Source organism: Rana temporaria, chromosome 2, assembly GCF_905171775.1.
Source record: "Rana temporaria chromosome 2, aRanTem1.1, whole genome shotgun sequence".
NCBI classification, from domain to species: domain Eukaryota; kingdom Metazoa; phylum Chordata; class Amphibia; order Anura; family Ranidae; genus Rana; species Rana temporaria.
In genome coordinates, this window is record NC_053490.1 from 372,412,290 (window position 1) to 372,556,468 (window position 144,179).

A 144,179-nucleotide genomic window follows, 5' to 3' on the forward strand; every position below is an offset into this window, starting at 1 on the left:
AGGGTGGGGCTTTTTAGGCAACAGTAGTACAAGTAGTCATGGTAGATACAAAATATATAATAGTTTAATAATAACAGGACGGTATCAAACAACGTTCAGTAAACGTATATAGTACAAAGGTTTAAAAACAACACATTAATGGGGTGTATTGGAAAAAAGGTGAAGAGTCCACAATATAAATACTGGGCCCAACGCGTTTCGGGTTTCCTTCTTCAGGGACCGAAGTATGTGTGGAGTCAGAAAGTGTAACAGACAACTTTTCTAGAAAACAAATAAATGACAATGTGTTGAAAATAATAACATACAGATGAAAAATATTAAACTGGTACAGATAAGAAAAAATCATACCACCCGAGAAGTTTCAACGGCTCAGCACACCCCTTAAAAGGACATCGCAATCGGGACGCATGGCAAGCCTCAGATGGTAAGGAGAGGAGTGAGGACTGGCATCTAATATCAATCACAGCGTAGCAAGACCTTTGGCCCGAAGTGTCACAGCGTAAAAGTTTATTGATTGTATATATATATATTTTTACCTGTCCAAAATATAAATAAGAGGACAGGATAATATCAACGGTGCCGCAGGCAACAAAAACGAAAAAGAACGCAAAAAAGGATCGCAAAAAAGAAAGCTGAACCAAGATTTTATATATGAGGCTAGAGACATACCTGTAATGACAAAAAGTGGCCAGAGAGGTCAGTAGAGGGATCGGAAGCTAAAAAATAAATGAAAGAAATAAATCCCAGTTTAGAGATGTACAGAGTATAGGAAATGGCATGTAAAGCAATAGTATGGGGGTCAGGGTGGGAAACATGAAGGGACAAGGTACTTACATGGGAAGAAAACACAAGCAGTGTAGAGTGTGTACAGCTGCTGCAGCCATCCAGCAATGTCTGACATTGTGGGGCTGCTTGGCTTTTAAATAGGAGAGGGGGAGGAGTAAGGTGGGAGGGGTCTGTAAAGGAGCCTGCGTTGCTATGGGTCAGTGTGGAAAAGGGGGTGTTGCCTCCAAGTGGGGAGAGGGGAGGGACAGGTAAGCCCTGCTCTCATCATGTGGGAGCCCGCACTAATGACGTGCAGGGAAAAAAAAAAACATGGCAAGTGACCAGGAAGATCACCTGACACGGGGGTGGAGAATATGCAGAATAGTTGGTTGCATGTTGGAGAATAAGAAACGTATAATAAAGGGGGCATGACCATTACTAGTACAGGAGGAGAAGGGTATAAAAAGGGTCAGCTAGGGAAAAAGTAGTAAGAAGGATTGGAAATGCAAGATGCAAATAAATGTTTTTGTTATAGAGTGATTTGTAAGCACGGTTGCTGCTCAATGCAAGCAGGGGTTTGTATATACAGTATCTTTATGTACAGGTATGCTCAGCCATAAAATTAAAGGGACAGCAATCTAAGAAGATGTTGTATTAAAAGGATATTATAATTATGCAAGAATGGGGACACGTGGGCCAAAAGGTCCAGGGGCAAAAAGGAAAAAACAGGGGCACGAAAAATGTCCACTGTGTGATCCCTGCCCCTGTTATAGGCGCAGGTATAGACCCATGGTCAAAGACACCAAAAGGTGCATGGGGACCAGGTCAAAAAAGCCGTCTCCCATGGAAGGAGGACAGACGGCTTACGTGCGCCCAGCTAAGGAGTGACAATAAGGGAGATGCCAGTCAAGCCAAAATGCGCTTCGAACGCGAATCCCCAGGGGGTGTACTGAGGGATGAATGGGCATGGTGATAAATACAGGGAAAATCCAGTATGTATTACTGACATGGGCAAATGACAGAGTGGAGAAGGGGGTAATGAAAGGAGACAATCGGTGACATAAGGTCCTCGAAATAGAGTGGTCTTGGTCATTCTTTTTCACAACCCCCGGAGGAGAAACCTTCCAAAAAAGGCCTAAAGCTGATCTGCTCATTGAGGCCCGGTGGAAGATTGGCCTCTAATTTGGCAATCCACCGAGTTTCATGCTGCAAGAGGATCTTATTCCAATCCCCACCTCTGGGGCTTGGATGGATCCTATCGAGGATTAAAAATTTAACCCCTGAGAAAAGTCCATTATGTTGAGACAAGATGTGGCGCCCTAGTGGTAAGTCTGGGTTGGCCAAACGCATGGCATGTAAATGCCGGGAAGCTCGCTTAAAGAATGGTAATTTGGTTTTACCCACGTAGAACCTCTTACATTGACAGGTGAGTAAGTATATTACGCCAAATGTCTTGCAATTGGCAAAGTGTCTCGGTCTGTAAGGCCGACCGTTGGGTAGTACAATATCACGCTCTATATTGATGTATCGACAGATGGAGCAACCCCCGCAGGTGAAGGTACCCTTCCTTTTGCAAGGGTCTTTCCTGAAGTTGTCCTTGAACTCACTGGCCACTAAGTGGTCTTTGAGTGAGCATGCCCGTCGGTAAGTTATCGCTGGCTCTTTTGGTACAAAGGGACCGAGTTGAGGGTCAAAAGAGAGTAGGTGCCAGAATTGTTTGAGGATTCCTCTCGTTTTTTGATGTTGAGTATGGTACTTAGTGATAAGTCTGGTAGTATCACTACCAACAGGGGACTTCTTGCCTGATTGTACTAATAGGTGTGACCTGATTTGTCCATTGGCCCGTTGAAATGATCTTTTGAGGATTTTTTTCGAGTACCCTCTATGTAGTAATCTGTCACGTAGTCCGGCTGCTTCCCGTAGGAAGGATTCCTGGGTAGAACAATTGCGTCTTAGGCGTAGATATTGACTATAGGGTATTGATCCTATCAAAGATGTGGGGTGTGCACTAGAAGCGTGCAATATTGTATTACCCGCCGTGGGTTTTCTGTAGAGCCCTGTTGATATGTACCCATCAGGGTTTTTGAGTAGGGTAACATCAAGAAAGGGGATTTGGGAATCGCTGGAGGACATTGTGAACTTTAAGTTCAGCTCGTTGCAGTTCATGATAGACATGAATGACTCGAGCTCCTCGGTCGATCCCTCCCAGATCATAAGGACATCGTCAATATATCTGAACCATCCAGATACAAGATGGATAAATGGTTCTACCGGATTACTGGTCAGGAATAATTTTTCCCACTCCCCCAGGTACAGGTTGGCATATGATGGGGCACATGAGGTCCCCATCGCTACCCCCTGTACCTGGAGGAAGTGGGAGCCGTCAAACGAGAAGACACTATGATAGAGTATGAACTCCAAGGCCATAATGAGAAATTCCCCAAGCTTCCGATCAACGCGGAAGATGGGAAGTAAGACATCCCGTATAGCAGCCAAACCCAGAGGGTGTGGGATGGAGCTATACAGGGCCTCCACGTCGATGGCTACCAAAAGTGCTCCTGGAGGCACTCTAAGATGTTCAACTTTGTTTAGAAGATGGATGGTGTCCTTAATATAGGATGAGAGGTGGGTTACAAAGGGTTTCAAGTGTAAATCGACAAAGATACTCAAATTCTCCGTTAGGGCGCCACTGCCGGATACAATGGGACGGCCCGGTGGATTTATGAGATCCTTGTGGATTTTAGGCAGGCAATAAAAAGTTGGAATTTTGGGGTATTTGGTGCGGATAAACTCCCATACATCATGGTTCACTGCACCTTGGGAGAAGGCTCCATCCACTAGAGCATAAAATTCAGTTTCAAACTTTATAATAGTAGATGTGGAAATGGGAGTATACCAATCCCGGTTGCAAAGGATTTTTTTACACATAGCCTTGTATTGATCATTCGTTTGGATCACAATGTTGCCCCCCTTATCGGAGGGCTTGATGGTGAGTGAATGACAGTCTTTAAGTTTCTCTAGTGCCTCAATGGGTTGGTAAGCAAGCTGTTTGGTGTTGGGTGGTTTTCGTAATTTTTTGATTTCTGCTGTCGTGAGTGCTACGAAAGCAGCCAGGTTTGAGTTGGTTTGCAAGGGAGGAAACTTGTCCGACTTGATTTTCAAAGTGTTGAAGGGTCGTTCGGGTCTTGGAGTGGAGATGGCGTCTGACATAAGGGTTTCTATGTCTGAGATGTCATCAAAATCGGAGAGGTCTGCCTCGTCACAAAGTGATAGAAGGAGATCCATGTCTTCTTTGTGCTGTTGAGCACTAGTAGGAGAAATTTCTGTTTTGGGTTTAGAGTACAGACTCTTAAGTAACAACTTCCTTGCAAACAGGTGAATGTCCTTTATAATTTCAAAAGTGTCCAGGGGTGCCACTGGGCAGAAAGAGAGGCCTTTGGTTAGTAGTGTCATTTCGTCGGTAGAGAGTTCGTAATTCGAGAGATAGTGAATAAAGGTTTTCCAATGCTTTATTTCCAGGCCAACACGGCCAATATCAACATCAACTAGGAAGAAAAGGTTGATGAAGGAAAAGGAAGAACTTTGCAGTATCAGGCCTGGATAAGAACCGAGCAATCCTGCTCTCAGTAGTACCAAATTGTAGTTCGTCGCCACTCTAGCCAGAGTGGGTGAAGTGCCTCCGGACAGACTCCTGCCACAAGTCTGGCAGCTGAAGTGTCACTTTAGATTGCTAGGAGGAACATGTCTCTCTCACAGACCCGGCTCTAGGGCCTCTGCCACAGGCCTATTACTTTGAATGAGCTAAATGGACGAATTGAGCGAATCCTCCCAGTAGGTTTTAGCATAGGTCACTGGATGACAGCAAAGCGTACCTGTCAGCATTCCGGTCACCAGATCCCCGATCGGTTCGTTCAAGCCCTGTTGGACAACCTGCCTTCGGGTTCTCCTCAAGCCGACCCCCCCAATCGAACGGCATCCAGCCTGGGATCCTTTCAATAGAACTAAGGACCCAGTAAATCACTGGGGCCCCTCTCGGCAACATAGAGCTCCGCGTAGCATTTGACCCCGGCCTGGAAGGCCATCGCCGGGGTCTGTTGGATGCGCGCACCCTAAGGGTGGATGCCGCACCTGGAACCTGGAACCCGCGGGAAGAACCAATAAAAATGGCGTCTGCCACAGATATACCCTTCCCCAGCATGCTCCGCGAGGGAAACTCCTCTAATTGGCTGCTGGGGAAAGTTGCTCTGCCAGAACCCCTCTAGCACCACCTGTCGCCCAGGGGTGGAAACAGCACCCCTGGAGCGCAGGCTGACCTACAGGACATTTCTGGAATGACAGCAGCCCAAATTTGACAAATTGTGAATGGGAGCAAAATAACTCTCCCATTCCCCACTAACTTTAGCGTAGTGCCCATACTGGGGCGCTACACTAACTTCCTTATACTGTTAGTATCTATCCATAAAATTCCTGTTGGCTTACTGTAGGCAAACACGCATATATGCTTAGGTGGGAAAAGGCCCTAGGCGAGGAGATCTCCGTAGAGCACTGGCGGGTGATCTGGTCTCAAGCGGCAAAAAGTTTGATCTGTACTTTATACAAGGAGAACATATATAAAATCCTCTACTTCTGGTACATGTCAAGGATTCTAAATAGACCAGTACTGTGTGCCTACACAGAGGAGACCAACACTGTATGCAGTGAAATAAAAGGTGTTTATTTACAAGGTGAACAAAACATGTGAAGACAACTAGTTCACAAATAACAACAAAACGTATATACAAGCCAAGGGGGAATGCCGTAATCATAAACAAAAGCCAAGCCGAGGTCATATACCAGGAGATCGCAGAAGATGGGTGAGGACGGGACACAACGGAGCAGGGAGCGGATGGATGGACAAGGATCGGGTCGGATAGGGATCCGGTCCAGAAAGCAGGCTCAGGGTCAGAGTAACATGCAGGATCAAGGTAGTAGACTGATACCAGGGCGAGGAGTGATTACACACGCCGGGTATTTATAGAGGTGTGCTGATTGCATTCAGGTCACACCTGAACGCAGTAAGGACCATATGCTCCATACTTCTAGGGTCCATCCACTGGTGGAGGTCAGTACTGCATCCCACAGTTGATATACCAGCGGGGAGAAGTTCTCCTGACAGCTGCAAACTGCCAGGAGACCCCCGCTGGTGGAACGCAGCACTGCAAGCCAGATCATCAATAGCACCAGCAGATGGAACCTTCCCTGACAGTACATGAAACCTGATGTTCTCCACTCCATTCACCCGACCACCTCGGACCGCTGCTGGCACTGTCAGCAGGACAGGGGAACGCTTATCCATGTTTACTGGAGTTGCCCATTGATTGTCCCCTTCTGGAACTCGGTCCAGCAATTATTGGACCGACTTCTAGACAGGACGCTCCCCCTGACCCCGAAAGTTTACTTATTAGGATTGCCCCCACCGAACATCCCAGCACCCTACAAGAAACTGACCAGACATATCCTCACAGCAGCGCAGTGTCTGGTGGCTTTACACTGAAGCGCTACGCCCCTCCTCCCCCTGAGGCCTTGTATGCCAGGATAAAGGATTTGGAATTAATGGAGAGGATGACGGCCAGAATGCTAGACAGACTGGAGGCCCACGACGAGGTTTGGGAGCTTTGGCACTGCCGGGAGGAGGTATCTTGATCAGGTAGCTAAACCACACTGGTGATTTCCCATCCCATTCCCCCCCCTCCTTCCCTGCCTCCCTCTTCTTTCCCCCTCCCCCTTCTTCTTCTTTTTGCTGTTTCCTTTCTTCTCTTCTTCTTATCTCTTCCCGTGAGCCCACGGGTGATTCGAGATTGTTCACTAGTACAATGTTGCACTGAAATGTTTATCTCGTACCTTGCACTTAACCGGTTTATGTAGCTAAGGCTCAGTACGAACTATTCGCTACATTGTGAGAGGACACATAACTAGTCAGATAGAGCTTTGGAGATTGTCAAATATGTTAATGACCACTCCACTAGATGTTGCTTACGTGAATGGTCCTACATGTATACGTGTATTGAAAACTTCTACGTAAAACTGTTATTGATAAAAAAAAAAAATTCCTGTTGGCTAAGTGCTATGTTGGAAACCTTATTTTTGTTTGGCATCCCACCCTTGTTTTTCTTTGGGCTAGTTAGTTCCCAAACATATGCTGCCATACGTCTGTTAGAAAAAGGGAACATTTCCTTTCAATTACTTACCGTAATTTTATTTTCCTGATGCACTCCATGGTAGCAGGAGTTCCCTCCTAGTGTCATGAGTAGGCTAGTTATGGAACGCGGTCTCTGGCTCAGCCTGGAAATTTATGGGAGTGGGGTCCTATGGGCAGGGCTGGTGCAAGGATTTTTGATACCCTAGGCGAAACCTCACTTTGCTGCCCCCTTGGCTCCACCCCATGGCTCCACCCTCTTTGCCCTGCCCATGTATACCCCACCGTTTAAAGACGCGCCCATCAAATGCAGCCTACCAACGCCCATCAAATGCAGCCTACCAGTGCCCATCAATGAATGTTTTCTTGCTTCCATTCAATCAGGAGTCGGGACACAGACACAGTCCTCTGTCCCCGCTGTGCCTCTGATACTATGTGTGAATGGAGTGGCGACTGCCTGCTGATGCTGAGACTTAGTTGCTGAAAATTTCCTATCAGATGACAGAAGATGTTACATGGAAAGGCTTACGGCTCCACACAGTTTAGCATTTACCAACAAAGCTGATGAAAATGGATGGTGTGAAAATGTTGCTTTTCTTTATAAAGTCTTCATTTGCATAATGGCACGGTCCTTATCATAGTACCTAATAAATTACCTTTAGACATTTTTGATGTCATACTAGTGAATTACTGACTCTAATTTCTGGAATACAATGATATGGCTTTTATATACAAATTTATTAAAAATCATACACTTGGCAAGCCATGTCAAGTTGTGGCTCACAGCACATGAATATATGGCTTCACCTGTCGAGCAGCAAGTGTTCGCATAAATTTTATGCTTCGGTGCTGTCAGATGCTGAGTCCTTTCCAAGTCGTGTTACGTTTTCTTTCTGTATAGAAATGAAAACAAGTACATTTCAGTCCTCATGCACATAATATATTAGAGTAGAAAAGTCTGTTCATTTGAATCCATATAAGTGAAAAACAAATTGTTATGCAAATTTAACAAAGTGGCAATGTCAAACCTAAGTGAGAAAAGAGAATGATGGGAAAGAAATAAAGCAGATACTGAAAACAATTACTGAACATGCAACAGCTTGTGTTAAGTTCGGTCATCTTACTGACTAACTTTGAAGATTTTGGACACGTTTAGAATGCTTTTCAGTGAAAAACATTTTTCTAAACCAGTGGTCTTCAAACTGTGGCCTTTGCTTACATTTATCTGGCCCTTATGGCACTATTTCTCCCACTGACACCAACAATGAGGCACTATTCCTGCCACTGATGCCATAGATGGGACACCATTCCCCCCCGCTGACGCCATAGATGGGACACCATTGCTCCCACTGGCGCCATAGATGGGACACCATTCTCCCCACTGACACCATAGATGGGACACCATTCCCCCCACTAACGCCATAGATGGAACACCATTCCCCTTACTGACGCCATAGATGGAACACCATTCCCCCCACTGACGCCATAAATGGGACACTATTCACCCTGCTGACACCATAGATGGGACACTATTCACCCCGCTGACGCCATAGATGGGACACTATTCACCCTGCTGACGCCATAGATGGGACACTATTCACCCTGCTGACGCCATAGATGGGACACTATTCACCCTGCTGACGCCATAGATGGGACACCATTCCTCCCACTGACGCCATAGATGGGACACCATTCACTCCGCTGACGCCATAGATGGGACACCATTCACCACGTTGACGCCATAGATGGGACACCATTCCTCCCACTGACGCCATGGATGGGACACCATTCCTCCCACTGACGCCATGGATGGGACACCATTCCTCCCACTGACGCCATAGACGGGACAACCTCCCCCCCCCTCTGACACCATAGATGGGACACCCTTCCCCCCCCGCTGACACCATAGATGGGACACCCTTTCCCCCCGCTGACACCATAGATTGGACACCCTTCCCCCCCGCTGACACCATAGATTGGACACCATTCCCCCCTGCTGACACCATAGATGGGACACCCTCTCCCTGCTGACACCATAGATGGGACACCCTTCCCCCCCGCTGACACCATAGATGGGACACCCTTCCCCCCCCGCTGACACCATAGATTGGACACACTTCCCCCCCGCTGACACCATAGATTGGACACCCTCTCCCTGCTGACACCATAGATGGGACACCCTTCCCCCCCGCTGACACCATAGATGGGACACCCTTCCCCCCCCCGCTGACACCATAGATGGGACACCCTTCCCCCCCGCTGACACCATAGATGGGACACCCTTCCCCCCGCTGACACCATAGATTGGACACCCTTCCCCCCCGCTGACACCATAGATTGGACACACTTCCCCACTGCTGACGCCATAGATGGGACACCATTCCCCCCGCTGACGCCATAGATGGGACACCATTCACCCCGCTGACCACATAGATGGGACACCATTCACCCCGCTGACCACATAGATGGGACACCATTCCTCCCACTGACGCCATAGATGGGACACCATTCCTCCCACTGACGCCATAGATGGGACACCATTGCTCCAACTGACGCCATAGATGGGACACCCTTCCCCCCCGCTGACACCATAGATGGGACACCCTTCCCCCCCGCTGACAACATAGATGGGACACCCTTCCCTCCTGCTGACACCATAGATTGGACACCATTCCCCCCGCTGATGCCATAGATGGGACACCATTCCCCCCCGCTGACAACATAGATGGGACACCCTTCCCTCCTGCTGACACCATAGATTGGACACCATTCCCCCCGCTGATGCCATAGATGGGACACCATTCCCCCCGCTGACGCCATATATGGGACACCATTCCCCTGGGACACCATTCCTCGTACTGACGCCATAGATGGGACACCATTCCTCCCACTGATGCCATAGATGGGACACCATTCCTCCAACTGATGCCATGGATGGGACACCATTCCTCCCACTGACGCCATGGATGGGACACCATTCCTCCCACTGACGCCATAGACGGGACAACCTCCCCCCCCGCTGACACCATAGATGGGACACCCTTCCCCCGCTGTCGTCATAGATGGGACACCATTCCCCCCGCTGATGCCATAGATGGGACACCATTCCTCCCGCTGATGCCATAGATGGGACACCATTCCTCCCGCTGACGCAATAGATGGGACACCATTTCCCCTGACCACCAAGTCTGAGGAATTTTCTACTCCCACTGGCCACAGTCCGGCCCTCCTAAAGTTTGAAGGACAGTAAACTGGCCCTTTGCTTAGAAAGTTTGGAGACCCCTGTTCTAAATGGAACATTTCCCTGCATTATTTCCATCTGTTGAAATGGCAACAATCGGTACAGTTTTTTAAATAAACTTGAGAAAATGGGACAGCAGCGCCACTCTAAGTGCAGCATGTGTATTAACAGCTATTTTAATTTAATTCAGGTCAAACTCACATTTGAGTGGCGATAAACAAGCATTTGTTAATGGTTACTTAGTGATCCTAGAAACGCAAGCTCTACTACTAGCTCTACTACACCCCCTGTCTAAGAGTACTGACATGCCTGCTGTGAGACAATCCAGCCTCGGAGCTGCGGAGACCACCAGAGCAACCGTGGACTGTACAATCAATCCTGCCCAGCTGGACATCAAGGGAGCACCTAGGATATCCAAGAATCACCAAGGATCCATTAACAAATGCTTGTTTATCGCCACTCAAATGTGAGTTTGAACTGAATTTAATTAAAATTGCTTTTAATCCACATCCTGCACTTAGAGTGGCGCTGCTGTCTCTCTCTCCCCTCTTCTCATGTTTTTAGAATTTCTTCGGCTCTCCTGAGCTGGCTGCCGCTACTGACACTGACCAAAACCTTTATCACAGGTCTGGTCTTAGATGCTTTTTGCCTCTAGGCATACTGAACTATTGTTTATTTATTTAATTTATAATCTACATCTCATAAGCTGCTCTTGAAGCGCTCCATCCTATCCTCATTATTATAAATAAACTTAACTGTGGAAGATTATTTATTTTTTTATTAAAAAAGGTGACATTTGTCTTGTCATAAATGTGTCAAATGGCATCCAATGAAAGTGTTTAAATGTGTATTGATCTCTTGGACCTGCAGGAGTTGTCCTTGTCCATGGGCTTCACTCTGTATAAGAGCCACGGTGTGTGCTTTTTACAACTCAGCTCCAGCTTGCCATTTTTAGGGTGGAACATGTAACATGTTCCCGCTCCTGCAGTGGCTCAGCAATCCTCTGCCTCTCTGACAGCAGTACAGGGAGAAGTACCCTATACAGTACAAGCTATCACTAAAAAGATATAATAACATTTTTAGAAAAATGTGAGGGGTGTACTCAGAGGCAGCTCTAGGCTAGGTGAGGCCTTAGGAAAAACGTGTACATGAGGCCCAATTTACGCCCGTAATGAGAAAAAAAAATAAAGCAATTAAAATTAACAATAGAAATTATACACAGTGGGCCGGATTCAGATAGAGATACGACGGCGTATCTCCTGATACGCCGTCGTATCTCTGAGTTCCGTCCATCGTATCTATGCGCCTGATTCATAGAATCAGGTTCCGCATAGATCTCCCTAAGATCCGACAGGTGTAAGTGACTTACACCGTCGGATCTTAGGCTGCAATTCCAGGCCGGCCGCTAGGTGGCGTTTCATTTTTTACACGCGCCCGGCGCTTTTTTTTACGTCGTTTGCGTTCGGCTTTTTCCGGAGGATATTTACCCCTGCTATATGCGGTGTATCCTATGTTAAGTATGGCCGTCGTTCCCGGGTCGAATTTTGAACTTTTTACGTTGTTTGCGTAAGTCGTTCGCGAATACGGATGCCCGTAATTTACGTTAAGGTCGAAACCAATGACGTCCTAGCGACGTCATTTGGAGCAATGCACACTGGGAAATTTAGCGGACGGCGCATACGCAGTTTGATCGGCGCGGGGAAGCGCCTGATTTAAATGTTACACACCCCCTATTTGAATTCCGCCGGGGGATTTACGATTCGCCGGCGCAACTTTAGAGGCAAGTGCTTTCTGAATAAAGCACTTGCCTCAAAAACTTGCGCCGGCGGATGGTAAATCAGATAGGTTACGCGGATCTAAAGATCCGCTAACCTATCTTAATCTAGCCCAGTGGGTATAGAAAAGAATCCCCCCCCTTTAAAATAATCCCATTTTGTTGCTTTGCAGCCTGAAATCCAGCTGTATTTACTAGTGCAACTTATAACATCAAATTGAAAGATATAACACCAACATGTCAGAAAAAAATTGCCGCCTGTCTGAGATTGCTCTGTCACTGCAGAGGACACTAGACAGTGGCATGCAAAAAACAACTGAAACAGGCTGCATACAAAGCTGGCTCTAACCACAAGCCCCCCTTCCTCCCACCCTTGAACCTCCCACCCTTGAACTTCCCTGCCACTTTATTACCCTTTCTTGAGTCCCTGCACACAAACCCTCATGGCAAACCTGCCAACTAATCTCCCCTCCTGTTGCCTGCATGCCTTCCAGCTGGTTCTCTAAGGTTGCCTTTCCACCAGCTCTTGTAAGCAGCAGCCAGCCCAGCAGTATAGATGCTCCCCCTCCACCTTGTTTATTTTTTATATTTTATTCAGCCAGCACTGCAGAACCATAGGGGAGAGGGAAGGAAAGTTGTAAAATGCTCGGGGAGATGGCGGCAGTGCTGGAGTGCCAGGGCTTACAAGAAGGGAGCACCAAGGGAGCACTGGAGAGTGCTGAGGAGACACAGGGGAAGCGCTGGGATTCAGATTTTAGCACCTCCACTATCCGGGCACCATAACCACGTGCCGCCCGCCATATAGTAAAATGACAGGGGAAAAGTGGTTATGATATCCTGACTGGATGTCATATGACGTTGGCACGCATCGCTCTCCTGACGGGGGGGTTTGTGCTGATAGTTTATCAGCGCAGCCCCCCCTCAGATCCCACCCAGGACCAGGGCCGGACTGGCCTACCGGGAGATTGGGAGAATTCCCGGTAGGCTGCCTGTAAATTGTGGCCAGTTTGAGTTGCGGCCGGGCTGCAGTGCTCCCTGTCCCCTCTCTCCTGTGTATCATTATGGAGCTGGGTCCGTGGCTGGGTCCGTGTTCGGCGATGACGCTGTAACACGGTCCCGCCCCCCTAGACGGGCTCATGTGATAGTAGATAGAATCAGTGTTCATCCTATCACATGAGCCGGTCTAGGGGGGCGGGACGGTGTTACAGCGTTATCGCCGAACACAGACCCAGCCAGCAAGCTAAGAGATGATACACAGGCATAGCAGATGTCATGCCTGCCGTACAGCCCGCCCGAGGTGCTTAATAGGAGGATCACATATAGGCGGCATATAGAGGAATTGAGCTGTCTATGTTCCTCCATACAGCCGATAAATGCTTGCAGGAGGGAGAGGGGGAGAATCAAGCATTTCGCAGCTGTATGGAGGACAGTTCCTGTATATGCAGCCCCCTGCCTCTCCTCCTATCAGGTGCTCCTTAAAGCTTCCCCCCCCAGTGTTCTCCTCCCCCACCACACTCTCCAGCCCTCCTCCCCCTCCCACAGTTCTCTCTACCCCTGTTCTTTCTGCCCCCCCCTGATCTCCCCATCCATCTTCAGCCACCATCCCAGTGCCCCCCCCCAGTGCTCTCCACGCCTGTTCTTCCCCCTTCCAGTGCTCTCCACGCCTGTTCTCTTCCCCCCTCCAGTGCTCTCCACGCCTGTTCTCCCCCCCCCCAGTGCTCTCCACCCCTGTTCTCCCCCCCCAGTGCTCTCCACCCCTGTTCTCCACCCCTGTTCTCCCCCGTGCACACAACCCCTGTTCCCCCCCCAGTGCTCTCCACGCCTGTTCTCCTCCCCCCCTCCAGTGCTCTCCACGCCTGTTCTCCCCCCCAGTGCTCTCCACCCCTGTTCTCCCCCCCAGTGCTCTCCACCCCTGTTCTCCACCCCTGTTCTCCCCCGTGCTCTCCACCCCTGTTCTCCCCCCCAGTGCTCTCCACCCCTGTTCTCCCCCCCCAGTGCTCTCCACCCCTGTTCCCCCCCCAGTGCTCTCCACCCCTGTTCCCCCCCCAGTGCTCTCCACCCCTGTTCTCCACCCCTGTTCTCCCCCGTGCACACAACCCCTGTTCCCCCCCTCCAGTGCTCTCCACGCCTGTTCTCCCCCCCCAGTGCTCTCCACCCCTGTTCCCCCTCCCCAGTGCTCTCCACCCCTGCTCTCCCCCCCTGTTCTCCACCCCTGTTCTCCCCCCCAGTGCTCTCCACCCTGTTCTCCCCCCCAGTGCTCTCCACCCCTGTTCTCCCCCCCCAGTGCTCTCCACCCCTGTTCTCCCCCCCCAGTGCTCTCCACCCCTGTCCTTCCCCCCCCAGTCCTCTCCACCCCTGTTTCCCCCCCCCCCAGTGCTCTCCACCTCTGTTCTCCCCCCCAGTGCACTCCACCCCTGTCCTTCCCCCCCCAGTCCTCTCCACCCCTGTTCTTCCCCCCCAGTGCTCTCCACCCCTGTTCTCCCCCCAGTGCTCTCCGCCCCTGTTCTCCCCCCAGTGCTCTCCACCCCTGTTCTCCCCACCCCCCCCAGTGCTCTCCACCCCTGTTGCCCCCCCCAGTGCTCCCCACCCCTGTTGTTTCTGGCGCCCCCAGTTCTCTCAAGCTCCCCCCAGCACTCTCCACTTCCTGCCCCTGTACTCTCCACTCCCCCCTGCATTTTTCCCCCACAGATGTGCTCTCTAACCCTGCCAGTGCTCTCCGCTCCCCCTGCATTTTGCCCCCACCCATGTGCTCTCCAACCCCGCCAGTGCTCCCCCATAGTGCTCTCCATACCCCGTGCCCTCCACCCCTGTTCTTTCTGCCCCCCCCCCAGTGCTCTCAAGATCCCCCCTTAGTGCTCTCCAGCCCCCCTCAGCCTCCCGCGCTCTCCACCCCTGTTCTTTTTGGCTCTCCCCAGTGCTCTCAAGCCCCTCAGTGCTCTCCGCTCCCCACCTCTGTGATCTCCACAACCCCCTGCTCTTTGCCCCCACCCATGTCCAGTCTGGCCCTGAGGATAGCCACCCCACTGAACCACCATGTATGCTCCCCCTAGACCACCAGGGAATGCCAATCTGTGCCCAGGCAGCTGCCAATAAATGCCCAGGCAGCTGCCAATCAGTGCCCACCTACAATGCCTACCAGTGCCACCATGGATGCCTACCAGCAGTGGCGGCTGGTGCTCAAAATTTTTGGGGGGGCGCAGATAAACGAAAAAAGAAACAAAAAAACTATTGCAGCCTCACTGTGCCCATCAAATGCAGCCACTGTGTCCATCAGAGGCAGCCACTGTGTCCATCAAACACAGCCACTGTGCCATCAAATGCAGCCACTGTGCCATCAATTGTCGCCACTGTGCCATCAATTGTCGCCACTGTGCCATGCCATCAAATGCAGCCACTGTGCCATGCCATCAAACGCAGCCACTGTGCCATCATTTATCACTACTGTGTCCATTGTCACCACTGTGCCATCAATTGTCGCCACTGTGCCATCAATTGTCACCACTGTGACATGCCAAACGCAACCACTGTGCCATCAAACACAGCCACTGAACACAGCCACTGAACACAGCCAACACAGCCATCAAATGCAGCCGCTGTGCCATCAATTGTCACCACTGTGCCCATCAATTGTCGCCACTGTGCCCATCAAATGCAGCCACTGTGCCCATCAAATGCAGCCACTGTGCCATCAAATGTAGCCACTGTGCCATCAATTGTCACCACTGTGCCATGCCATCAATTGTCCCCACTGTGCCATGCCATCAATTGTCCCCACTGTGCCATCAATTGTCCCCACTGTGCCATCACTTGTCCCCACTGTGCCATGCCATCAATTGTCGCCACTGTGCCCATTAATTATAGCCACTGTGCCCATCAATTTTCGATTGGCTGAAACGGCTGTCAGTCTTATCCAAGGAACGCAGGGAGGCTGCGGTCCGAGGATAGACATCCGAGAGCCGGAGGGCTGTACTCGGAAAGCCTATCAGAGCAGCTTGCTCTGATAGGAAGTTCCGCTCAGCCAACCAGCTCCCGGTATTCAGGTAATCGGCGCCCAATGTCCAGTTATCTGAATAGACCAGGCAGCTGGCAACCAACAATAACATACATTCGTGCAATACAATGCATGAATGTATGTTATTTGCGAGAGGGGGTGGCGCTGCCTCGCCCTCTATAGACGGCTGCCAGAACTGCAGTTAAAATGTAAAAATGACATTTTAGCTAAATAAAAGTTCTTAAAGGGCCCGTTTTTTTTTGTGTGACTACGGGAGGGGGGGGGGGGGCGTCCCTATGGACGGGCCGCCACTGCCTACCAGTGCCCATCAGTGCCACCCATAAGTACCCATCAGTGCAGCCTTTTAGTGCCCATTAGTGTCGCCTATCAGTGCCACTCATCAGTGCTGCCTATCAGTGCCACCTAATTGGTGCCACCTCATCGGTATCGCCTTATCAGTGCCCGTCAGTGCCACCTTATCAGTGCCCATCAGTGAAGGAGAAAAATTACTTATTTACAAATTGTTATAACCGAAAATATATTTTTTTCAACATTTTCAGTCTTTTTTTTATTTGTTTAGCAAAAAATAAAAACTACAGAGATGATCATATGCCACCAAAAGAAAGCTGTATTTTTGGGAACAAAATGAAACTTTTTTTGTTGGGTACAGTGTAGCATGACCGCGCAATTGTCATTTAAACAGCGACAGCGCTGAAAGCTGAAAATTGGAAGGTGTTTAAGTGCCCCGTATGAAAGTGGTTAAGTTGTCTGCCTTATGCTGATGCCAGCCCTGGGCATGTTTGCAGAGGAAGCGATGCAGCCTTGTCATGATCTGTGTTATGGCTTTGGTCACCTGCTGGAGGCACTATTACTTCCAGCAACAAAGGGTGCAATTCTGGTGGCCACCAGCGGATATCTCCCAGTAGATGGACTCTTCATTAATCAAGCTGGATATGAGCTGCTGGAAGTATAAAAGTCTGCCCTTCACTGAGGTTCAGGGCTTCAGTATCCTCTCTGCCATCCTTGTTCCTGCCTGACCTGATCTGTTGCCTATATCTGTTCCTGATCCGCTTCCTGCCCTGTCCTGGACTCTGTTCCCTGTACCTTGTACCCAGTCCCTGAGTCTTGTCCCCTGATTCCAGCTTCCCCTTGCCACTGTTCCCTCCATCTGGCCACCTGTTCCCCCTTGTCTCTCACCCCTGCTTTGATTATGTATATATGCTCTTGTTTTTGTATATATTCGTTAGATTAGGTGTTTTGGGGTTTGCTGTGTTTTCTTGTATGCTTTGCTTGTTTTTGGTTTGCTGTTGTTTGGTTTGCACGTGTGCCTTTATCTTTAATAAATATATATTTCTCACCTACTTTTGTGCCTGTTTCCTTAAAGTGGAGGTTCACCCTAAAAAACATCTATATACCATTACATCCAGCATTCTTCCTCCATCTACAGTATGCTGGGTTTTTTTTTGCCGTACATACCGTTTTATCATTATTTTCCCCCCGGCTTCCGGGTTCTGGCTCCCGCAGGAGTGGGCGTTCCTATTGAGAGGTTAGATGATTGACGTCTGGTGAAAAACTTCCCTTGGCGCATAAGGCGCGTCACCAGTTTTCCGTAAATAGCCGACCTGCGAGTCGGCTCTATACGGCGCCTGCGCCCGCCGTGTAGAGCTAACTGCGCAGGCGCCATATAGAGCCGACTCGCAGTTCGGCTATTTACGGAAAACGTCAATCATCTAACCTTTCAATAGGAACGCCCACTCCCGCGGGAGCCAGAACCCGGAAACGGGGGGGGGGGGGAAATAATGATAAAACGGTATGTACGGCAAAAAAAAAACAGCATACTGTAGATGGCGGATGTTGCTGGATGTAATGGTATATAATTGTTTTAGGGTGAACCTCTGCTTTAAGTGCAGCCCACTGATCTGTTTAAACCTGTGTTGGACATCCCTGACAAGCCTGTTGCAGGGCACAGGGCCATCTTTAATATTGATGGGACCCTGGGAAAACATTTTCTTGATCTGATTCTATTTTGCAAACACAGTATAGCTTGTTTTAGAGACTACATCCCAGTATATCCAACTACTGAGATTTTGGGGGCCTCAAGTTCAGCCCCTGACCCACCAAAGAGTTGTGCATATTATTTAGTGGTAGACATACTACGGGAGATGGTCAGAGACTGCAGACACACTACAGGAGATGGTCAGAGACTGCAGACACACTACAGGATATGGTCAGAGACTGCAGACACACTACAGAAGATGGTCAGAGACTGCAGACATACTACAGAAGATGGTCAGAGACTGCAGAACTACTACAGGAGATGGTCAGGGACTGCAGATATGATATAGGAGATGGTCAGAGACTGCAGACATAGTACAGCAGATGATCAGAGACTGCACATAGGATACAGGAGATGATCAGAGACTGCACCATAGGCATGCACACAGGGTGTGCCAGGTGTGCCCAGGCACACCCTAATCACTCCCTGCAGTACAGATTCCCCCTGCTGCCCGGTGCCCCCTCCCACAGCATAGGTGGCTTCCCTCCTCTCCCATTGGCTACTGCAGTGGGCACACATAGATGATATTTCAGGATTCAGGAAGAGGTAATATCATGTACCTGCCCCTTCCCTTTCTGAACGAGAACAGTGAGAGATCGGTACCGTGTTTTTGACCTTTCAGGTGCACACCCTAATGCAACAGGCTGTGCACACCTATGGACTGCACATAGGATACAGGGGATGTTCAGAGACTGCACATAGTATACAGATGATCAGAGACTGCACATAGGATACAAGAGATGATCAGAGTCTGCACAGTATACAGGCAATGATCAGAGGGTGCACATAGGATACAGGAGATGATCAGAGTCTGCACAGTATACAGGAGATGATCAGAGGGTGCACATAGGATACAGGAGATGATCAGAGTCTGCACAGTATACAGGAGATGATCAGAGGGTGCACATAGGATACAGGAGATGATCAGAGTCTGCACAGTATACAGGAGATGATTAGAGGGTGCACATAGGATACAGGAGATGATCAGAGTCTGCACAGTATACAGGAGATGATCAGAGGGTGCACATAGGATACAGGAGATGATCAGAGTCTGCACAGTATACAAGCGATGATCAGAGGGTGCACATAGGATACAGGAGATGATCAGAGGGTGCACATAGGATACAGGAGATGATCAGAGTCTGCACAGTATACAGGAGATGATCAGAGGGTGCACATAGGATACAGGAGATGATCAGAGACTGCACATATTATACAGGAGATGGTCAGACTGGGCCATATTCTTAAACAAGTTACGTAGGCTTATCAGCAGATACACCTACGTAAGTCCGTTTCCTATGTTTAAGTGTATTCTCAAACTGAGATACACTTAAACATGCCTAAGATACGACGGCTTGCGCCGTTGTATCTTAGGCTGCAATATTTACGCTGACCGCTAGGTGGCGGTCAGCGTAGAATATGCAAATGACTAGTCACGCCGATTCTCTAACGTACGCTTGCCCGCCGTAGTGTTTTAACGTAGTTTCCGTAAGCGATACGCGGCGTAAAGATAAAGATGCCCCCTAGGTGGCGTACTCAATGTTAAGTATGGCCGTCGATCCCGCGTCGAAATTTCAAAATTTAACATTGTTTGCGTAAGTCGTCCGTGAATGGCGCTGGACGCCATTTACGTTACAGTCAAAACAAATGACGTCCGTGAGACGTCATTTAGCGCAATGCACGTCGGGTAATTTACCCGACGGAGCATGCGCATTACGATCGGCGCGGGAGCGCGCCTAATTTAAATGATCCACGCCCCCTGCCAGGATCATTTGAATTAGGATGGCTTACGCGGGTGGACTTTACGCGACGCCGCCGCAAGTTTACAGGTAAGTGGTTTGTGAATCAGGCACTTGCCACTTAAACTTGCGGCGGAGTAACGTAAAGTACATACGTTCCGCCGCCTTAGATGTATAAGAATATGGCCCATTGTGTATAGTATACAAGAGATGATCAGAGAGTGCGCATAGGATACAGGAGATGATCAGAGACTGCACATAGTATACAGGAGATGGTCAGACTGTGTATAGTATACAGGAGATGATCAGAGAGTGCGCATAGGATACAGGAGATGATCAGAGTCTGCACAGTAAACAGGAGATGATCAGAGGGTGCACATAGGATACAGGAGATGATCAAAGACTGCACATAGTATACAGGAGATGATCAGACTGTGTATAGTATACAGGAGATGATCAGAGAGTGCGCATAGGATACAGGAGATGTTAAGAGACTGCACATAGGATACAGTAAATGATCAAAGACTGCAAATAGGATACAGAAGATGATACTGCACATAGTATAAAGGAGATGATCAGAGACTGCACATAGGATACAGCAGATGATCAGAGACTACACAAAGGATACAGGAGATGATTGTGACCGAACCCACTATCACTTTGTGTTTTGGAGGGGGCTATGGGCTAGCCTCCTACCTACAGACTATGGCCCAGCAGAGAATGAGAGACTTGGGGACAAAATGGGATTTTTTTTCAATGACTTTTATCTGTATTGCCAGGACCCAACAATTCATTATAGCCACAAGTAGTTTTAAGTCACTTTTTTTTCCTTTTAGAAATGTCATTTTGTGCAGAGACTGTTTTAAACATGGGAAACATGCGCTACTTTACAGGCATACTATAGACACCCCCCCCCCCAAGTACAAAATTTAAAGGAATATTTCACTTTTATTGATTCACTTTAAGAATTATTAAAATCACTGCTCCCGAAAAAACAACCGTTTTTAAAACTTTTTTTTGCATTGATACATGTCGCCTGGGGCAGGGCCCAGGTCCCCAAACACTTTTTATGACAAAAATGTGTCACTTTTGATTTTTTCATGTTCGTGTTCCATAGACTTTATCAGTGTTCGCGTGTTCGAACAATTTTTTTGCCTGTTCGCATGTTCTGCTGCGAACCAAACTGGGGGGTGTTCGGCTCATCCCTACCCACCACTGTAACCCCCTGCACATCTGCCCCAACACTATACTAACCTGCACATTTGCCCCACCACTGTACCCCCCGCTCACCTGCCCCACCTCTGTACATCTGCCCCACCACTATACCACCCTGCACAGCTGCCCCACCAATGTTTCCCCTTTCTCATCTGCCCCACCACTGTATCTCCCTGCACATCTGCTCCACCACTGAACCATCTTCTCATCTGTCCTAACACTGAACATATCTGCTTCTCATCTGTCCCACCACTGTAACCCCCTTTCTTATCTGCCCCACGACTGTACCTCCTGCACATCTGCCCCGCCGATGTAACCCCCTGCTCATGTGTTCCACTGATGTACCTTTCTCCTCTGCACCCCTCTGCTCCTCTGCCCCACCGCTGTAACCCCCTGCTCATCTGTCCCACCAATGTACCTCCTTTCTCCTCTGCCTAACACTGAACCCCCCCCCCCCCTCGCTCATCTGTCCCACTACTGTACCCCCCTGCTTTTCTGTCTCACCGCTAAACCCCCTTTTCATCTCTTCAGCCTCGTACACACGATCGGTTTTAAACCGAGTAAACCGAGCGTGTGTATGAGGCTTTCAGGTTTCTCGTCTGGAAATCTGGCCAGAATCTTGACAAGAAAAATAGAGATCCTGGTCTCTATTTTCTCGTTGGGATTCTTGTCGGCCTGTTTCCTGAAGAGAAACCCGAAAGTGTGTATACTTACCTGTCGCCGTGGAAACCCGTGCATGCTCGAAATGACTTTGACGCATGCGCGGTAGCTTCCACAGCATAGGTAGGGTGAAGCAAGATGGCGGCGACGGCATTGAATGTGACAAGCGCATGCTCTTCATACGCGATGACGTCACCACGTTCTTGCCTTTCAAGAGAACCACAGTTCTGTGTGTACACTCAGGCGGCAAGAGATTCTTGCCAAGAATCTCGTCGGGAAAAACAACGTTTTTTTCCTGACAAGATTCTTGCCCGTGTGTAGGAGGCCTTCCACCACTGTACCTCCTGCACATCTGATCCACCACTGTAACCCCCTGCTCTTCTGTCCCACCACTGTAACCCCCCTGCTCATCTGCTCCACGGCCGTATTCCCCATGGTCTTCTGCAGAGCTTTTTTTTCTCAGAAAATAGGTGCAGGAACTCAACCACGATCCCGTTCAGTTTTGACAAACAGTAGAAGGGTCTTAAAGGGGCATTAAATACCAGGATTGCATTACATACAGAGTTCAGGGGGTTACTCACAGAGTACAGAGCTGTCACTTGTAAACACAAAAACTGGACTTCTGTGTTTACAAGTGATTGTGGTGAGCAGGCACCAAAGGGTCTGAGCCAGAGGTGGTGGAACTGAGTTCCCCCTGAAAAAAAGCCCTGGTCTTCTGTCTCGCTACTGAATCGCCTTCTTATCTTTCCTAACACTGAACCCATCTGCTTATCTGCCCCACCACTTTAACCCACTTTCTCATCTGCCCCACCACTGTACCTCCTGCATCTGTCTCATCTTTGTACCCCCCTGCTCTTCTGTCCCACCTCTGCCCCCCCTGCTCTCCTGCCCCACCACTGTAACCCTCTGCTCATCTGTCCCACCAATACACCTCCTTTCACATCTGCCCCACCCCCTGCTTTTCTGCCCAACACTGTACCCGTTGCTCTTCTGTCCCACTGCTGAACCCCTTTCTCATCTCTTCCACCACTGTACCTCCCTGCACATCTGCCCGCCGCTGTACCCTCCTGCTCTTCTGTTCCACCTCTGAACACCTCCTGCTCATTTTCCTCACAGCTGTACCCAGGGGAGTGCTGGCAGCCTTAGGCCTGGGGGGGCATGTCCAGTCAAATGGCCCATTTAACCACCAAATCAGCTCACCATTCATACCTACCTGGTTTTATATTGGATATTGATGTTATCAATGCAGCCTCACCAGTTTTCATCAATGCAGCCTCACCAGTGCCCATCAATGTTGCCTCACCAGTGCATACAGTGTCCATCAGTGCAGCCTGATCAGTGCCCATCAACGCAGCCACATCAGTGTCTATGAAAGCAGCCTGATCAGTGCCCATCAATGCAGCCTCACCAGTGCAGACAGTGCCTCAGTGAAGCCTGATAAGTGCCCTTCAGTGCAGACAGTGCCCATCAGTGCAGCCTGATCAGTGCCCATCAATGCAGCAACAGTGCACATAGTGTCCATCAGTGCAGACAGTGCCCATCAATGCAGCCTCACGGTCACCAGTGCAGAAAGTTCCCATCAGTGCAGCCTGCTCAGTGCCCATTAGTGCAGCCTCACCAGTGCCCATCAGTGCAGCCTGATCAGTGCCCATCTGTGCAGCCTCACCAGTGCAGACAGTGCCCATCAGTGCAGCCTGATCAGTACACATCAATGCAGCCTCATGGTCACCAGTGCAGATAGTGCCTATCAGTGCAGCCTGATTAGTGGCCATCAGTGCAGCCTCACGGTCACTGGTGCAGACAGTGCCCATTAGTGCAGCCTCACCAGTGCAGAAAGTGCCCATCAGTGCAGCCTCACCAGTGCAGACAGTGCACATCAGTGCAGCCTCACCAGTGCAGACAATGTTCATCAGTGCAGCCTGATCAGTGCCCATCAATGAAGCCTCACGGTCACCAGTGCAGCCTGATCAGTGCCCATCAATGCAGCCTCACGATTACCAGTGCAGACAGCGCCCATCAGTGCAGCCTGATCAGTGCCTATCAGTGCAGCCTCACCAGTGCAGATCAGTGCCCATGGGATCATGTGGAGGGTCAGCTGGGGGTGTCATGGTCTGTCTTACCTCAGCAGCCAGGTCCTTGCACCATCAACGGCCTCTTCAGGTGGATGATGAATCAAAGTCACGTCTTCTTTTCTCTCTGCAGCCACCCCTCACAGAGCCCCGCCCCCAGCCCACAATCTGAGCAAGTCACGTCCCCTCCCTTGGCGTGCCACAAGCCATGCCTCTGAGACTCCTGGGAGGTGGGAGTTCTAGTTTGCTGTGTTGATGAATTCATCCAAATGCCAGGAACTTGGGTGCGACCGGACTACAACTCCCAGAATGCAGCAGCAGCCAGCCAGTCAGTCGGCAGCCCCTGCAGCAGACTTCTAGCCTGGGGGAAAAAAATAACAAGCCGTTTTAGGCAGGCGGCCTGGGGGGAAATTTCCACCCTGCCCCCGGCCCAGCCTGCCCCTGGCTGTACCCTCCTGCTCTTCTGTCCCACCTCTGAACCCCTCCTGCTCATCTGCTCCACCGCTGTACCCTCTTCTCATCTATGATATGCGTGATATGCAGAATGGTGAAAGGAAAGAGAGATGAGACAACTCCCTGTCCTGGCACACTCATCCTGCTGGTCCACCTCTCGCATCCAGCCCATGTATGTGATGTATGTGATGTTACATACAAGCATCTGGCATGAATGTGCAATGATGAGGTCAGGGACATTTTCTGAAAACAGTGGGCCTGTGTGCAGGATCATGATTTGGGCCCCCCGCAGCTGAGAAAAAAGTGGTTGGGTGTGATTTTCATTGCACTGAATACTGGCTGTGACTTAAAGGGACACAGAGTGAGGGGTTCAGTAGTAAGTAGGGTTGGCACCTCATCCCTTTAAAACAGAACACATATGAATTACACAGGTTCTGAGGCTAATTTAATACAGGTAAGGCACCAAATTAGTCTAATTACCACCTTAATTAGCCACAGAACCTGTGTAATTAACCACATGCGGCGGTCGGGTTCCCTTGGGGAGCGATCCGGGACGACGGCGCGGCTATTTGTTTATAGCCGCTCCGTCGCGATCGCTCCCCGGAGCTGAAGAACGGGGAGAGCCGTATGTAAACACGGCTTCCCCGTGCTTCACTGTGGCGGCGTATCGATCGAGTGATCCCTTATATAAGGGAGACTCGATCGATGACGTCAGTCCTACAGCCACACCCCCCTACAGTTGTAAACACACACTAAGTGAACCCTAACTCCTACAGCGCCCCCTGTGGTTAACTCCCAAACTGCAACTGTCATTTTCACAATAAACAATGCAATTTAAATGCATTTTTTGCTGTGACAATGACAATGGTCCCAAAAATGTGTCAAAATTGTCCGAAGTGTCCGCCATAATGTCACAGTCACGAAAAAAATCGCTGATCGCCGCCATTAGTAGTAAAAAAAAAAAAATTAATAAAAATGCAATAAAACTATCCCTTATTTTGTAAACGCTATAAATTTTGCGCAAACCAATCGATAAACGCTTATTGCGATTTTTTTTTTTTACTAAAAATAGGTCGAAGAATACGTATCGGCCTAAACTGAGGGAAAAATGTTTTTTTAGATATGTTTTTGGGCAATATTTATTATAACAAAAAGTAAAAAATATTGCATTTTTTTCAAAATTGTCGCTCTATTTTTGTTTATAGCGCAAAAAATAAAAACCGCAGAGGTGATCAAATACCACCAAAAGAAAGCTCTATTTGTGGGGAAAAAAGGACGCCAATTTTGTTTGGGAGCCACGTCGCACGACCGCGCAATTGTCTGTTAAAGCGACGCAGTGCCTAATCGCAAAACCTGGCCTCGGCATTTAGCTGCCTAAAGGTCCGGGGCTTAAGTGGTTAATATGTGTTCTGTTTTAAAGGGATGAGGTGGCAACTCTAGTAGTAAATGACACAAAGGTTCAGGAATAATTTCAACAAAGTTCCCAGAAGCTCAACAGTAATTCCACAAACTGTCACCAGATTGTGGTTTTCTCACAGTGAAATCCCTTCTTTCTGAGATTGGTAGTGGCAACCAAGTGAGTCCCCTCCAGATAGTGGACAGGGTTAGCAGGACTGTGATTGGCTTTAGCAGTGGCCAAGACAGTTCCGCCCCCCCCCCCCCCAGCAGAACTGCACCCAATCTTTTCCCCATGACAAAAGCTGACGATTGCAGCCAGGGCTGCTGCTAGAAACCACGGGGCCCCATACAGCCTACCTGGTGGGGCCCCCACCAATATATCAAAACAAGATTTTCACAAAAATCATTATTAGCGGACACAAACATAGCTGGCAGTAGGAGTCACCTTGAACTGTAGGGTTCAGGCAGGGCCACTGATAGGGGGGACCACCAGTCCTCCTGTAGGGGGCCCACCTGTTGAATTAACCCTTTTTTTATTTTATTTTTTATTTATAATAAAAAAAAATGTTTACAATCATTTTTTTAACAGGACAGGGAAGCCAACAGTGCCACAGGAGGGGTGCAGCACAGTGATGGGGGGGGGTGCACATGGGGGAATCAGAAGTAGGCAGAACAAGGAGGGAGATCTGTGCGGGGGAAGCGATTACATCAATTACAGGAACGATGCCCTGTGTCTGTCTCTCCCTGCAGCAGCTGAAAGCCAGCGGGAGGGAGAGAAAACGACTTTCAGCAGCTGCAGAGAGCAGCAGAGGGCATCTTTCTGTAATTGCAACTCCGCCTGACCACACCTCCTGCAGTTTGGGCCCCCCTGTGTGCCTGGGTCCCCTACAGGAGGACTGGTGGTCCCCCCCTATTAGCGACCCTGATTGCGGCTACAGCAAAGTTAGAGAACCAAACAATGTGACAATGTGTGGGGCGCAGTGCCTCCCCCTCAGTGCATGTGCAGTGTGGGGAATTCTGAAATTGGAATGGATTAGTGTCCCGCTGACACTTCCCTGCGCTGCTCATCGGAAGGGCGTTGAGTGCCGACAAAAGAGGCTTTTATGTGCCATTTGTGGCACCAGTGAGGGGGTTGCGTACCCCCAGGGGTGGACTGACAACTCATGGGGCCCCTGGGCAATAGGAGATTATGGGGCCACACACATACAGTATACATACACAGTATACATACACACAGAATACACATACACACACTGAAAAGGTACTGGAGAGACAGGGCAGCTATAATCTTGGGGGTTTAAAAAAAAAATCTTAGGTTTTTACATACTTTCCCTGGTTTTACTGAGGCTGGCAACCCTGATGGGGCCCCCTAGTGGCATGGGGCCCTCGGGCAGTGCCTGAATGGTCAGTCCACCCCTGCCTAAACCTGATCTAGGGCCTTTTCTTAAAAAAAGATATAGCAAATAAAATAATACATTTAACATGTAGGAGACACGTGTCAGAATAGACTTGGGAAGCAAGTGGTTACAGATTTTATGTGTCAATAAGAGAAGCCTTTTGATTTTTTCACAATCCTGCCAGCCATGACAGGTCTTGGGAGTGTCTGTTCTCCATCTTTAACTCGGGCAGACATAACAGCCGCTGCCTTGTAGAAATGGCAGGGAGAAATACTAGTAGATAACCAAGAATCAAGTAATCACATATAAACGACAACAGCAGAGCGGAGACAAAAGATATTCAATGTATTCAGGAGACAGGAGGATTCGGAAGGGCTGTGTGGGCCGACCCCTGTACAGGAGCGGAAATAATCCCAGCGGCGACCAATGGCGATGCAGCTCCTCTGCCCACTGACAGGGCTCTAGCCCCGCCCACCCATGTGGCCAGTCACCTGATCGTGACGTCAGCACAGGTCCTTTAGCCCGTTCGGATCCGGAGACTACCGATGAAGCAGAAGAACAACCAGACCCGGACGTATGACCGGGATGGGTACAAGAAGCGGGCGGCGTGCGTGTGCTTCCGGGACGGGGCCGAGGATGAAGTGTGTATATTGGAGTCTTTTGTCTGCGCTTGTGGGTGGGCTGTTTATCAACATGGCACGGTGTAAACAATGGGAGAGCGCTAGGTGCGGAGGGGCGGCTTTGCAGGCCATTGTGTGTCAGCAGGCATAGGCCAGTGTCTTGTATCTCTATGGAGTTGTGTGTAACATGAGTACAGATGTGCTGTGTACAATGGGGGGAGATGTGCGCCTTGCGGTAATGTCCAGCCTGCCAGAAAGGGGGCGCTCTTCAGTGTTTGCATTCAGGATGGCAGATTTCTGGCTCACTCATAGTGTCCAGATCTCTACTAACTTTCCCAATGAGATCACATTCCATATTACAACCAGATCTCAGCTGCTGGCTCAGCGCATCTCCACCAAAGTCATTGTTTTTGGGCTTCTTTTATATTTGTCGTTGGAGGGGGGGCAGTGTTTGCGGCATAACCACGTTGTGCCGTTTCTTACGTGTCGTGCGTCATGGCAAAATCCCTGCTTTCGGGCTTGGCAGGAGGTACTGTGAATGGGGCTGCGGTTGTAGCGCAGACTTTTAGGGGCCTAAAGCCGCCTCGTTGCCTTCTGAAAAGCAATCCACTGCAGATTGCTCTTCACAGACTAAGGAGCCCTTAGGCTTCAGTCACACGGGCGTCCAAGTCAGTTGGGACGCAGAAGCTGCATGGACACAGCCGCTGCTCCCATTACTGTCTGTGTTCAGGACAGTGCACGGGCATTAGCTATGGTACACCCATGTGAACAAGGCCTTGGGGCTCATTCAAACCTGTGGCAGCCTCTACTGCACCTCTGTAAAGCAATCTGCAATGGCTAGATTTTCAGAGCACAGTAGATTAGAGACTGCCAGGCATTCAGGAGACACTACTGCCACCTCTTTAACCACTTGCCTACAGGGCACTTTCACCCCCTTCCTGCCTAAGCCATTTTTCAGCTTTCAGCGCTGTCACACTTTGAATGACAATTGCGCGGTCATGCAACACTGTACCCAAATGACCTTTTTAGAATCCCCCCCCCCTCCCCCACAAATAGAGCTTTCTTTTGGTGGTATTTGATCACCTCTGTAGTTTTTCTTGCGCTATAAACAAAAGAAGGAGGGACGCATGGGACACTTTTGACACATTTTTGGGACCATTCACATTTATACAGCGATCCCTGCTATAAAGATGCACTGATTACTGTATAAATGTGACTGTCATGGAAGGAGGGTGATCAAGGGGTTAATGTATTCCCTAGGGAGTGATTCTTACTGTGGGGGGAGGGGAGTGACTGGGGGAGGTGACCGATCGTTGTCCCTATGTACAAGGGACACACCATCGGTGCCCTCTCCCTGACAGGGCGCGGATTTACACACAGATCCACGGTCCTGCTCAGTTACTGGGCAATTGCGGGTGCACTAGGCCGCAGTGACGCGGCGGGCGTGCCCCCTAGTGGCTTAAAAAGGCGCAATGTCATATGACGTCCAAAGAGAACAATAAGGTCTGCCTCCCGCCGTCTAAAGTTCCGCTATGATACATTGTGAGCAGGCAGTTATTTTCAAAGGAAAAAAACCATAAGCCACACATCATGAAGCAGGCCCATGTGCATGAATTGAGCTGAATGGCAGCCTCAGCCAGACCACACCCCCCAATGTGTTTCACTCTGCCCCTTAGAGCTTAAAGTGGAGGTTCACCCTTTAAAAAAAATTCTGACATCACACGGAGTCGCGCCATCCTACCGACAGAATGCCAGTGTTTTTTGTTTTTTTTTCTCAGCACATACCTCTTAATCCCGATTTTCACCTCACGGCAATCCCGCGGGAGTGGGCGTTCCCAAGCACTGCCTGTGATTGACAGGCTTCCGAACGGCGCATACTGCGCGTCACAGGTTACCGACAGAACCCGAACGTCGGTGCGCAGGCGCCGTATAGAGCCGCACCGACGTTCAGGGTTTTTTCGGCAACCTGTATAGCGCAGTATGCGCCGTTCGGAAGCCTGTCAATCACAGGCAGTGCTTGATGGCGCCCACCTTCCAAGCCAAGTCGCCAGGACACTATTTCTAGTCGCCATGGCGACCTGGCGACCGGGATTTGTCGAGCCCTGGACTAGCCCCTGCACCTGCACAGGAGTGACATCATCCCACACTGGCCAATAAAGATGGCCAAAACTCGGCACACAGGAGAAGACCCCAGGGAGGGAGCATTCTTTAAAGCATAACTCCCCCCCCCCCCAAAAAAATACCTGGATTAGACGGGTATCTGCACCCCCCTGAAAGGTGCCAAATGTGACACCGGAGGGGGGGGATACAGAAGTTTCACCCCCCACACTATTTTTGGATTTTTTTTTTCTTATTTTTTTTTTTTTTTTTCATTTCAGGGAGTGGGTACCTAGTTTTGACAGGTACCAGCTCTCACTTAGCTCTAAGTGGATATTTGGCCTCCTCTCCCTCACATGCAACCTCCTGTGAGCCAGAATGAAGTCACAGCCAGCTTGCCACACTCAAGACCAGCGAAGAACCTGCCTGGGTGCCGACGGCACTGGGTCCCTGGACTGGTCAGTACCAGTTTATAGTAAGCCAGCAGTTACAGTATTTGTAGCTGCTAACTTTAAAGGGTCACTAAAGGAATTTTTTTTTTTTAGCTAAATAGCTTCCTTTACCTTACTGCAGTCCTGGTTTCATGTCCTTATTTTTCGTTTTTGCTTTGAAGTAGCTGTAATTCTGCTGTGATCTCCACACTTCCTGGTTGTCTGTTTCCTTATAACCACAGTACTGGGAGCTTTTCACTGTGGTCTAAGCTGTCATTACTGTGTGTCTAAAACTCCTCAACCAATCAGATTAATTTTAAAAACAAAACACTGCCCTGGATTTGTTTGTTTGTTTTTGTTCTGTGCGTCTTCCCGACGCACCTCTCACCCGGAACTTCATGTATATACCCTTTAAAACCGAAAGTGAAACTAGAGGCACATTATATGATTGAATTTAATCTATTTTTAATCATTTTTAAAAGGAATCAGTTAACTTTTATGTCTCTATACCCTCTAAACAGTCATTTCAGCAAAAAAATTTTTTTCCTTTAGTGACCCTTTAAATGTTTCTACAAACAGCTGGGCTTCCTTCCATTTTTTTTTTTAAGTAGATTTTAGAGTGGAGCATTGGATGCTGATGAGCTGACATGGTCTGCCATTGTCTGAAGCATCATGCACAAATCTTTGTCCTATAATATAGTTTGCATTGATGGACAGCAACTGTGTATTTAGCTGTTTACCTGGCTTTGTGATTTATGGTAATTGTTATAATATTTGAATATATTCACTTATTGTAAAGTGTTCTGTGTAAGATATCGGCAATGGCCTTGGAGTGTATTGTATGGAAGGAAGAAGTTTGCTAGTTCTCCTTTTTTATTTTTTTTTAATTTTTTTTATATATCTTGGTTTTGTGCTGCGATGCATACCATCTCGGTGCTGGGTGTCATGTAATCTATGGCACTTCATATCCCTAATCCATGTATTGTATTTCTGAGATGCACAATATACTTTCCATATGTACGCTTTTCACACATAGAGTGTAGATATGCAAGTTTTGTTACTAGTGTCTGTTTCCTAACAGACCGACACGAGTAACAAAACTTGCATAATTACACTTAAATGTTGGAATAATTGCTTTAATGTAAAACTCCTTGCATTACATAGGTGAGCTCTAACACCCACCTGCCGCACATATACGTCCATGCCGCAAGGCGTGCTCCCAGCACAGAGACCGGGATCTGACCGAGAGCCCTTAGGCTGGGTTCAAACTACTACACTACTTTCATCCTACTTTGCTCTGTGTTCAATGTTTCCCTATGAGAGCGTCTTGTAGCGTCCTACACAAGTCGGTCCGACTTTGAAAATGCTCCCTGTACTACTTTTGGTCCTACATTGATCCTACTTCAGGCCCATTGAATATCATTGAAGTCGGACCAAAGTAGTATCCTGTTCATGAAAGTAGGATGGATGTAGGACCAATGTAGCAGAGCAAAGTAGGATGAAAGTAATGTAGTAGTGTGAACCCAGCCTAAGGCCTGCTCTAACTATAAGGACCTGGAACCGCCGATTCTGGCTCACCTGATCGCTGCGATAGCCTCTGATTGGCCCCGTGTTTTCTGTCTCTGTGAATGGACAAGACAGTTGCCTAGTTTCATTCTCTGTCCTTGCAAAGATAGGGAATAAAAAGAAGAATTGGAAAAAAAAAAAAAAATATATATATATATATATATATATATATATATATATATATATATATATATATATATATATATATATATATATATATATATATATATATATATATATATATATATATATATATATAATACCTAGATCAAGGTCTGAATCGGTGCCAGGGTAATGCTTCGTACACATGATCCGATTATCGTACGACGTATCGTTCACGTTTTGTTGCATAAAACTAATATTGAATACAACGGTGCAAAATGTGCTCTACAAAATAAGATTTTTGGAATACGATTCTGGATAAACCTTCCATTGTGCGTAACTATGTGTCTGAAATTATGTCAAATACATGTGAGCCCTGTGTCCTTCAGGTTTATTTTCGTGTTTCCGATCATGCGTGGTGTTCTGACTTGTGTAGGGCCAAAACAACTAATCAATCGACAACTAATCGATTATGAAATTAATCTATTACAATTTTCATAATCGATTAATCGGCTAGAAACATAATGGTGTTAAAAAAACTAAAATTAGCCCTTTATAGTACAAAAAAGCAAATCACTACTGTAAATATTACTTTCACTGTCCCACAGTAAAAAAATGAACCCCTTACAGTAGCGATTATTTGCTCTTTTTGTACTTATTTTTGTTTTTTTAACCCCATTATGTTACTAAACATCTCGGGCCTGGGGTCACACCTCTGTTTTTTTGGTGCTATTTGCAGAAACACACTACAGTTCATTTACATGTTTTCCTGTGGGACACGTTCACATCCATGATTATTTTTTTTTGGCTGCTGCGTATTTGGAAGGGGCGGACTTTTTAACGCAAAACAGTGCTATTTTTTTTTTCCAATATACTTCAATGGAGAAGCTGCAGAAAAGCACGTAATGCGTTTTTGCGGCAATTTGTGTTTTGTAATCTTCCCAACAACAAATTGGCCCAAAAAAAAATGTAAAAATGCATTTTTTTTTTTAAGGCTATTATCTGATTAATCTAAACAATAATCGGCCAACTAATCGATTCTGAAAATAATCGTTAGTTTCAGCCCTCGTCGTGTGTGTGTGTATGTATGTGTGTTTTTTTTTTTTTTTTTTGTGGACGCATACTGTACTGATTAAATGATTGTCGTACGATGGGCTATCGTCCAAGCAAAGTTTTCATGTTAGTCCCTTTGGATTTTGTTGGACAGACTGTCGTGATCGGCTGTCGAAAGCTGTGTGAAAGCTTGCATCATCGAACGATCTATCCGAAATATATTTTTATCATCCGATATTCTGATCGTGTGTACGAGGCATTTAGTGTTTGACTTTTTTTCGGACAGGGTTTTTTTTTTGTCATATTAGTGACAGTCAGTGTCAATAATAATAAAAAAAAAAAGCAAAATTCGCGCTATTGATTCTGGCCTGTACTATGGGTACAAACAACAACTTGTATACACATATGTGGTATCTGCGATCGTCCGGAAGAGGGAAAAAATATTTTGGGTTCTCTGGTGGTAGAGTATGGTAGTAGCAAGAAATATACAGTAAAAAAAAAAATAATCAATAACATTTTTTACTATTTAGGGCCAGTTTTCCTTTGATAATAACAAAAAAATCTGGTGATATCCATTACCATTTAACACCAACTGAAAGCCCAATTTATTTATTTTTTTACACAGTTACTAAGCTGCAGAAAGTGTCAGTGAACTAGAGGTGGCTGATCAGCATGCTTGCAGTCCATTAAGAACTACAAGTCCATATGCCAGGGTGGCAGACAGGGCTTGCAGTTTATTCATTCACAGATTGCTGTGCAGAAGTAGGCCCGCAGAGCTGCCCTGATTTTAAGACCCCTTTCACACTGAGTCAGATTTTAGTGCCTGTAAAGCGCCTGAAAACTGCCTCCCATTCATTGCAATGGGTGCTTTCACACTGGGGCGGTGCGTTAGCAGGACATTGGGGAAAAGTCCTGCAAGAAGGGTTTAAGCAGTTCAAAGTTTACCAAGTTGAATGCTTTGTGTGCACAGGATCATCTCCATCACTAATAACTTGTGCATCTTCATTAGATTATGCGACATGTAGGAACAACAAATGAGTTGTTCGTGATGGGAGATTTCCTGTGCTGGGAGTTCTGGGGATTTCTGGTATCTGTGGTGATCTATGGTGAATGAGTTCAGGGAGAAGATTTCCCCAGCTTGCTGTCACTAGAGGCGGCTGCAAGAGTGGGAACATGTTGCATGTTCCACCCTAAAAAGAGCTGAGACATGTAACACAGGGGTTGACAAATTTGCTTGGAATCTAGAAGTCAGCTAAAAAAGTTAGGAGCCAGAAAACGCACCCCGTCCCGACGAGCTTGCGCGCAAAAGCGAGCACATACGTGAGCAGCGCCCGCATATGTAAATGGTGTTCAAACCACACATGTGAGGTATCGCTGCGATTGGTAGAGCGAGAGCAATAATTCTAGCCCTAGACCTCCTCTGTAACTCAAAACATGCAAACTGTAGTTTTTTTTTTAAACGTCGCCTATGAAGATTTTAAAGGGTAAAAGTTTGTCGGCATTCCACGAGCGGACGCAATTTTGAAACGTGACATGTTGGGTATGAATTTACTCGGCGTAACATTATCTTTCATAATAGTAAAAAAAATGGGGATAACTTTACTGTTTTCTTATTTTTTGGGGAAAAAATTACACTTTTTTAATTAAAAAGTGCGCTTGTAAGACCGCTACGCAAATACGGCGTGACAGAAAGTATTGCAACGATCGCCATTTTATTCTCTAGGGTGTTAGGATAAAAAATATATATAATGTTTGGGGGTTCTAATTAGAGGAAAGAAGATGGCAGTGAAATTGTGAAAAATTACATTAGAATTGCTGTTTAACTTGTAATGCTTAACTTGTAATACCAACGGCCACCACCAGACGGCGCCAGCTCACATCTGGTGGTAATAACTTGTAATACCAACGGCTCACCACGAGATGGCACCAGCTCACAAGCCACAAGCCTTCCAAGCCAAGTCGCCAGGACACTATTTCTAGTCGCCCTGGCGACCGGGATTTGTCGAGCCCTGCTTTAAATGTAGACCAGCACCATTCACAACATTCATACCCAGCAATAAACACATCTAGAGTCATCCCTGCAGCAGATGAGTCTGTATTGCAATGGGACACGATTGTCAGATTTTTGGGGCCCCGTCAGCTCTCGCAACATCTCTACTCCCCAATGAGGGTACCTCTGCGGCTGCCTGGTATCTCACCCACCTAAACCTCTGCTATTGGCTAGGAGGATTGCATCCGGAGGTTCAGCTGACAACTATGTTTGCAATTTTCCTCTTGCCGCTTTTGCATCAGCACCACTTATCGACGCTGTGCATGCACTCTCACCTCTCCAGCTGACCCCCATGCCCTCACCATTGCACGTGGCCCACATCTTACCACCTCTCCCACATGCTCCAATATCACTCATAGCTCTCCAGCCATGCATATATTTTTTTAAATCTTCCAGATAGTGTACCGTAAAGGTTTCTTGATCCCTCGGCACACCTAGGCCTCTGCTTTAGCTCTGACTTGGAGTTAGGACACCATATAACCTGTTCATGATTTATTCAAGTACATTTTTCTGTTCCTGAGTCTTGGATGAATCCTGACAGAAATACAATAATTTCTATAGCAACCACAATGCAGTAAATGTGTTTATTTTGTAGCACAGCTTATTGGATTTGAATACAATCTAGTATGATCAGAAACTCGTAAGCTAAAAAAAATCTGCCCTCCGATTGGTGATAGCCCACAGCTTTGACTGTTGTAACCTTGCATGATCACTTTACTTGCCCAAGAGTGCACCCAGAGGGTTCTAGAGAACATTACAACATGCTGCTTTTTTGGTTGCAGGAAAGAAATTTGCACCATGGATGGGCGAGCTAAGGGCTAGTTCACACCATAGAAACGCAGTCCGAATGACTCCCGAATGCTTTTCTGCTTGCCCGTTTTTGATGCAGTCCAGTTCAACCCCTCCCATGTGTGTTCCAATGTTTATTTTTTATTTTTATTTTTTTGGTGCATTTTTGATGCGTATTACCGCTTTCCAGTACAGTCCATTGCAGAAAAAATGCAGCATGTTCTACTTTTATTTTTTTAAGACCCCTTTCACATGTAACCATCCCTTGTAATAGTTATATGAGAGGTACTCTTTATGGAGATATTGTGGGTCTATAAGACCCCAAACCCTTCCTCTGCACTTCAAAGTATTCAAAACGTCAAGATCTACATTTTTGAATACTTTTGTTTTTAAAACTGGCGCCTTGAAGATACCAGTAATCCAGGAAGTGATGTAATGACTTTGTTTGGGTCTTCGGGCCAGCTGATGTATGTGCCGGGTGGTTGCTCGGGCCTCCCGGTGGCATGGCAGATCCCGGGTGAGTGGTGGGAGGGGGTGTAATGTCCCCTGCCGCTGCTTGTAATAACAGCCGAGCAGCTGCTGAGCCACATCAGTTATTACAATAAAGCTGCGTACGCTAAGGAACAATACCGTGGTGATCGCCCCCGGTAAAACCCCTTGAAGCAATATTGGTCAATTTTTTTTTTTTTTTACCGATACTTCTAAAAAAGTGAATATCGGATTGCTGCCCCTGTACCCCCCAGAGATGTGGAATGGAGCAAGGCTGTCAACCATCGTGTGATGGTAATTTCCTCTTTAGATTGCCCTGTTTGGCCTGGTGGTGTTCTTTTATCCCCAAAAAATGGCTATGCAGATATTTTAAAGTGGTTGTACAACCACTTTTACCTACAGGTGTAAGCCTATTTTAAGGCTTACCTGTAGGTGCTAGAAATGTCTCCTAAACCGCCACGGTTTAGGAGATATTTAGAATAAAGCCGCTCGCCAATGTGTACGGCGTATGCGCACTTTAGAAAGGGCAGATTGTGCCGTTTCTAAAGCAGTCACACCGTGACTGCCGGCTCCTGCACGAATGTGCGGGAGTAAGGTCACGCGACTCCGGCCAGTCACAGAGCCAGAGTTTGCGGCCCGGGAATGGACGCTCGCTGCCAGTGGGGACAGCGGTGACATCGCAGGCTTCGGTTTCAGGTAAATGACACATAAGGACTACTATGAAAAGCATAGTAGCCCATTATGCTTTACCGTTGCAGGGAAATAAAAAGGAAGTAAAACCCATCAGGGTTTACTTCCTCTTTAGGGTACCATTAGTTCAGAATCTGTGTTTGGCAAGTACAATAAATATGACAAGAAAAGGAACAGCTATAATCACTACTGTTTCTGTCCGCAATATGCCAGGGAAGTTTATTGGTCAGAGTTTTAGTATACAGCTGTGTGAAAAAGTAAGTACCGCTGTACAAATTGACTCAACATATTTTTACAGGTAAACATTTGCTTTTTATTTCAACAGTACTTACACATAAAGATGGTCTTCTTGGGGTGGGGGGGGCCCACAAGTATAATATAAATTATTCATCATAATTATCAGTAGGTGTAATTGTGTACTGTGAGAGGAAAAAAAAGGGTACGGTATGTTCTTTGCCTCAGAAGATGGTAGTGTCCCCCTTTGTAGCCTTAATTTATTCAGATTGGGGTTTTACATAACTGACCACCAATCACTGACAATTTTTGACCACTTCTTCACGCAAAATTCCTTCCATTGCAAGATATTTGCAAGTTTCCTTGCATTAACTGCCCATTTCAAATATGGCCCCCCCCCCCCACTCTTTCATTACTCGCACCATGCTTGAAGTGACTAGCCATATTAGTACTGCTAGGACCTTGAAGAAGGGGACATACCCCAAAAGCTTGTCCTAGAAAAATTGTATGTTGGTGCAAATAAAAAGTATCATGGACAGTACTCAATTTGTTTCTATTACTCACATTTTTATATAATGAAGAATTCAAGGTTGAATTGATGACTGCCAGCTGTCTCAGCCCAAAGTAACCTCAAACCATAACATTTCCACTATCATGCTATTAGTATGAGTTTCTTCTTGAAACGGTGCCTTTTGGTTTGTGCCAAATGGGTCTAATGTCACTGTGGCCAAACAATTCTATCTGTGATTTATCAGTTCACAGCACATTGTTCCAGAAGCTCTGATCTTTGCCAGTGCGAAACAGTAGTCTTGTTCTGTTTTCTTGGCAGCACAGGCTTTTTTCTGACACTCCTCCTATAGAGGCTAAATTGTGCAATCTCTTTATTGTAGATGCACACACTTTGTCACCAACTGCTAACTGAACTTACCTCAGTTACCTGGAGATCCCTTGATTAAATTTTGCGGTTCTTAGAGATTGTTGGGCAGAGCAAATTCATCCCAGCTGTTGGGCTGAATTTGCTGTACAAGGCAGTCCTGGACAAATTAGCAGTTTTGACTTCTATGCCAATTGTAGATTATTTTTACTTATTCTGGAATGATATGGTGGAATAATCTTGCAACTTCTTTAAAGGGGTTGTAAATAGGGTTGTCCCGATACCACTTTTTTAGGACCGAGTACAAGTACCGATACTTTTTTTCAAGTAGTCGCCGATACCGAATACCGATACTTTTTTTAAATGTGTCCCCATATGCAGCCATGTCCCCCCCATATGCAGCCATGTCCCCCACATATGCAGCCATGTCCCTCTAGCCATGTCCCTCATATATGCAGCAATGTCCCTCTAGCCATGTCCCTCACATATGCAGCCATGTCCCTCTGGCTATGTCCCTCACATATGCAGCAATGTCCCTCTAGCCATGTCCCTCACATATGCAGCCATGTCCCTCACATATGCAGCAATGTCCCTCACATATGCAGCAATGTCCCTCTAGCCATGTCCCTCACATATGCAGCAATGTCCCTCTAGCCATGTCCCTCGATGCGGCGGCACGATGCGGCAGGAGCGGCGGGGGGGGGGGGGGGGGGGGGAAGTATTCTATTTAGGTATCGGGGGTATTTGCGCGAGTACGAGTACTCCCGCAAAACCTCGGTATCGGTCCCGATACCGATACTGGTATCGGTATCTGGACAACCCTAGAACAACGGTAAAAAATGTTTTCCCTAAATAGCTTATTTTACCTTAGTGCAGTCCTCCTTCACTTACCTCATGCTTCGATTTTGCTTTTAAATGTTCTTATTTCTTCTGAGAAATCCTCACTTCCTGTTCTTCTGTCTGTAACTACACACAGTAATGCAAGGCTTTCTCCCTGGTGTGGAGAAATCCTCTTGAGGGGGAAGGGGGCGAGCGGGAGTGTCAGGACCCCCACTAACACACAGCTCCTTTCTCTATCTGCAAACTAGAGTGTCCTGACTTGCCTGCTCGCTCCCCTCCCCCTCAAGAGGCTTTCTCCACACCAGGGAGAAAGCCTTGCATTACTGCGTGTAGTTACAGACAGAAGAACAGGAAGTGAGGATTTCTCAGAAGAAATAAGGACATTAAAAAGCAAAATCGAAGGATGAGGTAAGTGAAGGAGGACTGTACTAAAGCTATTTAGGGGGGAAAAATGACCTTTACAACCCCTTTAACCACTTGCCGCCCGCCAATGACAGATTGACGTCGGCAAAGTGGTTGTAGAATCCTGTAATATGACGTCCTCAGGATTCTATGCCGCTGCGCGCCCCCGGGGGCACGCATCGCGGCGATCGTTGTTGCGGGGTGTCAGTCTGACACCCTGCAACACCGATCTCGGTAAAGAGTCTCTCACGGAGACTCTTTACCACGTGATCAGCCGTGTCGAATCACGGCTGATCACGATGTAAACAGGAAGAGCCGTTGATGGCTCTTCCTCACTCGCGTTTGACAGACGCGAGTAGAGGAGAGACGATCGGTGGCTCTCCTGACGGGGGGGTTCGCGCTGATTGTTTATCAGCGCAGCCCCCCCTCGGATCGCCACATGGACCACCAGGGATGCCCACCCTGGACCACCAGGAAAGGGCAGATGAAAAAAAAAAAGCTGAAAAAAAAAAAAAAGGCATTTAAAAAAAAAAGATGCCAATCAGTGCCCACAAATGGGCACTGATTGACAACATAGGTAAATCAGTGTCGCCCCAGTGTCCATCAGTGCCACCCCACATTGTCATCAGTGCCACTCTACAGTGTCCATCAGTGCCACCCCACAGTGCCCATCCACGCCCAGTGCCCACCTATCAGTGCCCATCTGTGCCGCCCATGTGTGCCCATCTGTGCCGCCCATGTGTGCCCATCTGTGCTGCCCATGTGTGCCCATCTGTGCCGCCCATGTGTGCCCATGTGTGCCCATCTGTGCCGCCCATGTGTGCCGCCCATGTGTGCCCATCAGTGCCGCATGCAAGCGCCGCCAATCAGTGCCACCTCATCGATGTCCATCAGTGCCATCTCATCGGTGCCCATCAGTGCCGCCATATCAGTGCCCGTAATTGAAAGAGAAAACGTACTTATTTACAAAAAAATTAACAGAAAAAAATAAAAACGTATTTTTTTTTCAAAATTTTCAGTCTTTTTTTAGTTGTTGCGCAAAAAAAAAAAATCGCAGAGGTGATCAAATACCACCAAAAGAAAGCTCTATTTGTGGGGAAAAAAAGGACGCCAATTTTGTTTGGGTACAGTGTAGCATGACCGCGCAATTGCCATTCAAAGTGCGACAGTGCTGAAAATTGGCTTGGGCGGGAAGGTGTATACGTGCCCTGTATGGAAGTGGTTAAAATCCATAGGCACCCACAGCCTTTTTTCTGAGGGCCCTAAAGATGTTTTTTTTCATTTTGGCATGATTGGCATGAGGCTTGTTTGGTTTTAGGTTCAAACCCACCTTACCCTTTGCAACCAGGAAGCTGTCCATCTAGACCACCAATCATAAATGGCGTAGGCATTCAATGTCATATACATACACCTTGTAAACTAGGATTTGAGCATGCTTGAGCTCATCCCTGGTTAATAGGAAAGAACACCGAACCCTAGATAGCTGAGGTTTAAATAACAACATTTCTACCTGCATACTCCTTTAAAAAGATTATATTCATTGACACCTGATTGTAACTTTATTGGTTTGAATTGGTGGTAAATTTAGGGGTGTACTTTCTTTTCCACATCACAATTTGTCAATTTAGGTTGAGAGAGATTACTCCATGTAACTTGGTGTGCAATTTGTTCATGCATGTTAAATTTCTGTAGGCACTTTGAAGATCTAAGGCTGTTAAAATATGTTAAGTCATGGGTTGGACTTGATGGATTTGTCGTTTTTTTTTTTTTTTTTTTCAACCTCACCTACTATGTAACAATTTCCATTGGGTGTACATTTTATGGCATGACTGTAATGTGTAAATCTAGAAAAGTTAAGTTTCGGTAGCTTTTTGTTTGCTAAAAAAAAGTGGCCCTTGCTTACAAGTGTTGATGCAATGCATAGAAACTGACTTTCTATAACAAATTGGTCAGAGAAGCAGGACATGGGTAGCCTGATACTTGCTAGAAGATGTTGAGATAATTGTAGAAAATGCCTTCATTATGTCAACAGAGAACAGCTAAAGTGCAAAGACAGAAGCTCATATGTGTGGAATAATAATCGCAAAGCAAACCATGCAGACAATTATGCATTAGGATCCAGACAGACCCGCCATTACCGTCTGCATGTTAATTTGCTGTTCTTGAGTTATCTGACTCTTTTGAAAAGGCTGTATAAATTGGATTGTCGTTTTCTAATTTGCCTTTAGTGATGAATCGTATTTCTGTTGGAGACAGACTAATGGAGACATTGAGGTTTATTTACTAAAGGCAAATATGTTGTGCACTTTAAGTGCATTTGCTCTAGATTTGAGGGGAAGTTCTGCTGATTTGTCATCCAATCATGTACAAGCAAAAATGCTGTTTTATTTTTGTTTTTTGTTTTTTGTTTTCCTTGCATGTGAAGTTTTATGTCATTTACCAAGCTCTGGTACAACTGCACTTGAAGTGCACAGTATATTTTCCATTAGTATATCAACCCTACTGGGTACAATAGGATCTCTGCGTAGAGGTTAGTCATAGTATGTAAAGGCAGAATGCAACTGATTATCCATAACACAACTTCTCTTCAGACGTACCCAAAAGGGTAAAAACCTTTCATGACTGGTTGAATATTGTTGTTGTGTGTGTTTTTTTTTTTTTTTTTTTTTTTTTTTAAATTATAAAGCTTCATTAAAGATTATCGCTTGGAACGGCGTTCAGAAATGCTGAATAGGCATTCAAGGTTAACTTGCTAATTGCTTTCAAATGTGTAGGTATGATGTTGAAAGATGCACGTTAGGCCATTACTGGACCCCATCAAGGGCTTGGCTATTCAGGAGTGCTGAACGTGACTGAAATTTATATCCCACAAGCAATAATCCAGACTTGCATTATTTGAATGCAATATAATGGAAACATTATTGTTTGAATGTATTTTTCAATAAAGCTTTGAAACTTTTCATAAACATTGTTATTAAAATGTATCTTTATTTTGTGTTGTCTTTGAAAGCAGTTTTGGCTTCACACCTTTGGGGGGGAAAAAAACAAAAAGCTATGCCAGTGGTCTCCAAACTGCGGCCCTTTGTGTGCTTTTATCCGGCCCTTGGGGCACCATTTCATCCACTGATACCAACAATGGGGCATAGTTTCTCCTACTGACACCAACAATGGGGCCCAATGACATCAACGATCAATTCTTCCCAATGAAACCAACGATGGGACACAATTCCTTACAGTGACACCAAGGATGGGGGCAAAATTCCTTACAATGACACCAATGATGGGGGACAATTCTTCCCAATGACACAACAATGGGGGACAGTTTTTCCTCAATGACACCAACAATGGGACCCAATGACGGGGCGCAATTACTCCCACTAAAACAAACTGATGTCGGGACCTTTTTCGACTCCCACTGACCACTGTCCGGCCCTCATAAACTGAAGGACAGTAAACTGGCCCTTTGCTTAGAAAGTTTGGAGACCCCTGAGCTATACCTTCAAGGTTTAGTGCTCCCAAAACTGACTTTTATAGCTCTGTTCACATATATGCTTCTCAAGGTTCACACATTTTCAGGGTGGCCGTGGTGAGGTTTTAAAGAGTCCTGTGTTTTTTTTTTTTTTTTTTTTGTTTTTTTGTTTTTTTTTAATACATTTTCAGGTAAAAAATCGCACCTAAACTGGTGAACAGAGCTTTAATGTATTGGTAGAGAAGAAGGAAATCTGTACCCGTGTCATGTCTATTTTATCCTCAGAATTTACCCACTGAATTGTTTACCTGGTGTCCTCTTTAGCACTGCCTATCTTACCCACTTCTCTGTGTACTAGTTTGTGTTTTCAAGTTTTAGTGCATCACTGTTGGTCCTGTGTCCCCATAGCAGAAATAAGAAATAAAAAAAAATAGTTTTTATTGGGCACTGAAATCCTAATGCATATGTTTGTAACGATGACCATCATATTTGATAATTATGGTGATACATTTTTTTGAACATTGTTGGAATAAATGTTGGGCATTTTGTCATATATGGACCTTAACCACTTCCATACGGGGCCTATTTGGCACTTCTCTCCTACATGCAAAAATCATAATTTGTTTGCTAGAAAATTACTCAGAACCCCCAAACACTATATATGTTTTTTTTTAGCAGACACCCTAGGGAATAAAATGGCAGCCATTGCAACTTTTTATCTCGCGCGGTATTTGCGCAAAAATCTTTCAAATGCAATTTTTTGGGGGGAAAAAATGGTTTCATAAAGTAAAAACTAACAAAACAGTAAAGTTAGTCCAATTTTTTTGTATAATGTGAAAGATGAAGTTACACCGAGTAAATGGATACCTAACATGTCACGCTTTTAAAATTGCGCACACTCATGGAATGGCGCCAAACTTTAGTACTTAAAAATCTCCATAGGCGTTGCTTAATTATTTTTACAGGTTACCAGTTTAGAGTTAGAGGCGCTCTAGTGCTAGAATTGTTGCTGGCGCTCTAACGCACGCGGCGATACCTCACATGTGTGGTTTGAACAGCGTTTACAAATGTGTGTGGGACTTGCGTGTGTTCGCTTCTGAGCGCGAGCTACTGGGGATAGGGGTGTTTTAAATTTTTATTTTACTTAATTTCTTTTATTTTTACACTTTTTACTTTTTTTTTTTTTTATCACTTTTATTCCTATTACAAGGAATGTAAACATCCCTTGTAATTGGAATGGTTTATCGCAGGTACACTTTATGGAGAGATGCGGGGTCAATAAGACCCCACATCTCTCCTCCAGGCTGGAAAGCATGAGATTGTGAAAAAAAAAACGCTGTTTTGAGTGGCAGTAGCGTTACTGCTCACAATTGATGCCAGCCACTCTGCTATGACAAAATGTACTATAGTGTGTTTTCTTATTATTTATAATAATTCTGTTTAAATACCTTATTCCACCTTACTGATATGGGGTCACATGACCGCCCAGCAAATTTCAGAGCGGGATCTCAGCCCGCTGTAGTCCATAGATCGGAGAAGGAGAGCAGCGTGTGGTCATGTAACCGTGGATCGGCGAGATTGAATAAGGTATTTAGCAGGAGATTTTAAAATAAAAGGCACTGTGTAGTATATTTTGTCATAGCAGAGGGGCTGGCAGTAATTGCGAGCACTGCCTTTACAACCACTTTAATCATAGTAAAAGTAAACCTGAGAGATTTGATCTTATTCTCTATACCTATAGCCTCCTCCTACATAAGAAGAGTGAAGGAGACAACAGCAGGAGCACTGACGATCCGATACAGGGGAAAAAAATATTTGATCCCCTGCTGATTTGTATGTTTGCCCATTGACGAATGATCAGTCTATAATTTTAATGTGTGAAAAAAATGTAAGAAAGGTATAGCGATAGGTAGTGGTGCAATGGATCGTCACCGATCCGTGATCTGAACAGGTCACCCTGTTCGGATTGGCGCTCCGCAGCCTCGGCCATAGGAAAGTCCCCGGCTTCGGCCTAGCTCCAGAGCGGCGGCCATCTTGGTACACTTGTCGCCGCCTTTTTTTTTTTTTTTTTTAAAGGTTAACTTTTTTATTGTTTTTTTTAATATAACGTAACACACAGCAGTTACAGTCGTATAATCACAACGAACATCTCTGCAAACACATTGCAATACGTAATCAGGTATACAGGTGAATAGTGTAAAACATTACATAGAAAACATCAGCACACAGCACAACTCTCGCTAGTCAGAGCATAGGCCCTGGCAGTAAATGGACCATTATATCCCCTTTACAAGTCTTACCCTAGGGGGCAGGGGGTATAGTACTATCTGAGGTAACCCAGGAGTTCCATATTTTGGAGAACTTTTTTGGACATCCTCTAGCTTTGTAAGTTAATTTGTATAGTGGTATCGTTTGATATCGCCATCTTGCTCCACCCCACACTCCTGCACAGTAATAATAGTGAGAAGGGGGTAAGCGGACATCTTGGTACACCCAACGGAGTTTTAGATTTCAGTTATTTTCAACACAAAACGGAGCTTATGTGCTTAAATACAGTATATGTAAATCTGACAGACTGTTTACATGTTAAATTTTAAAAGCAGCAGCAAACCTTACATGCTTGCTAATGTGACAGAACACCTCCTGATTTTCACATTTAGTTAAATGTGAAAATCAGAGATGTTCTTTCACATTAGCAAGCATGTAAGGTCAGCAGGTTTGCTGCGGCTTTTAAAATTTAACATGTAAACAGTCTGTCAGATTTACATATACTGTATTTAAGCACATAAGCTCTGTTTTGTGTTGAAAATAACTGTGAAATATAAAACTCAGGTGGGTGTAACAAGATTAGTCTTATTTTTTTTTCTGATCCAAAAAATGATCCGTGAGTTTTTTTGATCTGTTGCACCCCTAGCGATAGGTGAAAAAAATCATACAAAAAAAATATTATTAAAGGATGTATAAAAAAAATAGTTCAAACATGTATCGTCGCAAAGAAAGTCCAATCACTATGATCCTAAAAAAAAAAAGTGCAGAGGCAAATAACATCCTAGAGATTGTGCATATAAAAAGTCTGTAGCAAAATTAGATTAACCAGCAGCATGCAGTACATGGAAATGATACCTCTATGCCACAACATATATTTTTTGGCAATAATCAAACAGCCAGGCTTGGCAGAAACATTTGGAAAATCGTAGCGCAATATGTGTATTGCAGATGATTACAAGCAGGCAGTTAAAACAATGCTCTCATACATTTGCATGAGCTATACAAGTCGGCACCAACATGTAGGCTTTTGGGTAAATGTGCTTCGCCGTTCCAAAGCACAGGGGGTTAGGAACCCAAAAAACAAATACAACGTCAATAGGAAATGGACGCACAGCCTCAATCTGATATTTTTTTTGGCTCTCATGTGTCTTCTATGCAGATAACAAGCTCAGATTAGGAGCAGTCTCTTAAGGGGGGTGCTCGTAATCTCAATTTACCTGTATAAAAGACACCTGTCCACAGAAGCAATCAATCGAATTTCAATCTCTCCACCATGGCCAAGACCAAAGAGCTGTCCAAGGATGTCAGGATTGTAGACCTACACAAGGATGGAAATGGACTACCAGACCATCCCCAAGCAGCTTGGTGAGAGTGACAACAGTTGGTGCGATTATTCGCAAATAAAAGAAACCCAAAATAACTATCAATGTCCCTTGGTCTAGGGCTTAATGCAAGATCGCACCTTGTGGAGTTTCAATGATCATGATATCAGTGAGGAATCGGCCCATAACTACATGGGAGAATCTTGTCAATGATCTCAAGGCAGTTGGGACCATAGTTGCCAAGAAAACAATTAGTAACACACTATGCCGTGAAGGAATAAAATCCTGCAGCGCCTGCAAGGTCCCCTTGCTTAAGAAAACCTGTACAGGCCCTTGTGAAGCTTGGTAATGAACATCTGATTCAGAGAAGAACTTGGTGAAAGTGTTTTGGTCAGATGAGACCAAAAATGGAGATCTTTGACATCGACTTAACGCGCCGTGTTTTGGAGGAGAAGGAATGCTACCTATGACCCCCAAGACCGCCATCCCCACCGTCAAACATATAGGTGGAAACATGCTTTGGGGGGGTTTTCTGCTAAGGGGACAGGACAACTTCACCGCATTAAAAAGGGATTATGGACAGGGTCATGTACCAATAAATCTTGGGTAAGAACCTTCTTCCCTCAGCCATTGAAAATGGGTCGTGAATGGGTATTCCAGTGTGATAATGACCCAAAACACATGGCTAGGGCAACAAGGGAGTAGCTCAAGAAGAAGCACCGTAAGGTCCTGGAGTGGCCTAGCCAGTCTCCAGACCTTCCTCCACATATTTTCTATGGGATTGAGCTGAAGGTTCGAGCTGCCAAACGTCCACCTGAAAACCTTAATGACATAGAGAGGATCCGCAAAGAGTAGGACAAAATCCATCCTGAGATGTGTGCAACACCTGGTGGCCAACTACAAGAAACGTCTGACCTCTATAATTTGTACCAAGTTATGTTTTGCGAAGGGGTCAAATACCTTTTTTTTTTTTTTTTTTTTTTTTTTTTTATCAATTTAAAACCTTTTTTTTTTTTAATGCATTTCTCTGGGTTTTTTTGTTCTGTCTCGCTGTTACTAAATTTACCATTAAAATTATAGATTGATCATTTCCTTGTCGGTCCGCATGCCTACAAAATCATCAGGGGATCAAATACTTTTATTTATTTTTTACATGTAATTTCCTCCACCTGTTAACAGCCTTTGGTCTATAAGGATACCAATTGAATTGTTTCCTTTGACTCAAAGTGGAGTGTTTAAAGCTCAAAATATCACAGCATTAGGCTTTTGTTGTATACAGACGTGGCTCAGTTACATAGTCCTAAGGCCCCATTCACACTTTAGGTAGAAAGTTGCACAATTTTGTACAGGTCAAAAGGTCACCAATGTAAAAATCACCTGTAATCTGCCCAAAGAAATAAAAAAAAAGCTCCAGAACTTGTTTGAGCTTCAGGAGTTTTGGAGCTTCTGGCTTCGGGCGTTTTGGAGTGGAGATGTGAACTATCTCAATAGAGAATTGATTTTTATTTTATTTTTAATTTTATTTATTTTTTTCCCCCTCCAGCGTTTTGGAGCTTCAGGCTTCAAGCTACAAAACGCTCAGGCATGAATCGGGCCTAAATCAGGAATGCACATAAGTCAAGAAATATGTTTTCAGCAGAACCTACCCACAAAGGTCTTGTTCATCATGACCGGTTCCCCTTTTAAAGGGAACCCATTAGACTAAAAATATTGCTGTTGTCCCTTGCTAATCGGTTTTTGAAGAAACATGCTAACAGACTTTTTTTTCTTTTGCCTGAAATAGTACTTTCAGTTGAGGTACCTGTCTGTCATTTCTGACTATATAATAAGGTGTTTCTAGCCCCTGAAACAAAAACAAAAAATGCCATAGGACTGGTAGACCTAATCCCTACACAGAACATTGTCTCTATTTGCTAAACTGCTATAGTTTTTAGGATGTGTTTTATTTTATAGCATGAGCTATTTCTAATTGGAATAGTAAATACATTGACAAACAAAATAATTTGGTGTGTAATTTGTTTTTCTGCATTAAAAGGACATTTAGCCTTTGAAACCGTGTGGTTCCTAATCATACATTATGGGACCTAGAACTAGTATGCAGGTACATAAGCTAATGCTGCTGCCTTTTAGGAGATGGAACCCTGGTATATAAGAGCGGTGAGGACATCCCAGTTTATCCTAAAGCCTCGTACACATGATTGGACTGCAAACAAACTTTTCCGTGGGGAGTTGGCCGGGCACACCCATAGCATACACACGGCAGGACTTTTCTGCAAACTTTCCCAACATCACGTGGTTTTTCTGCTCTTTACAGACACTCTTTGGTCAACTTCTTATTGTTGGTTGATTTTAACATTGGTTCTGGGCATGCGTATTTGTTCTTTGGACAAAAGTCCGATGGATTTCTGTACACACGGTCGGACTTTGCACCATCGGATTTTTGTTGCCGAAAAGTTTGTCCGTTTGCAGAGCGAACTTTTGTCCCATGAAAACCGAAAAAGTTTGTCCGATGGAGCGTCCACAAGGTCGGATTTTTTGGGAAAAGTTTGTTGGCAAAAAGTCAGACCGTGTGTACGAGGCTTAAGAGTCCTGACACCAAATGCCTGGACTGCTCTCCCCAGCCCATTTCAGGGGTGCACACATTCTTGTTTATCAAGTCATTGCTTCCCTCCACCTGGAAAACTTTCTGGCATGGTGGACATCAAGGATGCCTACTTGCCAGTTCCCATAATCCTGGCACGTCAACTCTACCTGTGTTTGTGTACATCCAACATTACCGGTTTGCTGCTCTTCCCTTTTGGCCTATCTACTGCACATTCTCTTCACCAAGGTACTAGCCCCTGTTCTTGCTCTGCTCGTCGTGCATCCCCAGAGTGGGATATTTGAACAAACCACCTTCTGAGGGAACAGTTGTCTCAGTCAAATCAGTCAACGTCTGAGCTGTGGTTTTATTTTGATTACATCCTAAACCTTCAAGAGTCTGCCCTGGAAACATCTTATTCTTTAGAGTATCTGGACCCTATTTAGATAAATCCCTGTCAAAGGTCTTCCTTTGCCTGAAAAAAATTTCAGACTCTGCTCACATTTTTAGACTCTGCAATTCAGGAGCTAGCTGATCCTCCACATAGCTTATCGGGCTAGAGAAGAATTCCTACATACCCTCTTGGTTTTAGGAGAAAGCTAATTTCCTGATCAGTGTTTTGGAGCTCAGGGTGCTTTTTGGTTATCCCTTCCGTGCTGGACCTCTTGCCTGTGAGATCTTCAGACCAGGATTCAGTCAGACGATGCCATGGCAGTGGCTTCAACCATCAGGAAAGAGGCAGTCTTGCGGCTTAGTTTGAAGTAGATCTGATTCTGGATTTACCAGAACTTATTTTCGGCCCTGTCTGCTGTGCACATCCCAGACGTGGATAAATTTGACTTGACATGAAGACCAGCTCCAGCACAGGTGGGGGATCTCTCATTGGCTTCAAAGAGAAAGCTTGCATAGTTTGGGTGCAAGAGTTTATATCCAGACTTTGAAAAATAGTTGTACCTTTTGTCCTGCTTCAAGTTATTGCCTCCCTTCCTCACAGAGAATTCTTGACACTTAATCCCTACCTTTCCAGATCACCAGCAGTTTCTTTACTTTGCCGTGGCCAACAACAACCATTAACTTGTGGCTCTCGTGTCAGCACTAACGCCATGTACACACGATCGGAAATTCTGGCACCAAAGTACGATGTGAGCTTTTGAATGAAAATTCCGATCATGCTCCGTCTGACTTTTGCTGACGGAATATCCGCCAACAAAAGATTGAGAGCTGGTTCTCGGAAAATCCGATCGTCTGTAGTAATTCCGACGCGCAAAATTCCGATGCATGCTCGGAAACAATTTGACGCATGCTCGGAAGCATTGAACTTAATTTCCTTGGCTCGTCGTAGTGTTGTACATCACCGCGTTCTTGACGGTCGAAAGTTCAGAGAACTTTTGTGTGACCGTGTGTATGCAAACCAAGCTTGACCGGATCCGATCGGATCAATGCTGCATCCACGGAGGCAAGTATAAATAAAAAAAAAACACATACTTCTCTTTTAACCACTTCAGCCCCGGAAGAATTGGCTGCCCAATGACTCACAGGGAGCAGTAGATCACCCTCCTGTCACTAGGCAGAACAGGGAAATGCCTTGTTTACATAGACATCTCCCCGTTCTGCCTCCCCACATGGCAGTCGCCGGCGAACATTGAGTTTGCAGGACCCACGGGCACACTGCGGGCACACACCCGCCTACGTACAGGTACGTTGCTTTGCCTGCCCGTGCCATTCTGCCGACGTATATCGGTGTTGGCCTGAGTCACTTCTGACAGGTTTTCCTGATTCCAAGAGATCTAAAAAGGTGACGTGAAGGTTCTTCAGTGCACGGTCTGTGATTCACGGCCATTCTTGTGTGAGTTGCGTCTCTCTCTAATCGGCTCTCATTATGCTCTGGAGTCTGTAATTTTAGCTCCGTGCTGACTGCTTTCTGAAAACGCAGACAGGCCGTATAAATTCTGCATTTCGAACCGCTGTAGAGAAGAGAGTTCTACAGATAAACAAGTAAGACTTGTATAGGAGGATCTGTTTCATCTTTGCATCACCTAAGGCTAGTTTATTGGATATATGTAAGTAAGGGTTTACAACCGCTTTTTAGTATTTCTGCTCTGAAGTGAACCTGTACTCTGGCCAAAAGTGGTCCCTAAGTGACACGTGTAGCTCTCTTCTTTCAAGTGGAAAAAGATCCTACAGTAATGCAGCAGGACAGCACCAGGGCCCCCAAAAACCCTGTACACACGATCAGAATATCATACAAAAAATACAGATTTCGAAGCAACAATCTGATCGTTGGTGCACAGCCAACAATCTGATCGTTGGTGCACAGCCAACAATCTGATCGTTGGTGCACAGCCAACAATCTGATCGTTGGTGCACAGCAAACAATCTGATCGTTGGGGGACAAACGCAAACTTTGTGTTTTCGTACGATTTTTGTTTTTAATCAGTACAGTTTTCATCCAAAAATACACTACAACACATTACATCACTTCTGACATTTATATTCTGTTGTATGAGAGTTTTCGTACTTTGGTAACCTATTTTCGATATGGAGATTGCCATCCCCCCCCACCCCCAAAAAAAGAGAATTTGTCCGATCTCATCGTGTGTACTAAGCTTAAGTGCAATAAATCTGTACTTCTCTTTTAAAATTTACAATGCACACCCAATCGGGTGACAAATGTATTTTCTAGTTCCGTAATTCAGTATCTTTTTTTTTTTTTATCAACTTCTCATTCACTGAACAGTGAGTTTGTATCATCAATCTTGTTCAGTTAGCAGGGAGAAGATCAAGGCCCTGTTAAAGTGCTATGGAGCAACTGTGGAACCTGTTTCCCTGAGGGGAATCGAGGGGGGGGGGGCTGTCCCTTTCTGTGTAGTGTTGTGTGTGTGTGTGTGTGTGTGTGTGTGTGTGTGTGTGTGTGCGTGCTAGTAGTTCAAAATTTGGCTATAAATGTTTCAGACATTTGTTGTCCTATGCTCAACTGGTTATTACAAATGTAATGACTGTTGGGCTTTGGTACTTTAAAAATGTTTGTGTCTATACGAGGGTCTCTGAACTTTTATATTTTTCGTTGGAAATGCTGAGGGCGGGAGGGGTAGTAATTGGTCTTGTCTGAGAGTGTCATGTGACTGGTCTGTCTGGCAAGCCAGTGTTTTATCAAAGTGCATCCTGTCTCTGAAGATCTGTGCAAGCGTAGGACGCAACGACAGTCCAGCTGATATAGTGATCAGCTGGCGTGACGTCAACACTGCGCATGCGCAGATCGTCTGAGGCTTTATCCGAGGATCTGCAAAGGGAGAATGTAATCGTGCAACACACCTAAATTTTGCCTGTAACATGATTGGTCTCCCGCATGAGCAAAGGCATGCAGGATCTGATAATTACATTATCCTTTTGCAAATCATCGCATAATGCCTCAGACGATCTGCGCATGCGCAGTGACGTTATGCCAGCTGATCAACTTATCAGCTGGAGTGCCGTTGCGTCATGCGCAGATCGTCGGAGGCATTATCTAATGGGGATGCATTATTCGATAGAACACCGCCTGACCTTGGACCTTAAAGTTTTTAGTATAAGAGTTGGCACTCTGTGGTGAAGATGGCTGCAAAACTTAGAGGGAAAAAACAGCGTAGATCTCCTAGCCCGGTCTGTTTGAAACTTCAGACTAATGCCCTGTACACACGATCGGTCCAATTGATGAAAACGGTCTGATGTACCGTTTTTTATAAGTTAACCGATGAAGCTGACTGATGATCAGTCGTGCCTACACACCATCAGTTAAAAAAACGATCGTGTCAGAACGCGGTGACGTAAAACACAACAACGTGCTGAAAAAAACAAAGTTCAATGCTTCCAAGCATGCGTCAACTTGAATCTGAGCATGCATGGATTTTTAACCGATGGACGTGCCTACAAACGATTGTTTTTTTTTTTTCTTTCTTTCTATCGGTTAGGTATCCATCGGTTAATTTTAAAACAAGATTGAATTTTTTTAACCGATGGATAAATAACCGATGGGGCCCAACACGATCGGTTTGGTCCGATGAAAACGGTCCATCAGACCGTTCTCATCGGTTTAACCGATCGTGTGTACGCGTCATAAGGCATCAAATAATGGGTCCTCACTCCTGCGATTCAATCAGTTCTATGTGTATGTTTCAGCTTGAGCTATTAAGCTTTGCCAACTGGATTTCTATGACACCACAGTATACAGAAACTGGAAAGCATATGGAAAGAAGCCTATAACTAAAGCGCCTGGCTGATGAAAATAAGACTACATTAATATTTTGAATGTAGTATTTTATAACCTGAATAAACACATTTCTTATTTAGAAAATGTGTACATTCCCTCGTGGTGTTGAACTAGAAGTGGCAAAGTATCACAAAATGTGATGACTTGCACATTCTTTAGCATGTAAAGTAGAAAACATTTGAATGTTTGCCTGAAGTGGCATATTTTATACATTAACAAAATTTGATATATGGTAAAGAAAGATTGACATGGCTATATGTAAATACAAACATTACTGCATGCAAATTTCCTCTTTCCCCAGGTACTGTTGGTGAGCAGCAGTCGCTATCCTGATCGTTGGATTGTCCCAGGCGGAGGTCTGGAGCCAGAGGAGGAACCCAGTGCAGCAGCCACTCGAGAGGTTTTTGAAGAGGTAGTTGCTCTTCTTCTTTTTTTCATTTACGATCTTTAAAAAAAAAGTTGTGCATTTGAAAATCTTCAATGTCTGCATAATACTCCATTCTCCTTTTAAAAATGTTGTGAAAGATGTTGAAATATGAGGCTGGAACCATGTGTGCATTTTGGCAAGGTGTGTTTTTTTTTTTTTTTTTTTTTATATTGGAGTGCAAAAGCATCAAAAACATGGCAATGTACTATGAAATGTAGACAAGCGTGCAATAATGAGACTTTGCCACATGTTTTTTATATATGTTTTTTATATATGTTTTTTAAATTTGTTTTTAAGGGAAAACACCCTTTTATATGCATTGCCACATGTTCCAAAGTGTGTTGACTTCTGTGTTCTGATATGTTGCCATTGATATTAAGGGTAAACTGAAAAAAAAAAAACTTGCCACGCTCAACCCAGGTATTCCTTGAAGGCTATGAAGAAGATTAGTGCTGCGGCTGAGGCACCTGCAAGCCATAATGCATCCACTGTGCAAAAAAGCTGACAGTCAGGCACTGAAATAATATTTGTTACAAACGGTGTTAAAAATCCAGTACAGCTGCGCTAACATGTTTTGGCAAAAAAAAAGCCAAAAAGCATTGGCTCAGCTGTACTTTATGGATTTTTAACCCTGATTGCAATAAATGGTTAAAATTTCAGTCCCTGATCGTGAGTCAGCATTTTTTTGTATAGGGTTATCAAGGGTAAACACAATTTGCCAAAAGTGAGTTCAGTCTTAGTGTATGTTACCCCCAACATTTGACTTTCCTGATATGTGTTTGTTGTACCATGCATTTCTATTACATATCCTGTTCTTTGTGTGAAGCTGCCAATCCCCATGCTTTCCTCTTTCAAACTGACCATGCTAGGGATGAAAGTAGATCCAACTCTTTTTTTACATTTAACTTGAGAGCAATGCCTGCCTGTCTTTTAATAGCCTAAGCCCCTTAAGAACAGAGAACAGAAGTCTTGTGATCACTTTTAAAACAAGAATAAAATGTATACAGCCGTGGCCAAAAGATTTGAGAATGACACAAATACTAATTTTCACAAAGTCTGCTGCCTCAGTTTTCGAGATGGGAAATTGCATATACTCCAGAATGTTATGAAGAGTGATCAGACAAATTGCAATTAATTGCAAAGTTCCTCTTTGCCATGAAAATGAACTTAATCCCATAAAAAAAAATCCACTGCATTTGTGAAGAAGGCTTCAGGGTGCCCAAGAAAGTCCAGCAAGCGCCAGGACCGTCTCCAAAAGAGGATTTAGCTGTGGGATCGGAGTGCCACCAGTGCAGAGCTTGCTCAGGAATGGCAGCAGGCAGGTGTGAGCGCATCTGCACGCACAGTGAGGCAAAGACTTTTGGAAGATGGCCTGGTGTCAAGAAGGGCAGCAAAAAAGCCACTTCTCTCCAAAAAAACATCAGGGACAGATTGATCTTCTGCAGAAAATATGGTGAATGGACTGCTGAGGACTGGGGCAAAGTCATATTCTCCGATGGAGCCTCTTTCCGATTGTTTGGGGCATCAGGAAAAAGGCTTGTCCGGAGAAGAAAAGGTGAGCGCTACCATCAGTCCTGTGTCATGCCAACCGTAAAGCATCCTGAGACCATTCATGTGTGGGGTTGCTTCTCATCCAAGGGAGTGGGCTTACTCACAATTTTGCCCAAAAACCCAGCCATGAATAAAGAATGGTACCAAAACACCCTCCAACAGCAACTTCTTCCAACAATCCAACAACAGTTTGGTGAACAATGCATTTTCCAGCACGATGGAGCACCGTGCCATAAGGCAAAAGTGATAACTAAGTGGCTCGGGGACCAAAACGTTGACATTTTGGGTCCATGGCTTGGAAACTCCCCAGATCTTAATCCCATTGAGAACTTTTGTGGTCCATCCTCAAGAGGCGGGTGGACAAAAAAAAAACACTAATTCTGACAAACTCCAAGAAGTGATTATGAAAGAATGGGTTGCTAGCTATCAGTCAGGAATTGACCCAGAAGTTGATTGAGAGCATGCCCAGTCGAATTGCAGAGGTCCTGAAAAAGAAGGGCCAACACTGCAAATACTGACTCTTTGCATAAATGTCATGTAATTGTCGATAAAAGCCTTTGAAACGTATGAAGTGTGTGTAATTATATTTCACTACATCACAGAAACAACTGAAACAAAGATCTAAAAGCAGTTTAGCAGCAAACTTTGTGAAAACTAATATTTGTGTCATTCTCAAAACTTTTGGCCACAACTGCATATACAATAGTCTATACAAACATTTTGCCTTGTATTTTTATTTTAAACTGGTTGTTTTACAAGGTAAGGGTCCCCATATAATTGAAGAAATAGAAGGCCATAATTTGAATTCCATTTGACATTTGAAATTTGAGCTGTGATAAGTGTGAATGCTTGGTAAAAAAAAGTACCTTGCAAATCCTTGCTTCTCGTCCAGCAATTCCTTATAAAGCAGGCATCGAGCAGAATAATAAATACGCATCTCTGTTCATAGATACAACAGGCGAGGTACACATTGCAACATAATGTAGTTTACAATAAAACCAAGCATATCCATGGCAAAGTGTGGATTGACATGAACAAAATGAAATGTTTAGGTTTCCTGGTCCATAATGTCGCAGAATTATAGATAACCAATCTAAAATGCATTATATTCATGTTAACTGTCATACCAATCCTCGAAGGTAACAAAAAATACAGGCAAAACCCACCAATAGGGGTGTGTGTGTGTGTGTGTGTGTGTGTGTGTGTGTGTGTGTTAAATATAATAAATATATATATATATATATATATATATATATATATATATATATATATATATATATATATATAAACACAAGTCAACGATTTGTGTGTGGGAAGTCAATACTGTGTAACTACTGTGTGACTTTCAGAGCACTGGGATGCAGGAGCGCGTGCTGCATTAACTAGGTGAATTATTACAGATTTAATTTTTTTATAGATTTACAGACAAAATATGCGGGTCCATAACTTTTTGCACGATTGTATGTACCAGAGTCCAAAAGGCAGGTTTTTTTTTTTCAATGCCGAGGAGACTTACTGTGTCTCTTTTGCATTAAAGTTTCTAACCTGCTTGTCTGACTGGTATATAGAGTTGCGCACATTTTTGTGTATAATTCTGGAATATGCCGAGATGAATAAACTTCTGCGCATGAGTGGTAGTTGCATCATCTCAGCCCAGCCAATCGAAATAGCCTAAAGGCCCGTACACACGATCAGATATTCCAACAATTGTCTGGACGTGTTTTGTCGGATAACTCGACCGTCTGTACTCTCCATCGGACAATTGTCGGAATTTCCGACATCAAATGTTGGATGGTCATGCCTTTAAAATGTCCGACGACAAATTGTGTTCCGTCGGATTATCTGATTGTGTGTACACAAGTCCATTGGACTAAAATCTAAAGTAAAAACACGCATGCTCCGAACCAATGCTAACCATCAGACAACATTAGCAGAAGTTGCCCAAATGGTGGTACTAAATAGCTGAAAAACAACTTAGTGGGGGCGTGGCCTGGTGCGGAGGACAATGGAGGCTTTCTGAGGAGGCTCCGTATAGCCGAATCCAATCAAGAGCCATCCGGTACCTAGGATCGGAGATTACCTCTCCTGAATCCTCCATCCCTATTCAGAATATCCCCCAGTACATTCCGGTACCATTATTATTCCTTCAAAGGGTCCCCCGGAGGTGTACAGTGCTCCGTAACCGAGCTCTGTTAGAGAACTCTCGTCGCCATTTTGGGGCCTACGAAGCCTTCTCCTCAGGCGCACTCAAGTGGGGAAGACTAGGCGAATGCTGACACAATCCTTGTGTCTTCTCCCTCGCGGGTAACAATCGCGGTGAGAAGGATACTTTACCTGATAGACACAGGGTATTCTTTTTACCCCAGCACCGGATCCCTCGCTCCTGAGGCCTATGCTCCATCCTTGATCCACGGTCTAAATTACTGCAGACGACGACGCGGTCGAGTACAGCAGGGAAGGCAGACAAGTTAATCTGCCAGTCCTCTCCCATCTGTACCGCATCGATCGACAGGGGGACCCAGGACGACTGTCTGACAGGAGACTGATGGAGATACATGGCTGATATGCCTAAGGCCCTCTGACGTACTTTCTATTCAGGCTGTGAGGGGGAACGTCGCCATCTTGTGGCCTAAGAATATATTGATACAGGAATAGCTCATCTGTACTATAGACTGCATAGATTCAGATTGGCCTTTTTATTTTTTATTTTTGTCTAATTAATTCATCCCCTGGAGCCCGAAAATTAGAGTAAGGTCATCAGATTACTTGCACCGATAAAACGCTGCCTCAAGAGAAAAACTGATTAGTATTTATGATTAGTGACCGGGGAAAAAAAAAAAAAAAACGATTTTATCATCATAAGCTCACAGACATCTTTTGAGGTCTATACAAGGAGGTAACGCCGCCATCTCGCGGCCTGCATAATTCAAGATTCTATAAAAATAATATGAGCGCTTTTCTGTGGCGATAAATACTGGAAATACACACTTTTCTCTCATAATCCGCCTCAGTAGCTTAAACTCATTGTGTGGTGACTTGTGATCATCTTGAAACATACATAATCCACTGTGTCACGCTATTTGGAGTTCTTATTATATTTATCTCTTCTATAAACTGAGGTAATTCTTAGTACACTGGCTACCTGACTGCAATATTAGTCTAATAGCGGTAGTAATGATTGGCTACCAACTGGATACGGTACCCAGGGTATGTGTTGTATATTGTAGGATCATCCTATGATTATCCTTGCTATGGGAATTTACTGAGGTGTTCCAACACACCGTCCGATGTTAGTCGACATAAGCTGCAATCCTATACGCTAACATGATACCTGCATGATATGTAAATTGAGGCATTTTTATGATGCTGGTCTTTTTACAATACTTAATGTAAAGGCTCAAAACTGGGTTTGGACTGATCACATAATTAACACCCATTGACTGATGATAGTTATAGGTCTGTTACACCTATAGGAGCTGATATTGGAGTGAACTGTTGATTCTAAACTATAGAACGACTTTACTCGTACTGATACGGATTCTTTACAGCACTTCTTATATATGAAGGGGAAACAGGGTAAAAAAAAAAATAAGAACTCAATTATCAAAGAGTGTCTCCTTGATATGGACACCCCTCCTCATACAGGCCCTCAGGTGTCTGTGGTGGAACCTAAGTTTAATGAACAGTTCTCGTCTCATGTGACGCCCTCCTCATCATCTCCTTCAACTACAACTACAGCTTTATTTTCAACTATAGTACGGGAAGGCATAATACCTGCAATGGCTGATCACGGGATTCCGATGGTGCCTCCCTCACATGACCCTATACAAGTGACCGCTAACACCGAAAATGCCCCAGAAGTTTCTTTCAATGTAGCTGATCTCTATAACAGGATCTCTGAAATGATGGAAAGGGGTTTAGCTCTTACGGCCGAGAAAATTACTAAAGATATTAGGGCAGACTTCCAATGTCTTGGCAACAGGATTGACTCTGTGGAACATAAATTGGACACTAACGTTTCGAAAACTGAACAACATGATGACCATATCCACTTCCTACAGGAACAACTGGAGGCCGCTCAGGCTAAGATTGATTGATTTGGAAAACAGGTCAAGAAGAGAAAACTTCAGGGTTAGGGGTCTACCTGAGTCCATTATGGACGTTCATTCAGCAATACGAGACATTATGAGAATCCTCCTCCCATCTATGCCTGATATAAAATTGGAAATTGATAGGGCTCATAGATCATTAGGTCCACTAAGAAGAGATGGTTTGCCCAGGGATGTGGTGGTCAAGCCTCATTATTTCTCTACCAAGGAGGACATTATGAAACGGTCCAGACAACAGGAGAATCTTCAATACCAAGGTAATACCATACAAATATTTTCTGACATTTCACCATATACCATTCAGAGAAGAAGAGCAATGAAACCGTTATTGTCTGCCCTTATTAACAAGGACATCAAATTTAAATGGGCTTTCCCCTTCGCCTTAAAATTCAATTACAATGGTAGAAACCATGTAATACGTAGTTTCCAAGAGGGTGAACGACTTCTGTTTGATCTGAAAATTATTTCTCTTGAACCTGCCATGGACACTACTCCACCTTCAGTTCAATCTGCCAAGAGAAACACTCCTACTAGTCCGACTCAGAATCCATGGAACAAGGTCAAATACAGGAAAATTGGAGGTGACCAAGTCCCCTGAATATTGAATAGACTTACCCAGGACGTATCTTTTTCTTTGATTCAGATGAATTTTATCTCGGATGCTTTTTGAAAAAAAAAAAAAAAAGAGGAAAAAAAAAAAGATTCCGGGATTGCATACCTAGTTGAATGCAGTTTTTCTTTAGATTTTTCTCCTCTTTTTTCTGGTCATCCTCTGATTCAAAATGCCTTTTTTCTTGAAATTGTTTTAAGATGTAATTTTTTGATTTGTCGACAACTGACGACGGTGAGGTATTAAACCTCAACTTATCTCTTGTGTCGACACTTTGTCGACCCAATGGGTAAGAATATAGTCCTTTTCCGGGACTATGCTAAAATTTCTTGTTTGAATGAGGGAAGGAGAATCAATCTCTTCCCCCATTCTTGGTCACGAATTGACCTTGCACGATCTAATAGTTTGTTGTGCACTATGTTTTTTTATTTTTATTTTTTTATCTCTTCTTTATATTTCTTTTTCTTTCTTCTTCATGTTCTCCTCCTCTCTTCAGCCTGCCTGCCATTGTTCATATTTATGGAACTACTGGTGATATCTATATGGTCCTGCCTGTCCGTAGATGTTGATGAGACTTATGGCTGGATCGAATGATGTATCTAAACCCCTTAGTGTTACTCACAACACTCAGGGGTTGAATTCTCCTATTAAGAGGCGCAAAGCCTTTCAAGTATACAAGTCTCTCCGTGTAGATGTGGTTTTCCTTCAAGAAACCCACTTTCCTAAACGGTATAACCCCTCCTTTTTGCATGCCCACTTTCCGTTATTTTATCTTGCTAAAGCAGAAAACAAAACTAAGGGAGTGGCCATTCTGTTTTCTAGGTATTGTAATTTTAACCTGATTAAAGAATTTGGAGATCCGGAAGGTAGGTTTCTTTTGCTACAAGGTACCCTTGATGGAAGACTGTACACATTTATTTCTTATTATGCTCCTAACAGAGGTCAGAAAAAGTTTTTCTCACAGATGCTTGATACCCTCCGTCCATATATGGAGGGGATCATTCTTATGGGTGGGGACTCTAACCTAACTTTTGATGCAGGATTGGATAAGTCCAAACCTTCTATTAATGGCATCATCAGACCAACTAAAATTAGTTTGCAAGTAGCACGCATTCTACATCAGTCTAGATTAACTGACATCTGGAGGGAGTTGAACCCCAAAACTAAAGACTATACTCACTATTCTAACCCTCACCATTCTTATTCTCGTATAGATCATATATTGATCTCTAACCATCACATCCCAGCTGCCATTGAGTCTATTATAGTTGATGTTTCTTGGTCAGATCACTCGATGGTTCTTTTGTCACTGAGGAGAGAGGACACTTCTCCTAAAGTGTCTCATTGGACACTTAATAGGTCTATTTTGAAAGATCCTGTCTTAATGAAGGATATTGAGCGATCTCTTCTAGAATACTTTGAGCATAATGATACAGATGATGTATCCCCTGAAACTTTGTGGGCTGCCCACAAGGCCTCTATCAGGGGCAAAATTATACAAGTGGCCGCTAACCTCAAGAAACAAAGGAACCTGGACATAAGGAGACTGGAAAACAACTATTTAGACCTCTGTAAAAAACATAAATCTGATCCTCTTAACTTTCCAATTCAGGCACTTGATGCAGCTAGATCTGCATTGAATTTGGTACTTACAACTAAAGCAGGGGAAGACTTGAAATGGACTGGTGCTAATTTCTATAAATTTAAAGATAAAATAGGCCCAATGCTAGCTCATAAATTGTCACCTAGATTTCAATCAAGGACTCTCCCTAAAATAAGAATGAGTGATGGTTCTTTCACCCTGAATCCTAGGAAGATAATGGAGGCCTTTCATGACTTTTTTTCTAAGCTTTATGCATCCGCTGCTGATTTTTCTTCAGAGGGAATGGATGATTTTCTGGACAATTTGAAACTTCCTCACTTGACTGAAATACATAGAGAGGTGATGGAATCTCCCATATCCGCTGAAGAAGTATCGTTGGTGATTAAAAACCTAAAATTAGATAAAGCCCCGGGCCCTGATGGGTTTTCGAGTGCATATTATAAAACATATTCGAGCATTTTGACACCCTACATGGTTAGATTTTTCAACCACATGACCGATGGAGTTCCCATAGACAGGCAACTTAATTTGGCTTATATATCGGTTATCCCTAAGCCAGAAAAGGATCATAGCCTGGTGGAAAACTATAGACCAATTTCTCTTATTAATAACGATCTTAAAATACTCACTAAGATAATGGCCAATAGATTGTCCTCTTTCATCGGCCAGTATGTTAGTAAAGATCAAGTAGGCTTCATCGCTGGAAGGCAAGGTCCTGATCAGGTTAGGAGGGCTGTAGATCTGATCTCTATATTGAACTCGGGTTGGACTGGTGATACTAATCAAAGGGGAATGCTTCTTTCTATAGATCTTCAGAAAGCATTTGACTCAGTATCATGGCCATTCATGTTCGGAGTGATAGAACGTTGGGGGTTTGGCACGAAATTTCTTGGAATATTATCTGCACTTTACTCTCACCCTAAAGCTAATATACGCTTTCAGGGTATTTTTTCGGAACCTATTGAGATTCATAGGGGTACTAGGCAGGGCTGCCCTTTATCTCCCCTGATATTTGCAATAGTTATGGAATCCCTGGCTATTCGTGAAAACTCAAATATCAGGGGAGTTAGATGTGCCAAAATGGAGCATAAATGTGCCTTATTTGCAGATGACCTTTTACTGTTTTTGACCGATCCAGACACGTCCCTACCAGAAATATATTCTCTTTTAGACAAATTCTCTATGGTTTCAGGTCTAACTGTGAATATGGCCAAGTCTAGGGCCCTCAATGTTTCTCTATCTGAATCCATGGTATCTTTACTGAAGAAAGATTATGGATTCAAATGGGACACCTCTTATATCAAATACCTGGGTATCTATTTGACCCCCAACATCCAAAATTTGTATTTGGCCAATTATCCCCCTATGTATAGAAAACTTGAGAAAGATTTGAAAGATTGGGGTACTCAGAATATAGGTTGGATTGGTAGAATTAACTCGGTTAAGATGACTCTTCTCCCTAGGCTTTTGTATCTTTTTAGATCATTACCCATACCGATAATTAAAAGTCATCTAAAATCTTTTCAAGGAAAGATTACCAAGTTTATTTGGAACAATAAGGGTCCACGCCTTTCATCTCGCACTCTCTATAACTTGCCTGAACAGGGTGGTCTGGGGGTACCCAACTTATTATGGTACTATCAATCAGCGAGATTGGCACAGTTATCGGAAACTTTTCTTAAACATGAACGCCCTGACTGGTTAGATATAGAAGAGCAGGCGACCCCGAATCTAACGATAGAGGAGTTGATGTGGAGTCCTACCAAGAATAGGCCTTCTATATGATCTCCGACTCTTTCTCAAACCTTAGTTTTATGGGATTCACTTAAAAACAATCCCTCTCTAATTTCTAAAGGCAGGCCTTTATCAAGTGTTTTTCTAGACCCACTTTTTGTTGCTAAAATTGATATAGATTCTTTCAAATGGTGGCATGATAAAGGGTTGTATCGTATAGGTCGTTTTTTTTCACGTTCGGGTCCACTTCCTGAACAACACTAAATTGCCAAGCTAGATCTTCCTGTCTCAGAAAAACTAAGATTTTCTCAACTACATGATTATGCACAAAGCCTATGGGATAGTGACTCGATCTCTGGACTATTGACACCTTATGAAAGTAATTGTGATCAGGGTTTGATCAGGAAGGGAAATATTTCAATCATATATCAATCGCTTGCTAATAATTGCACCAAATTACCTCATATGCTGGCCTGGGAAAAGGAACTTAATAACACATGGGATTTATCTGACTGGTATAATAACTATACTAGATCCATTAAAGGATATGTGAATATATCCCTTGTAGAGGCTAATGTAAAAATTTATACTAGGTGGTATTTAGTTCCTGTAAAACTGGCTTCCATGTATCCGTCAACTTCGCCCCTATGCTTCAGAGGTTGTCAGGGATTGGGGTCTATGGTACATATATGGTGGGAATGTCCCAAAATACGAGGATACTGGAATAAGGTGTTTAACATAATAAGACGAGTCACAGGCTGTAACTTACATCAATCCCCCACTATTGCTTTACTTAACGGAATGTTACCCCAGACCTCCAAGGTTACTAGAAAACTCATCCTATACATTCTGACGGGTGCCAGGATCACAATCGCAGCTGCGTGGAAAAAGACAACTGTCTCCGGTATATGAAACAAAAGGTTACATGGATTATGGAACAAGAAAAGAGGGTTTGTTCCATGTTGGATATGTCTACTCTTTTCCATGAAATATGGGAACCTTGGATGAAATTAATGGGAATATCTTTTACCCCGTGAAGGCTGTGATGACATTTATATCCTGAGGATGATGATGTTCATTGGCAGGCAGGCTGCCATATCTTTTTCTTTTTCTCTTTTCTCTTCCTTTCTTTGATTTTTCTTTGATTATATCTCGTTGTCTTATCTATGAGGATAGTATCCTCGCTATTTCTCATTCTCAGTGTGTTATGTTTAGAAAAAAAAAAATAATAATAATATAAACATTTGTATTTGCCTATGTTTAGGTTATTAAAGGATTACACCAAACTTTTGGGGATATTAGGTTTGATGAGGGTTTTGAGAATATATGATTACAGAAACCGGTGGGTTTTAGTAATAACTATTGGAGGGAGGGAGGGGGGATTGAAGGGGTTGCTTGACCTTAGACACAGACAGTTCCCGTTGGGGGTGTCGGAGAGGTTATTGTTCTCCAGAAATCCTATCCTTTATTCGTTCCGTGAACTTAGGTCTAGTACACACATAGGGTTTTTTTCATATATATAATTTATTGTGTGGCAACGGTAGCCCTAAGGGATCCTATAGCATATTGAATTATTCTTTTATTTAATTATAAATTATTAGTTACACCTAATTTTTCTTCTTTGCTTATACAAACTGTTTTACTCTCACCGTAAGGTGATGAACATAAGAAATGGATAGATATGATGGACAGTTACTACGACAAGAAAGTCTAATATGTGGAGTAATGCACTTGCTTTATTTTATTTTTTTATATTATTGACTTGTATACTGCTGTTATAGTACAAATGTATGTACTTTTATTGAAAATAAACTTAAAATTGAATGAAAAAAAAGAAAAACAGTTTCATGATTGTTGGCTGAAAAAGTTCTGCCGTCCTGTATGCAGAACAAGTTCACGGCCAACGCCCTTCGGACAAAAATCCACGGATTTGTCCGATGGAAGTCCAATCGTGTGTGTGTATGAGACTTTAGACCGACAGAAGAGTTAAGTGGCCAGTAAGGGAGCTTGAGGACACTGAAGTGCTGGGGTGGAGGCAGTTAGCATTCCTGCTTTAAGTTAAAGCGGGGGTTCACCCTTAGAGGGCACTTTTTCCCCTTAGATTCCTGCTCGTTTTTACTAGGGGAATCGGCTATTTATTTTAAAATATGAGCAGTACTTACCCGTTTACGAGATGCATCCTCTCCGTCGCTTCCGGGTATGGGCTTCGGGAATGGGCGTTCCTTCTTGATTGACAGTCTTCCGAGAGGCTTCCGACGGTCGCATCCATCGCGTCACGATTTTCCGAAAGAAGCCGAACGTCGGTGCGCAGGCGCAGTATAGAGCCGCACCGACGTTCGGCTTCTTTCGGCTACGAGTGACGCGACGGATGCGACCGTCGGAAGCCTCTCGGAAGGCTGTCACTCAAGAAGGAACGCCCGCTCCCGAAGACCCATACCCGGAAGCGACGGAAGAAGATGCAGCTCGAAAACGGGTAAGTACTGCTCATATTTTAATACAAATAGCCGATTCCCCTAGACCGAACGAGCAGGAAGCTAAGGGGATAAAAAAATTTTTTTTACAAATGGGTGAACTCCCGCTTTAAGTAATTTTAGACTGTTGCCCTTAAAGCCCAGATCCAGGCTTTTTTTTTTAAATTAAACATTGGCCTTTAACATTGAAAGGTTATTAGATATACAGTACATATATAATTATATGTATTGTATGTGTAAGGAGACAAGATCTTGGGAAATGCATTTATTTGAACCAAAGGCTTGATCGTTGCTGAAAGTGGGAGGGGAAAAAAAGGATTCCCAAATAGAAGATATTCAATTAAAATGAGTGTTGTAGTTATGGTCCAGACTTGTATGAGTTGAAAGCTTTCATTTCTAAAGCAATTGATGGAGTTTTGGAGAAAAAGAACCCGTTTTTATGAGCAAGTTCAGTGGTATGTTATAACTAAACAATAGGTAAGCCAAGACTTCCTGATTGAATTTCTTTATTTTTAGGGCCTGCCAGCTTATACAGAATTGTTAACTTTATTTAGAACGGCAATTTTATAATGGAGTTCTTGAATAAATATTTGGGAAGAAAATTGTATAGACGTTTGAATGCTCTTCATTTTCATTGCGACTGTCAAGGCTCTCCTGGAGTGGAATTAAAATGGTTTTCATGTTGTACAAAAAATATTGAGGTTGTCTTTGGTGACTTCCTTCTAAAAGATGCTGCATCGATCTTCAAGCTCATTTTTCTTGGTCAGACAGGGAACATGTTGCTTGCCTGATGCAGAAAGAAATTGTACATTAACCACTTAACCCCCGGACCATATTGCTGCCCAAAGACCAGAAGACTTTTTGCGATTCGGGACTGCGCCGCTTTAACTGACAATTGCGCGGTCGTGCGACGTGGCTCCCAAACAAAATTGGCGTCCTTTTTTTCCCACAAATAGAGCTTTCTTTTGGTGGTATTTGATCACCTCTGCGGTTTTTATTTTTTGCGCTATAAACAAAAATAGAGCGACAATTTTGAAAAAAATGAATATTTTTTTACTTTTTGCTATAATAAATATCCCCCAAAAATATATAAAAAAACTTTTTTTTTCCTCAGTTTAGGCCGATACGTATTCGTCTACATATTTTTCGTAAAAAAAAATCACAATAAGCGTTTATTGATTGGTTTGCGCAAAAGTTATAGCGTTTACAAAATAGGGGGTATTTTTATGGCATTTTTATTAATATATTTTTTTAATAGTAATGGCGGCGATCAGTGATTTTTTTTTCGGTACTGCGACATTATGGCGGACACTTCGGACACTTTTGACACATTCGGGACTTCTCCAGAGCCTCTCCCATCCTCTGGAAAATAAAAGAAAGAAGGCGCCACCAGGTCAGGAACAATGCGATTTTTAATTTTACAATATGTGCATTATCCACTTACATTTAAAATGAGAGAATTTGGCATACAAGTCCTTGCTGGCCCATAGGTCAGAATGCTTGAAAAAGGAGAGCGCCTAGCAACCTATGGCGCATGCTCCGAAACGTTGTCGCTCTGTCGCTGCCCGTGACGTCATCACGCTCCCATGCGGTTTGTGTCTGTGTCTCAAGCCTCACTCTTGGTGCACACATTGCCCGGACTTCCTGGTTTCCCAGCTGACGAAGATCCCAGGGTATAGTTTAACTTCACAGCCTACATCTGCAGCGGATGATCGCCACCTATGGACCAGCAAGGACTTGTATGCCGAATACTCTAATTTTAAATGTAAGTGGATAATGCACCTATTGTAAAATAAAATTCACATTGTTCATGTCCTGGTGGCGCCTTCGTTCTTTTGTTTTGCATATTTGGAGCTTGCTCTCATCTTCCCCCTGGAGGCTTGCCCTGGAACATGGACACATTTTTTTTCCATTCCAATTTCTCCCACTGTGTGACACACGCTGTATAATACATAAAAGGGTTATCATTCAACGGACATATTGGGGGTTATTTACGAAAGGCAAATCCACTTTGCACTACAAGTGCACTGCATGTGCACTTGGAAGTGCAGTCCCTGTAAATCTGAGGGGAAGATCTGAAATTAGGGGAAGCTCTGCTGATTTTATCATCCAATCGTGTGCAAGCTAAAATGCTGTTTTTTATTTTCCTTGCATGTCCCCCTCAGATCTACAGCGACTGCACTTGGAAGTGCACTTTCAGTGCAATTTCAAATGCAATTGCAGTAAATAACCCCCATTGTCTTGCATACCTGATTACAGCGCCACTACCCCCATTGTTTCATCCTCTGGAATGCTCTACCCCAGGGGTCCTCAAACCACGGCCCTCCAGCTGTTGCAGAACTACACATCCCATGAGGCATTGTAAAACTCTGACATTCATAGACATGATAGGAATTGTAGTTCCTGAACACCTGGAGGGCCGTAGTTCTACCCCAATCTGTGCGACTTTCTCCTACTTTGTCTACTTTCAGGCGATCCCTGAAAACTCATCTCTTCAGAGAAGCCAATCTGATCCCCACCTAACAACTGTACATTTTACTTTCTCCATCAGCACATCCCCCACAGTGATTACCTCTTGTATCTCTTGACCTTCCCGCTTAGATTGAAACGCCTAAGGCACAGGGCCCTCTGATTCTTTACTGTATTAAAGTGTATTGTATTTGTACTGTCTACCCTCAAGTTGTAAAGCGCTGTGTAAACTGTTGGCACTATATAACTCCTGTATTATAATAACCATAATTGTTGTTTCCAATAGGCTGGAGTTAAAGGCACAATGGGTCGTATGCTGGGTGTGTTTGAAGTAAGTAACCTTTTGTTAATGTTGAAATAAAGTTTGAGAAAGATAACACATTACATTTTTATAATTCAAACGGTTCAAGAATGTAAATTTCAGTATAAATAATATTTGTATGTATAACTGTCACTTAAAGTGTAACTAAAGGCAATTTTTAATTTTTGTATAGAGTAAAGGAGGATTATAACTTCTGTTATTTTTTTGCCATCTTTGTCCCATAGAGGATATTTCCCTTCACTTTCTTTCCCATAGTCAAAACAGGAAGTGAGAAGAAATCCTCCCAATTGAGGGACCTCCAGGGTGCCCAGAACTAGTGTGCTCATTGGAAGATTTCCCCTATTACTGTTCTGGCGTCAACCCAAAATTTGGCATTTACTTTTTGTTTTGCGGTAAACGGGACAAATGGAGAGGCTGAATCTTCCCTAACAAAGACTCGGACAGCAAAAAACAAAAACTGACAGGTGTTCTTATCCCTTTCGACTCAATGCAAAAATGTTAAAATTAAAAAAAAAAAAAAATTGCCTTGTAGTTGCACTTTAACATAGCCTATAAAGCTTTTACATTTTTTTTTAGCAAAGTATTACAGTATTTCTATGCCTCTGCCAGGTATGCATGTTCTGTAGCTGAAAGTTTTGCTCTTTGTAGAAGTTCCCCTAGGCTTCTTTCACATGGGCTGTGGACTTTGCAGTCCCTCTGAAAAGTGATTCAAGTGGCAGTTTGCAGGTGTTCAGCACTGCCACCTCCCTTTTTTTTTTTTTTTTTATCTAAATGCAGATTTAACACTACCTTGTGCCAAGCGTGTAGCAGGCAGTTAAGGCACGGTCCCATTGACTTTAATAGGTGCATTTGGCAAGCAGAATACCTGTTGGTTGTGATATGGCAAGTTAAAAATGCTGCACCGTGGATGGAAGCAATGGCGTTGTGGCAATGTGAATAGATCCGAGCAGCTGCCATGTCTGTTCGCCGTGCTGGGGTGGCGGATTACAGTAAAAACCAATCAACTGTCTATTTTTCTCTTTTTGACACCCCTTTCTGCTTGTGTAAACAAGTCCTTTGTATGTAATATCTGAGTTTAGCCTAAATTTGGAAAGTGTTGGGTATTGTAGATGTTCTAATTTGCACACTGACTGCTCCCTGTTAGAAAGCACAATAAGTTGCATTATTTTTAGAAAATTCATACTCCTAATTGATATGGAAGAATTGGTTGTATGAAGAGCACGCAGCCATTTCTCCTTGTGCTAAATAAGCACACATTTTGTCTTGATGATATAATGCATCTTAACCTCTTTACCGCCGGGCTTGTTTTTCAGATTCGGTGTTTACGAGACTAAAACAGTTTTTTTTGCTAGAAAATTACTTAAAACCCCAAACATTATATATATTTTTTTCTAACACCCTAGAGAATAAAATGGCAGTCATTGTAATAATTTTTGTCACACCGTATTTGCGCAGCGGTCTTACAAGCGCACTTTTATGGGAAAAAAATCACTTTTTTGAATTAAAAAATAAGACGACAATAAAGTTGGCCCAATTTTTTTACATATTGTGAAAGATAATGTTACGCCGAGTAAAATGATACCCAACATGTCACGCTTAAAAATTGCGCCCGTTTGTGGCATGACTTCAAACTTTTACCCTTAAAAATCTCGATAGGCGACGTTTAAAAAATTCTACAGGTTGCAATTTTTGAGTTAGAGTAGGTCTAGGGCTAGAATTTTTGCTCTCGTTCTAACGATCGCGGCGATACCTCACATGTGTGGTTTGACCACTGTTTTCATATGCGGGCGCTACTCGCGTATGCGTTCGCTTCTGTGCGCAAGCTCGTCGGGACGGGCGCTTTAAAAAACATTTTTTTTTGTTTTCTTATTTATTTTTATTTAGTTAATAATATTTTACACTGAAATAAAAAAAAAAAAAAAAATTATCACTTTTATTCCTATTACAAGGAATGTAAACATCCCTTGTAATAGAAAAAAGCATGACAGGTCCTCTTAAATATAAGATCTGGGGTCAAAAAGACCTCAGATCTTATATTTAGACTTAAATGCCAAAAAAAAAATGTTGCTTTAAGACGCTGGGCGGGACTAACGTTTTGACGTCACTTCCGCCCAGCAGAGCTATGGGGACGGGTGAAGGAAAATGTTTCCCTCACTCGCAACCCCAGCTGCTGAACAGTCCCGATCGCCTCCGCCACTACTGACGGCTTCGGTAAGCGGCGGAGGGCGCGGGAGGGGGGCCCCCTCTCCCGCCACCGATAACGGCGATCTCGCGGCGAATCCGCCGCGGAGACCGCCGTTATCGTGTACACCACCGCCCACTGAAAAGATGGATACCTCGGTTTTGGCAGCAGCTGCTGCCGTTACCGAGATATCCATCTTTAAAAACAGGACGTCTTTTGGACATGGGGCGGTGGTCAAGAGGTTAAGCTAAAAGTCCACTCACCATTCGTTCAATTTCCCCTTCATCCCAAATCAAGAGACATCACAAGACTGTTATGTTCTCATCTCAGCATCCCAGCATGACTGCCCGGGAGCCGCCTCTCTCAATCTTTTATTAAAATCCCAGCAGGAGGTGAGGTCACAGCATGTGACCTCCTCCATGGGAAGTGAGGTCACAGGGTGTGACCTTCACAGGAAAATGACCATACAAGGATATCCCTATAACAGGATGTACAATACAATACAATACAATACAATACAATACAAAACAATCCAATAAAGGATTCTGATAGGTGTGTTTTGAGCAGAGACAGGGTGAATGTAACTAAACAAACATGGACGCCATCTCTGGTAATAACAACCCAAGACTCCCGTTTTACCGCTGATGGGAATCCTTATTCTGCGCCATTCCAGAGAACAGAGCCTACTTGGATTATACTATTATTGCGTGTGGAAGGGAGGCTATCTGGAGCCGTGCGCTATGAATTCCGACCATGCTGATCAGACACAGCAGAGACAAGAGCGTACATCTGCCTATAACCAATAATGTCCCTTCAGAGCAAATATATCCCTTCCTCGACGTTTGTCCGTGCTAATGCACAGAGAGCCCTTCGTCGACGGACATATCCCCACTCTGCAAACAACACTCCAACCCTAAGAGGTTTTCCACTACCAGACGGGATTCAACCAGCGTCAGTCTGCTCTTTAGAACGAGTTTCGGGAGAACTAACACTGATAGACACTATGTGTGACGGTATTGGTATGATATCCCTGTCAAAGATTCCCTTCTTCCATAAGAACATCACCCAATATTCCACTAGGAGGAATATTCCTGAGATCGCCCATTAAGCCACACATGAGTCCAGGCTTACTGCTAGAACAAGACAGACTTTAATGGTATAACACAGAGCTTATATGTAATTTCCAAAGCTGTTACAATGACAAATCTCCGCCCCCCCCTCACACTGGGGCTTCCATACAGATGATTATAGGAGACATGTCGGAGCCGACTATGCAGACACATTTCTTTAGATAATGACATCAGTGGAGGTAATTACTACACTGAAGCAATCAGAATAATTAACATACCACTTATCTAATCATTGTAAACAGTAATGAAAAATAAATAAAATAAAGTCCCATATATTGCAGACAGCGCTGCACATTCAGAAAAAAACACAGCGTGAAAGTTCCAATGTGATCAATTTGAATATGTAAATCCCACACAATAGGGGAAATTGTTGCAGTCCACTATGTTCGTTGTGATTTTCTTTAAGAGGAGAGAAAGTGCCACCACCGCTCTATATAACTTCAATTCCACCCAAGGTGCTTGATATTAAATTGCTCTTACCAGAGCTAGTTGACCAGTTTAATGAAAAAGTGGTCAAACTAGCTTTTGCAGGATTGTGCCTGCGCACATGAGGATATGGACAACCAATAGACAGATCCAGGAGCTCCACATGGGATACGTTATGCAAGAGAAGAAAGCCAGGAAAGCCAATAGCGTAATAACGTTTATTAAAAGTATTAAAAAACACATGAAAACAGCCAAATGGCCTCTTACTTCCAAGGGTGCCCACCCGGCACTGAGGCTGCGGACTTGTCACCGCCAATCTGCGGTTTCAAATGTGGGATTCGAAAAAGGGGTGGAAGCCGCCGCTGTCTCACCGCCGATGGATCCTTGCCGACACTCCACAGCGCAGGGGGGACGTCACGTGACCAGGTCTGCCTCCGACGTACGTTTCGTTATGCTAACATCATCAGGGGGGCGTACCTGGTCACTAAAGCATCATGGTATATGTAGTAAGTGCGGGCCGGTCATTGGTCAAAAGGAAAATCAATTTAAGATTCAGCCTCGGTGCCGCGATCGCATTCACAGGTATACAGCACACATATAGACAGGTTCTACATCTGGAAATCTATAGACGAAGGTATATTTTACGTATAGGCCTATAAAAGTGACTCCTATAGCCCCGCAATTTGAACCCAAAAAACGGCACAGAAAGAGCACGGTTTTAACTAAACCGCTACTCTCGCATCCCTCCGGACGTGCACAGTCATTGGAATATAATCAGATGAAATAAAATGGCTCTCAATATATTAATTAAAAAATTAAATATATCATGGCCTAGGTAGGACCAGAGATAATATATATAATTACACTAGACCATAAGTATGGACATTAACAATAATAGAAGATATTAAAAGAAAATATAGGAAAAGGGGAAGACCCAAGTAAAGAGAGTTCCCCTGACTCCCTCTGGGAGTACATCTTATATCCAACATCCAACTATAAATCCGAATCAAACCATAAAAATAAACATAATTCCAAACTAGAGAATGTGATAAATTGGTGATCACATTTCCTGGTAAATATATAAATATAAAAAATGTGAAAAATTAGGAAACATTTAATTTAAACATTATAAAACACAAATGTATACTAAATAAAGAGTGATAAAACAGAGAATTTTGGTTCTGAAAAACTCTGAGTAAATTTGGCAGAAAATTGGGTTAGTCATCAGTCAAAAAACAATTGAGATCAAGTTCAACGTTTAATCCTGATGGTTGCATGGTACGTAATTTATGTACCCATTTCATTTCGTTTTGAGAAACACTCCTCAGCATGTGTGTGCCGCGCCAATTTCTATCAATTTTATCTATACCATAAAAGGTGCAGAGACTAGGGTCACTAGCATGGTGGCTGGCAAAATGTTTTGACACACTGTGGTTAGGAAAACTGTTTTTAATATTCTTTAGATGTTCATTAATACGGATCTTTAATTGACGTGTAGTTCTTCCCACGTACTGTAAATTACATGGACATTCGATCACGTATGTGACGTGATCAGATCCACATGTGATCAGGGGTTTGATTTTAAACAATTCCCCCGTCACATTGGATCTGAACTCCGTTTTTTTCTTTTTATCACCAGGATTGCGTGTGGTTCTGCAGGCCTTGCATCTTGTGCAATGGTGGAAACCAGATCCATCCAAGAAAGTGACCAACTTCCTTGGTGGATCGGGAACATTGGGAGCAATTTTGTTCCTCAGACCTGGAGCCCTTTTGTAAATGAATTTTGGCACTTTTGGGATGGATGTGATGAGATCTCTATCCTTTCTCAAAATGTGCCAATGACGTTTAAAAACTGATTCAACTTGGCGATATTGCCTATGAAACCCAGAGATGAAAGGTACTTCGTTTTTATACTCTTTCTTTGGTTTAGGGACCAACAGTGATTGTCTGTCCAGAACTGCCACTTGGTCATAGGCTTGTTTTAATGTTACTTCAGAGTACCCTTTCTCTAAAAATCTGGTGGTTAGAAGCTTGGCCTGTGTCTCAAAATCTTCTTCAATGTCACAGTTTCAGCCTCATAAATTGTCCTTTAGGGACTGCCCCTATCCAAGATGGATGGTGGCAACTGTGGGTGGGTACAAACCCATTCCTATCTGTAGGCTTGAAATAGGTAAGCGTTATGAATTTGAAGCCACTCTTTTTTATAGTGAGATCCAAATAATTGACAGAGGACATACTGGTTTCAGCTACAAACGTAAGGCCATACTTGTTTTGGTTCATTTGTGTTATAAAGATCTTTAGATCTTCTTCAGAGCCCTCCCAAAAGAGTACAATGTCATCGATATAGCGCTTATAGAATTTCAATGACTTAGGTCGATTTGAAAAAATTGTTTCGTGTTCCCACTTATTTAAAACAACATTCGCGACACTAGGTGCATAACGTGCACCCATGGCTACACCACCAACCTGATTATAAAACTGATTATTTGCCCAAAAATAATTGTTTTTCATCGCTAATTCAAGTCCTCTTATTAGATAATTGATTTGTGCCTTTTTTAGCTTGGAAAACTTGTTTAGAGCCCATCGAAGAGCAACCAGAGCATCAGTATGTCTAATGTTTGTGTAGAGTGATTCGATATCCACCGTTACCATAATCGTATGCTCGGTGGCTGGTAAGGTTTGAAGTACCAATATCAAATCTCTACTATCTTTTAAGTATGATGGACTCTGTGAAACCAGTGGCTTGAAGAAACCATCAAGGTACTCTCCTAGCCGAGAGAACAGGGAACCTATCCCGCTGATTATAGGTCTACCAGGGGGATTCACCTTATTCTTATGGATCTTAGGTAGGGTGTATAGGACTGGGATCCTAGGTGCATGTAAAACAATATAATCAGCTTCTTTTGGGTTTAGGATACCTCTTTCGAGTCCCTCATTAACCCAAACAATCAGCAAATTACTGAGCCTAGATGTGGGATCGCACCCAAGGAGCTGATAAGTTTTACTATCATCTAATTGATTTTGCATTTCTTGATAATAATATTCTTTTTTGAGAATCACAAGGCCACCGCCCTTATCGGCCGGTCTAACCACGATATTTTTATTACTTTCTATTGTTTTAATGGCTTCTCTGAAGTGTTTTGAGGAGTTAGAAGGCACAACTTTTAAATCACGTATATCATCTTGGACTAGGGTACGAAAGACTTCGATATAGTGGTTGGAGCCTCGGTGCGGATTAAAGACAGACTGATTCCTCAGGCTGCTATGAATAAATTTTTTCCGGGCTTTTGGGTCTAGATTCCTGGAGATTTGCAAAATATTTTTTAATATTAAGTTTCCTAATGTGTTTCTCTATATCGATAAAGACTTCAAATTTATCGATATCTTTGTTTGGTGCAAACTTCAATCCCTGTTGGAGAACTTCTAATTCTGAGTTGGAAAATTCTACTTCTGCCAAATTAAAAATCCCCTCACTCATTCTAGCCTTTTTCTTTTTCTCTCTCCCTCTTCCTCGTCATGCTCTTTCTGTGCCGTTTTTTGGGTTCAAATTGCGGGGCTATAGGAGTCACTTTTATAGGCCTATACGTAAAATATACCTTCGTCTATAGATTTCCAGATGTAGAACCTGTCTATATGTGTGCTGTATACCTGTGAATGCGATCGCGGCACCGAGGCTGAATCTTAAATTGATTTTCCTTTTGACCAATGACCGGCCCGCACTTACTACATATACCATGATGCTTTAGTGACCAGCTCCGCCCCCCTGATGACGTTAGCATAACGAAACGTACGTCGGAGGCAGACGTGGTCACGTGACGTCCCCCCCTGCGCTGTGGAGTGTCGGCAAGGATCCATCGGCGGTGAGACAGCGGCGGCTTCCACCCCTTTTTCGAATCCCACATTTGAAACCGCAGATTGGCGGTGACAAGTCCGCAGCCTCAGTGCCGGGTGGGCACCCTTGGAAGTAAGAGGCCATTTGGCTGTTTTCATGTGTTTTTTAATACTTTTAATAAACGTTATTTCGCTATTGGCTTTCCTGGCTTTCTTCTCTTGCATAACGTATCCCATGTGGAGCTCCTGGATCTGTCTATTGGTTGTCCATATCCTCATGTGCGCAGGCACAATCCTGCAAAAGCTAGTTTGACCACTTTTTCATTAAACTGGTCAACTAGCTCTGGTAAGAGCAATTTAATATCAAGCACCTTGGGTGGAATTGAAGTTATATAGAGCGGTGGTGGCACTTTCTCTCCTCTTAAAGAAAATCACAACGAACATAGTGGACTGCAACAATTTCCCCTATTGTGTGGGATTTACATATTCAAATTGATCACATTGGAACTTTCACGCTGTGTTTTTTTCTGAATGTGCAGCGCTGTCTGCAATATATGGGACTTTATTTTATTTATTTTTCATTTTTTATCTAATTATTCACCAGGGAGTGTTAATTAATTGCCAATCATATTGGATTGGTTCACGGCACTATACATAGTATTTGTATGGGCTTAGCGCCCTCTATTTTCTATTTTCACATATGTACAATTTTTATTGTTTGTGAGGAGCAGCTTATATTATTGTTTATTAATTATTTTATTAGTTAGGCGCGGAATTTTCACCTTACACATTGTCAGGTTTCAAATTTTTAATTCTTATTTTATTTTGAACCTCATCTTCACGCAGCCATGGATGTTTTCAATTTTATGAGAGAACGCCATATTAATTTAGAAGAAATTTTTCAAGAAACCCCAAGTCCCAATATTGATCTAGAAAAGGGTTTTAAAGAGTTACAATTTGACATGGAGAAACAGATCAGAGTGTGGTGGGACATTGCTTCTTTTGAATTATACATAAGCAAAAACCTCACCCCCAGGCGCCTTAGATGGGATGTCGGTCCCAATGATGGGAATGACAGCTTACAATCACTTGAAGAATGGTACCAATTTTTTAATGCCTGCGAACAGAAGCTTATGCAGCTTATGGTCCGGAGACGTAAAGCCAAAAACATACTTCTGGATTCCAAAATCGCAGACCTTAAGAAAAAAATGGAGCCATTTATTGCCAATAGTGAATATATGGAAAAATCAAAACTTCTACAAGTACACCTATCTAAATATGACAGTGAAATTAAAAATAAAAAATTAAAGAAATACCAGAGAGATGTAAAAGATTTTGAAGAGAACAAGGTTTATAAGTGGCAAGACACTCTCAGAGTAAGTGACTCCCATGAGATCAGTCTAGATGGAGAACTTCCCTGCCAGCCTACCAAAAATGTAGAAAAGAAAAAAGTACAAATATCCAGCACCCCAAAAAAATCAGCTATTAAAAATAATTCCAAACCTTCGACCCCTTATTACAAACCCTCTACGTATCCTCCTCCTAATGCTTATGGTCATCCTTATCCTCAGCCATTAGATACCTATAATAGATTCGGCCCCCTAGATGATAGAGGTCCGGATCATTATTACTACGAATCATATCGTCCACAGTATCCACCCAGACCCCCTCGGGGGGGCCATAGGGGCAATTTTCGAGGCCGACCTGCACCCTATTACAATCAGCACCAGGGGGGGGGGATGGGAGGGGGTGAAAGGATACGTATCGTATCCCCCCCAGATCCCCCCTTCCTCAAAAAGAATATTCAGAAAGAGAGGACGACGAGGAAGAGGGAGAGAGAAAAAGAAAAAGGCTAGAATGAGTGAGGGGATTTTTAATTTGGCAGAAGTAGAATTTTCCAACTCAGAATTAGAAGTTCTCCAACAGGGATTGAAGTTTGCACCAAACAAAGATATCGATAAATTTGAAGTCTTTATCGATATAGAGAAACACATTAGGAAACTTAATATTAAAAAATATTTTGCAAATCTCCAGGAATCTAGACCCAAAAGCCCGGAAAAATTTATTCATAGCAGCCTGAGGAATCAGTCTGTCTTTAATCCGCACCGAGGCTCCAACCACTATATCGAAGTCTTTCGTACCCTAGTCCAAGATGATATACGTGATTTAAAAGTTGTGCCTTCTAACTCCTCAAAACACTTCAGAGAAGCCATTAAAACAATAGAAAGTAATAAAAATATCGTGGTTAGACCGGCCGATAAGGGCGGTGGCCTTGTGATTCTCAAAAAAGAATATTATTATCAAGAAATGCAAAATCAATTAGATGATAGTAAAACTTATCAGCTCCTTGGGTGCGATCCCACATCTAGGCTCAGTAATTTGCTGATTGTTTGGGTTAATGAGGGACTCGAAAGAGGTATCCTAAACCCAAAAGAAGCTGATTATATTGTTTTACATGCACCTAGGATCCCAGTCCTATACACCCTACCTAAGATCCATAAGAATAAGGTGAATCCCCCTGGTAGACCTATAATCAGCGGGATAGGTTCCCTGTTCTCTCGGCTAGGAGAGTACCTTGATGGTTTCTTCAAGCCACTGGTTTCACAGAGTCCATCATACTTAAAAGATAGTAGAGATTTGATATTGGTACTTCAAACCTTACCAGCCACCGAGCATACGATTATGGTAACGGTGGATATCGAATCACTCTACACAAACATTAGACATACTGATGCTCTGGTTGCTCTTCGATGGGCTCTAAACAAGTTTTCCAAGCTAAAAAAGGCACAAATCAATTATCTAATAAGAGGACTTGAATTAGCGATGAAAAACAATTATTTTTGGGCAAATAATCAGTTTTATAATCAGGTTGGTGGTGTAGCCATGGGTGCACGTTATGCACCTAGTGTCGCGAATGTTGTTTTAAATAAGTGGGAACACGAAACAATTTTTTCAAATCGACCTAAGTCATTGAAATTCTATAAGCGCTATATCGATGACATTGTCCTCTTTTGGGAGGGCTCTGAAGAAGATCTAAAGATCTTTATAACACAAATGAACCAAAACAAGTATGGCCTTACGTTTGTAGCTGAAACCAGTATGTCCTCTGTCAATTATTTGGATCTCACTATAAAAAAGAGTGGCTTCAAATTCATAACGCTTACCTATTTCAAGCCTACAGATAGGAATGGGTTTGTACCCACCCACAGTTGCCACCATCCATCTTGGATAGGGGCAGTCCCTAAAGGACAATTTATGAGGCTGAAACTGTGACATTGAAGAAGATTTTGAGACACAGGCCAAGCTTCTAACCACCAGATTTTTAGAGAAAGGGTACTCTGAAGTAACATTAAAACAAGCCTATGACCAAGTGGCAGTTCTGGACAGACAATCACTGTTGGTCCCTAAACCAAAGAAAGAGTATAAAAACGAAGTACCTTTCATCTCTGGGTTTCATAGGCAATATCGCCAAGTTGAATCAGTTTTTAAACGTCATTGGCACATTTTGAGAAAGGATAGAGATCTCATCACATCCATCCCAAAAGTGCCAAAATTCATTTACAAAAGGGCTCCAGGTCTGAGGAACAAAATTGCTCCCAATGTTCCCGATCCACCAAGGAAGTTGGTCACTTTCTTGGATGGATCTGGTTTCCACCATTGCACAAGATGCAAGGCCTGCAGAACCACACGCAATCCTGGTGATAAAAAGAAAAAAACGGAGTTCAGATCCAATGTGACGGGGGAATTGTTTAAAATCAAACCCCTGATCACATGTGGATCTGATCACGTCACATACGTGATCGAATGTCCATGTAATTTACAGTACGTGGGAAGAACTACACGTCAATTAAAGATCCGTATTAATGAACATCTAAAGAATATTAAAAACAGTTTTCCTAACCACAGTGTGTCAAAACATTTTGCCAGCCACCATGCTAGTGACCCTAGTCTCTGCACCTTTTATGGTATAGATAAAATTGATAGAAATTGGCGCGGCACACACATGCTGAGGAGTGTTTCTCAAAACGAAATGAAATGGGTACATAAATTACGTACCATGCAACCATCAGGATTAAACGTTGAACTTGATCTCAATTGTTTTTTGACTGATGACTAACCCAATTTTCTGCCAAATTTACTCAGAGTTTTTCAGAACCAAAATTCTCTGTTTTATCACTCTTTATTTAGTATACATTTGTGTTTTATAATGTTTAAATTAAATGTTTCCTAATTTTTCACATTTTTTATATTTATATATTTACCAGGAAATGTGATCACCAATTTATCACATTCTCTAGTTTGGAATTATGTTTATTTTTATGGTTTGATTCGGATTTATAGTTGGATGTTGGATATAAGATGTACTCCCAGAGGGAGTCAGGGGAACTCTCTTTACTTGGGTCTTCCCCTTTTCCTATATTTTCTTTTAATATCTTCTATTATTGTTAATGTCCATACTTATGGTCTAGTGTAATTATATATATTATCTCTGGTCCTACCTAGGCCATGATATATTTAATTTTTTAATTAATATATTGAGAGCCATTTTATTTCATCTGATTATATTCCAATGACTGTGCACGTCCGGAGGGATGCGAGAGTAGCGGTTTAGTTAAAACCGTGCTCTTTCTGTGCCGTTTTTTGGGTTCAAATTGCGGGGCTATAGGAGTCACTTTTATAGGCCTATACGTAAAATATACCTTCGTCTATAGATTTCCAGATGTAGAACCTGTCTATATGTGTGCTGTATACCTGTGAATGCGATCGCGGCACCGAGGCTGAATCTTAAATTGATTTTCCTTTTGACCAATGACCGGCCCGCACTTACTACATATACCATGATGCTTTAGTGACCAGGTACGCCCCCTGATGACGTTAGCATAACGAAACGTACGTCGGAGGCAGACCTGGTCACGTGACGTCCCCCCTGCGCTGTGGAGTGTCGGCAAGGATCCATCGGCGGTGAGACAGCGGCGGCTTCCACCCCTTTTTCGAATCCCACATTTGAAACCGCAGATTGGCGGTGACAAGTCCGCAGCCTCAGTGCCGGGTGGGCACCCTTGGAAGTAAGAGGCCATTTGGCTGTTTTCATGTGTTTTTTAATACTTTTAATAAACGTTATTACGCTATTGGCTTTCCTGGCTTTCTTCTCTTGCATAACGTATCTCATGTGGAGCTCCTGGATCTGTCTATTGGTTGTCCATATCCTCATGTGCGCAGGCACAATCCTGCAAAAGCTAGTTTGACCACTTTTTCATTAAACTGGTCAACTAGCTCTGGTAAGAGCAATTTAATATCAAGCACCTTGGGTGGAATTGAAGTTATATAGAGCGGTGGTGGCACTTTCTCTCCTCTTAAAGAAAATCACAACGAACATAGTGGACTGCAACAATTTCCCCTATTGTGTGGGATTTACATATTCAAATTGATCACATTGGAACTTTCACGCTGTGTTTTTTTCTGAATGTGCAGCGCTGTCTGCAATATATGGGACTTTATTTTATTTATTTTTCATTTTTTATCTAATTATTCACCAGGGAGTGTTAATTAATTGCCAATCATATTGGATTGGTTCACGGCACTATACATAGTATTTGTATGGGCTTAGCGCCCTCTATTTTCTATTTTCACATATGTACAATTTTTATTGTCTGTGAGGAGCAGCTTATATTATTGTTTATTAATTATTTTATTAGTTAGGCGCGGAATTTTCACCTTACACATTGTAAACAGTAAGGCCGGTCTCCTTCACACACACAATAAATCAATTACCATTTGAACTAGGGAGCTGGCTGAAGAAGGGTCATTAACATCTCAATCAGCCTGTAACACATGAACCCTTTTTACCTTTAACACACACAATATAACTAAAACAAGCAGGGAGAATTACACTGAAGCATATGCTTCACAATGGCCCCCCTTTTTCTCCCTGCTCCGGCAAACCCGGTTGGACCTTCCCTGGTCCAGTAGGGTTGACGGGTTCAGAGCTTTTAGTCCGATGTTAACTCCATTTGGCGTGACTGACCTCCCTTGGCAACTGTTTCAGACTCAGGTATGCCACCGGGTCATCAGATCACACGCCGGTCAGTCCCCAAGTCTTTGTGCAATCTGTAGAGTCACCAGAAGTCAGTGTGAAGACGGCGAATGGGTCTGTGCGCCGCCGTCTAGGTGTCCCGCTATGGGAGGGGCAGGTTATGGCTCTGAAGTGACAATCACAGGAGATAAAAAGAAAAAGTTATATTTGTTGAAATGCTGTAGCACTGGTGCTCAGAGTCCGGGGGGGGGGATCAATGCCCCATAGGGTCAGCCACCCTCTGCTCCCTCCGCAGCCGCCGGTTCTCCTCTTTGAGCTTCTCCAGCTCCATCTCCAGTTCATGGAGCCTGGGGGGCTGTAACCTCAGTTGGTTGTTCTCCTCCTCCATGCGGCTTATGCACTCCTCCAGCTCTATGTACTCACGGATCAGCTCCTGCTTGCTCATGTCCTGCAGGCTCTCCACGTGGTCCTTCATCATCAGGAACTGGGTGGTGGTGTAAGGGGCCACCGGTGGGCCCTTGGCGAACATCTCGGCCCGCATCTGGGATGCCCGCTGCGACTCCCTCTCCTCCAGTCGCTTCTTCTCCTCCCAGGTCAGCTTGTTATACGGCTTCCAGGACCTCTTCTTCTTGGAGGGTGGCCGGCGGTGCCTCTTTCTGCCCAGCTCCCTCCAGGGCCCCTCCGGCTCATGGCTGTCGCCCATGACCAGCTGACAATGGTGTTCCCTGTTGTCCGTAATAACAGATTGTACCGTGAGGACTTCGTAAGGGGTGCCCAATGGTTCTTCCTCACCCAGCTCCTGGGGATCCCAAGCCGAGTCTACACAATGGGCTGCTGCTGGTGGGCGGTACCCAGGTTGAGACCAATTTGACCTGGTGTTGTCATTCATGGGGCAATTCTGCTTGAAGTGACCCAGCTGTTTGCACCGGAAGCAGCGTTGTTCGTTGTCCTCCTGGCGTGGATAGCGAGGGCTAGATGTCACCGGTCTGTTAGGAGGTTGGTATCTAGCGGCTGGTGGGTGTGAGGGCGCCGTTGGTCGTGGAGGTTGTACCCGTGGTGTGACCTGGTTTGTCTTGCGAGTATCCGCATATTCATCCGCCAACTTCGCGGCCTCTGGTAGAGTCATGGGCCTGCGATCTCTCACCCAATCTTTGACATCCGTCTGGATGTGATTGTAAAATTGCTCCAGGAGCATTAGTTGCAAAATGTCCTCTGTGGTGGTGGCCTGGCTGCTGTTGACCCAGTTAGAGGCCGACAGGGATAACTGTCATGCCCATTCCGCGTAAGAGTCTTCCGTGGTTTTGCGTGAGTCCCTGAACTTCTGTCGGTGGGACTCTGGGGTTACTGCATAACGAGCCAGGAGCACTTCTTTAACCCGGGCGTAGCTATGGATATCCTGATCTGGCATGGTCCGGAAAGCATCAGAAGCTTTGCCTGACAGTTTGCCTGACAATATTGCAACCCACTCTCCTCTAGCTATTCGGTGCAGGTTACATTGTCTCTCAAAATCTGCCAGGTAGTTATCAATTTCACAGTCCTTTTCATCAAAAGCTTTAAAAGCGCTAAACGGAATCTTCCTTGTGTCTGCTGTGCTGTACTCACTGTTTGGAGAATGTGCGGCCGCTTGTCGGACTGCTGCCAGTTTTAACTGTAGTTCTGCGTCCCTTATTTCTTTAGCCTCCTGTAGCTCCATCACTCTCAGCACCACATCCGCCGTTGGGTTTGGACCGAACCATGCTAGCTTCTCTCTCATTAGCTTGTTGGCTGGCGATTCCTCCTCCTGAATCACTGGTGTCTCCATCTCTTGTACTGCTGGCGTTGCTGCAATCCCGTCCTCCTGGTCTAGCTCCATTGATTCTGCTATGATGACCCGCTTGGTTTTGTTGCTAGCAATCCTTCCACGAACTTCCAGTAGTTCTTCCAGTGTCTGCTTGGAATCCGGGTGTAAAGGAGAGTAGAAGGGAAAATCCCGCTGCTGCCAACCAATTGTGACGGTATTGGTATGATATCCCCGTCAAAGATTCCCTTCTTCCATAAGAACATCACCCAATATTCCACTAGGAGGAATATTCCTGAGATCGCCCATTAAGCCACACATGAGTCCAGGCTTACTGCTAGAACAAGACAGACTTTAATGGTATAACACAGAGCTTATATGTAATTTCCAAAACTGTTACAATGACAAATCTCCGCCCCCCCCCTCACACTGGGGCTTCCATACAGATGATTATAGGAGACACGTCGGAGCCGACTATGCAGACACATTTCTTTAGATAATGACATCAGTGGAGGTAATTACTACACTGAAGCAATCAGAATAATTAACATACCACTTATCTAATCATTGTAAACAGTAAGGCCAGTCTCCTTCTCACACACACACACAATAAATCAATTACCATTTGAACTAGGGAGCTGGCTGAAGAAGGGTCATTAACATCTCAATCAGCCTGTAACACATGAACCCTTTTTACCTCTAACACACACAATATAACTAAAACAAGCAGGGAGAATTACACTGAAGCATATGCTTCACACTATGACAATACATATTAAATACATATTCATAAAATTTCCATGACATAATTGATAATCCCTGTCATTTTTAGGGGTATCTCTACACCCAGTGCTTTGCAAAGCTTAGTTTTTTTTTCTTGTGTATTGGTGTGTACCCATTAGTTGGAGTAGTTGAATGACTACATTTCTCCAGCCAAGTCACATAACATAATGCATTGTGTGATAGTAAGATGAGTTCTATGAATTAGGAGGGTGGGAGGGCAAGCAGCATAACTTTTCTAAATGGCAGTAGTTTCTATTAACTTTCACAGCTGCTCAGGGCATTATCCAGTGGCTGTGAGCAAACAATTGCACAAAGACTTTTGTCAGAAGCGGCCAGTTGCAGGTATACACACCCATACACATAACTAATGTTTGGTGCTGTGTTCCAAAAACAATTACCGTATTTATCGGCGTATAACACGCACCCTAACTTTAAGAGGGAAGTTTCAGGAAAACAACTTTCCACAGCCTCCTGCTTATAACATGCAGGCACAGTTTACCCTCTAATTTCAGGGTAAAAAAGTGAGCGTTATACGCCAATAAATACAGTATTTATTTTTTTCGCTTAAGTGACGGTTCACACAGGTGCGTTCTGCAAGATTGTAAGTGATTCGCACTGCAGATCACATGCAATGTCCGTGCGATGCGGTTTCAGCCATACAGCTAGCATGGCTGAATTTTGCATCGCATTCGGACCAAAACCGCACAGGACCTTCTTTTTTTTTTTTTTTTGGTCTGCACCAGAATCAATTTTGCATGAGTGTTCACACCCATGCGATTCGATTCATGTCAGTTCGCAGTGAGCTGAAATTGGGGTGTCATTAACATTGTATTGACACTCACAGAAATTTGCATATGGCAGTGTGAACTGCCATGCGAGTCGGTGCAATTTGGGAACCCGCAGTAAATTCGCAGTGTTCCCGCATCACACCTATGTGAACAGGCACATATATATATATATATATATATATATATATATATATATATATATATATATATATATATATATATATATATATAAATTAAAGTGTGTGTGTGTGTGTGTGTGTGTGTGTGTGTATATATAATCTATATCTATCTCTATTTTTGTAGAAGTGATGTTTAGGCAGAGCTGGCTCTTTGGCACAGACCACAACCTGACCTAGAGGCATTGCTTTCTGCAGGACAGTTATTTCACTTTGAAGTTAACATCCATTTATAAGTGTAAATTACTGTAATTAATATTATGAGTAAAGCTCATATTTTAGGTATTTTAAGTGTCACCGGCGCAAAAGAAACTGTGCGTGATCTGCTGCAATACTGTATAAACCCTCAATAGAGGGATTAGGTGTGCATAAAAAGAAAAAATGTTATTGCGCTGATCTAGCTCTCCAAAGAAAGTACTCCCTGGAGATGTGTCATATACTGTGAACTATTTTAGTGCACAAACAACCATATAAAAAAAATATATTATATCAGGTACAGCTATATGCCCGATATGCTATGTGAATAAACTTGTGCGAATCAATCAATCTTATGCCGAAACGAATGGATAAAAAATACAAAAAAATATATACATATAAATGTGAAATTCTATATCTATATATATATATATATATATATATATATATATATATATATATATATATATATATATATATATAGCATAAATAGTGCAGTGAGCTCAATAGTTAGAGTGCACCCCAAAGTTTGATGTCAGCTTAAGCTTCTATACACCATAATATTCCTATATAGGAAAAAAATGGCCCTTTATGAGGCTCAAGGCTGGCCACAATTAAAAAAGCCAAGACAAAAATACAAACAAAAAAACAAGAAACAGAAGTGAAAAAAGTTCCAAATGTCAAATACAAAGTGCACCGGCTGCACTGGGGAATCCAACCCTGAAACAGTCAATATTTCTATTGCCCCATGTGGTCCAATAGGATATGTGGGTTCAAATGCTGGTAATGCTGGTTACATATAGAAAGGTGCAACTGTCTCTTCCACCCGACAAAGATGTGCCACCATCACCAATGGTTAAACTCAACACTCACCAGACCCCGGATAATTAAAAGCCCCACAATGGTGTCTTTCTCATTCCGTCACTGGTATTCCTCCTTCTCCCTCTTACAAGATGTCCTTATTTCCTCAAAAACAAGGGGCTCATCATAGTGTAGTATGTAAAATTAATTTATTAAAAACAAATGCACTTACAGAAAAGGGTGCCTCTGACCGGCACTGAGTATCTCTGGCAGTGTCAACCGTTCTAGCCGCTGACCAGCGTTTGTGTGATGTCTCGGGAGGTTACAAGCCCTGCTCCTGACCTCGCGTATTGCTACAAATGGTCTTAGCGCGTTGATGTGCTTCCCCCTCCGTGTGTGTCCAGACAGCTTCTACGCGTTTCGCAATTATTGCGTCATCAGGAAAGCCCTGATGACGCAATAATTGCGAAACGCGCAATAACGATCAGAAACGATTAGCGCAATAACATTTTTTTCTTTTTAAAGCTTATTTTACATCAAATGGCAATGTTTTGTCCATGCAAAGATGATTACTTTTTTTTTTTCCCTTCAAAATGTATTTCTCTACAGAACTTTGAGAGGAAACACAGAACATTTGTCTATGTCCTGACTGTGACTGAGGTCCTGGATGATTGGGAGGATTCTGTTAGCATTGGTATGTGGGATAAGTTAATCTGCAGATAGTTGCAATAATTCTAACAAACTAATGATTTTAAATTGTACCTGTGTTTTATAATGTAAGATAATTCAAGCCACGTTTTTATAGGGCGGAAGCGCCGCTGGTTCAGCATTGAGGAGGCTGTTCATGCTTTGCAGGGACACAAACCAGTGCAGGCATCCTACTTCCAAAGTCTGAGGCAGAACTGCCACCCTAACAATGGAGCCATCCCCCTGCCTAGCCAGAGTTCCCTTCCGGACGTCAGATGATCGGTTCACCCTACGGACTCCATCTTTTCTCCTAATCTCCTTTCTTCTCCTGTCCTGAGAAGCATCCAGCAAAAAGGGCATCCCTGAAAGTGATTAACTCCACTGGGCCTCTGATATTTAGTTGTTCAGCAATGGATTGTGTATGCTGTGATTTTTTTTTCCCTTTTTGTGTGACATGGACACATTCATGGTTCACTAATGTTTCCCCCATTTCCTACGTATTTGTGCCATGATCATCTTTACTATGTTCTGACTAACCCAGTTTCCGTTTCCTAAGTGGTATGATAGAAATATTTGCCTGTTAAACCTTCACAGACAGCTATTTAGTGTTCATATTCATCTCCCATATGTACTACGACCTTAATTTCCTAACTTCTTAGGCTACAGCATTATAAAACCATTAACATTGCAGTTAAACTAATAATCTCTCCTTTTATTTTAGACTTTTTGTGTCCCAACAATTTAATCATCAAAAATTAACTAAAGATTTTCAGAAACCGTTTCATTTTGTAAAGTTAGCCAATACTAAGATCCTATATATGAATTTTTTTTTTTTTTTTACGTAGTGCTATGATGGGTTATACTGTAAAATGACTGGCGCATCTCAGTAAGCCAGCCAATATTAACATTGTGTTCAAGTATTTTTACTGTAATATAAAGCAAAAGTATCGGAAAGCAACTTCGCTCCTGAAATATCTGTTGAAATTTTCAGCAAACTTTTTGTACTTGTAAGCAAACTTTTTTTTTTTTTTTGCAGAACTAGGAAATGGGGAATTTTTCTTCAGTTAGAACTCTAAATCCAGTATTTTTAATATTTTTCTGTACGAAGCTTTTAATACCAACGTGTAACTATGTCACCTTTTGACACACTTTTACACGTTTCTATTCCCATAGTGCTTTTTTGCTTGTGTCCTATCATGATGCACTGCAGCTCCAACTAACCTGACTCCTTTTCTGCCATGTGGTCAATCACGTGAACTTACAAACTGTGACAATGGAATATGTGATCTCTGTTTTTTGTGATGTGATGACACCTTACTTAATGATACTATTTTTTCTAAATGTTCACAGTTTGCTCACAGGGCACTTTACCCAACATCTTGGTTATTGAAAACCTGCTACCTCTTGCAACGTAGGCTCACTGTAGGCTTACTTTTGGGTTGCATGTATTTGAGGGCAAGTATTGGCTAATAAGAAACAAAAAGAATAGGTGTGCTTGTACAGTGGAACATACGTTATTGCATTTTTATAGATGTTTCCCCGTTTGTGTGCTTGAGGGCTGAAAAAAAACATTTTTTAACTAATTATATCAAAACGCCTTAATTATTCTGAACCTATAAATTTTTTTTTTTTTTTTTAAATCTGGGCTATATTTAACATACCGACAGTGGTAGTGGACACAGGTTATTTGTGTTTTCTTTTTATTTTTTGATGTGCCATATAGAGGATATGTTTAAAACCCTACTCCAAACTAGTATCGTTGTTTGTTCTACATTTTGCTATACTCTTGAGTTGTCTAGTTCAGTGTATTTGAATTGCTTGCTCATGCCACCTCGCGTATCATACTGACCCTTCTCCAGAAAACATGCCTTTGTAATTTTTGGAAATAAGGATGTTGGTTAAAAAAACAAAAATGTAAGTAAGCACTATTCTGTTAGTGGGATGATTTACTAAAACTACAGAGTGCAAAATCTGGTGTAGCTCTGCATAGAAACCAATTGGCTTCCATTTTTTTTTTTCTGACCAAAGCTTAATTGAACAAGCTGAAGTTAGAAGCTGAATGGCTACCATTCTGAGTGTTCCAGTTTTAGTAAATCAACCCCCGTATGATGTAAACATGTACTTTGGTTAAAATGTACAACATAAGTGGAAACCCCACATACCCAGTTATTTGGATTACATATATTGTAAGTGCTGCCATTGTGTCATTAATTCAATTCTATGCCATAATGTATGTAAAAAACGATATGCTGTTATTCTATATGCAGGCACAATGTGGTTTTAGTAAAGAATCCTAATTGAATGACGTAGCACACTTGATCTTCTTTTGAATATATAAGCTTAGGGATGTGACAAAATCTAATCTAAATGTGTTTTGGTGAATTCTCCTGAATTTGTTTGCAAACCTGTCCTGCGTATAAAGTATTAATGTGGACCCAGTGATCCAAAAGCCAGACATAAGAAGTAACTGTACATACCTTTTTTTTTTTTTTGCTTCTGATGACTAATACATGACAGGTTTGCTTTAGGTAAATTGTCAGACAGTGCATGTTGTTGTACTTTATCGGTGTTGGTGTAAATCTTTGTGTATGGGGAAAAATAGGTACACTTGACTTACTAGAGTCACTGCCATTCACCTATTAGTTTTAGGTGATTTAAAATATGCGTTTGAGATGCATAATTCTAAATATGATTTTAAAACAGAAATGGCAAATTTCAGGCTAGTAACTGTGCATAGTAGGTGAATGTGCAGGAGCAAGCAAGGCGAGTTCTCCATAATAATCAATAGAAAATTATTCATAACATCAATGAATAATCCACCATCTGCAAATAACAATGTGGAAACGAATAATAATAATAATGTGGAAAATAAAATGTGCGAAAAAAAATTATTATTATTATAGCTGGCAGTTTTAACATTTGACTTAATTTAAAAACCGTTAATGCTACAGAGACCTGAATTACCCATTGAAGAATGGGAAATCTAGATGTGTTGAATGCAGCTCAATCAGCTGGAGGAGATAATAGGATAAAAGATTTGGAGGGTATTCTGTGAGAAATGATCAGTAAATGGATGACTGCTTCTGAATGGCAAGAAAGTGAAAATCCCAGACTCATTAATGGGGCGTTGTACATTTCTGACAAATTTGATGTGCAGAATGAAAACAATAAAATCATGAACTTTGGACATAGTATTCATGATCCCATTGGAAAGGCTACAAAATGAGTTAACGGGCAGAAACTTTGGGTATAATATACAGTGTAAATGCTTTCCCAGTAGTTTACGTTCTAATGAGACATGTGCCAGTGCTAGTTCCATGAGGGCAATTTTGTAGAAAAATGTAAGTATGTATCAGCCGTTCCCTTTTTTGAAAAAATGCAGTGGGGGCACAGTAGATGCAACTCTGTACAAGGAAACATGTCTTGGGCCATTATGGCATTGGGTATACAGTTCTGGAGAAATGATTAGACTGATGGCAGATGGGTATTTTTTCCTGAATATGCTGTGTGAATCGTGACACTTGCTTATAGTTACGCTGTCTGCAGATAACTGGAATTCTGACCCTTTTCTAGACTTTCCAGTTATGCCCCTGACAGGTGACTTTGTGTACAGGTATCGGCACGGCAAATTCAGTTAGTTATGACAAGTAGTAGGGAGCAATGCTAAATCTTAGGAGGGCACACTTAGCCCCCATTCACATCTAGGCGTTTTAACGCCTGTAGTGCTACGCCGCTGCCGCCAGAGGGATGAAAACACATGTCCCTCTATGGAGATGGTTCACATCTCCACGCCTGCCGCCTGAAAAAAGGTCCCGGACCTTTTTTTCAGGCGGCTTTAGGCTTTCGGCTAGGAGATGGGAAGCATCTCCATAGAGGGGGTCAATCTGGGGCACATCTAGGCGGACAATACCGGCGTTTTGTCGCTGCAAATCGCGGTACAAAACGCCGCTATTTGTACCGCGATTTGCGGCGACAAAACGCCGCAAATTTGTCTGCCTAGGTGTGAATGGAGCCTAAAAATAATACAATTACCAGTTTAGGCTGAGAAAGAGTAAGTACTTACTGTTGGGCTGTCTGGAGCCACAGGGAGCTGTTGATCCCTTGACTGTGAACTGGGAAGTTACAGTATTATAATTATCGGAAAGGTAACATTCATCTTTTAAGAGAAAAAAAAAAAGTGGTATTCCGCATCCAACCCAATTTTGTAATTGCAAGTACAGACCTATGGTAAAGAGCAGTGTTTGTTTCTTAAAGTGGTTCTAAAGCCAAAACAGTTTTTACCTTCATGCACCTGCATTAAGGTAAAACATTTTTACAGTTTGCTGTCCTCGCCCGCCTCCCTAAATACTCACTAAATGGTCCTAAATCGATCTAGCACTGTCCCCGGCTGGATCTCCCCTTTCTTCCTCTTCACACAATGACTCAACCAGCAGGAGAGATTGGCACCTGGTGCTGTCAATCAAATGCTGTGAGGAGGAAGTGGGGGCCAGGGCCAAGCCGCGCTATGTGTCTATAGCGCGTGGCTCCAAAAGCACACAGCTCGGAGGGGGCATGCACATGTGCCCCTATAGCAAGCAGCTTGCTAAGGTGTTACAAGGGGGAGAAGAGGAGGAGCCAGGATCGCCAGTAGGGGATCCAGAAGAGGAGGTTGGAAGCTGCTCTGTGCAATACTTTTGCACAAAGCAGGTAAGCATAACATGCTTTATATATATATATATATATATATATATATATATATATATATATATATATATATATATATATATATATATATATATATATATATATATATATATATATATATTATATATATATATATTTTATATATATATATATATTATATATATATATATTTTATATATATATATATATATATATCTCTTTTGTAACACTTTAAGCTTCTTTTGAAACCTTCATTCATGCACCAGGCCCAAAATTGGGAGTAGTGGACATCTTTGTCTTTTAGCTTTGTGCATGGAATAGGCATTCTGCTCTAAAACCAGTTTGGTACACGCATTGATATTAAGGGACACTGAAAAATATGCTGGTACTGGGCACATAGCACAGTGAAACACTGGATTCGTCTGCATATGATTACTCTGCTAGCATTAAAAATGTAATTCGGGGTGGTGGTGCAGTTCCCCTTGTAGTGCCTAATCTTGACTGTTACTGTATGTACAGCACACCTTTAGATGGTAAAGATGCATAGGGGACACTTATTTTGACACCAGAAAGTAAAGGTTATAAACCCTAAGCTTAAATTGTTTTGTTTTTTATGTCTAGTAATATTGTGTATTTTAGTTTGTTTTATTTCCCTGCAATGTGAAATTTTATAATATGAATTAATTTTTAAACTAAAAGTCCTGTATACACGGCTAATTCCACATTTCTGACTCGATAATAGTGGAGTAGTAATAAACAGTCTTTAGCATTCACTGTTCTAAGATAAAACACTATGTGTTTATTTTGCATTTTATGATTAGCAATGCATTGTACTGTAAAAAAAAAAAATGTAATTTAGTATGGTGTGTATTTGTTATTTTTTTGTTTTTTATGTAATATTATTAACGGAAATAATAAAAACAAACTTGTCATTTGTGTGTTTTCTTATTCACTTTTATTTCTCTGTGTATATTTTATTGCCATGATTACTTCTATTTTTCAAGTTACCATAAAATGAAGTTGCAAACATCAAAGAAGTGTATACATCACAGCATAGTAATAATTTGAAGTTGCATATTTTTTGTACCTGTAATAATTAGAAAATAAACTTAAAACTGACCTTTTAGTAACTGCCAATCTACATAAATGCATTTCTGACAAGCTACAACATACAGTAACAGTATGGGTTTAAAAAAAAAAAGCTTTTCGTCTTAAATTCATTTTTTTTTTTTTCCCTCAAAATGTTACCATCCGTCTGCAGCAGGCAAGTGGAAGCAGTTGTCTGAAGTTGTCGACCCTTCACAGTACCTGAACAAAGATGGCTCTATCCTTTTATGATAAAGGCAACAAATGAAGAAAAGTTGGAATGGTTGAAAAAAGTTTAGCACGTTATTCTTTTCCTTGACTGAATAATGCCTACCAAGAAAAGGTGAAAGGGGTTGTAAAGTCAGTTTTTTTTATCTTAATGCATTCTATACATTATGATACAAAGCCTCCTGTGTGCAGAAGCCCCCATAATACTTACCTGAGCCCCCTCTCTATCCAGCGATGTCCAGGAGTCCCACTGCCGCCCGGGACTCTCGACCTCCTGATTGGCTGAGACAGCAGCGGTGCCATTGGCTCTCCCTGCTGTCAATCAAACTCAGCCAATCAGAAGAGAGAAGGGGTGAGGCCGGGCCGCAGCTCTGTGTCTGAATGGATACACAGAGCTGCAGCTGGACTCGTGTGCCCCAATAGCAAGCTGCTTACTGTAGGGGCACTCAACAGGAGGGAGGGGCCATGAGCTTAAGAAAGGGACCTGAGAAGAGGAGGCTCTGGTCTGCTCTGTGCAAAACCAACTGCACAGAGCAGGTATGATATGTTTGTAAAGTCTCAGTTTTGTTATTTTAATAGAAAACAAAAATCACTTGAAGTGTTTCAAGCACTCAGTGGGAGGGAGGGGTGCCAGATGTAGACCTCCTAGCTTTAACAAGCTGACAAAATTTGGTTCAATGACCAGGCATTCTGGCTTTTGTAGTAGATGCTCTGGTATCTCTATGGGATCAGTTTAGCTTGATTTACACCCTCTGCAGGATTGAAGTAGCAGCTATTTTGGTGATCCTCATTGCACTGAATTGACCAAGGAGGCCATGGTACTTGGATATTATTAAACATCTGAAGGACTCTTCGTGGGCCCTTCTGGATCATCCCACCTTCTGTCTCAATACTGGTCTTCCAACCTGCTTCCTGGTCGCTAACTGTTAAAGGCCAGGTCACAAGGGATGGGGGGGGGGCGATCAGATTCAGTCATTCCTATTCTTGTAAAAGCTACTACACTTGGTCCAAAGTCCAAAGCTGGTAAGTTCCATCCCAAAATATACTCTGTGGGATGACATTTTTATTTAATTTTTTTTCATTCAGACCTAGGTCAATGTTTGGCCTTTTAGGGGTCAACTGCTTGCCTATTCTTACTTCAAGTTGTTGCTTACATTGTTCCTTTTGTATACTGTTTGTTGATGCCATGGGATCTCATTTTGGTTCTGTTGGTCCATCAAAGACAACTTTTTAAGCCAATTACCATCACTTCTGCCAGGTGAGTATGAGATCGTGGCTTTGTCCTGTAAACAATTTTTTTCCTTATACTGCACAATGACCATGTTTTGAGGCCTATGGTCTTCATTCCTTCCCAGGGTGGTTGCTGCATTCTACCTTAACCAGGATATTAATTTCTTCCCTGTATCCTGCGCATCCTGAAGAAGTCTCTCAGTTGTGCATATGTGTTGCAAACTATTAGGCCTCGTACACACGAGGGGACATGTCCGATGAAAACGGTCCGCGGACCGTTTTCATCGGACATGTCTGCTCGGAGATTTCGGTCTGATGGTTGTACACACCATCAAACTGAAATCCCTGCGCACAGGATACGCGGTGACGTGCGCGACCCTGGAAGGTCAATGCTTCCACGCATGCGTCGAATCACTTTGACGCATGCGAGGGCTTTTGGCTGAGCGGACATGTCCGGTAAGTCGTACAGACGACCGAACATGTCCGACGGACAGGCTGCTATGAAGAAGCACTAAGGCATAGTGCGAAACGTCAGCTTTTCTTTTGTTGTGCTGTTTTTTGCTGTGGCATGTATTTTGTGATTTTTAATTAAAGGAGGAGTTTTTTTTTGGAGTGCGGCTGTCCCAGCTTTTTTCCTTCATCCTAACCTGCATTTTGATTGCACTGCCTGCACCTTTGGCTCGGACCACAGGAATCAGATTACCTGGTTCTCTTTGAGCGGTTACCCACTCTCTCCTTCCAGCGGACATGTTTCTTAGCATGCTAAGAAACATTCGTCCGCTGGAAACCTGTCCGATCCGCCGGAAAATTGTCCGGTCGGCCGTACACACGACCGAACATGTCTGCTGAAACTGGTCCGCGGACCAGTTTCAGCAGACATGTTCGGTCGTGTGTACGAGGCCTGAATGTTTACCCCTTGGCTACAGCCACTGTTATTCCAGCAGGACCTCACAACTCATCATTCAGACCTGTTACCTCAGGGGTGAGGTTGCCTCCATTTTAGTCAAGGTGCACTCCACCTGGTCCTCAGTTCACCTGTTTTAGGCTGTACCAGTTGGACTTGCGGAATGCACACTTTGTAGGGTCCTTCATTAGGCCCTGTGAAGTGTTGACCCTTGCCTGTTTTTGATCCTTTTAGTTTCCTTGATTGGGCTTGTTAGCCATTGTATTCTGTTGCCCCCCCCCCCCCCTCTGTTGGACTGCTGTGTGACATCACATTAGTGGCTGAAGTGTCTTGTTATGTACAATCAAGAAAAAAGGACTTTTGTTGTTTCTTGTAAAATTATTTTCTTAAAGCACGTCACAGGATGCAGGCCCCTCCCCCCTATATTTGTGATTAACGCTTGCTGCAAAACTGAAGACGTATAAATCCTCTGAAGCAAGCGGTTAAACCAGCATCATGGCTGCAACTGCAGCCATAATCCTGGTATCACATTTTTAAAGTCAGCAATTGTCTTTCTTGTTAAAGTGATCAAGAAGCTTTACAGCTGCCTGTTCCCTTTTTACAGCGTTTAGAAGGGCCTACAGCAATCTTGGGCTCTGACGAATGAAGCCGGAAGCAACAAGGATTTGGTCACTCTGGTTTCAGTGCTTTCTAATAGACCCCTGATGTCTCCACAAAGAGTACCTATCACTGCCCAAAGCGATCAAAAGGAGCTTGTCCACCCCTTGTGATGGCAATAAAGTTGAATGGAAAAAAAATGTTTATAAAAACACTGTCAGAGTTGGAGTGACAGCAATAATTCTAGGATCATAGCTCACATTTACTTTAAACCGATACCCTGTAAAGCAGGGGTCTCAAACTCAAATTACCTGAGGGCCACAAGAGTTTTCATATCCCATGGGGGGCCGCATGCAAACTTTCAAACTTCAAAAACAACAGTACTGGTGTCAGCGAACGCATTATTAACCCCCCAGCACTGGTGTCAGCGGACGCATTATTACCAACATCACTGATGTGAGCGGACGCATTCTTAACCCCAGCACTGGTGTCAGTGGATGCATTATTAACCCTGACCACTACACTGCACACTGACCACTACACATCGACCACTACACTGCACACTGACCACTCACCATCAGGGCACAGCACATAAGGGTACAGCGCACATCAGGGCACAGAGCACATCAGGCTACAGGGCACAGAGCACATCAGGGTACAGAGCAGTGGCGGCTGGTGCTCAAAATTTTTAGGGGGGCGCAAACAAATGAAAAAAAAAGACAATTGCAGCCTCACTGTGCCCATCAAAGGCAGCCACTGTGCCCATCAAATGCAGCCACTGTGCCATACCATCAATTGTCACCACTGTGCCATCAATTGTCACCACTGTGCCATGCCATCAATTGTTACCACTGTGCCCACATCAATTGTTGCCACTGTGCCCACATCAATTGTCCCCCCACTGTGCCCACATCAATTGTCCCCCCACTGTGCCCACATCAATTGTCCCCCCACTGTGCCCACATCAATTGTCCCCCCACTGTGCCCACATCAATTGTCCCCCACCGTGCCCACATCAATTGTCCCCACTGTGCCCACATCAATTGTCCCCCTTTGTGCCCACATCAATTGTCCCCCACTGTGCCCACATCAATTGTCCCCACTGTACCCACATCAATTGTCCCCCACTGTGCCCACATCAATTGTCCCCACTGTGCCCTGTAAAATGCTGCCAGTCAGATTGCCCCCCCCCCGCGCGGCACTTACCTTTCTGGGGTTCGCCATCCTCCTTCCACGGTCCCTCGATGTCTTCTGCCGCCCTCGATGATGCTTCAGCCAATCAGGTTACTGATAACCAGAATCAGTGAACCTGATTGGCTGAGACGGCCGTCAGTCTTATCCAAGGGACGTAGCCCACTACGTTCCGAGGATAAGACATCCGGGAGCTGAAGGGCTGTACTGGGAAAGCCTAGCCGCTGGCTCTGATGGGCACTTCCGCGCAGCCAACCAGCTGTCCTTATTCAGATAATCGGCGCCCAATGTCCGGTTATCTGAATAGGCTGACCACAATAACATACACTCATGCAATGCATGAGTGTATGTTATTTGCGCGGCGCTGAAAAACTAATTTTTAAAAACCTTAAAGGGCCCGTTTTTTTCATGACTACAGGAGGGGGGGGGGGTGTCGCCCGGCGCCCCCTATGGACAGGCCGCCACTGGTACAGAGCACATCAGGGTACTGGGCACAGCACATCAGGGTTCAGAGCCCAGCATATCAGAGCACAGCACAACAGGCCACATCAGGGTACGGGGCATGGCAAGGCACATCAGAACAAGGCACATGGCACAAGACATCAGGACAGGGCACATGGCACATCAGGGTACAGGACACAGCACATCAGGGTACAGAGCCCAGCACATCAGGGTACATGGGGGAACATCAGGGTACATGGGGCACATCAGAGCACATAGGCCACATCAGGGTACATGGGGCACATGGAGCACAATCAGGGTACATGGGGAACATGAGGGCACATTCAGGGTAAATGGGGCACATAACGTCACAATCAGGGTTCATGAGGGCACAATCAGGGTACATGGGGCACATCAGAGCACATGGGGTACATCAGGGTACATGGAGCACAATCGGGGCACATCAGGGTACATGGGGCACATGAGGGCACAATCAGGGTACATGGGGCACATCAGGGTACATGAGGGCACACTCAGGGTACATGGGGCACATGACGTCACAATCAGGGCACATGAGGGGTACATGGGGCACAGGTCAGCGTTTACTTCTTGTGGTTTTCTTCACATGCAGAGTAAAGCAGTAAGCGTCTGTCATAAGTTCACTTCTCTCTCATGTCACGCTGCGGCTGCTCCCCGGCGGCCCCCCCTCTCTTCTCGTCCATCCCAAGTGATATCACAAGCATATAGGGATAGACGAGAAGAGAGGGGGGGCGGGGAGCAGCCGCAGCCTGACATGACAGACAAGTGAACTTATTACAGACGCTTACTGCTTTACTCTGCATGTGAAGAAAATCTACTCCCCCCACTTCCGCGGCACCCCCCGTCCTGCCTGCGGACCATTTATAACCGGTCCGCGGGCCGCAAATGGCCCACGGGCCGGTACTTTGAGACCCCTGCTGTAAAGGCTTTTAAAGAATTGCCTACAGACAATTTTAGGCAGGGTAGTATGTTGCTATTTGAGGCATGTGAAAATTTTAATCATATTTGACATCTACAGTGGGGATCGAAAGTTTGGGCACCCCATGTAAAAATTTGTATTAATGTGCATAACGAAGCCAAGGAAAGATGGAAAAATCTCCAAAAGGCATCAAATTACAGATTAGACATTCTTATACTGTATGTCAAAAAAAGTTAGATTTTTATTTCAATCATTTACACTTTAAACATTACAGAAAACAAAAAAATGGTGTCTGCAAAAGTTTGGGCACCCTGCAGAGTTAATATTTTGTACTGCCCCCTTTGGCAAGTATCACAGCTTGTAAATGCTTTTTGTAGCCAGCCAAGAGTCTTTCAATTCTTGTTTGAGGTATCTTCCTTACAAAAGTCTTCCAGTTCTTTGAGATTTCTGGGCTGTCTGTCACGCACTGCTCTTTTAAGGTCTATCCATAGATTTTCAATTATGTTGAGGTCAGGAGATTGTGAAAGCCATGGCAAAACCTTCAGTTTACGCCTCTTGATGTAATCCCCCGTGGATTTTGAGGTGTGCTTAGGATCATTATCCATTTGTAGAAGCCATCCTCTCTTTAACTTCAGCTTTTTCACAGATGGCATCAAGTTACCATCCAAAATTTGCTGACATTCTATTGAATCCATTTGTCCTTCTACTCGTGAAATGTTCCCTGTGCCACTGGCTGCAATACAACCCCAAAGCATGATTGATCCACCCCCATGCTTAACAGTTGGAAAGAGGTTCTTTTCATTAAATTCTGTGCCCTTTCTTCTCCAAACGTACCTTTGCTCATTCCGGCCAAAAAGTTATATTTTAACCTAATTTTTACATGAAAATTTATGTAAACTGTGTGTAAAATGTCAAACTCATTTAAACTCACTCAAATCTATGTGGTTTTTCTATCAGTTTTTATGCATGTATGGTGTGAACGAGGTCTTACATTCCCGGCACATGCTGGGAATGATAACTATCACATTATTTGTGTCCTCAACCAAAACTGTCAAACCATCAAATTGCTGGTGTCATAACTGATCACATGTGCAGCGCCATGGCAGTTGCAGATCAAAAGTAACAAAGAGATGGCCCGTCTTCACCTATAACTGGCCTTCACAGCAAGGAGCACATGGAAGAGCAAACGCATGAAAGACTAAACCCCTGTGTGCTAACTATACCCCTGTTCTTAACACATACTGCTGAACAGGTTAATTTGGTTGGTAAGTTGAGCTGGGAATTTTGTCTGGTTTTGTCTTTCATGCTTTTGCCCTTCCATGTCCTCCTTGCAGTGAAGGCCAGTTATAGGTAGGGGCAGGGGCCATCTCTTTGATGCTGGTGTAAATTTGGTCAGGGGACACCCCGGGCACCGTTGCTGCTATTGTACAATGTGTCCAATATGCCACGTGCCTTTAAGGAGGATTGGGCTACTTCCAGGCCCACCTGCCCCTTATCTATCAATTAGAATGCATGTGCTTCCATTGTGGAGACCCTCATACATTTAGAAGGGTTAAGACGGCAAGTAATACAGGGTGCCATGAAGAGGCCATGCAGCTTACAAATTCTTTTGCAAATGTGTGCTAACTAAACCCGTTTTTAATGCACACTATTGGGCAGGTTAATTTGGTTGGTAGGTTGGTGAGTTGAGCTGGGAATTTTCTATGGTTTTGTCTTTCAGTTGCAGATCAGAGGCTAAGATGGCAGCTTCCTTGAATAAAAACGATGGCAGGGTTTAGTTTTACTTTAAAGAGGAGTTCTGAATCACTTTTAGACATACTGTATTAAAAAATAAAAAGAGGAGTTCTGCCCTCCCAGCATACATTTTTAAGTCAGCAGCTACACATACTGTAGCTGCTGACTTTTTTATATAATCTTTATTTGTGGAAGACAAGGCAGTACATTTCAATAAACGTCAGCATAGACAGTAAACTTTTTGCTAGTAATTTTTCACAAGATATGAAAACATATAAAACAATCAATAACATCAGGACATATATTCCAAATGCAAGGCTCAATGATCAGGTAGTAGGTCGGTGGTGGGACCCCCCTCGTAAAGAGCGAGGGGAGCTCCGACCGCTCCATTGTCTACATTTAAATGTAAGTGTCCTCTGAAAAGGAGTTATATTTTGGGGACAGGCCAGCCAGTTCTCCAGATGGTGGGTAAATTATAATGAATTGTTCAAATTAGGGGTCGGTCGGGTGGGCCTGGGGGGGGGGGGGCATCTATATGCCTCCAGCAAACCTCTCCACATACGGCACCCTCACCTGTCCCACCTCAAGTCGAGATGTCTGCATAATGGTGGCAAAAAAGTGCCAACCCCCTGAGGAGGTCGGGCTGCCCCATAGTAGTAAACCCTCGACCCCGTCAGGCTAGCCGGCTCGCCCTCGCCTTAGTCATTACCTGGTGTGCCAACAAGTGAGACGCCTTTGGTCGGGCGACCAGCGTAAATTGAGACAGAGGTAAGAAAGAATGGTAAGATCAGATAAGGAAAGAAAGAGAGGAGAATTAACTGGAACATACCTGGAATCTCACGTCCAGCCCCACCCCTGTGCTGTGGTCCGCTGTCAGAGTGCTACATGCTGGGTGGCTAGAAAAGAGAAGTCCCATCCCACCCCCACACTAGCTGCCAAGGTATATTAAGTTACTCTATTTTGGGTTTCTGTTCCCCCTCGTGAACCTCGAGTTCGACGCTTAAGGGTTGGTTCTGCCAGCTCCAGCAGGGCCACGTCTAAGCTAGAGGGCCCGTGTCCTGGGTCTGAGACATATGTTGTCCAGGCCAACCAGGTGCTGGCGAAGCGATCACGGGTGCCTCTGCAGGTGGCAATCCAGTCCTCTGCTTCCCTTATTTCACTAACCTTAGGTCACCATTCCACTCTGCCTGGGATTTATGGGCGTTTCCAATATCTAGGAAGTAACCGCTTAGCTGCGTTCAGTAAATGGGGCAGTATACTTCTTCTGTACTGACTTACTGGCATGGGAGGAATGTGTAGCAGGAAGTGAACCAGGGAGAGACGGATGTCCAGGCCTTAAATTTCCTTAATCTGGGACTTAATGTCTTCCCAGTAAGGTCTAATCACTGGACAGTCCCACCAAATGTTCAGGAGCCTACTCCTATGACCACAACTCCGCCAGCACCGGTCCATCATGTATGGCTAGATTGTTGCTAGGTCTGCTGGTACCCGGTACCAGCGTTACCATATTTTATCATTTGTTTCCTGGGTTTTGGAGTCAATTGAGCTGGATCGGGTGAGTTGGTAGAGACGGGACAATTGGCTGGGGTAAAAACCGCCCCCAAATCTTTCTCCCAGGCCCTGATATATGTTGGCTTTGGCGTAGAGACAGTAGAGGTAAGCAAACGGTAAAGGTCAGAGATCATCTGTGGGATTGGTTCCTCTGCTATAAAGAGGCTGTCACGATCAGGCGCCAGGCTCGAAAACCAGTAGCTATAGCAGTTACGGGACAGGTATACAGGCAGTCACTTCTGGTTGGTAACGAGTAGTTGCAGGTTGGGATCAGGCAGTAGAGTAGTCAAGGTACAAGCCAAGGGTCAATCACGAGTGGTAATGAAATACAGATGGCAGCAGGGAAGTCAAATAGCAAAGCACTGGCTGAGAAAGCACAATAACCTGGCAAAGAGGAAGTGCAGAGACAAGGCTTTTATAGGAAGTTCATGGGAGGAGCAAGGAGTTCAAGGTTCAACAGCAATCAAGACACAAGGCGGAGTTGTCCAATGGATCAGATAGGATTTGTCCAATAGATCAGGCAGGGAGCTGTCCAGCATCCCAGATAGCTCAGTGGGAAGCATCAGAAGAGGTCCCAGGTTCAAGCCCATGTCCTGACAGTACTCCCCTCCTCTCTGGACGACTTAGGGCTTGGTTTGTGAGGAAACCTCTGGTGGAATTCTCTTGTTAATCTAGGGCAGGGATATGCAATTAGCGGACCTCCAGCTGTTGCAAAACTACAAGTCCCATCATGCCTCTGCCACTGGGTGTCATGCTTGTGGCTGTCAGAGTCTTGCTATGCCTCATGGGACTTGTAGTTCTGCAACAGCTGGAGGTCCGCTAATTGCATATCCCTGATCTAGGGGCATGAACGTTCTCCTCAGGCTCCCAAGAATTTTCTTCTGGCCCATATCCTTCCCATTGGACCAGATATTGTAGCTTGTTTCTAAAGATCCTGGAATTTTTTCCACCACAAATTCGACTTCACCCTGTAACAGGTGGAGGAGGTCTTCCAGGAAAGGGATTTTCATTAAATGGTTTAAGTAGCGAGATGTGAAAAACAGGATAATTTTCATACTATCAGGAAGTTTTAAGCGAAAGGTAACCGGATTGATTTGAGCAGAAATCTTGCAGGGTCTCACAAACTTCTGGAGCTTTTAGCTGTGGATTTTCTAGTTTTCTATCGCAGCTAAAAGCACACAATGCTTTCCTTTGGCCCCATTCACACACAGCGTTTAGCTGCGATTTTGTCACATGCGGTTTGGTGCGAATAGAAAAAATTGAATTGAATGCGTCCAGGTGCAATTTAGCGCAGCTATATGCACTTAACCACAGGTAATCGCAGTCTTTTGTGTCAACTGCGGATAGCAGCATGAGAAAAAAAGAACAGGAAGCACATCATAATCAAAAAAATTAAAATGGGTTGCTATGGGAATGACTACATGCAGCGAAACGCGGCCGCATGTAACCGCACGTAATCGCAATGTAAAAATGCAGCTAATCGCAGTGCTTGGAGCCTTGAATTTCACAGAACATTTACATGCTTTTAACTGCGGCAAAACAGCCGTCCGTGTGAAAGGCGCCTTAGACTGGGAATGAAAAGCTGAAGACAGATTAATGGTTACACCTAAGGCTGAGCAAAAGTTTTTCCAAAATTTTGAAGTAAACTGTACTCCTCTGTCAGACACCACATCGTCAGGGATTCCATGTAGTTTAAATACTTCTCGAAGCATTAACTCAGCAGTTTGTTCAGCTGAAGTTACCCCTTAACAGGTATAAAATGAGCCATCTTAGTGCGACGGTCAACAACAACAAAGATAGTGGTAATTTCTCTTGAGGGAGGTAAATCTACCACAAAGTCCTGTTGCTCTTTAAAATCTATATTTAAGATTTAATATCTCAAAGATATGATAGGGGTTACATAAGAGTTCTTTTGACCAGAAGTAAAAGCGTTTAACATAATAACATTTCTTAGAGAATAGTTAAAGTCTAATCTAACACACAGAAACTATCTATAGTCTTAAACAAGCAGGAAATAGTAGGTTAAAAATACAAATATTTACATGGAGGAATACAGAGCATAGTCCTCTAAAACAAGTACAAGGATGTGTAGTTACATGTAAGACAGACCTTTACCATAGTTACCCTTCAGACCCATCCTTCAGGCTATCCTTCCATAACAAGAGAGCCTTTCCTACCCTCCCTGCCATGTATATCCCTGGCTGCTGATGTCCCATTGGTTGGCCTAGCTTGGATCATGATTTGAGGGCTTACTGCCTAAGTCAGTCCCCTTTCATGCAAATCCTGGTGTCTCTTCTGGGCAGGAGATTTAATAAATTTTCCCAGGAAGTTAGGTATTGATTTACAGGTGGGGCTCCCTTCCTTGCATATCCCAGCATGGGATCCATTCAAGGGAACAGGGGGAAAACAATGGAATTGTCTCTCCAAGCTTGGGCTCCACAATGTCTGCTTTTTATGCATGCTAATTGAAATATATTCCTAAATACAATATTTTACAGCTATTAATGGAGATTTCACATAAAACCGTAAGGCAACAGTCCATAGAAATTGAGCCCCATGGTCTTGATGGAACAGGGAGTGGCTGGAGCAACCCCAAATGAGAAGCTTGGGGAGTTTTACTTTGTGTACAGGTCAGGCATGAGGCCACATAGTGTTTGACATCTTTCTTATAGCTGGGCTACCAAAAGGAACGTGACAAGAGCTCTTCTGTTTTGGAAATCCCAAAATGCCCAGCAAGTTTTGAGTCATGAACCAACCTGAGGGCTTAAATCCGAGCAGATTCAGGCACATAGAGACTATGTTCATGAGTCCAAAAGCCATTCTTGTACATAAGGTTAATATCCGTAGGCAAATTATTGAGAAGAGGGTAATTTTCATACCCCTCCTTTAGAATATTTATGAATGTCTTGAAACCCATGGCCCCTCTGAAATTCTTTTGAGGCAGGATAGTACATTTAGGGTTGTCTTCCTGGCATGGTTCAGTAAACATCCTTGATAATGCATCGGCCTTATCATTCCTTGACCCAGGTCGATACGAGATGATAAAATTAAACCTGGAAAAGAACGGTGACCAACGTGCTTGTCTAGAAGACATCCTCTTGGCAGAACAAATGAATTCTAGATTTTTATCAGTGAGAACAGTTACTGGATGTTTAGCCCCTTCCAGCAGATGCCTCCATTCAGGTAAGGCTTCCTTAATTGCCAGTAACTCTTTATTTCCGATGTCATAATTTCTTTCGGCTGATGACATTAAGCGAGAGTTAAGCAGAGTCTGAGGCATCCACTTCCACAATAAATGGAACTTCAGAATCGGGATGTACCAATATTGGTGCAGAAGTGAAAAGAGTCTTTAGCTTAATAAAAGCAGTCCGTGCCTCAGTTGACCACACAAAGGGCATCCCTTTCTTTGTCAGCTGTGTAATTGCTGCTATCACTTTAGAGAAGTTGCTTATGAATTTTCTGTAGAAGTTGGCAAAACCAACAAATCTTTGTATATCTTTAACATTACTAGGGGCAGGCCAATCCACCACTGCTTTGATCGTCTCATGATCCATGCCAAGAACTGCATCTGAGTTCATTCAAACTCGCATTTCTCCAATTTAATATAAAGTTGGTTCTTCCTTAGCCTTTTAAAGACAGTACAAACATGTTTGCGATGTTCCTCCAGGTTATTAGAAAAGATCAGAATATCATCTAGATAAGCAATCACAAACTGGTCCAATAGGTCTCGAAAAGCATCATTGATGAAGTGTTGGAAAGTGGCAGGGGCGTTGCAGAGGCCAAAAGGCATAACCAGGAACTCAAAAAGGCCCTATCTGGTTCTGTTTTTTTCCATTCGTCTCCTTGACGCATGCAGATGAGGTTATTTGCCCCCCGTAAGCCTAGTTTTGTGAAGACTTTGGCAGAGCGGAGTCTTTCCAACATTTCAGAGATTAAAGGAAGTGGATAGCGGTTTTTATTAGTGATTTTATTCAGGTCACGGTAGGCAATGCATGGACGCAAGGTGGAATCCTTCTTTGCAACAAAGAACAGGGCTTCCCCTGCAGGAGACGTTGAGGGTCTAATGAAGCCCTTCTCTAAGTTCTCATCAATCCATTCCCTGAGAACTTTTAATTCAGGTTCTGAAAGATTGAAAAGGTGACCAAAAGGTATGTCAGCCCCTGGTAGCAGTTCAATGGGACAATCATATGGGCGATGAAGAGGTAACTGATCGGCATTCTTCTTATCACAGACATCATGGAACTCATGATATTGTGGAGGCAGGTTGTCATATGACTGCGTAGTAACAACATCCGCCTGTGATTCCTTCACCGGCAAAGAACTTGTTTGACAAGGTTCTCTACAGAATTCCTCGCAATAAGGGGATGTAACGTTTATAATCCTTGCTTCCCAGTTGAAATTTGGGTGATGTAATCAGCTGAAAACTGATGGTCTCATGATGATAAGCCTCAAATTGCAGTACCAAAGGGACTGTCTCATGGGTAACAGGTCCTGAAGTTAAGGGTGAACCATCGACCGGATATTATTACTGTGGGCAAATTCTATGTCCATAAAGTTACCCCCAGCCCCAGAGTCCAGCATAGGAGAGCAAGGAATTTCAAAAACGTCAGAGATAAGTTTAATAGGGATGATAAAATGAGATAGCACAGAATTTACTTTATTCTCTTCATGAATCAATGTGGAGATTGACTGGGTAATAGAGTTTATTTGTTCAGGCAAAAATCACATCAGTCACCGCAATTGTTCTTCTAACCTTGTTTGGACAGTTAACTGCGTAATGCCCAGAGTCCCCACAATATAAACACAGGTTTTCTGAATGTCTTCTCTCTTAATTGCACCAACCTGCATAGGTTCAGCTGTGTCAGAATCTGAAGAAACTCTTGGATCCTTCTGAATAAATTGGCTAGCAGAGAAACGCATGACACCATTACTTCCAAACATTCCCAGCCTCTCCTTCCTCCTTTGTGTAAGTCTTTCATCAATTCAAATACATAGTTGGATGAAGGCCTCAAGATCATTAGGAGTCTCCACTCTGGCAAGCTCATCTTTTTAACTGTTCAGAAGCCCTTGGCGGTACTGACTTTTGCGCTGCTGGGTTCCAAGTGGTAGCTGTGATACAATGTCTGAATTCAGCTGTGTACTCAGCAACAGAACGTTTACCCTGCCGTAAACTATGCAACTTTGCTTCAGCAGTAGCACAGCAATTAGGATCAGGGCTGTGGAGTCGGTAGATAAATGTTCCGACTCCGACTCCTCAGTTTTATGTACTTCCGACTCCGACTCCCCGACTCCTCTGTATTAATATGCGAATGTATTTTATACATTCCTTGAGGGAAAGAAACGCAACCTACCACAGGACTACTGGCTGGGAAGCCAACAGTCTACTGTATTGCACAGTTTAAGCAAAAGACAAACACAATGAAAACAAAGTTTTTTATTCTAAAACATGATTTTCCTAGGAGAATCCCATAGTCATGTTTAAAGTTTAAGCTAACAATCGGAGTTTACAAGTTTTTATAGCCTTAGCTAAATGACAGCAGTTTTTCCAATGGTTTACAGCTTCAGTCTTGAACTATTGGCCCTCCATTCCCTTCACTTATACAAGTGTCTCACTCTCTAGTCCTGCAAAAAACATATTTATTTAATCCCTTATCAGTGAGAGGCTAGGTTACACATGGACGCTGCGTTCCCTGTAAAAGCAGAACACAACACTATGGAAAGTATAAGTATTGCAGCTCCTAATTGTGCGTTGCGTGCCATATAGTGAAGCACATGAAAAGCATGCTTCTTCACGGTCACTTAACGTGTTTGTTTTGCGGTTACGTGAGGCACTGCATGCATTGGTCTTTATTCTTACAGTAGAGAAGTCATTAATTATAACTTTTTGTGAATTGGGACATTTAAACTTGCCTTTTTTTTTTTAATTCCAATCTAAATTTAGTAGGAGTCGGAGTCGGAGTCGGTGCATTGTTTGCCGACTCCGACTCCAGGTACCCAAAATTTCCCCCGACTCCGACTCCTCGACTCCGACTCCACAGCCCTGATTAGGATCATCAAAAACCTGATTCATCGCAGCCTCAAAAGTCTGGAAATTATTCAGTCTTGTTCAATATAAGGGAAGGCCCATGCTAGACCTTCCCCAGTCAGGTTTATAACAAACATTACTTTCTGTTTTTCAGAAAAGAATGCAGTGGGTCACATTTGGAAATATACGCGACACTGGTTAAGAAAACCTCTGTAATGTTGGCGATCTCCATTAAACTTGGGTGGGTGAGGCATATGTGCATTAGCATCCTCTCGGGAATGTTGGTCCAGCAATTGTTTTTGCAGAGCACGGATCTCTTCATGTTGCCCTTTCACCACACTTTCCAGTTCGGAAAATCTTTCTTGGTAGGTGACACCAAACTCCTGTAGCTCCGCAATTTGCTGCCGGAAAAGAGCCACAGCATTTGCTATAGTGGCCTCCATGTTTTAGGCCAGGTTATTCTGTCGCGATCAGGCGTCGGGCTTGAAAACCAGTAGCTATAGCAGTTGCGGGACAGGTATACAGGCAGTCACTTCTGGCAGATGACACAGGCTCACCTGAGGTGTGGAGTCCAAGTACTAGCTGGTGTTCACCAGAGCTCCTGATGGTGGAGGTGGATTTAGCTGCATGCTAGTACCAGGTCACAGTCCTCAGGTTTGCCCCACCAGGGTTTGAGCAAGCCGGGTCCAGTAGCGGATGAGCAGATAAGGGTTAAACAGCAGCGTGGTCAGTAAGCAAGCCAAAAGGACAGTAACGAGTAGTTGCAGGTTGGGATCAGGCAGTAGAGCAATCAAGGAACAAGCCAAGGGTCAATCAAGTGGTAGCGAAATACAGATGGCAGCAGGAAAGTCAAATAACAAGGCACTGGCTGAGAAGGCACAATAACCTGGCAAAGAGAAAGTGCAGAGACAAGGCTTTTATAGGAAGTTCATGGGAGGAGCAAGGAGTTCAAGGTTCAACAGCAATCAAGACACAAGGCAGAGTTGTCCAATGGGTCAGATAGGATTTGTCCAATAGATCAGGCAGGGAGCTGTCCAGCATCCCAGATAGCTCAGTGGGAAGCATCAGCACCAGACACAGAAAAGGTCCCAGGTTCAAGCCCAGGTCCTGACAGAGGCGTCCAAAGGGTGTAAGGGTAGAGACATCACGTATGGAACTTCCGTGCGCCTCAAAGAAATGGTGAAGTTGCCTATATTGCCAAAAGTCCATAGGGAAATTCCCATTCTGGTCTCAGAGGGACCCTAAGGGTATTAACTTATCATCCTGCAGAAGTTTACCAGAGCTGGCACCATTATCTTCCACCCAGGGGGTAAAAAAGCCCATCTGTTCTCCAGATGGGAACCACAGAAAGCCCCCCAGTGGGGACACAGAGGGAGCCAGGGCTAATTTAGTGTTGAGGTGGTCCCAAGAACCTGAGTCGCCAGTGGAGAAGTAAAATCTGACAGCCCTCTGTGCTCCTGGGCCAGCCATGGGGCATAGGACAGGTTTCTGCCCGCCATGTATTTCTCTAGGGAGACCAAGAGTTTGGCATTAGTGTGGAAGTGCCAGTTGATTATCCTCTGAAGGACAATAGCCCTATAATACGTTTGAATGTCTAGGAGGCCAAGGCCCCCTGTTTTGCTTAGGTGCATTTCTCGGTCTCCGATTATGCCAGATAAAGTTCGTTATCATGCTGGACATTTGGCTAAAAAAGCCTTAGGCAGGGACACGGGTACCATCTGCATGTAGAACAGTATTCATGGGAGGATATTTATCTTTACAATGGTGAGTCTCCCCATCCAAGTGAAGGCTGTCTTAGTCCAATTAGCCAAGTCTTTTTTCATGGTTTCTAGTAAGGGGGGGAGGTTAGCTGCATATAGGGTGTCAAATCTGTCTGTCAACCATATACCTAGATATTTTAGGGACGACTTAGCCCAGGTGAATGGAAAGGCTGTTTGTAACCTGTCAGTCAGCAAGGGCAAAAGCTGGATGGGGAGTATCTCTGATTTTGTGTAGTTGATTTTAAAGTTGGAGAGCGTCCCAAAATGTTGGAGTTCTCGCATCAGATTCGGCAGGGAGATCAGGGGTTCCGTGAGGTAGAATAGAACATCATCGGCATACGCCGAAAGCTTGTACTCCGTATGACCCACCGTCAATCCTTTGATGTCGGTGTTCGCCCGTACAGTGCGTAGGAACAGTCAGAGTACCAGGACGAAAAGAATAGGCAAAAGAGGGCACCCCTGTCTCGTGCTGTTTCCGATCAAGAATCTGGGGAAGAGGAGTCCATTGACCTCGACTTCGGCACTCGAATCCGAGAGCTGCTGACTTTTAATATTAGAACACTTACTGTACCTTTCCTGGAATCCAGCGATGTATAACATCTCATACTTAACTGCTCTGTGCAGTGGTTTTGCACAGAGCAGCTCTGATCCTCTTCTTTTTGGGTCCCCGCCTGTGCTCCTGGGTCCTCCACCTCGAGCAGTGCCATCCTGGGGGGTACCGCTGCATGCTTGTTTCCAAGCTGCTGCTCTATGCGTCCATAGGACTCTCTCCTCATTGGCTCACTGGCTGTGATTGACAGCAGCGGGAGCCAATGGTCTCCCGCTGCTGTCTTAGCCAATGAGGAGGGAGAGTTCCCATACAGCTGAGGCTACCGTGAACATTGCTGGATCGGAGGGGGCTCAAGTAAGGATGGAGGGGGGCGGGGCTGGGTTGTTGCACACAAGCCACTGCAGAAATGTGTGAACCAGCTCCATATAGAGCAAGTCACAATCTCCTGCTATGCAAATTGGATGCGAGGAAAACCTGCATACAATTCACAATAGTGTGAACTCAGCCTAAAAGTAAGCAGCTGCAGCATTTGTAGCTGACTTTTAATTTTTCATCCGGGGGGGGGGGGGGGGCGACGACCTCCGCTTTAAGACATATTTTAGAGCAGCGTTCGAAGGCATGAAAAATGTGTCAGACCTCCATTCAGCATAATTTATTCCAGCACACGTGCTAATGTGTCTAAAGTAACGCACATTTATGCATAACATTTGTTCTGGTTGCTAGTGTAGCGTCCCCTCACTTCCAGTATGGGCACTACGCTAAAGTTAGTGGGGAATGGGAGAGTTATTCTTGCTCCCATTCACAATTTGTCAAATTGTGGGCTGCTGTCATTCCAAAAATGTCCTGTAGGTCAGCCTGCGTTCCAGGGGTGTTGTTTCCACCCCTGGGCGACAGGTGGCGCTAGAGGGGTTCTGGCAGAGCAATTTTCCCCAGCAGCCAATTAGAGCAGTTTCCCTTGCGGAGCATGCTTGGGGAGAGTATATCTGTGACAGACGCCATCTTTCTTGGTTCTTCCCGCGGGTTCCAGGTGCGGCATCCACCTTTAGGGTGCGCGCATCCAAGCCATGACTAAGCACTAACTGTGTGCGAAACGCACGGGCTGTCCCCTTATGTGACTGTATTTTTGGATTTGCATGTCCAGTTTTTATTAATAAAGACTACTTCTTCAAGTTCCTTCGGAGTGCGGCTGTCCATCCATTTCCATTGTTTCCATGTTTGCCTAGTGCATTGCCAGCACCTTGGACTCCTGGGAGGTTCCCTTAAATTGTCTGCTAAAGATCCACCTTTCTACTTAGATCGTTTTTTTTTTTTCGTTTTTTAGGGTATGGCGAAGCGGGCAAATATTTATTGTGGCTTTTCCCTTTTTTTTTTTTAAAAGGAAAAGAAAAAGGGACAAGGGGGGAACAAAGGAGGGAAAGAAAGGAAAGAAGTAAAGAAGAGCACCTTGGGGAGTTTTTCTTATATAACCAGTATCTTATTCTTAGATGTCTATGTTTCCCGTGGTGTCTCCCGTGGTGTTCCCCCTCAGCATATAGAATTTTGATTGTTGCTCAGGTTTTGGACCTTCTTTTTTCCCTTTTCCTCGTTTTTTTTTGGTGTTCCCAGACACAAATCGGGCAAAGGTTAAAGGTTCATATATTTTATGATTGTACCATTTTTTTTTTTTTTGGATCTCTCTTGAGACAAGACAAGAGAGAATAATAGGGTGGCTAATCATAGGATATGGTAGATAAAACGTTCTGTATAAAATCTTTGAACGTGGGTGGAATGAGGGACTCTATTAAGAGAACGACTATCCTAGATATGCTGGGGGCGAGAGGAGCAGGCCTGCTCTGCCTGCAGGAGACGCACTTAACCGCAAAAACAGCCGCACAGTTGTGCGGTCCCAAATTCCAGTCCACTTACCACTCTTACCACTCATCCTATTCTAGGGGAGTGAGTATACTGGTGGGGAGAGGATTGGTATTCTCCTGTAGAGAGAGCAGGATAGACGATCAGGGAAGGTTTATATTTTTATTCTGCTCAATTGAAAATAAATTATTTGTGATAGCCAGTGTTTATATCCCCCCCCCCATTTAAATTTGAAGTTCTACACAAATTGATTGAGTTTACATTGGATAAACCAGGGATACCGATACTTATTATAGGAGATTTTAATGAAGCCTTAGATAGGACCCAGGACAGGTTCCCGCCGGGAAACAGACCTAAAATAAAAGGAGAGGATCGATTAGCTCTATTTCTGGATGAAGTTGGATTATGCGATATTTGGCGTACGCACTATCCGCAGGAACGCCAATATTCCTGTTTTTCGAAGACTCACCACACTTTATCCAGAATAGACATGGCGTTGGGTAACGACGAGGCAGTAACACAAGTAACAAATATAGAATATGGCCCAAGAGGAATCTCCGATCACTCACCGATCGAGTTGACAATAAAAGCTAGGGGTAAATGGTACCCCAGTGAATGGAAAATTAGCCCTCACTGGCTCGAGCTAATGAGTGAACACAGTATGGTGATGTCTGCTCTCAAAGAATTTCTACAGATAAATGTGGGAACTGCATCAGTGGGGGTGGTATGGGACACCCTAAAAGCTCACCTCCGAGGTCTCCTGATTCAAAAGATAGCAGGGATTAAGAGGAAGAATAGGGAGGGGAGAGAGCGAGATAAGGAAGCAGTTGCTACAGGCAGAGAAGAGATACATTGAAGCCCCAACCTCGCACAGTTTAAAAGAGTGGTTAGAAAAACAACAGATATATAAAATGACTACATTAAAAAGAACAGAGGGAAAACGAATATTCCAGAGACAGAACCAGTTTGGAGAGGGAGAGCGAGTGGGGCGCCTATTATCTCTGCTTATTAGAACTAATTCCCCCCCCTCCACTGTTACAGCAGTCAAGTTAGCAAGCGGGGAAACTTCCACCGATAAAACTGTGATATTAAACACCTTTAGAGAATTCTACGTATCCCTTTATAGCTCCAAGAGGAGGGAGAGGACCGAAGGACCGGGAAATTTTCTCCTGGGAATGTCCGTCCCGACCCTGTCGGAGGAAGATAAAATTGATATGGAGGCGCCAATCACTCTAGGTGAACTAAAACAGGCAGTGGCGGGGATGTCAACTCAAGTCACCTGGCCCAGACGGGTTGCCCTTAGAGATCTGTAAAAGATATGGGGATATTCTGTTACCAGAACTCCTCAAGACATTAAATTGGGCATTGATTCATGGAACACTCCCCACCTCTATGATAGAAGCCACCATTATTGTCTTACATAAGGAGGGGAAGGATCCAACTGAGGCCTCATCGTATCGTCCCATCTCACTCCTATGTACTGACGCCAAGATCTTGGCTAAATTATTAGCAACTCGGCTAAACCGAAATATCCAAGCGCTCATACATCCTGACCAATCTGGCTTCATCCCTAATAGGTCAACCAGTATTAATATCAGGAGACTGTTCCTGAATATGCAAATTCCAACAGAGGGGGTGGGTTCCAGAGCTGTTTTAGCCCTGGATGCCGCCAAGGCTTTTGACAGTCTGGAATGGGACTACCTCTGGAAGGTCCTAGAGAAATTCGGGTTTGGCCCCAGGTTTATTAGTTGGGTGAAGCTGTTATATAACCAGCCAAGAGCAAAAATTAAAATCAAAAACGAATTTTCCGAAACCTTCCAACTAGAGAGAGGAACTCGACAAGGCTGTCCCCTTTCCCCCCTTCTGTTCGCGCTGGAGATGGAACCATTGGCCATCAAAATCAGAAAATCAGAAGATATACTGGATTTCCGTAGACTAACCATAGAGGATAAGATCGCACTGTTTGCGGACGATGTCCTGTTTTTTCTGGGAGACACCGAAACCTCGTTAAAAAATGTAATCAAAACGGTGGGCGAGTTTGGGCTATGTTCTGGGCTGGTCATTAATTGGGAAAAGTCAGCACTACTGCCAATTGATCCCCTTGGTGTCCAGATACCCCACGGAATTCCTCAGTTAAAAGTAGTAGCTATGATGAAATACCTCGGGATATGGATCACGAGGGACATCAATAGCTTTGTCTCAAATAACTTAATTCCCCTCTTGTCCAAATGGGAACATAAAAGAGACATCTGGTGTAAACTACCACTATCCATAGCGGGGCGATGTAATTTAATAAAGATGCTATGGCTGCCCCAGCTACTCTATATCCTCCATAACTCCCCAGTCTGGATAGACCAAAAATGGTTCAAAAGGATAGAATCCATTTTTAGAGATTTAATCTGGAAGAAGGGACAAGCCAGGATTTGTCTCCAGACCATGCAGTTACCAGCTAAAGAGGGGGGAATGGCAGTTCCTCACCCGAAAACATACTTCCTAGCTTCGCAGTTACAACATCTTGCGAATTGCGGATTGGAGGGAGACGGGAATCCCGGTACATTGATGCTAATAGGGGCACCACATAGGACAATAATGGAGGCACTCGTGGCTGGTTCGTTTATTCATAAATGTCCAACTATAAAACTTATCCTTAAAGTATGGCAAACAACAAAAACACTGATGGGCTATAAGGGAATAACAACGTTTGCCCCTCTCTGGTGCAACCAAAACTTAAGGGAATTAAAAGATATTGAGAGATGCAAGGAATGGGAGAGACAAGGGATAAACCGCTTAAACCAATTGTATGATGGAGAACATATGAAATCATTTGCAGACTTGCGACAGGAATTCAATATAGCAAACAAAACATTTTACAGATACCTCCAGATCCGGCACGGCATCCAAGCCCAGTTTGGGTCACAACCCATTGTATGGTCCTCAGCTCCTACCCTCCTGAAAATAACCTCTTCAAAAACAACTAAAGGCCTGATCTCCGAACTGTATTCCAGAATAGGAGCTAAAACAATAAGTAGGGCAGGCCCCAGTAAGAGCAGGATAGGGTGGGAGAGAGACTTAGGGCAAATGTCCACGGAACAGTGGAGCGCGATCTTGAGGAGGGGGGTATTGGTCTCGATCTCTCCATCTCAGAAAGTATCACACTTGTTCCTCTTGCATAGAGTATACTATACCCCCAGGAGAATGTTCAATCTCGGGTGGAGAAGTACTGACGAATGTCCAAGGTGCAGAGCGACAGGCAGCCTCATCCACATGAAGTGGAAATGCCCTAAGCTATTCAGATACTGGGAGGAGGTGATAGACATAATAAATAAAACTTTTAAAACTAATTTGGAAGCTGAGTCCAAGGCATGCCTATTAGGCAGTATTGAGGAGGATAGAGTGCCTGTCGGTGCCCTTGAGGTAGTGCTGAGATGCCTCTTCCAGGCAAGGAAGCTAATTGCGTGGAGGTGGCAGGCCCAGACTCCACCCACTGTCAAATCTTGGGTTGAAACCATTAACACAATGATCTGGAGCGAGAGAGTGACACTTACTAGACAGGGCAACTATAGAAAATTTGTGAGGATGTGGAAACCTTGGCTAGACATAACGGGATGCTCTATATAAGAAGAGGAAGTCTTTCAAATTTAATAAATACTTTAACCCGCTATTGGACATCCCTTTATGGGGAGGATTAATTTAATGAAGCAAATTAACCTAAAAAAACGGTCCAAGGTGTGATGGGAGGGCGGATGGGTGGGCGAGGGTTGGAGGGGCGGTGGGGGGGATGGTGGACATAAGGGAAGACAATTTGGAATTTAAGAGGCTTTTTTCACTTAATTATAATGATACAGAGATAGGGGGAGGGGAAAAATGTATGCTTGTGTATGTACTATGTTAAGTCTATGCAACTTGGCGCACTACTTTTTGTACTTTACATATGCAAACAACAATAAAAAATGTTATAATTAAAAAAAAAAAAAAAAGATCCACCTGGAGCGGTGATTCCTTTTCCCCTATTTGATGTTGATATTGGCCGTGTTGGCCTGGAAATAAAGCATTGGGAAACCTCTATCCATTGTCTGGACATTCACTCAATACCAGTGTTGCCAACCCCCCGAAGTGAAATTTACTGGCAGAAAGACAAAATTTACGAACGGCACCAATTTTTTACTGGCAAAAAAGCATGACATTTACTGGCAAATCCACATTTTTTACTGGCACTGCAAAAAAGTACCTAAAATTACTGTTTTCAATGCTAAACAGTGCAAATATCAATATTTGAACCATAAACACATATCTAATGCTATTATCAATGTGTTTAAGTTAAACAAAAGTAAAAAAACATATTTCTCAATTTACATGAAGGTCAGCGTACTATAACCCAGCCAGCACAGAGTTCCCCCTTACATCAGAGTCTGCAGGATGCCCCCTTACAGTGCAAGGGAACTCTTATGTAAAGGGGAACGCTGCAGATCATGATGTAGGGGGAACTCTGATGTGGGGGAGGGGCTCTGGTAAATAGAGACCACCTTCCTTACACTAAGGTAAGGGAGGGTTACTAGTATAGGGGAGAACCTTTATATCAGTGCCCCCTAACATTATTGTATTCACTCCCCTCCTTAGATCAGTGCCCCCCCCCCCCCTCAGACTGGCCTGGCGGCACTGTCACTGACCTCCTCTCAGGTGCACCGTGCGGGGCTCAGTCAGACGGCTCCAGCTTGGCGGCTCTGATCTCCTCTCCATAGTCCACACGTCTGATTCTTCCCGTAACCCCCATCCCGGCACTCCCCCACTCTTGACTACTTTCTAGGATCCCCTCAGAGACTGCAGACATGATAAAAGACAGGAGATGGTCAGAGACTGCGGACATGACACAGGAGAGGGACAGAGGCTGCGGACATGACACAGGAGGGGGACAGAGGCTGCGGACATGACACAGGAGGGGGACAGAGGCTGCGGACATGACACAGGAGGGGGATAGAGGCTGCGGACATGACACAGGAGGGGGACAGAGGCTGCGGACATGACACAGGAGGGGGATAGAGGCTGCGGACATGACACAGGAGGGGGACAGAGGCTGCGGACATGACACAGGAGGGGGATAGAGGCTGCGGACATGACACAGGAGGGGGACAGAGGCTATCGTTGTGCCTTGTGTGTGTTTTTTATATATATATATATATATATATATATAAATATGATGACGGGGGATTACCCCAGATTGTTAATAAATATATATTATATTTTTACATCTCGCTGCTCACCTGTCAGTATAGAGATTGAACTCTACCTGGTCACAGGGGGTCCTGTCCTATCACACTGTGTGTGTGTGTGTGATGATACCTATACAATATAATGTCTGATGATGACAGAGGATTACCCCCCGCACACTGATGACACCATTTTATATTAAATCATATCTAGTGATGACAGGGTATTGCCCCCAAATAAGGCCACATTCACACTTAAAGCGGGGGTTCACCCTATCGACGGGAAAATTTTTTTTTTTTTTTCTTTTACCTTAAAATCAGGCATTGTAGCGCGAGCTACAGTATGCCTGTCCCGTTTTTTTTAGCCCCATACTCACCTTGTAGTCGTCCATCGAAGATACCGGGGAATGGGCGTGCCTATGGAGACGGAGGATGATTGACGGCCGGCTCTGGCGCGTCACGCTTCTCCGGAAATAGCCGAAATAGGCTTGGTTATGAAATCCTGACAGGACGTTCCAGAACGTCCTGCAGGATTTCATGCCGCGCGCGCCCGTGGGGGCGCGCATCGCGGCGATCGGTGATGCGGGGTGTCAGTCTGACACCCTGCATCTCCGATCTCAGTAAAGAGCCTCCGGCGGAGACTCTTTACCACGTGATCAGCCGTGTCCAATCACGGCTGATCACGATGTAAACAGGAAGAGCCGTTGATGGCTCTTCCTCACTCGCGTCTGACAGACACGAGTAGAGGAGAGCCGATCGGCGGCTCTCCTGACAGGGGGGGTTCGCGCTGATTGTTTATCAGCGCAGCCCCCCCTCGGATCGCCACATGGACCACCAGGGATGCCTGCAAAAAAAAAAAAAAAAAAGCATTCAAAAAAAGATGCCAATCAGTGCCCACAAATGGGCACTGACTGGCAACCTGGCAAAATCAGTGCTGCCCCACAGTGTCCATCAGTGCCACCCCAGTGTCCATCAGTGCCACCCCACAGTGTCCATCAGTGCCCATCCATGCCCAGTGCCCACCTATCAGTGCCCATCTGTGCCACCCATAAGTATCCATCAGTGCCACCCATAAGTGCCGCCCATGAGTGCCCATCTGTGCCGCCTATGAGTGCCCAGTGCCGCCCATGAGTGCCCATCAGTGCCGCCTATGTGTGCCCATCAGTGTCGCCTATGTGTGCCCATCAGTGCCGCCTATGAGTGCCCATCAGTGTCGCATACCAGCGCCGCCAATCAGTGCCACCTTATCTGTGCCCGTCAGTACTACCTCATCGATGTCCATCAGTGCCATCTCATCGGTGCCCATTAGTGCCGCCATATCAGTGCCCGTAATTGAAAGAGAAAACGTATTTACAAAAAAATTAACAGAAAAAAATAAAAACATTTTTTTTTCCAAATTTTCAGTCTTTTTTTAGTTGTTGCGCAAAAAATAAAAATCGCAGAGGTGATCAAATACCACCAAAAGAAAGCTCTATTTGTGGGGAAAAAAGGACGCCAATTTTGTTTGGGTACAGTGTAGCATGACCGCGCAATTGCCATTCAAAGTGCGACAGTGCTGAACGCTGAAAATTGGCTTGGGCGGGAAGCTGCGTAAGTGCCTGGTATGGAAGTGGTTAAAACAAAATGACACGTTGTGCAGTTGTAAATGAAGCCTAGCTCTTTGTATGATCGTTGCTTTATTTTTAGGAGCACCTATCCCACCACACTGAGCTCTGCTCTGCTCCTCTCACACATGCCCCTCGAGTGCACTGACCGCCATAGTGTGACCCGAGTGCCGATCTATTACGTTACTGCGCATTCGCCGCCCGGCCGAACGCATACGAGCTTTCCCGAACCCGGCCGACTTCGGAACGGCGCATGCGCAGTTACATGGTCGGCTCGCAGCCATCTTTTTTACGGGCACTCGATGCCAATAACGAACTTTAACGGACAGCCCGAAAAAGGGTTACATTTACGGGCTGTCCGTTAATATACGGATGGTTGGCAACACAGCTCAATACTCTGTTCTCCAACTGCACCCCTAGACAACACTAAGGTAATTCAATACGCCGATCTCAACAACAAATCAGCGGCTCCTGCGGGGGTAGCGCTACACTAGAATAAATGAATGTTCTAGCCAGTAGAATGAGTTCACGCTCCTACACATCTGAACACAATGTACGCATAAAAACGTGGCATCAAGGACAATTTGTCTGCCAATTTCCAGCAGCATATATGAAGACTTTTTTCATACACCTGTGTGCATGAGGCCTAAATCGAGAAATGTCAGCTACGCTGAACCTCCCCCCTCATCTTTCCATCTCCCTTTTTCTGATTGTCTCCGCTCTGAATTCCCCTGAAGTGCTGATAGAATTACATTTTCTAGGGAAGCTCTTAACCAGCAAAAATACAGCATGAGAAGCCAATATGAATTGAAGAGACAGTGAGGATGGATAGATACTGTGCTCTCCGCCATTCCTCTCAGCACAGGAAGGTGAGAGAGGACCATACTGCCGAGCAGCTGCAACGCACCCACCACACGCGCCCATTGACTGACTGAGACTCAATATACGCCCCGCTCCGCCCCCTAGCCGCTTATTGGTTGGAGCTGGCTGCTATTCTCTTCCGGGTACGGAGAGTGAAGGGAGCGCTCCAGCTGGGTAAGAGAGCTCATAGCGGTGTGTTGTGTTGTCATTAGAAGGTGTGTGAGTCCGGGGTCTGGTTATTGCCCTGTCCCCTATCCTCGGACCGGAAGTCAGGGTGCTGTCAGTGTGTATGTTCTTTCTGCTGTATGAGTTTGTTTCTTAGGTTTAGAAGGCTGACCTCTGTCCTTTGTGTACAAGGGAAGGGGAAGTAGGCGCTTTGTAGCTCAGCTCTGAGGGTAATATAGAGGTGTGCAGTTCATTATAGAGGTCAGGGTGCATGCTTCATAAAGAAAACAACATTTATATGTTTAAGACTGGCCATACACTATACAATCTTATTAGATCTGCTCTCAACTATGTTGAATAAGGGTCTGCCTGATTGCGCACAGGTACGATTAGGTAGGTCCTCTACATTACATCGTTTTGGTAACTAAAGATTATAGTATGGTCAGATTGTAACATGTATGGTGCATTAAACAGTAAATCTATGGACCATATTTGAAATCATTCCATGTGTGTCCACTTTTAGGCTTTGCCATCCACTATACTGTCTGATTGTACAATCGCCTTTAGCTCTACCATCAACTATGTAAAATACGGGTCTGTGTGTTTTGGATAGAAATTGGTTGGATTGTAAAAGTTTGTCCTCCCATATTACATCACTTATGGCCCAGTACACATGATCTGAAAATTGGATGACAGATCGTCCGACTTTTTTCGCTTTTTAGTCGCAAGTAGAAATTCAATAGGTTACTAAAGTCACGAAAATTCTCCTACGACAGAAAAAAAATAAATCGGAAGTGATGTCATTCATGTATTGTTTTTTCGGACGACAACTATACTGACTAAATGAAAATCATACGATCTAGTATCGTACAAGGTACATTTTCATGCTTGTCAGATCAAATAATATTGGATGAATTGTCGTGATTGGCTTTCGAAAGCTCTGTACTAACGATCCATTTATCATACGATTTCTTCCTCGGACAACGTTTTTCGTACGATTTTTGGCCATTAGGTAAATGAAATTGTGCTACTAGATTGTGGTATGTATGGCAGCCCTAACAATGCTACCTTTCTGCTCTTTCCCCCCCTGGTACTGGATTAGTCCTGGAACAGAATATATATATATATATATATATATATATATATATATATATATATGTTTCTATGGTCCTGCTTAGCTAGTAGAAGGTACTTTTTAATCACCAAATATATTTCAGCAGCCAAGATCTGTTTGTACTTCTGACACGCATACATGATTATATTTTGAGCTTTACTGCTTGATTTAAATCTTTACCAATATCAGAAAACAGCGAGAATGGGGTTGTAAAGGTACAATTTTTTTATTTTTTTCCCTAAATGGCTTCCTTTACCTTAGTGCAGTCCTCCTTCACTTACCTCATCCTTCCATTTTGCTTTTAAATGTCCTTATTTCTTCTGAGAAATCCTCACTTCCTGTTCTTCTGTCTGTAACTACACACAGTAATGCAAGGCTTTCTCCCTGGTGTGGAGTGTTGTGCTCGCCCCCTCCCCTGGAATACAGTAGAGTCAGGACGCTCTCTACGTTGCAGATAGAGAAAGGAGCTGTGTGTTGGTGGGCATCCTGACTCTCCTGTAGTCCAAGGGAGGGGGCGAGCACAACACTCCACACCAGGGAGAAAGCCTCACATTACTGTGTGGAGTTACAGACAGAAGAACAGGAAGTGAGGATTTCTCAGAAGAAATACGGACATTTAAAAGAAAAATGGAAGGATGAGGTAAGTGAAGGAGGACTGCACTAAGGTAAAGGAAGCTATTTAGGAAAAAAAAATACATTTACAACCCCTTTAAGTAGATCTAAAGTCACACTTTATTTTATTTATTCCTCATTGGGGGGGGGGGGGGGGGGGGAGAATTTACTTCCTGTCCTGTAGCCAAAACAGGAAGTGAGAGGAAATCCTTCAACAGTGAAGGAATCCCTAGTTGTCACCAGAACTAGTGCCCTCATTGGACTATTAATGTTCTGGTGCCAATGTCAAATTTTGAGTTCATCTTTTACTTTTTTTGATAACGGTAAACCTAACAAATCAAGAAGGTGACTTTCCCTAATGGCGGCACGTGCAGCGATGAAAACCTCACAGGTGTCCTAATCCCTCTCCACTCTATCCAAAACTAAAAAGTAAAACAAAAAAAGCCAGTTTTTCCCTGTGAAATAAGTTGAGGTTGCCGGTGACTTGACGTTAAGGTTCCCCTATCGAGATGGTTCCTGTAAAGACTGCGCAGGCGCAATCCTTGCCGACGGAAATCTCCGAACCTCGGCCGGCATCCAGGCTCATTCCTTAACATCCCTGTGGATTAGAGGATGTTAAAAAAGAGCCAGGAGGCCGAGGGAGCGGAGCGAGGCCGACTGGCCACTTTCCTCAAATTCCACATCGCCCTGGATGCCGGCCGAGGTTCGGAGATTTCTGTCGGCAAGGATTGCGCCTGCGCACTCCTTTATACAGGAACCATCTCGATAGCCGGAACCATATTGTCAGATCACCGGTACTGGATGACAGGTACAGGCATGTCAAACACAAGGAACAGTTAGCTATTCAAATATGTGTGTGCCGTAATGGAGCTCGCGGTCACACATCTGTACTATAATAATGGGAACACGTAAATATATTCTAAGGCAGCTCAGTCAGGAGACAATAATCCACCACTGTATTTTTGGCTGCAGAAGGGAACACCCAAAACAAAGCCACACAAAGAAGTTTGCCCGCATGTTTCAGTTCCTCTTCCAATCAAAGATTTAAAGCCCAACTCTAGGGAAATAAAAAAAGATGCCTCCTTGCAGTGAGGCTGCACCATTCTGAAGGGTTAAATGCTATTTTAAAGCGGTAGTTCACCCTCACTGACTTGATTTTACCATCGAGACAGGCATTGTAGCGCGAGCTACAGTATGCCTGTCCCGATTTTTTTAACCCCGGACTCACCTTGTAATCGTACATTATAGATTTCGGCTCCCGCAGGGAATGGGCGTGCCTATGGAGAGGGAGGATGATTGACGGCCGGCCCTGGCACGTCACTCTCCCCGAAGACAGCCGGAGTAGGTCTCGGCTCTTCACGGCGCCTGCGCACAGGCTATGCGCAGGCGCCGTGAAGAGCCAAGCCTATTTCGGCTATTTCCGGAGAAGCGTGACGCGCCAGAGCCGGCCGTCAATCATCCTCCGTCTCCATAGGCACGCCCATTCCCCGGTATCTTCGATGTACGAGTACAAGGTGTGTACGGGGGTAAAAAAATCGGGACAGGCATACTGTAGCTCGCGCTACAATGCCTGATTTTATGGTAAAAGAAAAAAATATATATTTTTTTGCGTTCATAGGGTGAACCCCCGCTTTAAGTCTCCCAGTACACAGCGCTCTCTAAGGCTCGGTTGACACTGGGTGTCGATGCGGCTCCCAGCAGGGGTCCTTTGCGTCCTGGTTCACCACTTTCAGGTCCGCTTTCAGCCTAGGGTGACCACGTGTCCCGGATTGTCCGGGATAGTCCCGCAATTTGCAGGTCTGTCCCGGCACATTAATTCCAGGACAATACAGTGTCCCGGAATGAAACTGACACAGTCACCCCCCTGGCCAATCTGATGCTCCCAAAAAAGGCTGCCACATCCCTGCTTTACTCACTAATAGTACTTGTCCTGGCCGGGAATGCCTGGAGGAGCACAGTCCCGCCCCCTGCTTGTGATTGGACAAATCATAAATCCCGCCTCTTGTGTCCAATCACTGTGCTGTGATTCGTTACAGCACAAGCTGATTTTTGGGAAGGGAGGGTGTCCCTAAATGGTAGTTTGGAAATGTGGTCACCCTATTTCAGCCTGAATTGTGGGCTGAAACGGACCAAAAGATACACAGAGCTCCTGTGCAAATTTGTACCGGAGCCACATCGGAGATAGAGAACGGGAATCTTGCATCCAATTCGCAATAGTGTGAACCCTGCCTTATACTCAGGTAGAGGACTGGTCTTTGGCGTCCTCGCTTCCAAAGCAGGGCTGTGGGCTCTGCATCAGTCTTGATGACATCAGGGGCATCTAGGCATTGGGGCATATGGTGAAAGAGGCTCAGGAGACTGGTTTTACAGGGCAGAGAATAAGGTAAACAAGCATGTAACTAGGGTTGTCCCGATACCACTTTTTTAGGACCGAGTACAAGTACCGATACTTTTTTTATGTACTCGCCGATTCCCGAATACCGATACTTTTTTTAAAATGTCCCCCCACATATATGCAGCCATGTCCCCCCACATATATGCAGCCATGTCCCCCCACATATATGCAGCCATGTCCCCCCACATATATGCAGCCATGTCCCCAAACATATGCAGCCATGTCCCCCATACCTAATGATGATGCAGCCGCCGCCGCGTTAATCACCATGCGGTCAACATTACAGGCAGCTTGAATAGCTGTTTTCCCTGCCACGCCGTGTAAAGGACACTCCCCCTTGCTTGGGATTGGACAGATCCGTCCAAGGGGGAGTGTCTATACACGGCGCGGCGGGCAAAACAGCTATTCAAACTAAAGGTGCCTGTAATGTTCCTCGCATGGTGATTAACGCGGCAGCGGCGGATTTGTGATATACGGCGGGGGGGTCAAGTATTCTATTTAGGCATCGGGGGTATTTGCGGGAGTACAAGTACTGCCGCAAATACTCGGTATCGGTCCCGATACCGATACTGGTATCGGTATCGGGACAACCCTACATGTAACCCTTGCAGTGCAAGGACAGCCCCACTACAAGGGAGGATTTTTACTTTTCCTTAAATCAGGCATGAAAACCCCAAATCCACAATCTCAGAAAATTAGAATATTACATGCAATCAATAAAACAAGGATTGTACATGGAACAATATCGGGCCTCTGAAAAGTATAAGCATGCATATGTACTTGGTTTGGCCCCTTTGCAGCAATTACTGCCTCAGTGTGGCGTGGCATGGAAGCTATCAGCCTGTGGCACTGCTGAGGTGTTATGGAAGACCAGGATGCTTCAATAGCAGCCTTCAGCTCTTCTGCATTGTTCTGAATCATGTCTCATCTTTCTCTTGGCAATGCCCCATAGATTCTCTATAGGGTTCAGGTCAGGTGAGTTTGCTGGCCAATCAAGCACAATCCCACGGTCATTGAACCAGGTTTTGGTGCTTTTGGCAGGTGCCAGGTCCTAGTGGAAAATGAAGTCCCCATCCCCATAGAGATCATCTGCGGAAGGAAACATGAAGTGCTCCAAAATCTCCTGGTAGACGGCTGCCTTGACCCTGGACTTAATGAAACACAGTGGACCAACACCAGCAGATGACATGGCTCCTCAAATCAATAGACTGTGGAAACTTTACACTGGACTTCAAGCATCTTACAGTGTGTCCCTCTCCATTCTTCCTCCATACTCTGGCTCCTTGGTTTCCAAATGAGATGCAACATTTTCTCTCATCCTAAAAGAGGACTTTGGACCACTGAGCAACAGACCAGGTCTGACGTTGTTTGTTGTTCAGGAGTGGCTTGACAAGAGGAATACGACATTTAAATCCCATGTCCAGGATTTGTCTGTGTGTGGTGGCTCTTGATGCACTGACTCCAGCCTCAGTCCACTCCTTGTGAAAGTCCAACACTTTTGAATGGCCTTTTCCTGACAATTCTCTCCAGGCTGCGGTCATCCCTGCTGCTTGGCAACCTTTTTTCCTTATCGTCTTTCAGGACAGCACCTTGAGAGCGTGGCTCCACCCACTTCACAGGAAACACATCTCCACCAAACTTCTTAAAAGGGAGGCACCTTCCACTTATCAATAGTAGTAGAGAAACCTCCGGCCCAAGCTAGAACACATAGTCAGAGTATGGTTAGTTTTTGTTTCCTCCGGTGGGAACACATGTGGGGGTTAGGAGCTCTCTAGGTCAGTGACATGCAATTAGCGGACCTCCAACTGTTGCAGAACTACAAGTCCCATGAGGCATAGAAAGACTCTGACAGCCTCAAGCATGACACCCAGAAGCAGAGGCATTATGGGACTTGTAGTTTTGCAACAGCTGGAGGTCTGCTAATTGCATATCCCTGCTCTAGGTGCTACCTGAGAGGTCATATCTCCCTACTCCACCTGTTTTTTTCTTACCTCAGAGAGTCTGTTCCTCCCATTCACTGGATAGAGTGCCTTGTGCTCCTTCTCCGTCATCGGTGCTCAGTGGAGCCAGGTACTGGTCCAGGCAGCCGAACGCCACCGCCCTCTTGGGAAGGTCAGTCAGGCTGCTTTCCCCGGAAGTGAGGTAACCAGAAGGGGGTGGCATCCTACGAGTGGGCGCAGGGCATGGACATAATTTCTACCAGGAAGCCCTGAGGGAGGAGGGAGGAACAGGTCTGGTGCCTTGTTAGCCAATTCTGGTCTGGTGCAGTGGAGTCTGGACCGGCGGTTTTGCCACCAGCATCACGCTGCTGCCTCAACATGGACGCAGGATCCGCAGCGAGTGGAACAGGCACCAGCAAGGCCCAGGTAAGGGGTAGACTGAGGTTCTACCCACATTTACTATGGGATCTCTCTGTAGCTCTCTTCTCCCTTAGGGGGGGTGTGAGTGTTTTTTTACCCCCCTGGTGGCGGGAGCCTGTTTTGGGCACATGAGTGTAGTGGATCTCTCACTGTGCACCTATGGTGAGCATCTTGATTGGTTTTCAGGCTGACTCAAAAGGCCCTTATCATGGCAGGCCAAGAGCTCTGATCATGGGAATAAAAATAAATGTCCTTCATGCAAGTCTAAACTGCCTGAAGGCTGGAAAAAAGCTTTATGTCAAACATGTATTGACCCATTAGTGAAGGAGGAAGCGTCTGGCTCTTGCAGCGACATAATCGCATCTGTTAAAAAAGAATTGGGTGCTACTATTCAATCCTTTAAGTCCTCACTCACGAAACCATTTGTGAGACAGAACCTCTACCTCACAAGACTCACTGTTAGTCCCGGTAGTGGAGGCAGAAGAGAGTCCTCTGAACCAGGAAGGTCCTTCCCCCTCACATTCTCAAGAATCAGATGAGGAGGAGGATGAGCTAGAGAATATGGGTCAGATCCACAAAAGAATTACGCCGGCGTATCTATTGATACGCCGCGTAATTTTAAAGCTCCCGCGTCGTATCTTTGTTTTGCATCTACAAAACAAGATACGACTGCATCTGGGATCGATCCAACAGGCGTACGTCTTAGTACGCCGTCAAATCTTAGGTGCATTTTTCCGCCGGCCGCTAGGTGGCGTTTTCGTCGAATTCCGCGTCCAGTATGCAAATGAGCTAGTTACGGCGATCCACGAACGTACGTCCGGCTGGCGCATTTTTTTACGTTGTTTGCGTTCGGCTTTTTCTGGCGTATAGTTACCCCTGCTATTATGAGGCATACTCAATGTTAAGTATGGCCGTCGTTCCCGCGTCAAATTTTTAAATGTTTACGTCGTTTGTGTAAGTCGTTCGCGAATAGGGATTTGCGTAGAATGACGTCACCGTCGTAAACATTGGCGTGTTCCGGTTTAATTTTCGAGCATGCGCACTGGGATACCCCCACGGACGGCGCATGCGTATTTACATAAAACACGCCCTCATCACATCCATTTGAATTGCGCGCCCTTACGCCGCCAAAGATGCACTACGCTGCCGTAACTTACGTCGCAAATTCTTTGAGGATTAAAAAAAAAAAAATAAGTTACGGCGGCGTAGTGTATTTTAGACTCCTTTACAACCCTGTCAGCAGCTGTAAGGCTATCAGAATGATGGCAAGATCTGCGGCCTTTACTAATTCAGTTAGAAGGGCGCTCTGGTTAAAAACCTGGCTGGGGGACACGGCATCTAAAAACAAGCTGTGTGGAGTACCCTTCCAAAGGGGATTTATTGTTTGGTCCCAATTTAGACGCAGTGCTCGACAGGACTGCAGACCAGAAGAAATCTTTTCCTGTCAAGAAGAAAAAGCAGACAGGCAAAAGATTTTTTAGTCCTCAAAGGGCTCAAGGACAAAACAAGCCTTGAGAGGAAGAAAGGTTGGTCAGGGCAGAAGGGAAAGGGCAAAGGTAATGTCCTTTTCCATCCTCCTGCGGCATCCAGCAAAACACAATAACAACCGGATTGTGAAAAAATGGAGGGATTATAGCGGTGCCTTTTAAACAAGTCGTACAAAATAATCAAAACCAAATTATAAATATAAACATTTTATTGATAATAGAAAATGGGTATAAAAACATTAAGGATTGACATGAGTTGTTAGAGTCCCGACATGTTTCGGCAAATCGTTGCCTTCCTCAGGGGTATGAGTCAGTCATTACAGACTGGGTCTTCTGTCAGCAAGCGATCAGGCTTTTGGCAGAAAGGTCTTGCAGGCTGTGGTCCCTCACTAAGTGGGTAAGGTTTTGTTATCCTCTCAAGGTGCTGTCCTGAAAGACGATAAGGGAAAAGTCAAGTTAGACTTACCGGTAACTTGTTTTCCATGAGTCTTTCAGGACAGCAGCAACCCGCCCTATTGTTTTGAATATTATGCTGTGACTAACCATACTCTGATTATGTGTTCCAGCTTAGGCCGGAGGTTTCTCTACCCACTTAAAGACCACAGGTGTTTTTCAGATTTGGTGTTTGCAAGACTAAAACATTTTTTTCTGCTAGAAAATTACTTAAAACCCCCAAACATTATATTTTTTTTTTTTCTAACACCCTAGAGAATAAAATGGCGGTCATCGCAATACTTTTTGTCACACCGTATTTGCGCAGCAGTCTTACAAGCGCACTTTTTTTGGAAAAAATTTACTTTTTTGAATTAAAAAATAAGACAACAATAAATTTGGCCCAATTTTTTTATATATTGTGAAAGATAATGTTACGCCGAGTAAAATGATACCCAACATGTCACGCTTTAAAATTGCGCCCGCTCGTGGCATGGCGTCAAACTTTTACCCTTAAAAATCTAGATAGGCGACGTTTAAAAAATTCTATAAGTTGCATTTTTTGAGCTACAGAGTAGCTCTAGGGCTATAATTATTGCTCTCGCTCTAACGATCGCGGCGATACCTCACTTGTGTGATTTGAACACCGTTTTCATATGCGGGCGCTACTTGCGTATGCGTTCGCTTCTGCGCGCGAGCTCGTCAGGACGGGGCGCTTTAAAAAATTTTTTTTTTGTTTTCTTATTTAATTTTATTGATTTTATTATTTTTTACACTAAAATATAAAAAAAAAAAAAAATGATCACTTTTATTCCTATTACAAGGAATGTAAACATCCCTTGTAATAGAAAAAAGCATGACAGGTCCTCTTAAATATGAGATCTGGGGTCAAAAAGACCTCAGATCTCATATTTAGGCTTAAATGCAAAAAAAAAAAAAAAAAAAGGAAAATTTGTCATTTAAAAAAATGACAGAAAAAAAATTGTCTCTTTAAGAGGCTGGGCGGGACTGACGTTTTGACGTCACTTCCGCCCAGCAGAGCTATGAGGACGGGTGGGGGCCATCTTGCCCTCACTCAAGTCCTCACTCTCCAGGCGGCAGCATCGGATCTCCTCCGCCGCTACCGACGGCTCCGGTAAGCGGCGGAGGGCGCGGAAAAGCGGCGGGAGGGGGGGGGGCCCCTCTCCCGCCACCGATAACGGCGATCTCGCGGCGAATCCGCCGCGGAGACCGCCGTTATCGTTTACCGGACTGCCCACTGAAAACATGGATATCTCAGTTGTGGCAGCAGCTGCTGCCGTTACTGAGATATCCATGTTTAAAAAGAGGACGTATATATACAGTGGGTGGTCCTTAAGTGGCTACTAATACTACTACTACTACTGATAAGTGGAAGGAGCCTCCCTTTTAAGAAGTTTGGAGGTGTGTTTCCTGTCAAGTGGGTGGAGCCACACTCTCAAGGTGCTGTCCTGAAAGACTCATGGAAAACAAGTTACCGGTAAGTCTAACTTGACTTTTCTTCCACACTTTTCCCTTCTACATAACTTTCTATTAATGTGCTTTGATACAGCACTTTGGGAACATCCAACTTATTTTGCAATTACCTTTTGAGGCTTTTCCTCCTTTATGGAGAGTGTCAAAGATGGGTTTTCTGCACAACTGTCAGGTCAGCAGGCTTCCCCATGATTGTGATTCCTACTGTACCAGACTGAGAGACCATTTAAAGATAGTAATAATTTCAGCTCCTTTTGACAATAAAATATTTTTTCCTCAACCCCTTTTTGTCAAATGAAGTTGTATAACACTGTGCAGTGCCCAAATACTTTGTAGCTGTCTGAGGAAAAAAAAGGTTTATATTGTTTAATCAGAATTGCTTCGTGAAGAACACAAATTTACTAAAACTGGACAGTGCAAAATCCGGTGCAGTTCTGCATAGAAACCAATCGGCTTCCAGTTTTTATTGTCAAAGCTTAATTGAACAAGCTGAAATTATTAGAAGCTGATTGGCTGCCATGCACAGCTGCACCAGATTTTTCACTCCGTTTTTAGTAAATAAACCAAAATGCTACTAATTTTATTAAAGTGAATGTGTGAACTTTTTTTTTTTTTTTATTTTTTTTTTTTTATATAGTTGCATAGTTTGTCAGGTTGAAAAGACACAAGTCTATCTAGTTCAACCATAAAATAAATAAATAAAATAAAAAATATCATATAATCCCATATACCCATATAGCTCTGGATAGAGTGCTAAGGGGTTAGACCCCCCACCAAGTTTTTATGTGTCCCCACTGGTGAATCCGGAGGTTCAGGTTAACAAATTTTAAACATTTAGTAATATCCCCCAGCTCTATCCAAAATAAAAAGCTTTTGGCTATAAATACACTTTAGGGGCCTAACGCGGTAACAGTGTGACTGGAGCACATTAACAATTTACTGATGGGTTTATTTTGTGGCTCTTTAAAGCCCAATTAAATGTTCAGTATAAATCTGCCAAATACATTCCAGATTAATTTAAAACAAAAGGGGATCAAAGTCTTAGGGTGCACTTTTACTGGCAGTTTTAAACAATCCTGAGCATGGTTCAACCCCTTGGTCCAGTTAATTTGTGTAGTGAGAGTATTTTGAACCTTGCCCAGGTCCACTTGGAAGAGGTGGACCCTTGCATGATTCACTTGTAGTCTGGTACAGCTTACTTAAGCGAGTGCAAACCGTGCCTTAGCACAGAAGCAGGGATCACTGTGGACTAGTTGGTAGAGGTGATAATGTGTGCCCAGGGACACTTGCTTGCATACCAGTGTGGAGGGAAGACAATAAAATGTATTCCATGCCAATGTGAGTGTAACCTTACAGTTAAAGTGAAAACAAAATAAGAACCATCATCCCTAGATTGTATGTATAAGGCAAACCCCTCAAAATGGGACTTTAGCAGTACTGGGTCATTGTTATGTCAAGTAAATGGAAAGTGTTTCTAAGTAGTATAAGGCTGGGTTCACACCTATGCAAATTGGATGCGGATTTCCCCCGGTCCCCGGAGCTGAAGAACGGGAAGAGCTGTGTGTAAACACAGCTTCCCCGTTCTTCACTTCATTGATCGTGTGTTCCCTTTTATAGGGAAACACAATCAATGACATCACACCTACAGCCACACCCCCCTACAGTTAGAAACACAAATGAGGTCACACTTAACCCCTTCAGCGCCCCCTTGTGGTTAACTCCCAAACTGCAATTGTCATTTTCACAGTAAACAATGCATTTTTAATGCATTTTTTGCTGTGAAAATGACAATGGTCCCAAAAATGTGTCAAAATTGTCCGAAGTGTCCGCCATAATGTCGCAGTCACAGAAAAAATCGCTGATCGCCGCCATTGGTAGTGAACAAAAAAAAAAAATTATAAAAATGCAATAAAACTATCCCCTATTTTGTAAACGCTATAAATTTTGCCCAAACCAATCAATAAACACGTTTTTTTTTTTTTATTTTTTTACCAAAAATAGGTAGAAGAATACATATCGCCCTAAACTGAGGAAAACAATTTTTTTTATATATATTTTCGGGGGATATTTATAATGGCAAAAAGTAAAAAATATTGCATTTTTTTATTTTTTTTTTCAAAATTGTCGCTCTATTTTTGTTTATAGCGCAAAAAATAAAAACCGCAGAGGTGATCAAATACCACCAAAAGAAAGCTCTATTTGTGGGGAAATTTTTTTTTTGTTTGGGAGCCACCGCGCAATTTTCAGTTAAAGCGACGCAGTGCCGAATCGCAAAAACTGGCCAGGTCCTTTAGCTGCCTAAAGGTCCGGGTCTTAAGTGGCTAAAAATGATGGAAAAAAAATTCTTAACACTATAATTGGTTGGAATCACCAAAGAACAAAGGATGTGTTCAGCAATGTCCTTTCTTTGGTGATTCCAACGGAGTACAGTATTAAGAAAAATGTTTCCATCATTTTTAATGTTTCCATCATTTTTAATTTTTTGTATTAAAGATTTACTAACTTTTTTACTACCTAGAAACACTTTCCATTTACTTGGGTTTTTCCTTACACTTAAAGCGGTAGTTCACCCTCCTTCACCTCATTATTCCATTACTTTCGGCATCGTAGCGCGAGCTACGGTATGCCGGTCTTAAATTTTTAATCCCCGTACTCACTGTGCTATCGATGATTGAAGAATCCGACTCCCGCGGGGAATGGGCGTGCCTACGGAGAGGGAGGATGATTGACGGCCGGCTCTGGCACGTCACGCTCCCCGAAGACAGCCGGAGTAGGTCTCGGCTATTCACAGCGCCTGCGCACAGGCTATGCGCAGGCGCCGTGAATAGCCAAGCCTATTTCGGCTATTTCCGGAGAAGCGTGACGTGCCAGGGCCGGCCGTCAATCACCTTCTCTCACCATAGGAACGCCCATTCCCCGGATTCTTCAATCATCGATAGCACAGTGAGTACGGGGATTAAAAATTTAGGACCGGCATACCGTAGCTCGCGCTACGATGCCGAAAGTAATGGTCTAATAAAAAAAAACATTTTTTTTTTTTTTTTAACAGGGTGAACCCCCGCTTTAAGTGTAACTACACCCCCTCTGGGTGATTATTGTACGTTGCAAGGATTTTAACAAACTTTGTTGCAGATTTCAACTTTTATTTAAAAAAAAAAAAAAACTGTGTTTCTCTGTCACCATGTGCAAAATTAATCTGTATAGGAGTGATTTCATAATTATCAATCAGCTACTGCGCTTGTCTATTACGGAAAGTGGCAGGAGCTGCATTCTTTCAGATGTGGCTTCCCTTTAGAAGTATCTCACCAAAAAAAGTATTTTTTGCCGGGATGTGCCCAAAATCTTACCTGTATCTTGGTGCAAAGTTTTGGCAAAATCAATAAGCCAATCACACAAGCAGGAAATTACATTTCTGGGGGACATTATGTACACCATCTGTGTACATAACACCTCATATTGCATTTTACAGAAAGTTACAGTGCTGCAGATTGAAAAGGAAAGGTCATTTTTATTAACATTAAATATGACTTGTGTTGCAATTGTATATGCTCTTTATTTTATTTGCTATATGTTATCCCCACAGAAGTGGAGTTACCCTTTACATTTCTTTGTAAAGCAGCCACAGCCTGATTAGAAGAGCCTGTCCCCTGCTGGCATGCTCCTAAAGAAATAACCTTGCTCAGTGTAAATGTAGTGGTCTCTCTGTAAGGGTCTGCCATGTCCCATGCTGAGTCAGACCTATAGTTCTGCAATCTACAAAGCTTATGCTCCCTGCTGATTGGAGATCCCTGGCTCTAGCACTGACTCGGCAGTTGATACAACTGGCTATAGAAAAATGTTGACATTAGCAGACCTTTAAACTGCTGATTGCTCATGAGTTCCTGTTATCGTCACTTTGCTTTGAAATAGTTCCCTGGAAATGTCCTTCAAGTGCATTGAGTTCCTACTTATCTGATTGATGAACCATATTCACTTAAATGTGTGTGTGTGTGTGTGTGTGTATATATATATATATATATATATATATATATATATATATATATATATATATATATATATATATATATATATATATATATATATATATAAATTTCCCCCCTAAATAGCTTCCTTTTACCTTAGTGCAGTCCTCCTTCTTTTATTTTATTTATTTATTTATTTTACTTACCTCATCCTTCGATTTTGCTTTTAAATGTCCTTATTTCTTCTGAGAAATCCTCACTTCCTGTTCTTCTGTCTGTAACTCCACACAGTAATGCAAGGCTTTCTACCTGGTGTGCAGTGTCGTGCTCGCCCCCTCCCTTGGACTACAGGAGAGTCAGGATGCCCACTAACACACAGCTCCTTTCTCTATCTGCAACGTAGAGCGCATCCTGACTCTCTTGTAGTCCAAGGGAGGGGGCGAGCACGACACTGCACACCAGGTAGAAAGCCTTGCATTACTGTGTGGAGTTACAGACAGAAGAACAGGAAGTGAGGATTTCTCAGAAGAAATAAGGACATTTAAAAGCAAAATCGAAGGATGAGGTAAGTGAAGGAGGACTGCACTAAGGTAAAGGAAGCTATTTAGGAAATAAAATTGTACCTTTTACCAGGGCTGTGGAGTCGGAGTCGAGGAGTCGGAGTCTGGGGAAATTTTGGGTACCTGGAGTCGGAGTCGGCAAACAATGCACCGACTCCGACTCCTACTCCTACTAAATTTAGATTGGAATAAAAAAAAAAAAAAAGCAAGTTTAAATGTCCCAATTCACAAAAAGTTATAATCAATGACTTCTCTACTGTAAGAATAAAGACCAATGCATGCAGTGCCTCACGTAACCGCAAAACGAACACGTTAAGTGACCGTGAAGAAGCATGCTTTTCATGTGCTTCACTATATGGCACGCAACGCACAATTAGGAGCTGCAATACTTTATACTTTCCATAGTGTTGTGTTCTGCTTTTACAGGGAATGCATGTTAGAGAACCAGTAAGTGTCCAAATAAAAAAATTCCAACAGGAGTTTTATAAAGCACTAAAAGAAGTTGAAAAGTATGATCGCTCATCAAAACTTACTGTTAAAGAAGCCATCCTTGTTTATCCAGAGATCGTTAGTGATGTGGCCAGAATAGTTACTGCAATGCCACCCACCCAAGTCAGTGTCGAAAGATTATTTTCAGCCCTAAAAATAATAAAGTCTGACTTAAGAGCCTCTATGAAAGAGGATCTGGCAGAGGCAATTCTCTTCCTTAGAACTCTACATTGAATTGATTTGCATTTGCTAAGCCTATAACTACATTTCAAGATTAATATAAACCATTTCTAGGTTTTACAGATTTTGTTTTTGGTTCATTATAGATAAGCTTTGTTTTTGTTCTAAAACAACCAAATAATGTGGTTTGTATTTTTGAACTGTTAAAGATCCTGTTCCTGATGTTTATGTCTGCTGCTACTATCCAGCCACTTGATTGTTTTCATTGTGTTTACTGTATTGCACAGTTTAAGCAAAAGACAGACTGTTGGCTTCCCAGCCAGTAGTCCTGTGGTAGGTTGCGTTTCTTTCCCTCAAGGAATGTATAAAATACATTCGCATATTAATACAGAGGAGTCGGAGTCGGGGAGTCGGAAGTACATAAAACTGAGGAGACGGAGTCGGAACATTTATCTACCGACTCCACAGCCCTGCCTTTTACAGCCCCTTTTAATGTCTCATGGCCTAATGGCCTTGTAACTTCAAAGAAATATTCTTAATATTGCTTACCAAAAAAAAAATGTACAATTTCTTCTAATGTAATAATTATTTTCAATTATATTCTAGACAATATTGTTGATCAAGCAAAGTGCAGACAGTTTATAACACCGTCAACTGTTCTTTCTAATGTACTGCCTCTGACAGCATGTTATAATGGAAAGCTGAATACCACTTTATTGGCAAGGTAAGCAAAAATAATGGAAAAATGTCATATGTTCCTAAGTAGGCTGAATATTGTTATACTTTATTAAATTTTTTTTCCGATTTCTCTTTTTATTCAAACTCTTTCAATTTTACAACATTCAAACATACATCAACTTAAGAAATAGAAGGGAATCCGCGCTTAGGATGTAAATTAAATGCTGCTGCCTCCCTAAAAAACCTCAGTGATGAGATCAAAAAAGATGTAAAAAAGATTGGGATAGTGGCGCTGCAAATTGGGTCACCCTTAGGTGTTCCGAGTTCCTGTGTGTTCACAGGTGTTGGGTAATCTGTTAACAGGAAAGATCCAATCCGATGGACCTCCTTAATAGGAAGCACGATCCTTCAGATACCCTATTTGATGATGGCAATAGTAAAGCTGTGTCAAAGAGGATTAGTGTGGGAGTGTCCTATTATAGGATCTATTATTCGGATGCCTAATGGTCTAAGTTATCCGATAAACAGCTAATTGAAATATATTATCACTTAGAGATATAAATGTTTCTAGTTACCAGAAACAAACAAAACAAAACCAATGCTGGAATTAAAGCGGTAGTAAACTCAAACATGTAATTACTAAATCGCCATATATAGCTTAAGTTAGGTATTTTCAATCAAAGTTACATATATAGTATGCCAAAAAAAACGTCTTACTTGTTTCAATATACGTTTTTGTGAACACTCCTGCTTGTACCTCCCCGCCGCCATTTCTACTGCTGTCTTCCATGCCTATACAGTGATATATTTCCGCCCTCAGTATGTAGCTGTGGCTATAATCCCGCGCGTGCGCATGATTTCCTGAAGCCGAGCCGCGTCTCTCCACAACCCCTCCGACGTAGCGAGTCACATGGGGTCAAGGCTCAGCTTCTTAATAGAAGTATCGCGGGATGTCGGGGCTGACGTCACCATAAGGAAATGACGCAGCCCCGACATAAACAGATTTTTAGCCGGCAGAGGCTCTGCTTGCCGAATTTAACGGGGATCCGGCGCATGCGCGGTACGCGTCCCCACTCGTCAATCTAGCTGTAACTTCAGAAGCAGGCAGGTAAGGAAAAAAATATAAAATGTCAATCGGTTTACAAGGATGAAATGCACAATTACATTGAAAGTGAATATTTTGACTTTACAACCACTTTAATATGCAACCTTCTATGAGGTATAGACACCGATCTCAGGAGGCAGATGATAATCACAGGTGAATGGTGAGGAGTGCTTTAAATAAACAAATCTAATGAGCTAGAATATATATATATATATATATATATATATATATATATATATATATATATATATATATATATATATATATATATATATATATATATATATATATATATGCATATATATGCATATATTAGATGTCCTCTGTGTTGTGGCGAGGTATCAAAAGGGCACTAGTCGCCCTGTATAGTGAATATATAGAATCTAGTGTTCTTAATTCAAGTGTCTACTACCATTAAAAATAATATTATATTGCAACATTTAGTAGCAAAGGAAAAAATGAGTATCAATAAAAATAGTGCAACAAAGTATTGCGAGGTATGAGAGTTAGTGCAGATCCTCACAAAATATATCCAATGTGTAAAAGTTAATAAGTAGAAATAAATGAATGGTAAAAAATAAAATAAAAAAGTTCATATATGTACAAATATTCTTTGCAACTTCAGGGAAAATAGAGAAAAGTGAAGGATTATTCCAAGGGCTTGAAAGCCACACAATTATTGAACCAAATAAGACAGTCCTAGGTTAACGTTTCTTCAATCGGGTTAACCCTCAATTAGCTGGTGACTTGAAGTGCCATTAACGTGCATTGAAATAATAGTGACAGCAGTGCTTCCCCACATGGGTCCCCACTCACCAGATGTCGTCACCCCCCAGGGGGCAAAAAGCGGGTGGTGGTGGTACCTCGATGTCTGTAAGGTGATGGTTTCCTACGATCAGTCCTCGAGTGTCTCCTTATTCCAGGGATCACGGGGTGCTTGAAATGGTTTTTCAGATGTTCACGTGGGATCATTCATTAGGCAAAAAATAAAAAGAAGGAACGCATAGTGTAATACGTTTTGATATTGTTAGGATATACCCAACAAAATGATTTATTTAAAAAAAGGGAAAACAATTTTTGATCAGTTGGAATAAAAAGTCCAAGTGGGTCCCTGCGCAGAGGGAGTTCCAACGAGCAATATATTTAAAAACAAACACAAATTAAAAATCAAAAATTAAAAGAAAAGAGCCACAAGTTGCCCTAGCACTCTGCTGTTAGTAGTTGCTTCACTGCTGGGACAGCCAATTTGAAATCCTCCCTTGGCGCCCGTATGCACTAGCGCAGTGATCAGCTGAGGCAGATAGCGTGCTGACAGGCAATGTGTGAGCGAGTGTATGAGCGTCTGTCTAGGTCACCTGACGCGTTTCGTCATGTGACGTTCTCAAAGGCGATGACAGGCTTCATACGTTGAAGGTTCATATAGCTGCTTCAGATGTGTCCCGCCCCCTGGGGGCGGGACACATCTCAAAGGCCTGTCATCGCCTTTGAGAACGTCACATGACGAAACGCGTCAGGTGACCTAGACAGACGCTCATACACTCGCTCACACATTGCCTGTCAGCACGCTATCTGCCTCAGCTGATCACTGCGCTAGTGCATACGGGCGCCAAGGGAGGATTTCAAATTGGCTGTCCCAGCAGTGAAGCAACTACTAACAGCAGAGTGCTAGGGCAACTTGTGGCTCTTTTCTTTTAATTTTTGATTTTTAATTTGTGTTTGTTTTTAAATATATTGCTCGTTGGAACTCCCTCTGCGCAGGGACCCACTTGGACTTTTTATTCCAACTGATCAAAAATTGTTTTCCCTTTTTTTAAATAAATCATTTTGTTGGGTATATCCTAACAATATCAAAACGTATTACACTATGCGTTCCTTCTTTTTATTTTTTGCCTAATGAATGATCCCACGTGAACATCTGAAAAACCATTTCAAGCACCCCGTGATCCCTGGAATAAGGAGACACTCGAGGACTGATCGTAGGAAACCATCACCTTACAGACATCGAGGTACCACCACCACCCGCTTTTTGCCCCCTGGGGGGTGACGACATCTGGTGAGTGGGGACCCATGTGGGGAAGCACTGCTGTCACTATTATTTCAATGCACGTTAATGGCACTTCAAGTCACCAGCTAATTGAGGGTTAACCCGATTGAAGAAACGTTAACCTAGGACTGTCTTATTTGGTTCAATAATTGTGTGGCTTTCAAGCCCTTGGAATAATCCTTCACTTTTCTCTATTTTCCCTGAAGTTGCAAAGAATATTTGTACATATATGAACTTTTTTATTTTATTTTTTACCATTCATTTATTTCTACTTATTAACTTTTACACATTGGATATATTTTGTGAGGATCTGCACTAACTCTCATACCTCGCAATACTTTGTTGCACTATTTTTATTGATACTCATTTTTTCCTTTGCTACTAAATGTTGCAATATAATATTATTTTTAATGGTAGTAGACACTTGAATTAAGAACACTAGATTCTATATATTCACTATACAGGGCGACTAGTGCCCTTTTGATACCTCGCCACAACACAGAGGACATCTAATATATGTATATGTATATGTATATATATATATATATATATATATATATATATATATATATATATATATATATATATATATATATATATATATATATATATATATATATATATATATATATATATATATATATATATATATATGCATATATATATTTGCATATATTAGATGTCCTCTGTGTTGTGGCGAGGTATCAAAAGGGCACTAGTCGCCCTGTATAGTGAATATATAGAATATATTATCACTTAGAGATATAAATGTTTCTAGTTACCAGAAACAAACAAAACAAAACCAATGCTGGAATTAATATGCAACCTTCTATGAGGTATAGACACCGATCTCAGGAGGCAGGTGATAATCACAGGTGAATGGTGAGGAGTGCTTTAAATAAACAAATCTAATGAGCTAGAATATATATATATATATATTCTAGCTCATTAGATTTGTTTATTTAAAGCACTCCTCACCATTCACCTGTGATTATCACCTGCCTCCTGAGATCGGTGTCTATACCTCATAGAAGGTTGCATATTAATTCCAGCATTGGTTTTGTTTTGTTTGTTTCTGGTAACTAGAAACATTTATATCTCTAAGTGATAATATATTTCAATTAGCTGTTTATCGGATAACTTAGACCATTAGGCATCCGAATAATAGATCCTATAATAGGACACTCCCACACTAATCCTCTTTGACACAGCTTTACTATTGCCATCATCAAATAGGGTATCTGAAGGATCGTGCTTCCTATTAAGGAGGTCCATCGGATTGGATCTTTCCTGTTAACAGATTACCCAACACCTGTGAACACACAGGAACTTGGAACACCTAAGGGTGACCCAATTTGCAGCGCCACTATCCCAATCTTTTTTACATACATCAACTTAAAGCGGTGGTTCACCCTCCTTAACATCATTATACTATTACATTCGGCATCGTAGCGCGAGCTACGGTATGCCGGTCTTAAATTTTTAATCCCCGTACTCACTGTGCTATCGATCATTGAAGATTCCGACTCCCGCGGGGAATGGGCGTGCCTATGGAGAGGGAGGATGATTGACGGCCGGCTCTGGCACGTCACGCTCCCCGAAGACAGCCGGAGTAGGTCTCGGCTCTTCACGGCGCCTGCGCACAGGCTATGCGCAGGCGCCGTGAAGAGCCAAGCCTATTTCGGCTATTTCCGGAGAAGCGTGACGTGCCAGGGCCGGCCGTCAATCACCTTCTCTCACCATAGGAACGCCCATTCCCCGGAATCTTCAATGATCCATAGCACAGTGAGTACGGGGATAAAAAATGTAAGACCGGCATACTGTAGCTCGCGCTACGATGCCGAATGTAATGATATAATAATGTAATGATTTTTTTTTTTTAATAGGGTGAACCCCCGCTTTAACACCAATATATCAAAATATGTATTTATATATTCTTATTTTCAAACAAACCCTAATAGTATCTTAAATATAATAACTATACCTAGGATTGACTCTAGGTCTATACAAGGATGGATTTTAACTACACAAAAACAAATAATAAAAAGGGGGGGGGGGGTTTGGGGAACCCCTCCTCACCTCGCACCTCCAAACTAACACTATAGAAACTCCCATACCGTCCAACCCTAGCCTATATTTTTTCCATCTACTCTCTCCTCCTTCATTCTATCCAAAATCAAAGAGAATAAAGCCAAACCTGGAGTTGTTAGCCAGGGACCCCATAACTTATTTAATTTATCTACCCCTATTATGATAGACCTGTTGTTCCATTAATATTGCCTCATTTACTTGGGAACGCCATGCCTCAAATACTGGTGCACTAGATGACATCCATTTTCTAGCTATTACCCTGCGGGCTATACATAATAATCTACCAATTGCAATTGACATTTGCCTTGGGTAAAGCTCTTCCTTAAAGGGGTTGTAATGGTAAATTTATTTTTTTATTTTTTTTCTAAATGGCTTTACCTTAGTGCAGTCCTCCTTCACTTTCCTCATCCTTCGATTTTGCTTTTAAATGTACTGATTTCTTCTGAGAAGACGCCCACTAACACACAGCTCCTTTCTCTATCTGCAATGTAGAGCGTCCTGTCTCTCCTGCTCGCCCCCTCAAGGGCGAGCACGACACTCCACACCAGGGAGAAAGCCTTGCATTACTGTGTGTAGTTAGACAGAAGAACAGGAAGTGAGGATTTCTCAGAAGTAATAAGGACATTTAACAAAATCAAAGGATAAGGTAAGTGAAGGAGGACTGCACTAAGGTCAAGGAAGCTATTTAGGATTTTTTTTTTTTTACCTTTACAACTTCTTTAAGATGCCCCGGTAAAAAGTGTTTGGTTCCATTTCTATCTGAATATTATAAACCCCATTAATTGTGGACCTCTCGCCAATATCTACTCAGTTTTTGGGACATTTCCACAACATGTGTAGCAAGTCAGCCTGAGATTGCTCACACCGTGGACATTGTGAAGTTTTCCCTCCTCCTCCTCCCACTTATATAATTTTTACCGGAGTCCTGTATATGATGAACAGTTGTTATAGACATTGTGTAGATGATAAGGATACCAACGGGGCCCTTTTCAGAATGCTTTGCCATTCCTCCCCCAATTATATCCCCCAGGTCCATCTCCCATCCCTTTCTACCTGGAATGTCCTTAATATCCTGATAGTTTGCCATATATTTTAACAATATTAAACCTTTTTTCTCTCAACCCCTGCTAATAAGGATACCAATGGCATTGGTCTTGTATTCATCCTGCAGCCTTTAAACTGAGAATTAACCGCGTGTCGTAGTTGCAAATATTTATAAAACATATGTGGCAGTTTCTATACCTCCTGTATCTCCTGAAAGGACCGTATGACATTTTGGGGAAAAATCTGCAGAATATATTGTATTCCTTTTTAGAACGCCAGTGCTCAAACCCTTCCAATTTACACAATTCCTTGTAGTTCCCCCCCCCCCCCCCATATTGGTGAAAAATCTGGCACCCCTTCATATTTCATTGTTCGTCTCATTTCCTACCATACTTTATTCATAAGTATCCTTGTTGGGCTATTTTGGGTGTATGCAAATCCTGATTCCAGTTGAGCAATAAGACTATAGCACGAGCATTGGCTCAGTAGCACAGCTTGTATTGGATATTTCCAGTCTATCTTCCCCCACCCCGCAAAATACCCCAATTGGGAAGCTATGAAGTATGTTCTTGGCTGTGGCACTGCTAACGCCCCCCCTCCTCTTCTTTAGCCCTCTGAAGGTTAGACAATCTAATCCTCAAGCTCTTGCCTTTTCATAGTAGCTTGCGGAACCAAAAATCTATTTTTGCATCCATATGGGTGAGTTATGTAAAACATAAAGTAACTGAGGAGCCTAAATCATTTTTATTAGACTTGCTTGGCCCACCACTGATGGAGGCAATTTAGACCAGATTAAGCCCCTCCCCCTTTTTTATTTGCATTTATCCAGAATGGGAATTTAAATTATGCTGCAAATAATCTTTCATCCTTTGGTATATCCATACTCCTAAATATTTAGAAAACTTCTTAACTTTTAATTTATTGGGCCTCTTCCGGTATATTCAGGCTATCATCATCTAATGGGAAAAGGACCAATTTTATCCCAATTAAAGTGGAGGTTCACCCAAAAAATCAATTTTTAACATTAGATTGAGGCTAATTACTGGAGGCAGAATCGGGTGTTTTGTTTAAAATCAATGCAGTACTTACCGTTTTAGAGATAGATGTTCTCCGCCGCTTCCGGGAATGGGCTGCGGGACTGGACGTTCCTATTTGATTGACAGCCTTCCGACCGTCGCATACAGCGCGTCACCAGTTCCCAAAAGTAGCCGAACGTCGGTGCGCAGGCGCCGTATAAGGGCCGCACTGACGTTCGGCAACTCGTGACGCGCTGTATGCGACGATCGGAAGGCTGTCAATCAAATAGGAATGCCCAGTCCCGAAGACCATACCCGGAAGCAGCAGAGAACATCTATCTCTAAAACGGTAAGTACTGCATTGATTTAAAAAAAACACCTGATTCTGCCTCCAGTAATTAGCCTCAATCTAATGTTAAAAAACGTTTTTTCGGGTGAACCCCCGCTTTAATAATAAAGCCTGAAAATTAGGCGATTTTTTTTTTTATAAGATTCATTAGGGAAATCGATGACATTTTCGTATCTCTGAGAAACAATAGTGCATCATCCGCATACAATGAAATCGGTTTTCATTAATTGTCCCTCTGGCAAACCCATCGATATCCTCTGACTGTCGAATCGCTTCCGCCAGCGGTTCCACCGCCAGCGCAAACAGGGGGGACCAATGGGCACCCCTGACTAATGCCTCTTATTAATGAAAAGAACTCTGTAACTAACCCATTGATTTGCATACACGCCCTTGAAGCAGCATATAATGGCTTTACTCATTGTGTAAATTTTATATCCCAGACCAAACCTGTCTAGTACCTCCCACAAATATTTCCACTTGCTGCTGTCGAATGCTTTCGCAGCATCGAGTGACAAAATGGCCCTCTTCCCCAGGTTGACTGCTGGTAACTGCATATTTAAAAAAGTCTCCTTAAATTAATTGCTGTAGAACTAGTATGTAAAAAGCCAGATTGATCTGGATGGATCAGTCCCTGCATAACTCTACCCAGTCCTGCTGCCAGGATCCTTGCCAGAATCTTAGCGTCCGAGTTTAGTAGTGATATTGAGTGATAAGATTCCGGTACCAAAGGATCCTTATCTGGCTTTGGCAGCACTATAATACAGGCTTCATTCATAGAATCCGGGAGTTTAACAGTTTCCCAGGCCTGATTAAGCACTCAATAGTTCCGGGAGCAGAACGTCCCCATAGTGTTGGTACACTTCTGACGGTAGCCCGTCTAAACATGTTGCCTTAACATTCGGGGATTCTGACACTGCCCGTCCTACCTCCTCCATAGTCGGAGGGGCATTACGTTCCTCTCTTGCCTCATTGGAGAGGGCAATTTTAAAGGGTCTAGGAATTC

General features: G+C 43.8%; 2 protein-coding genes and 1 long non-coding RNA gene across 3 annotated transcripts in view; 2 read left to right on the top strand and 1 right to left on the bottom strand.

Moving 5' to 3' along the window:
* Positions 1-221: 221 nt before the first annotated feature.
* LOC120927251 lies at positions 222-1,002 on the bottom strand. The gene is made up of 4 exons (XR_005747058.1): positions 835-1,002; positions 670-716; positions 349-536; positions 222-261 (listed from the first exon to the last, which is right to left on the bottom strand). It is a non-coding gene; the product is annotated as an uncharacterized LOC120927251 (long non-coding RNA).
* Positions 1,003-27,410: 26,408 nt separating this feature from the next.
* NUDT3 (nudix hydrolase 3) lies at positions 27,411-89,069 on the top strand. Its single transcript, XM_040337803.1, has 5 exons — positions 27,411-27,574; positions 53,358-53,468; positions 68,317-68,361; positions 87,085-87,169; positions 87,281-89,069. The coding sequence occupies exons 1-5, from the start codon at positions 27,479-27,481 to the stop codon at positions 87,439-87,441; spliced, it is 498 nt and encodes a 165-aa protein (XP_040193737.1). The 5' UTR covers positions 27,411-27,478; the 3' UTR covers positions 87,442-89,069.
* Positions 89,070-119,708: 30,639 nt separating this feature from the next.
* The window catches only part of SMIM29 (small integral membrane protein 29), a 48,766-nt gene continuing 24,295 nt past the window's right edge, over positions 119,709-144,179 (top strand). Inside the window, exons 1-2 of the mRNA XM_040337804.1 lie at positions 119,709-119,773; positions 135,456-135,573. The gene's annotated coding sequence lies outside the window, so the exon portion shown is untranslated. The remainder of the gene's footprint in view (positions 119,774-135,455; positions 135,574-144,179) is intronic.

Coding starts and splice junctions, on each gene's coding strand:
- NUDT3 (XM_040337803.1), top strand. CDS start 27,479: ATGAAGCAGAAGAACAACCAGACCCGGACGTATGACCGGGATGGGTAC. Junction 53,469..68,316: donor CTCGAGAGGTTTTTGAAGAG/GTAGTTGCTCTT, acceptor TGTTTCCAATAG/GCTGGAGTTAAAGGCACAAT. Junction 68,362..87,084: donor GTATGCTGGGTGTGTTTGAA/GTAAGTAACCTT, acceptor ATTTCTCTACAG/AACTTTGAGAGGAAACACAG.